Source organism: Eubalaena glacialis, chromosome 3 (assembly GCF_028564815.1).
Source record: "Eubalaena glacialis isolate mEubGla1 chromosome 3, mEubGla1.1.hap2.+ XY, whole genome shotgun sequence".
In the NCBI taxonomy this organism is placed as follows: Eukaryota; Metazoa; Chordata; class Mammalia; order Artiodactyla; family Balaenidae; genus Eubalaena; species Eubalaena glacialis.
Window position 1 is genome coordinate 87,298,741 of NC_083718.1, and position 144,179 is coordinate 87,442,919.

Sequence of the window (144,179 nt, forward strand, 5' to 3'; positions counted from 1 at the left end):
AATGTGTGTAAAATAATTAGCCTGGTGCTTGGCACATAGTAAGTACTCAATAAATGTTGGCTATTAGCATCACCTGGTTTTCCTTTTCTACATGGGGTCTCATCAAATCTGTGAAGAAAGCTAATCATTCTAGCTAACATTTCTCCCTTCTGGGCTAAATATCCTGTTCCTTCAACTATTCCTTATGGCACAGTGTCAATATTTCCTTCATCCTTGTTACTTACCTCCAGAGTCTAATTTGTAAAGTTCCCTTGTCAAGCGTGTGTGGGCCTCACCGGCCTCAGCATAGTCAGAGCTTAGTATATTCACTGCAGCCAAAGATCACTTTAGCTTTGGTGACTAATTTCCACATTTCACTCCACCACGTCAGACTTTTAGGCAATGAAGATGCCTGAGACCACATCTGCATGTAGAGGAAATTTTGTTATTCTGGCACATTTCCCCTTGAAGCTCACCTGGCTGCATCTACACGTGGCTCTTACTGTGTGTGAGTGTGTGGGATGTTGGGTGGGGAGAGCACCTCTGAACCTTGGTCTGATCTGGGGCTTACACTTGCTTTGTGACGGGCGTGACAGTCGGCAACCTGGGTGACAGGCCATGTAAGGAAGCACGTCAGAGGCTGACAGAGAAAAGGGATCTACTCCCCTTCTCTGCCTTGCCCTCAGCCTTTCCTGGCTCCACGGGCCTGGTGGGAGACCCAGAGTCTCCCCTGGGAAAGGGCGAACTGACCCCTCTGGCACAGCCAATAGTTTTCTGGAAGGAAACCAAACCTCAGGGCCAGAGGGCACTTAGAGCAAAGCCGTGTAGGCATTTCAATCCCGCCGCTGTCTCCACTGGCCTCTTGCCCAGAGTCCTTGGTAATATCATATGAGGAAGGAGTCAGGGCTGTGTTATTGTGGGGACATGGTGGCAACTCCAGGGGTGTGGGTATCACGGAGACAGGGCAGGCCCTGAGAACAACACCTCTCAGTTTCAATTCTAACTTCCAGCCTGTAGTGAATGGCTCACTGGGAATATTGACCTCAAGTTCCGTCTTTTAAATAGAAGGCAGAGAAAATCTGTCTGCCTAACTCACTGGTATGCGGGAGAGTCTGTTTTGTCTCTTCCTGGTCACAGAGGACAGCGGCTCCTTTGCAGCCAGGCCTCCCTCCTGCAGAACTGCTGGCTCGGCAGCCCAAACACTGCCACCTGCTCTACACGCGGATCTGTGTGGGGCTAACCTGAGCTTCTCCAGGACACAACAGCTTGATGACAGAAATGGCTGCAGTTGCAGCTCTGTCTGTCTTCTGGGCTGGGATGGCCCCTCACCGCCACCACAAAGCCACACTGTGCTGTATGAGCAAATAGGAAGATGGTTCCTCTCGGCAGCTCCCTGCCTGTTGGACGCCAACGTCATGTGGCACGTGGCTCTAGAGCTGCAGATCCCCGCCCTCCTCCGATTATCGCCCCTTGAGAGCTGCCCCACTAGCTGCAGGCTTGTGAGTCCCAGTGCTAAGCCTCCTGCCAAGCTTTGTCTTTGGCCAAGGGAGTTGAGGAAAGTAGCCTCACACATTTTGTGACATCTGCACTTCTTCAGTCTTCCCACAGCTGCTAGGAATCCCAGACCTTCCTGATGCCCAAGTCTTTGAATCAGGGACTTCACATTTTGTCCTCTGGACTATTTCCAGTCTGATGTAGGGGAAAGGAAAAGATAGTGTTTAGCAAAGGATCCACTGCTGAGGGTAGAATTTCAGCACTCCCATAGCTGGCTGGGGACACAGAGGCTGTACTCCACCTTGAGGCAGATCAGATGGGATCATCCTTAATCTGGCTTGGGCTTTTGAGAAGAAGATGTACTGTCTTCAGTGGATAATGAGTATTGTGTTTTTTTGTTTTTTCTGGCATGTTAGAATTCTAAGCAATGGGGAAAAACAGGGTGCACATGAATTCGTTTGTTCTCCGAACTAGAGTGTCAGGAAGTCCTGGGACCATCCTGAAGGAGGCAATACTTTGAGGCAGGGGTGTCTTTTAAATCATGCCACAGACTTGGGCCCACTAGGCTGTTCCTTGTCTTGATTCTCTCTCACTGGCCTTTCACCCATGGATGGGATGGTCCCCAGTCTCTCTGTGAGGGCTGGAGTCAGGCTGAGGCTGTGGCCTTGAGATCCCTGGCACTTTCCTTGCTGTTTTCCTATCCCTAAGCTTGTCCCTTTGGGGCCCCTGAGAAACTGGCTCTTTCAGACAGGGTCCGAACTTCCCAAGGACCGTTGATCCTCCATTTCTGTGTCTTTCAGAAAGAGGCAAGTAGAGACCCTAATCCATACTCCGAAGTGCCCAAACTTTGGTACATTCCGGAACCCAGGACATGGCCTTTTCTCTCTCTGCACGTCAGTTTTTTTTCCCCCCAGTGGAAAAATACTGTGTATTCTGACCCCTCAGCTGGGAAAAGGAAGAGGGAGGGAATGACTACTAAAGTATCCTTTGCAGCCAGCTTGCAAGTATTAATAAGTCACAGCTCTCCAGGGGTCCTCAGGCCTGCCCTGACCTGCTACCTGGTTGCTGAAAAAAACTAGAAAGTTTAGATCAGCAATCATGTGGGGCCACAATGTGTGAACCAGCTGAGAACCACGGCTTTGCCCTTCCTCCTGCCCATTGCCTCTCACTGCTGTAAAACATTTATCTCAGTTCTGCATCTGGACCCTGGCCTAGTAAATCCCTCCAAAGGTATGCAGACTACACAGACTGCTTCTTCAGGTGTTGGATAAGGCCAGAGTAACATAGGGAGTAAAAGGGGAGATTGTCATAAACATTGACTCAGGTCAGGAACAGAAAACCACTGGAGCTTAAAATGTCAGGCTCTGAGTAAGTTAATGAGCTACTAAAAAGACAAGGATAATCAGATCTGAAGTTGCAGTAAAAATTTGAGCATATCAGGGAATATGTCAAATGTGAAGGGTGGAGGCTAGAATCTTGTACTAAACCAGGCACACTGGTGTAGTAGAAAGGGCATCGGCCTTGGAATTTTTTTTTTTTAATTGAACTACAGTTGATTTACAATATTATATTTGTTTCTGGTATACAACGTAGTGATTCAATATGTTTATAGATTATATGCCATTTAAAGTTATTATGTGGGGCTTCCCTGGTGGCCGAGTGGTTAAGACTCTGCGCTTCCACTACAGGGGGCACCGGTTAGATCCCTGGTCAGGGAACTAAGATCCCACATGCCGCCAAAAGAAAAAAGAAAAAAAGATAAAGTTATTACAAAATAATGGCTATCTTGCCCTGTGCTGTATAATATATTCCTTTTTTTTTTTTTTTTATAAATTTACTTTTATTTATTTTTGGCTGCGTTGGGTCTTCGTTGCCGCGCGCCGGCTTTCTCTAGTTGCGGCGAGTGGGGGCTACTCTTTGTTGTGGTGCGCGGGCTTCTCATTGCAGTGGCTTCTCTTGTTGCGGAGCACGGGCTCTAGGTGCGCGGGCTTCAGTAGTTGTGGTGTGCGGGCTCAGTAGTTGTGGCTTGTGGGCTCTAGAGCATAGGCTCAGTAGTTGTGACGCATGGGCTTAGTTGCTCTGCGGCATGTGGGATCTTCCCGGATCAGGGCTTGAACCCATGTCCCCTGCATTGGCAGGTGGATTCTTAACCACTGAGCCACCAGGGAAGTCCCTGTACAATATATTCTTGTCACTTATTTATTTTATACATAGTAGTTTGTAACTCTTAATCCCATACCCCTATCTTGCCCCTCTCCCCTTTCTTCTCCCCACTAGTAACCACTAATTTGTTCTCTATATCTGTGAGTCTGTTTCTGTTTTGTTATATTAATTTATTTGTTTTATTTTTTAGATTCTGCATATAAGTGATAACATACAGAATTTGTCTTTCTCTGACTTATTTCATGAAGCATAATGCCCTCTAGGTCCATCCACATTGTTGCAAATGTCCGAATTTCATTCTTTTTTATGGCTGAATAATATTCCATTATCTATACTACATCTTCTTTTTTCCTGCATCTGTTGATGGATACTTAGGTTGCTTCCATATCTTGGCTATGTTAATAATGCTGCTATGAACATTGGGGTGCATGTATCCTTCATATTAATGTTTTCATTCTCTTCAAATGTATGCCTAGCAGTGGAATTGCTGTATCATAGGGTAGTTCTATTTTTAATTTTTTGAGGAACCTCCTACTGTTGTCCATAGCGGCTGCACCAATTTACATTCCCACCAACAGTGTAGAGAGTTCCCTTTTCCCCACACCCTCTTCAGCATTTATTATTTGTAGACTTTTTGATGATGGCCATTCTGACCGGTATGAGGTGACACCTTATTGTAGTTTTGATTTGCATTTCTCTAATAATTAGCGATGTTGAGCATCTTTTCATGTGCTTTTTGGCTATCTGTAGGTCTTCTTTGGAGAAATGTCTATTTAAGTCTTCTGCCCATATTTTGATTGGGTTGCTTGTTTTTTTTGATATTGAGCTATATAAGCTGTTTGTATATTTTGGAAATTGAGCCCTTGTCAGTTGCATCATTTGTAAATATTTTCTCCCAGTCTGTAGGTTGTCTGTTCATTTTGTTTATGGTTTCCTTTGCTGTGCAAAAGCTTATAAGTTTGATTAGGTCCCATTTGTTTATTTTTGCTTTTATTTCTTTTGCTTTGGGAGGCTGACCTAAGAATACATTGCTATGATTTATGTCTGAGAATATTTTGCCTATGTTCTCTTCTAGGAATTTTATGATGTCATGTCTTATATTTAAGTCTTTAAGCCATTTTGAGTTTATTTTTGTGTATGGTGTGAGACTGTGTTCTAACTTCATTGAATTGCATGCAGCTGTCCTGCTTTCCCAACACCATTTGCTGAAGAGACTGTCTTTTCTCCACTGTATATTCTTGCCTCCTTTGTTGAAGATTAATTGACCATAGGTGTGTGGGTTATTTCTGGGCTCTCTAGTCTGTTCCATTGATCCATATGTTTGTTTTTGTGTCAATATCATGCTGTTTTGATTACTGTAGCTTTGTAGTATTGTCTAAAGCTGGAGTTTTGAGAGGCAAAGTAACTGCTAAGTGATAGAATCATTTCTGGAAACATGGCAGACTAGATAATCTGAAAACCCTTTCTCTACAAAGTTCGTAGAAGTACTGGGTAAAATATACCAAACTTTTTTTTCAAATAGGTAGTTGAACATGGACAAAAGGAAAGAAATCTCTAAGTTCCAGAAGTGAAGAGAAAGCTGAAAACCAGTAACCAAGCAGTCTGTTGTGCAGGGTCACTTTGGGACAAGAGAAAAGACCTAGAAACTGAGACCCTGCATGGACACCAGACCCTCAGAAGGCTACGCTCTCAGTGAAAGGGTGGGATAAAAAGCAGTCCTGTTGACAAAAGGAGATTCATTTATTCACTCACTCATTCAATTCATTTTTGGAAAGCTTGCTGTAAGCTAGGCTTATATTCCAGGCACTTGGGATACAGTGACAAAACAAGTACAAATCCCTACCCCTGGGGAATTTATATTCTGGTGGGGAAGAGACAGAAAATAATTAATAAACATATTATATAAATATGATAAAAGGAGACATGTTTATGGAAAAAACAGGACAGGGTAAAGCGGATCAGGAATAACAAGGAAACCATCTGTCTTGGCCTGGACTCTGGAGAGAAAAAAGAATCCTCTCTTGCAAATTCCTAACCACAGATCTGCCTTTAGGAGGTGCTAGCGCTGTAACTGACATTAATTATTTTCATGATCTGGAAACACTAAGGCAAGTAACTAACATAAATTGACCCCAGGTTTTTGGTGCCTTTCCTCATCATTCTAGGGGTATGGAGAGGTGCTGCTTGACAAAAACAACAGAAAACCCTCCACCCAAGCTGCCAAGGTTTCCAGAGATAAAGCCCAGACAAACTTGAGCTCACAATAAAAAATATAAAGCTATTAGTGGCAGATTTAAGATCTTAAATCTACCATTAATGGCATCAGCATCTGATGCCGAATCCCATGCTTGTAACTCTTATCTGCATGTCCTCTACGCACACACCAGGGTAGGACTAAACTATACCGTCATGGGCAGGACCCACAGCATTTAGGTTCGCAGAATCTTAGAGTTGGAAGCAGTCCAAGAAATCGCCTACTCCAGTCTCCTAACAATGCAAGACATCTTTCTGTAACATGACAAAGGTCAACATCAGCCTCTGCTTGAGTACCTCTAGGGAAGTAGAGCACATTCCTTCCCTGGATAGTGGGAGGCCTTATTGTAGAGGCAAAACAGTACTACCTAAGGAGACAGACAGGCTCTTTAAGCCTTCTGAGCCAGGAGATCTCAGACAGGATAATTAACCAGATGAATTTAAGCCTTCTTATCTGTAAAATGGGGATATTGTCTCATAAGATCATGCTGAGTGTTAACAGAATAATAGATATAAAGGCTTACCAGACACACAATAGACAATGTTATTTTCCCTTCTGCATTAACCAGATCAGAGCCACTGATCTGGTAAATCTCATTCAGTTCCACATAACAGTGGGAAAGAGTTTTGTCATTAAAAAACAAACAAACAAACAATTGCTCATTTCTATTTAATTTTGAACCAGCACTGTCTCTATATTTCAAGGCCTCTTCTTTTCCCAGTTTGAAGGCTTGTGGTTGTTTATCCCATCTGGACTGGGGTAAAGGGTGAGTCTGAGAAGTCTCTTGGTTGGGGACTGAGTGTAAGCTCCACTGTGAAGGCTGCCTTTTTATTTTTTTGACCCCATGGCATGTGGGATCTTAGTTCCCCGACCAGAGATTGAACCTGTGCCCCCTGCATTGCAAGCGCAGAGTCTTAAACACTGGACCACCAGGGAAGTCCCGCCTTTTCTTTTGATCATCCAACTTTTTTCATTTTAGAAGTTTCAAGAATAAATTCTACTGACTTCGGCTCCTTAATTAAAAAATTAAGGCATTATTTAAATGCAATACAATTCACCCATTTTAGGTGTATAGTTTGGTGAAATTTGGTAATCGTAGACAATTGCATAGGCACCCCACACTCAAGATATAAGACAATTCCCTCACCTTCAAGTTTTCCCTTTAGGCCTTTGATTTTAAAAGGGACATTGACAAGTTGGCTGGGACCCAGGGCAAGAAGTCTTGAAGTCATGACATAGGCAAACCACCTGAAGGAATGAGGGGCATCCATTGCTACCCAGAGAAAAGAAGGCTTATGGGGGATACATCAGCCTTCAAATAGTTGAAGAGCTGCTATGTAGAATAAAGAGTAGGCTTAGTGTAGCTCAGAGGGAGCCATCAGGACTCAGGGACAGAAGTGAGAGATATTTTGATTCAATATAAAAAAGTTTCTAAAAACAATATTATAACAACTATTTACAGATGATGAAGGTGAGACAGAGTTAAAAATGAATTCTTCAGCAGAAACTGACACAGCAGTGTAAAGCAACTATACTCCAAAAAAAAAAAAAAAAAAAGAATTCCTGTAGATCAAACACTTGGGAAGTGATGGAGTCAAAATTTGAACCCAGGTGTTCACATCTTTTTTAAAAATTTATTTATTTATCTATTTATTTATTTTTGGCTGCATTGGGTCTTCGTTGCTGTGTGTGGGCTTTCTCTAGTTGTGGCGAGCGGGGGCTACTCTTCATTGTGGTGCACGGGCTTCTCATTGAGGTGACTTCTCTTGTTGTGGAGCATGGGCTCTAGGTGCGCGGGCTTCAGTAGTTGTGGCATGTGGGCTCAGTAGTTGTGACTTGCGGGCTCTAGAGCGCAGGCTCAGTAGTTGTGGTGCACGGGCTTAGTTGCTCCGTGGCATGTGGGATCTTCCCGGACCAGGGTTCAAACCCGTGTCCCCTGCATTGACAGGCGGATTCTTAACCACTGTGCCACCAGGGAAGTCCCCAGGTGTTCAGATCTTAAATCCAAATTTTTCTCCTTCTACCCTCCACTTTGGAAGATATACAGGAGGCCCAGGGAGTATAGTGTGAAGGTAGAGGTGACCTGGTATGAGTTAGCTGCTCAGATGTTTCTCATTGACCACCATTGACCCCCTGGCTCCGGCCATGCCTTCACCCCAGGGCAGCCAAGACCCAGCAAAGACAAGAGGCCCTTGGAGCATGGGTGGAGGAGGGCAAGGTCACCCTGTCCTCAGCCTGTCGCTCACTTTGCTTCACTGCTTGGAGCAATCTCTTGCCCTGATTTCCAGTGTGGGCTGAGGATCCAGGTCAGTGAGAAGCCCAGCCCTAGGTTTGCCTGTGTGGGTGCTGCTGACAGGGGTCAGCTGCTCGTGGCTGGGACCGAGCACAGCTGCCAGCCCGCTGCCCAGGCTCTGGCCCAGGAGTTGCTGCAAGTGCCTCCACCTGCCCAGCTGGGCTTGCCTGAGAGGTTCTGGGCGTGGACGGGGAAGGCAACTGTTGGAGAATAGAGACAGAGCACCCTCAGGTGAGAGAGAGAGAGAAAGAAAGAGGAGAGAGTGTCTGAGAAGAGGAAGGGAGCTGGGAAATAGGAGCAGGGGCTTTACTGGCTCAACTTCTAGGGAGCGTGCAAGTACGAACTTGCAGGCAGGCAGAGGAGGAGGAAGGATGGGCGCGCGAGGGGCTTTGCTCCATTGACTGGGACTCCTTGGCCTGCTGGCCTCCTGTTGGGTGGGGGTGACACAGGTACTGCTCCCCAGGAAGACCTCAGGGCTCGAGGATGGTCAGGTGATGGTCTTCAGCCCTGCCCTCGCCATGGGGGATGGTGGAGGTTCCTGAGGCTTTGGGTGTTGCTTGGGTGTGACTGAGGCATCTGCCGAGGGGAGAGAGCCGAGGAAGGCCCCTCCTCCCTAGCTGGCCTCCCCCTCTCCCCTCCTTTTCTCCGGGAGGGAGGGAGCGGAGGGCGGGCCAGCAGGGCGCCCGCATCACTAGGCAGGTGGGCCAGAGCGTCGGGTCGGGTTTGCTGAGAGTTTTCCAGGTTTGCCCAGCTCAGGGCCCAGCCAGTTGGCAGGAAGCAGGACAGAGGTCACTTGAACTCAGACCACACGTCCCTGTTAAATACATCAGCTTTTAAATCAACCTTTGTTCAAAGTCCAGCGAGTTCCAAGACTAGAGCTCACCAGCAGAGAGAGAATTCCCTGGTGAACCCAGTGGCTCCTCTTCTTCCAGGACCCAGGTAAGAAATGAGTCGGCTTCCCCGTGACTGAGGGCACTGACCACCTGGGCCCGAACCCCCTTCATTTTCCTTTTCCTTTTCTACACAGTAGCTGGCTGTCCAGGGCAGAAGAGAGGCTGGTGGGGAAGGAGCCAGGTGGTGGTGGGGTTGAGGTGGAGGGATTCTCCACACTCTGAGGTTCTCTCTGCTTGAGACGCCCCGACCCTGGCAGGCTGGGGTCTGCTTCACAAAGGAATTGGTAAACTGATCCTGAGAAAAAGCTTTCCCAGGGTTGCATGGGGGTTTGATGTGCAGCCAAAGGGAGTGAGACAACAGGCTTCACAGGTCGCGCGGAGATTCTGTCTCACAGGACCTTCCCACTGTACAAGGGCTTTGGGTAGTAAAGATTTTCTTCTGGAAGCAGCCCTTAAAGGATACAACCTAACAACTTTCTCACTGGATAATAAAAACATGCGTCTCTCCTCTTTTTTATCACATTATAGCGCTGAGAATTGTGGAGAAACCAGTGGATTTCTAGGCTGGCTGAATTTTAAAACATAGATCCCCAGGATCCCCTTTGGAGTGTCTAGTTCTTTGGGTCTTGTGAGGTCCTGAAAAATCTTTTTTTTTTTTTTTTCCCCAACATCTCCCCCACTCCCTCCCCAGATGATTCTTGTGGGCAGGTAGGTTTGGGAACCACTAGTAGCTTATTTCCTAAGCAGAAGTGGTCAAGGGACTTAAATGTGACTGGCATCTCAGGGCTTCCCAGCTAAGGAGACTCCAGATCTGGGCTGGCTCTACAGGAACACATTCCTCTTTAATTATAGTCCCTGCAATGCTGCACCCACGAGCTCTCAGTCCCCTTTCCAAAAGTCACAGGGGCTCTTTGTCTCAGGCCACGGTTGTCTAGTCACCTGGAATCACATGTTCTTTCCTGCAGCAAATAACTCAGGGACTTTGAGTTTGTGTGTTATGACAAAGTAAATTGTTTTTATCTTTGACTCTTTTGTTTGTTCTTTGTATCATAAACCATGAAGTGGCTAGTAATGATGTCCTATGTTCATATACAACTGGCTAGACAGCCGTTTCTCATCCTGGGGAAAGAACATGGGACTGGAATACAAATAACGGGTTTTGATTCAGTTGTTTGTGACGGGCCATTAGACAAGTCGCTTCACCAACTGGAGCCTCAATTTTATTGTCTATCAAAGACTCTCATCTTTTCCCCAAGGCTGTATTGAAAATAAAATTATAAATATGTGTTCATGCATAACCACAAGTGTGCTTACATTTCTTTTTTTAAAATTTATTTATTTAATTTATTTATTTTTGACAGTGTTGGGTCTTTGTTGCTGTGCGCGGGCTTTCTCTAGTTGCAGCGACTGGGGGCTACTCTTCGTTGCGGTGCGTGGTGGCTTTTGTTGCAGAGCGCGGGCTCTAGGCACGCAGGCTTCAGTAGTTGTGGCACACGGGCTCAGTAGTTGTGGCTCGTGGGCTCTAGAGCGCAGGCTCAGTAGTTGTGGCGCACGGACTTAGTTGCTCCACGGCATGTGGGATCTTCCCGGACCAGGGATCGAACCCGTGTTCCCTGCATTGGCAGGCGGATTCTTAACCACTGCACCATGAGGGAGGCCCCTGTGCTTACATTTCAAATGTGTCTTTCCAAGGGCTCTGTGGAACAGTGGGGCAGCCTTGCCGTCAGCTGGGGGATCTTGTCTTGTAATCTCATCGAGCCTCTATTTACTCATTTATCAATAAAGAGTTGAGACTAGATATCACGAATGTCCTTTTCAGCCCACCAAGTACAATAGATCCTGGAGCTTTGAAGGCTGGCTCCTGCTTGTCATTTGGGTAGGAATTAAAATGTTACCTCCCCAGGAATGGCTTTTAAATTTAGCTTCCTCCCTCCACCTCACCACTGCATCTCATCATTTGTAGCCTTTATCATCAGAAGTCATCTTCTGCACTTTTCGTCACCTTTGGCAGACGTTAAACTTCAAGGGAGCAGGGGTCTTGTCCTTTGTGTTACCTGCTGTAATCCCAGCTCGTAGAACAATACCTGGCGTAGAGTAGATGCTTAGCTATTATGATAAATGGAAGTTAGTGTGGCAGGGACAGAGCTACAGGCATAGAGTCAATATGTTTGGATAAAATGCTCTTATCAAAGACGAGGCTGAAGAACACTGATAGTCTCTCAGGCACCTAAGGTCCCGAGTCTGATCAAGTGGGAGTGGGTGTCTCCGGTCACACCTTGGTTAAATGATTTTCACATTTGTTGCATAGGAGTTTGATGAGAGTAGCAAGGTAGAGCTAGAGGTATTTTCCTCGAGATCTCAGCAACTCCTTTCCTTGGCCCTTCATGATAATCTCTTTGCCTGGTGGGTGTCATGGCTAAATGATTAAAAATCAGAAACCTGAATTCCAGAGCAGATGTATTCTTCCTCTCTTATTTCCTCATTGGTCAAATGGGCATAATAGAACCTAGTTCTTAATGAGGATGAGATTGGAGAAGCTCACAGTGTCTTGTGCACCTTAAGTGCTACTATCCTGATGATCTTCAGACAGCATTATGACGGGCATGACCCCAGGGAAGGAAGGAACCCAGGCAGTGGGAAGGAGTTTTGATAAATATGAAAGAGAGCCCCTCGTCAACTCAATGGCAGCTGTGGTCTGAGATGGCCAAGCCTCACAGGACATAAACACTGAAGCTCCTCTGTAGTCTATAGAACTGAGTCTACAGTGCTTCCCAGTCTAACCTGACCTGCTTCTTACTTTCAACATATGCCTATTCTCTGGGCTTTGGGAACCAGTCACCATCCCTGAACATACCTGTGCTACTCCTTTTGCCTGGGATGCCTTCCTCCTCCAAGTCTAACTACTTGGGTTCCCTAACACAGCCCTCAAGGTTGGGAGGCTGGGGGGAGGAACCCAGACTCACCTGGGTTCGAATCCAGGTTCTGTTTCTTATCCAAATAGCTATGGGAAACCAACTTATATTTTCAGGGACTTTTTTTTCTTGTAAAATGGACCATTAAGATTAAATGAGAACTCATAAAAGGTAACCTAGGCTGGCGCTTGGAGCCTAGCAGGAGCTCAGTAAGTGTGTATAACAATAACAAACATTTTCTTTTCCATATTCCAGCACCCGTGTTTGGTAGTTGTGTCTATAACTTTCTCCCCTTCACTCCGGGCTCTGTGAGGGCAGAATAGTGTCTAATCTGGGTTGAGCCTCGGTAGTAGGTACTCAATGTAAGTTATTGATTATATAAATGGTACTTGAAATTTAGAGGCTGGAGTGATTCCTTCAGACTGTGGTGGTTGGGAAAGGATTTGTATTTATATAACCTAAAATTTGAAATGAGCCTTGAATAGGTCTTGAATTCATTCACTTGGAAAAAATGTGACCTACTATAAATAAGTAATCGGAGGGTTGGGGGGCAGGTATTTCAGGCAGAGCATGTGGTGTGAGCGAAGGGCAGGCTGGGTGTGGGTGACCACACGTGGGCCAGTTTGGTGTCACTGGGGAGCAGAGGGGATGGAGTCGGGCTGGATTATGTTGAGCCTCAAAGCCTGAGAAAGGAGTCTGGACTTCAGGTTGTTAAATGTTGTTTTTAGAGACTAACATGGTGAGAGTAGGATCAGGAAGTTTGTCTTGGGGCAGTGGCTGGGAGAGCCTAGAGGCTGGATACATAGGAAAAGAGCGAGGGTGCAGAAATCCAAGTTCAAAGGGTCTTGTAAAACAAGACGCCAGTTTTGGGAGATACTCTTGTTCCAGCCAACCCTCAGCTATTTTCAGGTACCAGTTCTATCAGCAGCACAAGGATATCCTTTCTCCGAGGGCACCTCTGTTTCCACATGATATCGACTTCATCTCTCTCCCAACTTGCAGAACTCTTAGATAAGCAAGTAGAGTGGGGAAGGTCTTGGACTCCCACCAAGAGTCCTACCATATAGGACAAAGTATCATTCATGATGCGTGGGTAGGGGGAAGCGGCATTTAGTACCAGCAGGCCAAATGAACGTCAAGATAAGCAGATTCCATTCCTTATCATAGATGAGAAATAAGAATTACCCACTGGTCCTATGATCACCCTTCTCCATTGGAACACATTTCATTAATTTCCCACACTTGAAATCTATGGCTACCTAAGACCAAACAGTAACCATCACAGTGGGAAAGTATAATTAGCAAAAACATATTTTGGAGCCCCACTTATTTTTCTATTTTTGATACTAATCATTTAAAATTAACAAACTTGAGTGTTTGAATTTCCACACCTCTTGCTTTAAAAAAAAAAAATTATTTATTTATTTTTTGGCTGCATCGGGTCTTAGTTGCAGCATGTGGGATCTTTCTTTGCAGCGCATGGGCTCTTTGCTTCATTGTGGTACATGCGTGAGCGTCTCTCTAATTGTGGCATGTGGGCTTAGTTGCTTTGTGGCACGTGGGATCTTAGTTCCTGGACCAGGGATCGACCTGGCGTCCCCTGCATTGCAAGATGGATTCTTAACCACTGGACCACCAGGGAAGTCCCCCACACCTCTTGCTTTTCAAAGGAGGAATCCAGGTGGCTTAAATATAATCTGCAGCAAAGATATTGGATCTGCTCTAGGTAAAATATTTTTGAAGAAGGATGAAATTGAATTGCATTTATCTCCTCCTAGCTCAAGACATCTGTCAACACCAGCTGAGATACACTAGGATTTCTTTTATGCTGTTGGAAGAAACAGTGTGTCCCAAGGCTCTGAGGCAGGCTTTGATAGAAGGCAGACATGCCTGGCCCAGGGCTGGAACCCCTTGATCAGGGCTGATGGTTGCAGGGAATTCACCATCTACAGTTGCTGACTTAACATCACCAGTCTCCACCAGTTGTATTTTTCCAACAATAGTCTAGTGATTTCTTTGTCTTACTCATGACATGGATGCATGTAAATGCTGAAGGGGCAGCATTTCTCACAAGGGCACGATGTGCAGACATGCCTGGCCAAACTTCCTCCTTGCTGAAGTTCAAAGTGTTTTATAAACCAGCATGGAGTTTAGTGCAAAGTGAGTCACATTCAAGTTGAATGTTACCCGAGAGTTCCTGCCCTCTCTTCCCCTCATGCCTCAATGAAACAGAAATAATTTACTCTATGGTTACATCCTAGGTTATACAAATATCCTTCCCCAGTTGCAGTAACTAGGATTAAACATTATTCCCCACTGTCTTGCTAAGTTTTCACTCTTTAGTTTTTCATGGCTCAGGTGCTGGTTACGTAAGTGTCTTGTGAGGAGAGGCTATGTTTTCTTTGTGGTCTGATAATGACTGCACCATTGATACCTAACTATTAGATAAGATGGTGGTGGGTCCAGAGTACTCGTGACTAACAGTTGTAGGGTTACTGTATTTATAGAATGATCCACTACATCCTGGATTTTGGGAGACAAAGAAGACTATATTGGGGTATTTTCTTTCCTGACGGTAGTCATTGCACCTGGTTGTCACTGATGACAGTGCCCTTCTGATTTTCCCTCTCTAAGAAGAATGCTGTTTATCCCACATCTTTCTCTAATATTTTGGAAATCCAGTGATGTTGTCTGGTGAGTGAACCTGTTCACTCATCACTCCCTGGTGACCATGATCCACCCATACATCCGTATATCAGGTGATGCTTCCCTCACTCCATCTTCACCCTTTTCTGTTCCTTGGGTCCCTTGGCTGGTGTATCTTGTACTCACATCTATTACAGCTCATCTGCTCCAGGTGTTGGGACTCTCTGGTCAGCTTAGTTCTGTAAAAGCTCCCTGGAATCTTATATCTCCTCGCTATATGGCATTTGGTTCTATTTTTGTAATTCCCTAGCTTTCAGACTTACATGATACTTCTGGGTTTAGGGAAATCTGAGTTTATTATTTGAGCTTGATTTCATGGAGAAAAAAATCTCAGCCCTGACTTTTCAGCAGCTAAAACTAACGTTGCAGAGGTGGTCCAGAGTGAGGAGATAGAGAATCCCTGACCTGACAATCAAGATTCCTGCCCATCCCTAGTCCATCACTCAATCTCTTGACTGCTTCAAAAGGAAAATCAGGAACATTGCTCAAATGTCCTCACAGGAGATGGGATTCCCATTGACTCAGGACTCTCACAAGAGAGCAGGGAAGATGGGGCACCTGGAGTGGGCTTCTCTGCTCCAGATGCTATGCTTAGATTGCTTTACATGATCCATCTTCAGTAGTCTTTGCTGGGTCCATATGCATTTCCTATTTTAGGTGTATTTCTATCTCCAGCTCAGAATTAAGGAAGTCACGCATGTTCTCATAGCTAGCAAGTGGTGACGCCGGAATCCAAAAGTGGGTTTGGCTTTAAAACTCTTCTTCTTTCTAATGTATTTACCCAGACTAGAATGCTGAGGGAAGATGGAAATAAAAATACAAACCCCCTTCACATCAGCTGCATACCTATATGGCCACTTTAGACTTTTTGTTAACTGGAAACTACTCTGTTCTAAACATCGTTTAAGAAGACTTTTCCTGTGTCAACCCCTTAATTTGCAAAACTGCTCCCTCAGCCCCTTCTTCTTCCCTCTCCCCATTCATCCTGCCGAGCCAGTCCCTGGAACACTTCATCTTTCCCAGGGGACACTTGTGGCTTCTCTTCCTTGAAATTCACACTGGCCCCACTGTCTCACATTCTAATGAGTTCTGGGCTACTGTGAACGTAGAAACCCTCACCTCCTAACCTTCTGTTTTCAAACATGTCACGCTCCAACTTGGGGTAAAAGTTACCACTTTCTCCTTCTATTCTTGATATATATTATGGTGAGAAAAAGCCATGAGAAACCATGCTGATTGCTCTGCTATAAATTCGTGAGATCTGTTTATCTCTCTAATGAAGAAATATATTCAGCCTAAGTTGTTTCTTAGACATTTTTATTCAATGTGTTGACTCATTATAGTGAAACAATGCTTCGGCTTTGGATAGCCTTTTTGCCAGGGTTATAACCTGCCCGTCCAGGGATTCAATTCTGTTACTTTATGTGAAGTTTCTTAAAAGTTTGAAATAGCTGCCAGCTTTTAAAAATGGGGACATTTTGCATAAATCTAGACTTCCAGGTTCTCTTGAGAGAACGGAAGATCTGGCACACTGGGCTCTTATTTCCTCATAGCAGCTGTCTTTTGGTGGTAAATACAGCTAATCCACCATCCTCTCCTGGCCACCTTCATGGATTTATCAGTTTGAGCTCAGTGGAGATTTTGGTCCACATTCTTTTTTTTTTTTTTTTTACTTATTTATTTATTTATTTATTTGGCTGTGTTGGGTCTTCGTTTCTGTGCGAGGGCTTTCTCTAGTTGCGGCGAGTGGGGGCCGCTCTTCATCGTGGTACGCGGGCCTCTCACTATCGCGGCCTCTCTTGTTGCGGAGCACAGGCTCCAGACACGCAGGCTCAGTAGTTGTGGCTCACGGGCCCAGTTGCTCCGCGGCATGTGGGATCTTCCCAGACCAGGGCTCGAACCCGTGTCCCCTGCATTGGCAGGCAGATTCTCAACCACTGCGCCACCAGGGAAGCCCCCTGGTCCACATTCTTGAAGTTCCTGATTTGTCTTGGTAAATTGACCTTGTCTTCCTCTTTATCTCATTTTTTCCACTTCTCTCCTGCCTCGGTAGAGGTATTCCATCTCATCAAGGCCAAACCCATTTGCTGTGCTCTCCATATCATCCCTTGATATACAAACATTAAAAATAAAACCAGCCACCAACCTTGCTTTCCCCTTAAGCTGCTATCCCAACTCTCTCATTTATCTGTTTCAAGATGTAACTTTATTCATGGCCTCTGTTATTTACTAGTATTCACTTGCTTCTTAGTCCCTCATCTGTCCTGAACTTGCATTTCCTAAACTTAGTGGCATTTTCTGTTTTCATCTCTTTACCTCTTAGCATCATTTTGCATTGTTAACTGTCCCGTCTTGAAATTCTTCTTTTAGCTTGGACTGTAAAATCTTGGCCTTCTGATCATTCCTTCTCAGCTTCATCTTCTTGTCGCCTAGATGTCGGTATCATGCAAGGCTTTATCCTCGGCTCTCTTCCTTTCATATTCTCACTCCCTTGCGTCACCGAGCACTGCCATGAGGACTCTAGTCCATCATCTCCTGAGCTCCAGGCCCACACTTCTGTCTACCTGCAGGATGTTCTGCCAAGTCCTCTGATGTAAAACCACCTCAAACTGACTTTGCCATCTCATTCCTCATAACTACACCATCTTTTTTTTTTTTAATTTATTTTTTAAAATTTTAAATTTATTTTAATGTTTATTTATTCATTCATTCATTCATTCATTTTGGCTGCACTGGGTCGTTGTTGTGGCATGCGGGATCTTTTAGTTGCAGCATGTGGATTTCTTAGTTGTGGCATGCATGTGAGATCTAGTTCCCTGACCAGGGATCGAACCCAGGCCCCCTGCATTGGGAGCATGGAGTCTTACCCACTGGTCCACCAGGGAAGTCCCAGCACCATCTTTTATCTTTTTATTTTTATTTATTTATTTATTTATGGCTGCGTTGGGTCTTTGTTGTTGCACGCGGGCTTTCTCTAGTTGCGTCGAGCAGGGACTACTCTTCATTGTGGTGCGCGGGCTTCTCATTGCGGTGGCTTCTCTTATTGTGGAGCACGGGCTCTAGGCACACGGCCTTCAGTAGTGTGGCACGTGGGCTCAGCAGTTGTGGCTCGCGGGCTCTAGAGCACAGGCTCAATAGTTGTGGCTCATGGGCTTAGCTGCTTCACGGCATGTGGGATCTTCCCGGACCAGGGATTGAACCCGTTTGCCCTACGTTGGCAGGTGGATTCTTAACCACTGAGCCACCAGGGAAGTCTCCTGCATCATCTTTTAATGGTACAACTTTTATGCCAGTCACCAAGGCATGAACTTGTGGTGTTTTGTTTTTTGGGGTTTTTTTTGACCTCTTCCTTTCTAACACCCAGCCCAAGTGGGCAGCATTACTTGGAAGATGTATTAAGTCTTGAGCTGCTGTAACAGAATACCATATAACAGAATAACAGAAGCCCATGTGGCTTAAACAGAAATTTATTTCTTCACAGTTCTAGAGGCTAGAAGTCCAAGATCAAGGTGCCAGCATTGTTGGTTTCTCCTGAGGCCTCTCTCCTTGGTTTGCAGATGGTGGCCTTCTTACTGTGTCTTCACATGGCCTCTTCTCTGTGTACATGCACTTCTGTGTCTTCTTATAAAGATGCCAGGCCCCACCTTTGTGACCTTATTTAGCCTTAATTATCTCTTTATAAGGCTGTATCTCCAAACAGTCATAAGGCTTCAACATAGGAATTTTGGGAGTGACAAAACTGATTCCATACAGAAGGGGAGTCTAGGAAAGGTATCAAGGGTGGTTAGTAGAAAAAACTGAGCAAGGGTAATAAATCCAGGGAAAGTATACCACTTATGGGGAAACAGACAGAATGAAAAGATGGCCACAGAATTAGGGTATTCTGGCAACTCAGAGCTGAGAGGAGCCAAAGGCACAGCTATGTTCACGTTGAGTGGTGACCTTAGAAGACTGAATTGTGCATGTACCACTCTGTGCAACGAGGCCTCCTGAACCCACAGCAAAACTGTGTGTGAGTGAGGTAAGAAGTAATTAGGGAGAGTAATAGGGACCTCTTGTATTTCCTGGACACTAGCCACGGTCAGTGTCAATAAATATTTTGGACATCTGTGTTGTACCTGTCCTGTCTGAGGCCATCTCTGCATGGAGAAATCTGAGAGGACAGGATTGAAGAGTTAATACCATATGTCACTCAGGCCTCTCTGTAGTTCCTCCACCTCTGTCACCTCCATTCTATTCTCACAGCTACCGGCTGGGGCAGGCCTTCGTTGCATGTGAGGAAGACTATTACAAGAGCCTCTTTCTTGACTTACCTCCAGTACGTCTTTGCTTCAGGCCATCCCTCTTGGAGCCCAACTCTGATCCTGTCATTCCTCTGCTTATAACCTTTGCGTGGTCCCTGACCACCAAACTAAGGCCAGATCCCTTGGGCTGGTATTTGAGGCCTTTACAGTCTAACTTGTCATCCATGACAAAAGGACATCTTGGCTGTCCTCCTGTTGGCTCTTCTTCAGTCACGTTGAGTTTCAGCTCTTCTTTGACTATGCCCAAGAACTTTCCCACTTCCATGCCTGAGGTCCACACTATTCTTTGTGGCTAGAATGTTCTCTTCCTACTTCTGTACCTGTTGAAATCCTACCTATCTGTTGTCAATGTCTAAATCAAATCCTACCTAATTAGTGAAGCTTTCCTTAATTTGTCCCATGTTGTAGGTCTCATGGCATTTATACTCTGCTCATAGTGGTAGCTCTTTTTGTACTAAAACTTTTCCTTCACCCCTATTTAACTATAAAGTCCTTGAGGGTAGAGCTGTTGTTTTACTTTATTCCATCAACCACTTAACAGTGTTTTGCGTATAAGTTTGAGGCAAATATTTGTGGCATGGACAAATGAAATCACATTTGGGGTAATACGTCTTCTTGATGTTCAGTAGAATTTTGAGGGGCCTGTGTGCATGATCCCAAACAAGCTGCACCCACTCCCCTATGCTAATTGGAGAATCTAATTGATTGGCCTCAGACAGGAATGGAGCTTGGGTTTCCACCCATAGCGTGATGGAGGAGGAGAAATGGCCTCAGCTCTTAAGGTGGTTAGGTTTGCTGGCCAGGGGAGGGCCCCCTCAGACTTAATTCCTTGGACAAAGAGCCCATGGGAACTGTTAAAGGTTGTTTTCAGCTACTGGATTCTGTTTCCTGGCTCAGAACTAGAACGTGGGGAGGGAGGCAGGGTCACAGCCTTTAGGTTGCCACACACTTCCATGCTGTTGGCCGGGCAGGACTGTGGGCAGAGCTGGATCCTGAGGGCCTCTCCTAACCAGGCTGCCACCTTGGTTTCTCAAGTTGAGTAAAGGTGAGCTCAAGGTAGCCGTTAATATTTCACCCAACCTTGACATTCTTCTCTGACCCATGAGGGTGTTATCCCAAGACTGAAGGGAGAGAAGGGAAGCTGGGAGAAGCAAAGGGTGGTTTTGAGCGCTAGTTTCTTAAACTCATGGGGATTCTAAAATTGCTTATGTTCAGGTTTCAAGCCTGGACTGAGTCAGTAGATCTGAGGTGGGGTTTAAGCATCTGTTTTTATAAATCTCTGCAGGTGATTCTGTGGGCCAGCTGGGACTGAGATTAAATTTGTAAGGTGACTGTGAGGATTAAATGAGATAATGTAGCATGCCTGACATCTGGTGAGTTTTTAAACGGTAACGTGATTTATTATTACTGGCATCACCTGATGGTCTGTAGATTTACACTGTCAACTAAGTAGATCTGTTCCCTCAGATGAAACCAGCTGCTGACTTTGGGTAGACAGCTCCCAGGGCTGAGGAGATGAATAAATATCCTCTAATTCTTGCTGACTTCGCTTTTCCAGGAGTTGTCTTTTCCTTCCTCAGAAGAATTTGCTCTTCCCTGGCTTGTGTGTTAGCTGATCTATAGCAATTTCAGGATTCTTTTACAAAATAATACCTGGAAGTTTACAGGAGTTAGACAAATAACTCTGCTTCAGAGCAGGAAATAATTCGGAGAACCCTGTGTTCCATTTTGTATCGGGAGATGCTTTGTGTTCTTGTCAGGTTCCCACTGACCTTGACACTCTCAGATATTTCTCAGGAGATCATGGATTTTTGATGAGCTAGGTGGCTTTAAGATCCCTTCACTCCTAGCCCTCCCCTGCACTGGAGGGGTATGGGGGTACTTAAAGGCATTCACGCCCATGGTTTTATTTATGTATGTATGTATGTATGTATGTATGTATGTATGTATGGCTGTGTTGGGTCTTCGTTTCTGTGCGAGGGCTTTCTCTAGTCGCGGCGAGTGGGGGCCACTCTTCATCGCGGTGCGCGGGCCTCTCACTGTGGCGGCCTCTCTTGTTGCGGAGCACAGGCTCCAGACGCGCAGGCTCAGTAAGTGTGGCTCACGGGCCTAGTTGCTCCGCGGCATGTGGGATCTTCCCAGACCAGGGCTCGAACCCGTGTCCCCTGCATTGGCAGGCGGATTCTCAACCACTGCGCCACCACGGAAGCCCGCCCGTGGTTTTTTTTTTAACGGGACCTTTCCACTTACAGCACCTATCGTGGAAGAGGGGACTCTCTGACGTGCCGGGTGACAAGGCAGGCATGCTTCACTACAAGTCCCACTGATGTGGGAATCAACTGAAACGGAGTCTCACTCTTTCTCCAGCTAGCCCTGCTGAGGAAGGTTCTGTAGGTTCCAGCCCCAAACACACAAACTGAGGGGAAAATGAGGCTTCCTCTTAGCCTGGGCCAACTAAGCTGAACCCTTCCGGCTGTTTGAGTCTCACTTTTGTGGCTGTGACCCTCTCAGGAGCAGCTCCTGCCCGGACTCTTGGCTCTGTGCAGCACCGCTGGGGAGGGTGGGTGTAGACTCGGATCGTGTATGGGTCCATGTTGATGGCTGCCTGGAGCCGGGAGACCTTGGCTACCTTGGCCTTGGGAGAGTCCCCTGGGTCCCACCAGCTACTTTTCTCCTGTGGAAAATAGCCCAGTGGCTTCAGTTCTTTCTTCTCTGGTCACATTCACAGGTCCTACCTACCCTCCTCTGTTGTCATTAGCTAGCCTTCCTAACTTCTAAAATGTACCTACTTTTTCTTCTTGACCTTGGATATATTATTACCTTTCCTGGTAGCAATCATCTAATCCTTTTAGAAGAAGGTGGGGTCTAAAGGTATGATTAATAATAAAGTTTGATTAAAAAAATCTCTTTGGCTCTCACCCCTGAGTCTTTCCTGCCCACCAGCACTTTGTTCTCCTTCCCACAGACAAGCAACTTTGTTGCCAAAAATTGATTTTTTCCCCCAGAGCTCAGAAATGGTTCGAGCTTTCTTTCATTTCCAATATTTTATTTTGGCTATTTGAACTGGGGAGTAAGGCTTGCTGAGGGTTTGATGGACTCCAGCCTGAATCAGATGATCGCTGATATGATATTATGGAAATCCATAGACCTTCACTAATTGCATATCTCTCCGCCATAGGGTTCTGATCTCTGGATTCTCAGGAAGCAGAAGATGGGGGTGGGGGCTGAAGAAATAGGAAACAATATCCTTTTTTTTTTTTTAAAAAACTATTACCTTACTTATTTTTAATTTTTAAAAATTGAGGTATATTTGATTTACACTATTATATTAGTTTCAGGTATACAACATAGTGACTCAAGATTTTTTTTTTTTTTTGTGAGGTAGAAAGTTTGCATTTAATAATATTTAACTTTGATGACATGCCTGTAAGATAAGCAGCATTTGAAGGTAGAGACTTACAAACAGGTTTCCCAAAAGTACGACACTTTTTACTCATCCAATTTATAGCAGCCAGTCCCCAAGATGGCTCCCAATAATCCATACCTCCTATATTCATGCCTTTGTGGGTGACTCAAGATTTTTATAGGCCATACTCCATTTAAAGTTATTATAAAATAATGGCTATATTCCCTGTGCTGTACAATATATCCTTGTAGCTTATTTATTTGATACATAGTAGTTTGTACCTCTTAATCCCCTACCCCTATCTTGCCCCTCCCTCCTTCCCTTTTGCCACTGGTAACTACTAGTTTGTTCTCTATATCTGTGAGTCTGTTTTAAACAAACAAACAATTCATTTGTTTGTTTTATTTTTTAGATTCCACATATAAGTGATAATATACAGTATTTGTCTTTCTCTGTCTGACTTATTTCACTAAGCACAGTACCCTCCAAGTCCATCCATGTTGTTGCAAATGGCTAAATTTCATTCTTTTTTATGGCTGAGTAGTGTTCCATTGTGTGTGTGTGTGTGTGTGTGTGTGTGTGTGTGTGTGTGTATCACATCCTCTTTATCCATTCATCTGTTGATGGACACTTGGGTTGCTTCCATATCTTGGCTATTGTAAATAATGCTGCTATGAACATTGGGGTGTGTATCTTTTCAAATTAGTGTTTTCATTTTCTTTGGATATATACCCAGGAGTGGAATTGCTGGATCATATGGTAGTTCTATTTTTAATTTTTTGAGGAACCTCCATACTGTTTTCCATAGTGGCTGCACCCATTTACATTCCCACCAACAAGTGTACGAGGGTTCCCTTTTCTCCACATCCTCATCAACATTTGTTAATTGTGGTCTTTTTGATGATACCCATTCTGACAGGTGTGAGGTGATAGCTCACTGTGGTTTTGATTTGCAAGAAAAGGAGGAAGAAACAGGAAACAGTATCCTTAAATACAGAGATTCTTCCTAGTTAGGCCCTGTGTTCCAGAGTTCCAGGCATCTTTATCATGGAGCAGTGACAGAGTCTTGCTACAGTGACTGATGCCAGCCCTGATTTAGGGGCCAGTGTAAACCAGGCTGTGGACTAGACACACCCAGGACTGGAGCTGGACCAGAGCCCAGCCCTCTTGATTCCTAGCTGAACTGTCTCTCTACAAGATGGCACAGGAAACAAATAGTTTCAGGGCCCTATGTAAGGCCAAGCTTTGGGGGTTTTGATCAGCTTTCTCTATTGGTACAGTTGAAGGTGTTAAATATTTCATCAGTTTGGTGTGGGCAGCAGCATTAATCCTTTAGTGGATGAATTGTGGGAAGAGCAGACAGGGTGGAAGGACGTAATCTGGGCCTGGGGACAGCGGCTGTTTCCCACCCAGAGTGGTAGCATTTCTATCAGTATTTTTATCGGTGTGAACTGGCTCTAATTCTCTGTGCTTCAACCATAGATGTGAAAAGAAACTCTGACCTCGAACACCTGAGGCTTCAAAGACATAAGTGCAGATCTGAGTGATTACTGTCTGGCTGTTTGAAACTTTAAAGAAAGAAAGAAACACACAAACAACTTGAGATTTTGCCCAGAGACAGGGATTTGTGTTTCCTTGTATATCAGACTTTCAGGTCTCTATTGAGATACAGGAAAACTTTGGCTCTTCTCCTCTCCCCAAACACTGGACCGCCCTACGAGCAAGGAGGATTCATCTTCCATCCTTGAGAAAGAGAGTACGATCCTGTGGCTGCCACTGCAGAGTGTGAGATGGCTGAATTGTAGGGGTGGGCACCTTAGAAGCGAGCATTCATACGCCAATCACAAAGAGACTCATCTCCTGATGAAAACATAGCATCTAATGGCCCTTATTTTGAATAATTTTAAGGACATGTTTCGAATTTTGTAGGATTTGGATGAGGTTTCTCTATAATTATTGATACTTCCAAATTTCAGAGGGCTTTTACTTTTTTTCCCTTCAAGGCTTTTCAGGCCTATGAAATTGAGAGCTGATAGGGATCTAGGGGTAAGTTTGGACATAGATGTGGATTCCAGTTGGAAAACGGAATGCTTGCAGGCTGGATGATCAGCAGAAAGAAAAGTCATGGGTCAGAGTCAGAGGGGCCACACACAGGTTCCTGCATGTGAGGAAGCCCCACTCTGGCGCTGCCCTCTTCTCCCCTAACTCCCTACTTTCCCCCTTTCCTCCCAAAGCAGCATCTTCCTGGCGGTTGGTCATGATAAGGCAGAGCTGCAATGCTCTCTCAAGTGTGGACGGTGATTGTGGTGACTGTGGTTTCACTTTTCTCTGCCCTTGATCCTCATTGGGGTGGGCTTAGGCCTCAGGCCCTCATAAGATATCACTTGAAACATTGTCTATTTATTTTTTTATTTAAAAAAATTTTTATTGGAGTATAGTTGATTTGCAACGTTGTGTTAGTTTCGGGTGTACAACAATGTGAATCAGTTTTACATATACATATATCCATTCTTTTTTTTTGATTCTTTTCCCATATAGGCCACTACAGAGTATTGAGTAGAGCTCCCTGTGCTATACAGTAGGTTCTTGTTAGTTATCTATTTTATATAGAGTAGTGTGGAAACATTGTCTATTTATTTCTTGTTTCCTTGGCTTCTTAGTCATTCATGCCCCTGGTGGCTTGGCTGCCAGACTCTGCTGAGAGCAAGTGCAATAGCCAAGGGATCGGGCCATGGGAGGCTTTCTGCCCCATTTGTACTGTATGTTTCTGTGGGCACAGAAGTCAGAGATGGCCATCTCGAATCACCATGGCGTGGCTTCTAGGGAGCCTGGAGCACTTTGTTGTCTCTCCTCAGCCCTCCACCCCCATACCCTGTGCGGTCATCTGCTCCTGTCCCTCCAGGAGAAACGGATGGTTTATTCTGAGTTACTGGAGGGAACTGTGACGAGGGGAACATGAGGGCTTGCCGTGCAGTTTAACCAGCAGAGTCTAGCCTGCTGCTCTCGGGCCTCTGCTCTACACCAGCAGTTCTTGGCCTCTATTCTCAAGTGCTTAAGCCAGGAGGGGTTGGGGACCCCTGGCAGGAATCTTTTTTTTTTTTTTTAATTTTATTGAAGTATAGTTGATTTACAATGTTGTGTTAATTTCTGCTGTACAGCAAAGTGATTCAGTTATACATATTTTTCATATTCTTTTTCATTATGTTTTATCACAGGATATTGAATATAGTTCCCTGTGCCTAGCAGGAATCTGACCCTTAATGACTGGGTGCCAGGGCCCCAAGCTGTTGGTTTTCACACTTTTCCTTTCCTCCTCCTGTGGCCCAGAGCCTTGCTCTTGCAATGGGGTGAAAGGAGGGGCAGGATGGGTGGAAACGAAAGCGCTTCAGGAGGGAGAAATCTGACGTGGCAGCAGGAATCCTCTCTCTGTCGGGCATCCCTACTCTGTTCTGACTAGAACTTCAGCGTCCTAGAAACCACTTTTCTATCTGTTTCCAGTGTACCAGGTCAGCCTTCAGGCCTGGCTTCTCTGATTTTTAATTGTTTGAGGCCTTCCTTATCTTGTCTCACCTCACCACTCCTACTAATTCTTCAGGTCTTGGAAAAGTCATTTCTCCAGGAAGCCATTCTTAATTCTTCCCACCCCATTTCCTACTCCCAAGACACTCTGTTATATTCTCCCTTATCACTCTATTCTTCCCTAGTAGATCATTCATCACATGTTTCTGTAGAAACATGTTCTCCCTGATATGAGAGGTAAAGTATAGGTCTGTCTTGTCCACAGATTTATCTTCAATGCCCAGAACTTGGCAAGCTCTTCAAATATTTAAATGAAAGTGGACTTGGATTTTCTTAAAATTTTTAGGTAATGTATTTGGAACTAATTTCTTTTGGTCAGGGGACAAAGCGGAATTTGGTTTTGGAGCTATTGAAACGGAAGCATCTCTGTCCAGTACCTAGCCGAATACATGGGTCTGAAATTCAAGTGAAAGGTCATCTTTGGGGAGAAATAGATTTGGAAGTCACTAGCAAGTCCTGGAAGGTGGCTTCCTATACCCCGAATGTTGCTACCTGAACAGTCTGGATTTGGTGTGACAGAAGAATAGAGGTAGAGGAGATGGAGGACAGATTTCTCACCCCAGTTAGATTTTCTGTCTTGTGGATTTACCCATTTGTTTTTCATCACAGATATGGCCTCCACCTTCAACCCCCGAGAATGCAAGCTGTCTAAACAGGAAGGGCAAAGCTATGGCTTCTCCCTGCGAATTGAGAAGGACACTGATGGCCACCTGGTCCGGGTGGTTGAGAAGGGTAGCCCAGCAGAGAAGGCAGGTCTCCAGGATGGAGACAGAGTTCTTAGGATTAATGGTGTCTTTGTGGACAAGAAAGAGCATACGCAGGTAAGTGGGACACTTGGGGTTCTTCTGCTTCTAGGATCTCTTCAGCTCCCACATCTCTGCTGATTCTAGTTTTGGGGGTCAGTGGAGCCTTCCTGGCTGCCACTGGCAAGGCGGGACTCCTTTACGGCTATATTCTGCCGGCTAATCAAGTCTTCCATGATTAACCAAGAACTGTAAAAATTGTTCCTAGGTTTGAATAGTGTCAGATCTAATATGCATTGCATATTTGCTACATGAAAGGAACTATACTAGGCAATTTCATATTCATTATTTTGTTAAATCCCCACCACAACTCATGAGGTTCATGTTACTATTTCATAGATGAGGCAGTGGAGGCTCAGTCACCTTAGCTTGCTAATGTGTTCATGTAGTGAACATGGGGGAGGGTCTGACCTTACCCCAATTCTGTCTGCCTCTAAGTGGGTGCTCTTTTCATTGTACTATGCTGTCTCCATAGACCCAGGAGGACCTGTTGTGCTCTAGGGCAGCATTCGTCCCTGGAAAGGACCAGTCCTAGTAAAAGTCCCCTGGGCTAAGGTTGGGCTATACTCTAGATTACAGTAGTGCTAGAGGCCCAGCCTAATCTGTACCTGGATCTCAGGAGGGGCCTGGGCAGAGATGGCTGGAGCACTATCTGCTAACTATTCGGGTGTCAGGGGTCAGCTACTAGAATCTCCAGGGCCAGATAATGAGCCAGATGGTGAGCCCTCCCCCGGCCCCCACCCCAGTGGTTGATAGAGGGTTATTGGTTAAAGTTAATCTTTTTCTTTCTTCCTCCTAGGTTGTGGATCTGGTCAGAAAAAGTGGGAATTCAGTGACTTTACTGGTCCTGGATGGGGATTCTTATGAGAAAGCTATGAAAAAACAGGTAGATTTGAAAGAGTTGGGTCAAAGTCAGGAGTCGAGTTTGAATGATAAGAAGCTGCCCTCTGTGATGAATGGCGGAGCACAGACTTGGATGCAGCCACGGCTCTGCTACCTGGTGAAGGAGGGGAGTAGCTATGGCTTCTCTCTGAAAACTGTCCAAGGTGAGCTTGAGGGGGGGGGCAGGGACAAACAGCTTTCCAGAAGAAAGACACTGTTATCTGTTAATGACTGCTTTGACTAATTTTCAGTTGCTATGGAGATCCAACAGCAGCCTCTCTCTCCCTTTCCCTCCCTGGCCTTTCCCTTGCTTTGCACAGTTGTGCAAAGAGGGATCAGGACATTGGACAGCAGCACTGTGTGGGGGACACTGGACACTCCGGCCCCCCAGTGTTTGTCAGGCTGAGCCTTTGAGGCCAGAGGGTTAGAGGGTTGATGCTTCTTCGTGGGTAAAGACGGAGGGGAGAATGGAGAAAAAGAGGCAAGAGAAGGGAGGTTCTCCATGATAGCCACTCTTGAATTAGAATGACATCTCTTTTCATCTCTCAGAATGCCCAGGTAGTCACTTATTCAAAAAATTCTTGAGTACCTATTTATGTATCAGCCACTGTTACAGTTGCTGAGGACACTGCAAAAATCCCCACCCTCCTGTGGCATTTAAATAGTACCCTAAGCTGTGGCCAAGCTCTGAGGTGCCTTCCTGACCTCTAGCTGAGAGGTACAGTGATTTGAGAAATCCCAACCATCAGAAAGCACTAGAAGTTCTGTTTCTAGAATTTCAGAGCTGCAGGCTGACCCACGCTCAGTTGACCATGGTTTTCTAATGATTCCACTGGGATTGAGGTTGGAACCATAGCGTTGTTAGCCTTTTGGTTCCACCTCTAATGTTGCCCCTTCCCTGTTCTTTCTGGTATTGGAGAGGTACTGATAGTGGGTCATAATTTGGTAAGTGCTAAACAGCAGACCAATAGTAAACATAAAATAGTTTCCAAGGCTTATTTAACCTGTAGCAAGAGAAATAAACTAGCTATAAGAGGTATTTCTCAAGTTTGTCAGTTATTAAAGCACAGTGATGTAGGTGGTCAAGGGAAGCTTGGCATTTCTCAGAGGTTGGTTATCAGTAAAATGGTAAAAAAAAAAAAAAAAAAAGAAAAAGAAAAAGAAATTGTAATTCAGACGCTACTCATTTGGCCTTTGTGTAATGTCCATGGTGAATGGTTTAGGTTAGCTTTATGAAGAAAATTTTTTCTTCATGACAAATACATAACAAGGTAACAGGAGAAATGTTAAGTATTTAAGGAAGCAGAGTTTAAATTACTGTTATTCTTTGCAAATTGTTTATGTAGTCATTATGAAGCTACCCTTTGCCTAGGCTGATATATTAATATCTTGAAAGAATTGACAGCATTTCTTTAAGAAGCACCTAAATCATACCACCTACTAATACACAATGACTGTGTGGATACTTTCCTCTCCTCCTGTGCCTCTGCCCTCTTTAGCCTGCATCAGTGAGATTTATTCACTCCACTGGATGTGGTGGTGGGGATAGCATTAATTAAAGAGGACAGAATGGAGCAGATGCCTTCTAATTCTACAAATGCAAAGAAAGGGAGTATGACACAGTGATGCAGTGTGGGCATGATTTGGTACTTTCTGGTTCAAGAAGCCAGTGCCACCTGAGATTGCTTCTTTGCATTTAGTTGGGCTCAGAAATCCTATTCAAATCAACAAAAACCAACTGAGTAATGGCTCGGTCAAGCTTTGCGCTATGAGCTCTAATTGTCATTCTAGATCAGAAGCCAAAGTCTATTTGAGTTAGCCCTAAAATTCGAAGTTCTAATTTTGTATTATTGGGAGAAAACCCTTTGCTGTTGGACTTTCTGTGTAATGGAGTTGTGACGCTTGTTCACCTGCTACCCTCTTTCAGGTAAAAAGGGAGTGTGCATGACTGATATAAAACCTCAAGGTGTGGCTATGAAAGCAGGAGTCCTGGCTGATGATCTCTTGATAGAAGTGAATGGAGAGAATGTAGAGGATGCCACCCATGAGGAGGTGGTTGAAAAGGTATATCCCAAAGGAGTACTTTTCTTACCGTATCTTTCACTCTGCTCTCATTGGAAGTGACAGGAAGACAGGAATGGTAGCTTATGATGGGAGGACTATAATAATGGGAAGCTAACACTTTGTATTAAGAGCAAACAGACTCACTAGTGGTATAAAGTGTTAATATAGGGTTTTGGAATAAGGCCTTTGCTAGTTTCATGTTGTCTTGAAGAAAAGTGTTCTAAAGAACCATTAACTTTATCTTTTGGATCTTATTTGTAATTGATTGGAATTAATTCCAATTTAGAGGGGGGGTGGAATCCCCCTCTAAATTTATAATAAAATGAATGTTGAGCCAATGTTACTAAAATGTTTTAATACAAGCTGGAAGATAACCAGTGTGGTGATGAATATTGAGCTACACATGGGGAGTATCTGAAGACCTGTTATATCCCAAATCTCATGTCTAGCATGGTTCCATGACACATGGAAAACACTCAGAGGTTTTTTTTTTTATAAATGTATTTATTTATAAATTTAAAAAATAAATTTATTTATTTATTTATTTTTGGCTGCGTTGAGTCTTCGTTGCTGTGCGTGGGCTTTCCCTAGTTGAGGCGACTGGGGGCTACTCTTCGTTGCGGTGTGCGGTGGCTTCTCTTGTTGTGGAGCGTGGGCTCTAGGCACGCAGGCTTCAGTAGTTGTGGCACGCGGGCTCAGTAGTTGTGGCTCGTGGGCTCTAGAGCACAGGCTCAGTAGTTGTGGTGCACGGGCTTAGTTGCTCCACGGCATGTGGGATCTTCCCGGACCAGGGCTCGAACCCGTGTCCCCTGCATTGGCAGGCAGATTCCTAACCACTGCACCACCAGGGAAGTCTGTCAGAAGTTTTCCTTTGGGGTCATATGGAACCTTGAAAATTGACCAACTTTATCTTCTCTTGGTAGAAGGATCTTTCAAAGTAGACCTTTACTTTCTTTTTCAAACTCCTTTCCTAGTCTTCACCTATGTACCTTTCTGGGTACACAGCTTTCACTTGGGTTCAGTTAGCATCTGTGTGGGTGAGGTCATACTTAAGAAGGCGAAAAACAACAACTGTATGAGGGAAGATAGATATATACCAGTGAGGTGGTAGAAAACAGTATTACAGCTTAAACTCAGGCCTCACATCTCGTATTTCCTGTTGAATCTATAGACTGTGTGCCTTGATACAGAAACTTTCCTGTTTCCCAGCATCATTCTTGGAGATTGATGTTGGTCCTCACCTGTGTATGTTGTTGCAGGTGAAGAAGTCCGGAAGCCGCATCATGTTCCTGCTGGTGGACAAGGAAACTGACAAGCACCACAGTGAGCAGAAGATAAAATTCAAGAGAGAAACAGCCAGTTTGAAACTGCTACCCCACCATCCCCGGGTTGTGGAGATGAAGAAAGGAAGCAATGGCTATGGTTTCTATCTGAGGGCAGGCCCAGAACAGAAAGGTAAGGCACTAGAAGAGCAGAAAACCTGGCAGTGTAACCATCCAATTCCTCATCCCAGTCTGACTCCAGAGTTCCATTAGGCCCCCAACCCCCCATCAGATTCATGAAGGAAGTAGTAAGAAACTAGAAAGCATAGCTGGGTCAGTTTAACTCCGTGCATATGGGGGCCTGATGATGGGCATCCCTAGGTTTCCACAGCAGAATTATAAGGCAGAATTTTGGATCTGGACAGTAGTATGCTGGTAAATTGGCTCTCTGGAAAAAAAAAAAAGCCCTAATTTGTAGCATGTGTTGTTTTTTGTGGTGTAAATACTCCCACCGTGTCTGATTTCAAGCCACCAACATGCTGTCACAGAATGCAAAGTTGAGAAGTGTTTTCATGAGCTGGTGTGAGGCAGCTCCAACACACCCCTAGATCTGAGGCAGAGGTGTGGGTTGGGATCTGGGACTTGAAGAGAACCAGGAGTCTTTCTGGTTCCTTGTAATTCAATAAGGAAAGAACTAAGGTCCTCCTACAGAAGCTGAATACATTAAAAAAATGTAGGTTCAGGCCATGCGAACTGTTATTCACCCAGAAGTTGCTATTTTCTTTTCATCATATATTTATATTAATTTATGAAACATTAATTTGGTTCATATAATGTAAAAACATCCTCAGGGCCCTTGAGAATATCAAGTGAATCAGACAAGAATTCTTCAGTAAAGAAGACTCTTGTTTAGTAAAGGAGATAAGACATGTGTGTCCATAACTGAAGGTAGATGGTGAGAAGCACCTTAATACAGGGCAGGTAGAATACTGTGGCAATTCAATGCTGGAGCAAGTTTTTCTCACTAAAAATGTACTGGGAGGCCTCTTAGTAAAGGCAGCACTTGAGCTCAGGCTTCGTAGTACGAATAGAGTTTGGGCAAGTTGATGGAGTGGGGACAGGAAGGCCAGTCCATGAAGACAGGATTGTGTGAATAAAGCAGGAAAACACAGGCACAGTTTTATTGGCATCTAATGTGTAGCACAGAAAACCAAGTTAGAAAGGTTGGTTGGCGAGAAATAATGGACCTTTAGTGCGTGTTGAGGAGTTTGGACTTGTTTCTATAGTCAGTGGGGGGTTAAATGTTTTTTTGAACAGTGTGAGAGAGAAGAAAAATTAAGCCTACAGTGTCTCGGGGGCTTTACACATCTCAATTACTCCTAATAATTCTGCAAGAATTGCTGAAATTGAGGACTTGAAGAAGATAGGATAATTTCTATAAGGCCAAACAGTTAGTTGTGGTACAGCTAGGATCAAATTCATGTCTGTTTAGTTCCAAAGCCCAGGTTCATGCTGTTGCCCTGGGGAGTGACTCGGTCAGACATTGCATCAGGATGAGTCTGGAGGCAGGTCTGCATTGGAGAAGGCGAGCATTAAGACGGGGAGAGCAACTGGTAAGGTGCTGTGGCAGTTTAGGGAGAATTTCAGGTAGAGGATCTAGGGCTCGAGAAGAGGAGATGTATAAAAATATTAAGGTAGCACTGAAGGACTTGGCTGATTAGACATGGGGAGTGGATGCTGAGGAAGAATCAGTTGCTAAGTGTCAGTGCCTGGGGAGATAGTGCTCCCACTAACAGGTGACCAAGATGAGGGAGACGGGCCAAGATGATTTTTGGTTTGGATACATTACATTGGAGGAATCTATGGGATATCCAGTTGGAGATGCCAAGCAGCTAGCTGGAAAAGTGAAACTGGAGCTTGTTAAAACTGAATGAAGGACAAAAAAAAGTGTGAGAGATCTGGAGGCATCTGGTGAAGATAGTTTAAGTCACGAGAATAAGGCTAAAGACACGTCCTTGTGGCGTGCACACACAAATGCGTTCACAACTGAATTTGCCCAACTGCTACTAAAATGCCAGCATGGGTTTCCTAGGGTCTGAATTCTTTGGTTTTGTTCATCATTCTTCCCTTCCCCCTTTTTTCTTTACGGCAACTTCTACATAAGATGTACAGATACAAGTATGCACACTGACTTCCTGGGACCTTGCTGAGCATGCTATTTTGTTAAGATTGAATCCCAAACACTTTTAGTAACAACATTCTTTAAAACCCTTTCATTATTAATGGCTGGGTTTGTTCTTGGAATGAGTTCTGACCAAAGAATGAGGCTGGATAGGATGTGTGTAGACATCCTAGGGTGCCAGTGGGAAGGACAGGAGTTGTACTCAGCATGCCTTTTATATCTATTTTATAAGGGCCTTAGGTTCCAGCAGAAATCCCCCAGTTTGTTTTTTAGTGGTCTTTCTGATAATTTTATTAATTTTTTTTTTGTGGGGGGGGAGTAGGTCAAATCGTTAAGGACATAGATTCTGGAAGTCCAGCAGAGAAGGCTGGCTTGAAGAACGATGACCTGGTGGTTGCTGTCAACGGCGAGTCTGTGGAGTCCCTCGATCATGACAGTGTGGTGGAAATGATTAAAAAGGGTGGAGACCAGACTTCACTGTTGGTGGTAGACAAAGAGACGGAAAACATATATAAACTGGTAAGTAATACAAGGCCACATATTCATGAATTAAGGTTGGGTCCATTCAGTCATGCCCTCAAACTTTGGCTAAGTTACCACTTTGATCTTCATACTGGAAGGGGCATAAAATCATCATCAAGGCTGCATTGAAGCTCAAATTGGTAGAGATAAGAGAATGCCAAGTGATTGGTACATGAGTTTTAAGTCCTTAGATTCAAGATTTTGAAAGAATTTGCAAATATAACTGGAGAATTTCTCTTGGTGACCTGGGAAAAACCTATGAACAATAGCCTGGAAATAAGCAGATGTAGCCCTAACTTTCCCAAATAGGGAATAATTGGATTTTAAACTATAGACCAATACATTCTATCAATCCCGTGTAAAAGCCTAGAAAGGATTATTAAACAGTTTATAAGCCCTTAGCAAGGGACTAGAAACACAGATTCACCAAGACCAGTTGGTGTCAAACTAACCTTATTTCCTCTAATCACAACAGCTATTATCTGCACATTTTAAGGTTTTTATAACACTTTTGTCACAAGAACTGAGGTTCACTCTAGCTTAGCAGACATTTGGGGGCCTCCTAAGGCACCATTTGCCTTGCTGGGTGTTGGTCACAAAAATGAACAAAGATGAACTTGTTCTATGTGATATGCAATAATAGAAGCATCCAAAGGTGTATAAGTGATATAGAGGGAGGAATATTATGAGAGGTGGTGGTAGTACTAGCCCCCTTTTTAGATGAAAAAAATGGAACTTAGAGAGACTAAGTGATGATTGGTGAAAGTCACACAGCTTAGCAGACTGAAGCCGGTGTGTGAATGCAGGTTTTATTATGCCATAATCCCTCCCAGCACAACATTTTGATTAGATATTTCAAGACACTTGTCTTGATGACACTCTGCCCCTATCCAAAAAATGCAATTTAAGGTTACATTAATTGACACTTGGCTTCTGGAGATGGTAGTGTTACTGTACTGAGTTGGTCAGACTATACCTGAAATTACCAGTAAGTAATCTTGGGTAAGTTACCCTCCCTGTGCCTGTTTCTTTCGTTGTAAGATGGGCGTAGCTACAGTGAAGGGTGGCTATGAGTGTTAAATGAGTTAATATTTAGAGCATTCAGAATAATGCCTGGCACATATAAATGTTTGTTAAATCAACATTGTGTCCAGTTCTGAGAACCTCACTTTAAGGCCAGTGTCAAGAAAGGTAACCAGGGCAGAGGTTTCTTAAGACACTACGTGAATATTTCGCTTGAATAAGCATAGACTTTGGGGAAGAAAGAACATCTTCAAGAATTTGAAAGGCTAAATGGTAACTATGTAAGGTGATGGATGTGTTAATTTAACTTGATTGTGGTAATCATTTCACAATGTGTATGTATGTCTAGCAAATCATCATGTGTACACCTTGAATATATACAATTTTATTTGTCAATTATACTTCATTAAAGCTGGGAAAATACATGAAGCAAAAATTGACAAAATTGAAAAGAGAAATAGTTCTACAATAATAGTTGGAGACTTCAATATCCCACTCTCAATACTGGACAGAACAACCAGACAGAAGTCAGGAACTAGAGCACTTGACCAACACAAACCAGTCAGATCTAACAGACGTACACTCTATCCAACAACAGAATACACATTCTTCTCAAGTGCACAAGGGATAGTCTCCAGAATAGACAATATGTTAGGCCACAAATTAAGTCACAATAGCCAAAAGATGTAATCAACCCAAGTGTCCACTGACAGATGAATGGATTTAAAAAATGTTATATATATATCTATATACTATCTATCTATATCTATCTATCATCTATCTATCTATCTATCTATCTATCTATCTATCTATCTATCTATCTATCTATCTATCTAATGAACTTGGAAGGCTTTTACGTGCAGGAAGTAGACTTAGTTTCGAGGTGTTCTATGGGGCACAGCTTGACCAAACAGAGAAGGCAAAGGGAGCTAGCTTTTGGCTTAAGGACAACTGAAGCTGCCAGGAACAAGCTCTGCAGAGCAGGGAGCTCCCAGTTGGTGGAAAAAATCAAGCAGAAGTCAGACGGTCACTGCTATAGCTGTTGTAAAGGAAATTCTGGCATCAAGTCCTTTTCAATGCCTCCTAAACTTATGACAGCATGACTGAACTATAATTTTAATGTTTTGGTTAATATGAGAGAAATTGGACCTAAAAAGATGCTTGTTGCCATCTTCTTCTTCCCTCTTCACTACCCCCTCCACCCCAAAGTAAGTTCCATAGATGGGTAGGTGGGAGGTGGTTGGATCTTTGATATATATCAGTGAATAAAACAAACACCTAAAACAGTTCCTGGCACATACTAGACACCCAAATATTTGAGTGAAGAATGAGTAAAAACTCATAAGTGTTTAATGTTACTGTCCTCTGCCTCAAGATTAGCTGCTACTGTCAGATACAGTTGATTTGCTTGTTTGGGTAGTGACATCAGTGGTATTTTTGCATGTGATGAGTCACTTTGACAATTTTCCACATTCTATTTTATTTTTTAAATTTATTTATCTTTGGCTGCATTGGGTCTTTGTTGCTGTGCACGGGCTTTCTCTAGCTGCGGCGAATGGGGGCTACTCTTCATTGTGGTGCACAGGCTTCTCATTGCGGTGGCTTCTCTTGTTGCAGAGCACAGGCTCTAGGCACACAGGCTTCAGTAGCTGTGGCTTGCAGGCTCTAGAAGGCAGGCTCAGTAGTTGTGGCGCATGGGCTTAGTTGCTCCACGGCATGTGGGAATCTTCCCGGACCAGGGATTGAACCCATGTCCCCTGCATTGGCAGGCGGATTCTTAACCACTGTGCCACCAGGGTAGTCCCAATTTTCCACATTTTTTTTTTTATTATAAATTTATTTACTTATTTTTAGTTTTGGTTGCGTTGGGTCTTTGTTGCTGCACGTGGGCTTTCTCTAGTTGCGGCCAGCAGGGGCTACTCTTTGTTGTGGTGCATGGGCTTCTCATTGCAGTGGCTTCTCTCATTGCAGAGCACGGGCTCTAGGCACGTGGGCTTCAGTAGTCGTGGCACAAGGGCTCAGTAGTTGTGGTGCATGGGCTTAGTTGCTCCGCAGCATGTGGGATCTTCCTGGACCAGAGCTTGAACCCATGTCCCCTGCATTGGCAGGCAGATTCTTAACCACTGTGCCACCAGGGAAGCCCCCAATTTTCCACATTTTAAAGAGAAAGAAATGTGGGAAGATTTGCAAGTATATCATTGAAAGGTCTGAAGTTAGCTGAATTGGGTAACTAGCAGGTTCTGTGCTGGTGCTACTCTTGATAAGAAAGGAAGATGTGGTCTTGGGGTTAGTAAGACAGATGATACCAGGACCCCAAATCCAGTTTTATCCAGGTTGCTGAACAGTATGATTTGGGGCAGAGCACACGTACTCACCTTCAATTGCTTGATTTTCTACTCATTGCCTAACAAATGTCCTGCACGCTTGTGGGCAATAATTTAACTACTGAGCCAAGATCTTACTATACCCAAATACACCCTTTTAATTCTCTCAACTAAAACCCACTCTTCATTCTGTAACACAAACCAGTCATATGTTTCCTGTTCTCTGCCTCTTTTATATTTGAGACCATCACTGCCTTCTTCACATGGATGGTCTGGGAGTTGAGATGGATTAGAAGTATTTAAAGGTAGTGAGGAGTCTGGCTTAACAGAAGTGTCAGCTAATGGTTACAATAATAAATAGTAAAATAAATTGAGTACAGCAGATACAGGACTGGAGGGGGAGTGGGAGAAGCAAGTAGCAAATGATTGGAATTGACTTTTGTTACCATATGTGATCACATGATTGCCAACCTCCTCTACCCCCTCCCCCCAATTAATTACTGCGTGTAATTCAAATAGTGATAAAAATAATGTCTCATGTTTCACTTTCTCTAATGTGTTTAAGGAGCTCTGAAGAGTTCTGAAGACCATCTTATTGAAGGGGAAGGGCCAGGTGAACCTGCTCTGCATGAGGTACTGGGCAAGTCACTCAATGTCTATAATCTCCTAACAGGGAGATTGCCTATGGTTTGTGCAGTGACTCGCTCACTATCATGGAATCAGAATAAACTGGCAGTTCTGTTAGACTTATTTTTGGATCCTTGTACAACATTCTATACTGCTTTTATTTTATATACATTTACATTTGTTTACATGTTTACACTCATTACTCTATAACCAAGCTCAATCTTCCTTTATACCTTTTCTGTTTGGGGTAGTAGAGAAATTTTACAGCCCACAGCCAGATGTATCTGGAAGAGGAGTGGAACATGGAGGATACCTTATAAATTAAACCAGCACATTTAATAAAGTGTAACTTCTCATACTTATAATTAATGGTTTTTTTTTTCCCTTTATTTTCAAAAGGCTGGCTTTTCTCCATTACTCTACTATCAAAATCAAGAACTGCCTAATGGGTCTGTCAAGGAGGCTCCAGTTCCTACTCCTGCTCCTCTGGAGGTCTCAAGCCCAGATACTACCGAGGAAGTAGCAGATCATAAGCCTAAACTCTGCAGGCTGGTCAAAGGTGAAGATGGCTATGGCTTTCACTTAAATGCGATTCAGGGTCAGCCAGGCTCATTCGTCAAAGAGGTATGGTGATCTGGTTCCAGCAGCCCAATGAACAGTCACAATTAGGAGAGTCCCAGTTTCTCCCACTCACTGATGACTCAGTAAAAAGGTTACACTGAAGGCTTACACTGAGGGTCTCACTTGGGTTCAAATAAATGCTGTTATGGTCTTGTGCCCTTTAAGATAGGTACTAGTACATCCTAAGCTCACATCTTTCATTTCTTAAACATCATCTGTTCCACCTAATTTTCTCTATAGATACTTTCAAATCAAATACTGTAAACAGAGTGAGTTGACATGACTGTAGTGACAGTCACTAATGATTCTGGGAGTGATACTTGTTTGCTTCTGTGCATTTGGCATAATGCCCCTACCCTGCAGGGACTGACGACAGTGAGAAGACTATCTCTACAGCTCTCAAGCTGGGAACAAAGAAGGCGGACCTATGAAATCTAATGCCTTCAACCCAGAAGACATATGATATTCAACCACTGTGACACTACTCATTTGAGTATGGAAGTTGTAGCTTTCATAAGCAGAAAAGCAATAGCGCACCATTCTCAACTTCTCTACCTCAAAGAGAAATAATAACATGATTAAGAATAAATTCTCAATGTCCTCATCTCTCCTCTGACGAATAGCTAGTCTAACTTTCTGTTATCTGTGTTTGGAAGTGATAACTCAGAACCTCTGCCCACAGGTACAGAAGGGTGGCCCTGCTGACCTGGCTGGGCTAGAGGATGAGGATGTCATCATTGAAGTGAATGGAGTGAACGTACTGGATGAGCCCTATGAGAAGGTGGTGGACAGAATCCAGAGCAGTGGCAAGAATGTCATACTCTTAGTCTGTGGAAAGAAGGCCTATGATTATTTCCAGGCTAAGAAAATCCTTATCGTTTCCTCCATGGCTAATCCACTGGATGACGCCCCTGATCCCGAAGAAGGAACGCCGGAGGAATCAGAGCAAGACGCGCACACGGCAAAAGAACGAGTGAGTGGTGATACATTTCTTTTAGTGATCTAACTAACCAGAGTCTGGTAAAGTCCTTAATAAGTGCACCATGTGTCTATGTTTACCACAGATTTCCTAAAATACTAGAAAATTACAGTGTAAAGAGAACTAGCAAATTCATTTATTGTGGCAGAGAGGAGATGGTATAAGAACAGCAAACATCTTATTTTTCATAGCATGGAGTTTGATGGTAACTTATCAAAATTATAATGGGAACCACCAGAAGAAACGGAATCAGACTATTTATGTACAAATTCTGGATCTACCATTTATCAGCCTTGGGTAAATGGATTTATTCTCTGTGCCTCAGTTTCCCGACCTATAAAACAGGGATAATTTGTCAGATTGTTATCAGGATTATATTAATTAAGACTGTTAAAGTGCTTTGAGCAGTGTCTGCTTCATAATAAGCATGAAAATGAATGGTGGTGGTTAGTGACAGTATTGTTTTTAAAATAATTGGCAGATATTCAAGTTTTATTACTGGGGAAGAGTAAGCATTATTCCGTATGTATTTGGATTAGATAAATTCCTTGGTAAGTCTCAATTTCTTTTCACAGGTGAACTTGAGGTCCAAAAGTAAACTGACCTAAGTTCATAAAGAAAATGTATGGCAAAGCCAAGACTCTAAGAGTTTTATATTCTTTCTGTTACATTATTTCTATTGATTGGTAATATAAAAAGCAAATACTCATTTTTAATGAATACATGCTGTCATAGTCTGTTTGGGCTGCTAAACAAAATAGCATAGACTGATTGGCTTATAAACAACAAACATTTATTTCTCACTGTTCTCGAGGCTGGGAAGTCCAAGATCACGGCACAGACAGATTCAGTGTCTGGTGAAGGACCTCTTCCAGGTTGCAGACTGCTGACTTCTGGCCGTGCCTTCACATGGAAGAAGGGGCTGCAGAGTTCTGGGAGGCCTCTTTTATAAGGGCACTAATCTCAATCATGAGAGCTCTGCCCTCATGACCTAATCACCTCCCAAAGGCCCTACCTCCTAATAACATCACCCTGGGGAACAGGATTTCAACTTACCCATTTTAGGGAGATACAGACTTGCAGACCATAGCATACACGAGAGCCATTGACCTTGTATTCTAGATGTCTTTAAAAAATTCTGTAATAACTCTATAGGAAGTCATTATAGTACTATGCTAACTTTATAGAAAAGAAATTATATATATATGGACATTAAGAAATGTGTTCGTGTCAAACAGCAAACTGGAAACAAAGCCAAGTATAGAATTCAGGTCACCTGGCTTCTAGTGAGTGACTCTACTCCCTGATTTAAGTCATGCAACTCTAGAATAGATCATCCATCTCCTGATGTTCACACTCTTACCACTTATAGATCCTTTGTTTTCTTTTGCACAGGCCCACAGTACAACCTCTCATTCTTCTTCCAGTTCTGAAGATACAGAGATGTGATGAGAACAAGCAATAGCTTTGGCTGATAGCTGTTTCTGGGTATTTAATAGGAATCCTTTCCTAAGGAATGAGCTACCACCGGTTTACTGTCTCTGTTAGAGAAGAACTCCTCTGGAAACCAGTTTGTCATGTGTGATTGTCTTCTGTTGTCATCTGTTTTAGGGGCGGCTACTGCAGATAGCTTATTTATGGTCAACTTAGGAAAAGTTAAGGCAGGAGCCAGATGCTTTTCATTTGATTTCTTTCAAGCTTCAACTTAACTACATTTCTCTGTATGCTGTTATCTCTTCCGTGGGTTACTAGAGCACCAAAGATGATTCATAAATTTGTATATGTGAGAACTGCTAATTAAAGTATCTGAACAGATAAGCCTATTAAAATTATCCTTTGTAAGAATGTTGTTGTTGCTAAAATAAATGCCATTAAAAATGCCTTTTGAGTATGCTTAAATTTTGCCTGTTAGCTGATGTAACCTTAATAGTGCTTTTGTTTTTGGTAAACTTTTTATGCTTTAACCTTCATGTTGCCTCTAGAAACCCAAAACACAATAAAATTCAGAATAAGATCTTAGTAATAAAAAGAGACTTCCTGGTAATAAAATTCAGGATTTTCTTAAATTGCATATCTGAGTGTTCTACAAATTTTCCAACAGCTTCCTTTTACAGATGAAGAAATTGAGTCGTAGGATAGGAAAGTGACTTATTCCAGTTAACAGTTATTCATTGTTTTACCCCACAGCACGAGGGGCAGATGAAAAGAAAAAATGAGATATCATCACTGTCTTGAATTTAGAGTAATTCACTTTTAAATAATAAGTTGAAAGGAAATCAAGAAAAATGACATACTTTGAAGTCTCTCTTGGTAGACTCTAGTTCAGTTGCATACCATTCCTTCCCCAGGACAGATAACCTCTTGGTTATTTTAAGCGGACAGGGGTTGGGGAGGAAGGGTGGGATGCCAATTCATATTAGATCACACAAGCATAACTTTTTAACCAAGCTATCCTTGATAAAATGATGCTAAGTCCAAAGTGTTAACAATCTCTGATTTTAATGATAGTCAATCTCAAGGGAACGTCATAACCTTCTCCATGTGATCCTTGACTTGAACAGAATCTCGTGTTTGGCCCAGCTACCTTAGATCTCGCTTAGCCCAGAATTCCAGTGTATTTTCTCCCCTTAGTTTCTTGGCTCTGTCCAGTCCCACCACCCAGCATACTGCACCAGCCTCAAACCCAAACAGGGTGCTCTTGCCTGAGTACTAGCTTGAGTTACTTCTCTCTCTCATTTCTGTGATCATGAGTAGCTGATGCTACTCATGATCACAGTATCATCTGAGGAGGAAGGTGTGAGCTGGAGGTAGAATATGCTACCACAGCATTTTGTTTGTTTAAAAAATGTTAGGCCCCGGTCCCCTCCATTTTTCCCCTCTTATATCCAAATTCTGACACCACTGGCCTGTAGCAGTCTGTAATAGGCATGAGTTCAAGGTGCCATATGCTTCTCTGGTGCCTGTTTGTGGGCCAAATAGAGGAAGAGTATGCTGGAGAGAGCACTGACCAGGAAGATGACATCAAACCAACGGTGATAGAAGTTGAACTGTAGCTCTCCAAGGACTTCGGTGACTATGGTGCGGTACTCCAGAGGCATGCTCATTCGGATCAGCAGCACAGAGGAGACGAAGTACATGCCCTGTAAGTCAGATTAATCCAGAAGTCCCTTTGAATGTAGTGACAGACAAGTCCCAGGACATTGTTAAAATATTTAAAAGTATAGAACACATTTCTGGCATTTTACAGCTGTACACATAAAGCTAGTTCCTTAAACTTACCATTATCTGCGCTAATAGCAGGACAATGACATTGGAGGACTTACTGCTGGATATGGCATAAAAGAACTGTCAAGAAAGGGAGGAGAGATGAATTTATACAGTACTGCTAGATTCCTGTGTCAAAAACATTAAGTAGTACAGTTAACATTTAATTAAAAATGTCTCTTCCATGCCACAATCCTGTATAGAACTATTCATATGATTAAGGCTATAAATAAGATACTTAAATAGACTGCCCCAAAAGGATCCAGTTATACTTTTCCCATATGGGTAAGTTGGTGGTTTTAGGTATTATAACATGAAAGGATTCCACCTTACCAGAAACTATGTGATACATATGATTTTTTAAAAATTAATTTATTTTATTTTTTTATTTTTGGCTGCATTGGGTCTTTGTTGCTGCGTCCAGGCTTTCTCTAGTTGCGGCAGGCGGGGGCTACTCTTCGTTGCGGTGCGCGGGCTTCTCATTGCGGTGGCTTCTCTTGTTGCGGAGCACCGGCTCTAGGCACGCAGGCTTCAGTAGTGGTGGCACGTGGGCTCAGTAGTTGTGGCTCACGGGCTCTAGAGCACAGGCTCAGTAGTTGTGGCGCACGGGCTTAGTTGCTCCGTGGCATGTGGGATCTTCCCGGACCAGGGCTCAAACCCGTGTCCCCTGCATTGGCAGGCGGAGTCTCAACCACTGTGCCACCAGGGAAGCCCGATACATATGATTTTAACATCATTATAAATCATTAAAACCAATTACTCCAGGCCACTCCAAGCCCTTGAAATTGTTACTAGGCTCCTGAGCTCTTCCTAAAATTGTGCTAGATGCTTGGTGATCCCTTCTCCCCTCCCAACCTCTTCTCTCCTTTCATTCAAACAATTCTTGGATTTTGAAATCCCTACCTCTTCTACCAGAGAGGATTTACCTTCCAGCTCCATGAAGCCTTCCTATGTTGATCAGAAAATAGCTGAACATTCTGCTTCTCCTACTTCCATATCCTCCTTACAGCAACTCTCACAGTTATTCTTCTAACCTCAAATACTATCTCATTTATTCATTCCAAATACCTGCTCAGTACCTACCATGTGCCACGTTCTGTTCTAGATGCTGGTGACATATCAGTGAATGAAACAGACTGTGATCTCATTCTATGACCTTTGGTAACTAACTGTACTTATCTGATTGGTGTACGATGTAAATACATCATCATCAACTTATGTGTTAGTTTAACTTTTTCTTTTATTCTGTTGTATGTCTTTTAAATATTTGCGACTGTTGTTTAAGATCTCAGAAGGCAGAAATGTTAATTAGGTAAAATCATCTCACAGTGCCACATGTAATTAAATTAGTACTTTTAAACTCTGTGATACTACCTACCTTGGTAAGAGTGATCAGCAGTCCTCTGATAGACGTGACAATGATTATTCCAACCAGAATGAAGGAAATGTGTTGGGACCAGAACTTCACCTGTCAGCACGATAGGAAGGAAAAATATTGGTTAAATTTCTGTTCAGAGAGATGGGAAAGCTAAGAAGAAGCATTCTTATCACTTATGTAGCTGTGAGAGGGAACTTCATTAGCAAGTAAGTGGCAGCGAAAACATGTACAGGAAGACTGCAGTGGATGCCTTAACTAGCAGACTTAAAACTTAAGGACAGAAGAAAGCAAGTGCAATGAAGTGATGAAAATAACTCTAATAACCAGAAGAAACACAAAGCTAATAACACAGCTTCAAGGGAAAAGCATGAATTAAAAGGAAACTAAATAGCAGCCTGATAATTTTTAATATCTGTGAATGACAGTTCTCTGATCACCCAAAAGTATAGGAAACTTTTCTTCTTATAATAAAAGAATATGTAGACATTCTCAGCTATAGTCTAGGAAATAGCTGACCTTCATCTGAATCACATGATGATACCTTTTTCTCCTCTTGGATTGCTTCAGAGTGAGAGGCAGCTGTGATACCCTGTGCTTGATTCAGGGCTGAAAAGCATCTGAGGGGGAGCTGCATTGCTAACATCTAGGAGATGTTATTCAGAATTATGAAACGTGGAGTACGTATATAGATGAGTTATAGATGGAATACATATACATACACAGCAGCTAGCCTCAAAGCACTGATAAGGGCATTTCTAAAAACTCACCCCAGTAAAAAAATTTAAAAGAGGAAAACATATGTGAAAAAAGAGCGAAGCATACTTTACCGTATAATTTATACACTACTTGAAGGAAAGATACCATGCTTCTTCACATGAAAAAGGATACACTATTGATCTATCATCAAAAAAATGTGTGCTTTAAAAAAAAAAAAAAAAAAAGTGTGCTTTGAGCTGTTTCTCAAGGACTGGAGCTCAATTTGCTCTGGTGCATTTTCATTTTATCCAGCTACCAGGGGCATGTCCAGCTGAGACGGCTGGCTGGGGGTAGCATGCAGTCTGTGGCCAGGATCGTAGCACAGCTAAATGGCACTCATAGGGACTGAGAACATGACATTGGTCTTATTATCAAAGTGCTAATCAGCTAGAATTATTGGCTATATATATACCTGGAAAATATACTATTCTACAAATAAAGACATTAAACTTAAATTGGGACAAGAGTGTGTTTAGTAACAGTGGTATTATAAAACACGTAGAAAGATGATTAAAAAAACCTTTGTGCACAGGTGACAGTTTACATTTTTAGCTCAAAACCCACATGAATTAATTGATAGATAATTTTTAATAGCAGAAATCATTTCAGTTCTAACACGAAAACACTAATTAGTATTTAATTTTCTACCAGAGGAATCAAAGGTGAGTTATATTTGAAGATGTCATCAAGTATCACAGAGAGAAGTATTTGAATATTTGTTACGGAGAAGGTGGTGAGTGGTAGCTGCTACAGAGAAGAAGAGGAGGAACTACAGAAATAATCACTATCCATGACAATAATAATTTCCAGTCGTTACTTATGGATTTATGCCCTTTACGAATTTGCCATATGAATATGCCAAAATATAGAGAGTGAGAAGAATGAAAGCAGAAGCAAGTACCTAGAATAAGGAGTTAGAATCTAAAGAATTGTAATTTAGAGCCGATAAAATAGAAAGAAACATACAAACAAGGATTTTGATATAACTCTTACATCAAACTGGATCCCCAGATAATTCACAGTGATCTCAATGCCTCTTGTGACTGGATCAGTTTTCCCAACTCGGTCAAAAACGATATTAATGGTTGCCTGCAGAGACACAGACCTTTACATTAGAGTATCTCAATAATCACCATTTAAAAAAATGATTCAAAATAATGAATTAATCACCAAATGTACCTTACAGGTGGATATTCCTAAAAATGCAATTCTACTCTCAATCTAAATCATGTATAAGAAATCTATTTTGGCTATTCACACATAGGCAAACAAAAGTCCCTATCTACACTATCTTTCTTTTCTGTAGAGTATAAAGGGGAATAAGGCTATGACATATACAACTTAATTTAATAGGATCCAGAAAGGAAACATTTTGGTAGACGAACTCAGGGTAAGAGAATCAAGGAATTCCAGGGTCATTCCCTGTGGTTATTTTCTGACAGCTCTAATAGTAATCACTAAAACAACAAAAAGAGAGTTGTAGCTGACAAGCCAACAAAGAAGATCAAATGGAATTACGAAAAATACCCAATTAATCCAAAAGAAGGAAGAAAAAAAGGAAAAAGGGGAAAAAAGAACACATGAGATGAATAAAAACATACAGCAACATGGTTGTTTTAAACTCAACCATATCAATAATCACATTAAATATAAATGGTCTAAACCAGGGGTTGGCAGACTCTGCCACTGTCATATAACTGTAGCTACAGACAATATGTAGATAAATGGGCTTGGCTGTGTTCCAATAAAACTTTTAAAATAAAAGCAGGTGGTGGCTGGATTTGGCCTGTGGGCTACAGATGGCCGACTCCTGGTCCAAATATGACAATTAAATGGCAGAGACCATCAGATTAGATAAAAAAGCAAGTTGCGGGGCTTCCCTGGTGGTGCAGTGGTTAAGAATCCCCCTGCCAATGCAGGAGACACGGGTTCGAGCCCTGGTCCGGGAAGATCCCACATGCCATGGAGCAACTAAGCCCATGTGCCACAACTACTGAAGCCTGCGCTCTAGAGCCCATGAGCCACAACTACTGAGCCCGTGTGCCACAACTACTGAAGCCCACGTGCCTAGAGCCCGTGCTCTGCAACAAGAGAAGCCACCGCAATGAGAAGCCTGCACACTGCAACGAAGAGTAGCCCCTGGTTGCTGCAACTAGAGAAAGCCCACGTGCAGCAACGGAGACCCAACACAGCCAAAAATAAATAAATAAATAAATAATAAATAAATTAAAAAAAAGCAAGTTGCTTACAAGAAACCCACTTTATTTTTATTTTTATTTTTTTTTCAATATATCCAGGTTTTGATTTCTTTTTTTTTTTCACACACACACACTGTATTTTATTTTTACAAGAGATAAATAGACTGACACCAAGCATTGTAAATGGATGACCACAACAAAAGCAACAATGATTGCAATTACCAAACACGAAACACACTCATGCTATGTCATAATATTGACATTCAGTCCAGTAATCCTCCACTGTAACAGCTCCTTTACTTTGCAGTGAAAATTGATTTGTATATTCTTTGCCTCTGAGTCCTTGAAGAAACCCACTTTAAATATAAAGATACAAATAGGTTAAAAGTAAAAGTATGGAAAAAGATATATTATGTTAACGCTAATCAAAAGAAAGCTGGAATGTCTATATTAATATCAGACAAAGTAGATTTCATAGTAAAAAATAAAGGGTCATTTCATAAGAATAAAAGAATCATTTCAACAAGGGGCACATAATGACCCTACATGACATACATGAAGCAAAAAAATGATAGAATTTAAAAAAAGGCAAATCCACAACAATAGGGGGAAATTTCAACACCCCTCTCTCAGTAATTAAGTAGTCAGAAAATCAGTAAGAGTACAGAAAACTTTAACAATACTATCAACCAACTTGACCTAATTGACACTTGCAAGCCATTCCACTCAACAGGAGTAGAATACACATTCTATTCAAGTGTACATAGAACATCAACCATGGTTAACCATATTCTGGGTCAGAAAACAAGTCTCAATAAATTTAAAAAGATTCAAAGTATATTCGCGGATCACATGAAATTAAATTAGAAAGCAATTACAGAAAGATATTCAGATGATCCCCAAATATTTTATGACATACTTCTAACCCACAAGTCAAAGAAGAAATCAAAAAGGAAATCAGAAAGTATTTTGAACTGAATGAAAATAAAAATAAACATATCAAAAAAGTTGCATTTTGTGAGATGCAACTAAAATAGTGCTTAGCAAGAAATTTATAGCATTAAGACACCTATATTAAAAAAAAGGTTTCAAACCAATGATCTTAGCTTCCACTTTAAGAAATTAGAAAAAGAAGACCCCCAAAAAGCAGAAGAGAAATAATAGTGGAAACCAGAAAAACAACAGAGAAAAATCAATTAACCCAGATGCTGGTTCTTTGGAAAGTTCAATAAGATTGATAAACTTCTATCAAGACTGATCAGAAAAAAAGAGAAAAGACACACATTATCAATATCAAGAATTAGAGAGATATCAATTCACATCCACTAAAATTATTATAATTAAAAAAGATAGATAATAAGTGTTGGAGAGGATGTGGAGAAATTGCAACCATCACACATTGCTGGCAGGAATGTAAATTGGTACAGATGCTTTGGAAAACAGCCTGGTAGTTTGGCAGTTTATTAGAAGGTTAAACATATAGTTAGCATATAACCCAGCAATTCTACCCCTACAGGTATATACCTAAGAGAAATGAAACAACTGTCCACATAGAAACTTATACATGAATGCTCACAATAGCATTATTTACAGTGGCCAAAAAGTGGAAACAACTCAAATGTCCATCAACTGATGAGTGGATAATTTAAATTAATGTGGTATATCCATATAACGAAATATTACTCAGTCATAAAAAGGAATGAAGTAGTGATAGAGGCTACAACATAGGTGAACATTGAAAACATTATGTGAAGAAGCCAATCACAAAAGACCACATCGTATGATTCCATTTACATGAAATGTCCAGAATAGGGAAATTTATAGAGACAGAAAGTATCAATAGATTAGTGGCTGCCTGCGGCTGGGGGAGAAATAGGGAATGACTGCTAGTGAGTATGGGATTTCTTTTTGGGGTGATAAAAATTGATTGTGTTGATGGTTACACACTTTGTGAATATTACAAACCACTGAATTGTACACTAAATGGGTGAATTGTATTGCATGTGAATTATATCTCAATAAAGCTGTTACATAAAAAGAGAATGAGAGGTGACATCATTACAGATTTTATAAATATTAAAAGGATAATAAGAGAATATTATGAACAATCTTATGCCAATAAATTTGACAACTTCAATAAAAATGGATAAATTCTTTGTAAGACACAAGTACAAAAGTTCACTGAAGAAGAAACAGATAACCCTGAATAAACTTTATAAATATTAAAGAAATTATATTTGTAGCTAAAAAATCTCTCTGCAAAGAAAACTCCAGGTCTAGATGGCTGATGAAATCCACCAAACATTTAAGAAAGAAATAATAACAATTCCACGCAAACTCTTCTGCTAATTAGAAGAGAAAGAAATACTTCTCAACTTATTCTCTAAGGTTAGACACCTAAACCAAAGACATTAACAAGAAAACTACATTCTGGTATTCCTCAGAAACATAGATGCAAAAATTCTTAACAAAATTTTAATAAATTAAATCTAACAAAATATAAAAAGGATAATACATCATGGTCAAGTAAAGTTTACTGCAGGAATGCAAGGTCAGTTTAATATTCAAAAATTAATGTAATTCACTATCTTAGCAGACTAAAAAAGAAAAACCATATGATCATCTCAATAGATGCAGAAAAGCATCTGATAAAATCAAACATGCTTTCATGATTAAAAACACTCAAGAAACTATGAATAAAAGAAAATTCCTCAGCCTGATAAAGGGCACCTAGGAAAAACCGACAGCTAACATCATACTTAATGGTGTAAGACTGGATGCTTTCCCCCTAAGATCAGGAACAAGATCAGGATGACTGCTCTATTTAACTCTGTAACTGGAGGCATTGGTCAGTGCAGTAAGGCTGGGGGAGGAGGAGAAGAAGAAAGGTAGGATGGAATTGTTTATGTAGAAAAATCCTATGAAATTTATAAAAATCTTCTAGAAATAATAAGGGAGTTTAGCAAGGTTGCAGAATATAAGATCAATATACAAGAATCAATTGTATATCTATATACTAGTAACACTTGGAAATTAAAATTATAAAAACATTTTCATTTATAATAGCATCAAAAAATTAAATACTTAAGAGATAAATCTGATGAAAGTTTTGTACACTAAAAACTATAAAACACTGTTGAGAGAAACTAAAGAAGATCTAAATAAATGAAGAATTGTACCATGCTCATGAATTGGAAAACTCATTGATCAAGACAGTGTGGTATGGGCAGAAGTAAATATATAAGATACATATAAATCTCAATAGAAAAAAAGAGAGTACAGAAACAGACCCACACGCATATGGTCAATTAGTTTTTGACAAAATTGCAAAATCACCTCAATGGAGAAAGGATACTCTTTTCAACAAATGGTGCTAGAAAAATTGGCTATCTATATGAAAAAAATGAACTTGGATTCATACTCCAATATCATATTAGAAAATTAACTCAAGATGGATCATAGACCTAAATGTAAAACCTAAAACTATAAAATTTCTAGAAGAAAACATAAGAAAAAAATCTTTGTGAAAAATCTTTAGACAAAGATTTCTTAGATACAACACTAAAAGCATAATCCATAGTAGGAAAAAAAAAGATAAATTGGACTTCATCAAAATGAAGAATTTCTGGTTTTTGAAAGATACTGCTAAGAGAATGAAAAGCCAAGCCACTCACTGGGAGAAAATATCTGAAAATCACATATTTGATAAAAGGCTTCCAGACTATATTGAAAAACTCTCAAACCCAATAAAAAGAAAACAACCTAATTAAAAAATTGGCAAAAAATTTGAATAGATACATTGCCAGAGAGGATATACAGGTGGCAAAAAGGCACATAAAAAGTTGTTCAACATCATTAGACATTAGGAAAATGCAAATTAAAATGATTCAATACCACCCTCATACCTATTAAAACATCTAAGATTAAAAAGACTGACTACACAATGTTGGTGAGGATGTGGAATAACTGAAACTCTCAAACACTGCAGGTGGGAATATAAAATGGTGCAACCTCTTTGGAAAAGTTTGGCTGTTTCTTCAAAAGTCAAACATACATCTGCCATATGATCCAGCCATTCTACACTTAAATGCTTTCTCCCAAGAGAAAAGAGAGCGTATGTCCAAATACAGACTTGTACACAAATGTTCACAGCAGCTTTATTGTAATATCCCCAAATTGAAAACAAACAAATATCAATCAGCAGGTGAACAGATAAACAAATTGTGGCACATCCATACAATGGAACACCACTCAGCAATAAAAAGGAAGAGAGAGGCATTACAAAGGGGCCTGAGGAAACTTTTGGAAGTGATGGATGGATATGTTCTCTATCTTGATTGTGGTGATGACTGTTGCACAGGTATATATATATATATATATATATATATATCAAAACTTACCAAATTGTATACTTTAAATATGTACAGTTTGTTGAATGTCAATTACATCTCAATAAAGCTGTTAAAAATGTTATGCTCTCCTAAAGGCTGCATCTCAGAAAAAGCCTTTAGTATCTTAGTTAACTGAATACACTATCTTCATTTATCCTCTCCCACTGAATGAATCAAGATTTAAAAACATCATCTGAATGGGTATTAACATCAATTTATTATAACATTAGATCTGTTAAATCCAGAATCCTCCATTCATCTACACTGATCAAAATTAACTAACAAGCTGACAAAGCTCCTCTTTGTGCAAGCACAGCCCCAGTGGGAAAGTCACCAAACTAGAACGTCAAATCAGCCTTTTCTATAATCACACTGAAATCCATTAATACCTGCAGATGAGTCACAAGTAAAGACAAATAATGCAGTACATAAAATGCACATAAAGAATAGAGCGTTAAGGGAGAGCCACAAAAGAATAAAAGCTGTAAGCACAGAAGATGAATTTATCTGTAGAAATATGTTTTAGAATTTACTTTTTGGGTTATATACAGACTATTAAAAAGGACAGGTGGTTTCTATTCTGAGCTGAAGGTAGGAATTGCGTTATATACAGTCACGTACTCATGCGTAATATGGAAAGCAGGGTGTAAAATAAGAAACTTCAATATTCACTCTTCATATATTTCATAATCTAAGAACTTATTCATGATTTCTGACAGAAGAAAAATGCAACCTCCCTCTTCTAGGTGACCCAAAAAGGAGAGGGTGAAAAAATGAGGCTCAGAGATGTGAAAGATCACATTTTCTATTGACTCAACTGGATTTGGAATTTAGTTCAATGCCTCAACCGAACCCAATTTTCTCTCTCTGCCATTACCAGGGAAAATCACCTAAATCCTGACAATTAAAAATAATATACTTACCATGAAAATTTTCCAAACACAGTAAATAGAGAAAAAGTAACCCAGAAAATTAAAATATTTCCCCTTGAAAGTTTTGGAGTATTCTATTCTCTCCTGAGGGAAAACAAACACAAAACATGGTTAGTCTCAGCAAAATTACATTTATATTCCACAAAATTCCTGCCTCTATGAATCACTGTTCAGGCTAAGAATTAAAACCACACATGATAATAATAATAATATTAAAATAACAGTAATAGTAGTAGTGGGAAAAATTTATTGAATGATTACTTTAAGCCAGAAATTAGGATAAACACCTTCCATGCATTATCTACTTTAATCTTCATAACAACTTTTATGAGATTTGTTCTCTTTAATTTTACAGATGAGAAAACAGAGGCTTAGAGAGGCTAAATAACTTGCTTAAGGTTGCAGAGCTAGTGAGTAAGGGAAGTTAGGCTCAGGTCTATCTGTCTTCAAAGCCTATGTTTACCTCTATCCTACATGGCTATTTCTGTGAAGTAATCCTCAAAAAGGATTAAAATAGTTTGAACAACCTTAACTAATAGATTTTGCATATTTAAATTACATTGCATTTTAGGTGTACAAAGGAAAGTTACTTCTTGTAGTTAGGTCCCTTCTTGATCCGGATCCTTTAAAATAGGGCTAGACCACGGCAGATTGGTGTCTTACTTCTCTTACACTATTACTAACTTGCAAGAGAATAGAAAACAGAGGAGCTACCACAGGAGTTACCCTCTTGATCCTGGATCATCAGTAGGAAGTGGTGTGTGCCACCTTCCTAGATGATTAAAAGTCTCTTCTGACTATCCCACGAATTTCTATTTTTGAGAGCGTTCCATTAAGGGTTTTGCTACTGGTAGGAGCAATGTCACAAAGACTGCAGCCATCAGTGCTTCATGGCTGATATTGAAGCTATGAGGTGCCTCTTACATGGCTTGGCCATAGAGGATGCTAAAAAGCTATTCAGTCTTGTTCTCTCTTCAATCATATTAGTAAAAACCACACTTCAGTTTCCTTGCTCTGTACCTTGGTAGCATATAGATCAGCCGTTTCCAGAAAAAGCTGCCTGCTTAGTTCTTCCAAAGCATCCACTTCCTGTTGAATAAGAGTAAGATCTGGCACAAAATGGGCATCAAGGTTTAAATCACATAGAAGTTTCAAGGAATAGCAATGAAGGAAGCATATGCTTTTGGTTTCTTCTACAGTGGGTCCTAGGAACTGCCCATATTTTCAATTTCCTGCTTATAGCCAGCAGTACTACTTTAGAACAATTTTTCCAACCTCAGACACAGGTGTATAAAAGCTTTTCCATCAAGAGCATCCCCACCAACCACCTACCACTCAGTTTCTCACTAGCTCAAGTGGCTCAGAGAGATGGTTCTGTTTATCTTTGCTTTATCTAGTTAGATTAAGTCAAATGTAATCTTTGGAATCTCAAAAGGTTACATAGTAAGAAAAACACCTATAATATAGCAAAGTTTTCTCCTGAAATATCTGAATAAATACAATGTTAGGGAAGGGAACTAATGTTTACTGAGTTCTGATACAGGCTGGGATTTATAGACATTACCTTCTTTAGTTCTTTACAGATATTATCTTCTATTATTTACAACAATCCCATGAGATAGGTGTTATTATCCATTTTGCAGATAAGGAAAGTAAAGCTCAGAGAGTCAAATAACTTGCTCAAAGTCACACAGCTAATAGGCATGGAAGCAAGGTCAGATCTGCCTTACTCCAAGGCCTGCTCTTTCCATTACGCTATGCCACTTTCGAAGAACTCAGTGAGGTCGTGTGATTATCCTCTCCATTTAGGAAAGGACTCCGAGATCTTAAATAATCCCGATACTTTTTTGACTTGACTTAGTGTTGCTAAGATAGCTTAAACCTAAACTTTGGTCTTTATGAATTTTTAAGTAATAAAAACAGTAAAGACAGCGCCTTCTAAAACAGAAGCATTGGCTTTAATCCAAATCCTCCCTCCTCTCTGTGAGTTTTCCACTATTACCCAAATCAGCAAATGCCCTTCAGCTCCTTCCTCAGTAGTGGCTGCTGTTGGCATGGTCCAGGCCACTGAATAACGCGGTTTAATGAGTTACACGTTTGGCTCTTCCATGATTAGGCAGTAAGCGCCTTGAGGAGAGAGGCTATCCTCTGCTCATCATTTTACCCCTTAGCACTCTGTCTGGAAATAGGAGACGAGAAATGAATTTAAAGTCATCTTTTTTTCTCTCTCCTGTGGTCATCCTACTTTTTTTTTTTTTTTTTCTAATTCTTACCTGCATTTCACACCAGAAAGATATATCATAATTTATAGCAAGAATAGGTTACATTCTTTTCCTCCATTTGAAGCACAGGGGAATTTGTTCTTCCTCAGGCCAGAGAATGAAGCAGGAATATGCTATTTCACCTCTAGTCCCCCACCACAAATTCCAGCTTAATAACCTGGTAGCCACAAAGAGATTTGGTTACTCAATTTGGGAATCAGTTCAACACTGCAACCAGCTGGGCCAAGACAAGTCCATTATCCCAATCTCCTTGATTCTTTAAACCAAAAAGTCACTGGAGATACAGAGCTGCTTAAAATTTGTTTGTTTCTAAAACTGATTGCTTTAGAAATGGGCCCTTACAATCCCATATACAAACCATCCATTTGCGGGAGCCATTGTTTTGTGGTGGTTTTTCAGAGGTGGGAAATACAATAGTGTAGTGGAAAGAACTGAGGAGACCACATTTCTGGTCTTATCTTTGCCACTGTGTGACTTAACTTCTCTGGGTCTATTTTCTCATCTGTAAAATGGAAAGACTGACATGTTAGGACCCCTTCAGTTCAAAGACAATGGTTTTATTATTTTATGATCTTCTATGGCTGTTGGAAAGATGACTGTACACATTGTATTTCCTAAGCCCAGCCCTGGCCAGCTGAACTCTGATGCAGTCAGGTATCTTAGAAGAGAATATCCCCATACTATTTTTTCTTCTGCCCTTGGTCCAGAGTTGAGAAAAAGAATCAAGCAGAGGGATAAAGGATACTTTCACTTCCTGGGGCTGAAGTGGTAACACTCTTTATCATTCCCCAGAATCCTGATGGTTTGTTATGCACCTCCCCCTTCTGGAACATAGTCCTCCGTGTCACTGCCATCCTGAAATAAAATATAAAACCTCAGCAAGGAAGCATGGACCCTCGTAGTCCATTCTCATCCGCTTTCCAGTCTCATCACTGCTCCTTTCATTTGCTGAGCTGTTCAGGGAAGGATTCGAATTCTGGAGTCCCACTTTCCCACAGCTTACAATTGAGGGAAAAGCATACACTCCAGAAGGAATGTGAAATAGGTGAAGGAGCACAGAATTGGAGTAGGCAATAAATTTGAGGACTGGCTCTACCACTTGGAAACTGTGAGACCTTAGAGTTTTCATCTCCTCATCTCTGGATGATTGTGAAGATCAATGAAATAATATATTTAATTATTACCATTATCATTTAAAAACAAAATAAAACAATAGCTAACATGCCTAGCTAAAGGATCAGGTACAGGGTAGGAACTCAATAAATGTTTTTTTCTTTCCTTTTTAAAAGCAGACAAAAGAAAAACAAACAAACAAACAAAAACCCCAGAAAATCACATAAACCTGGCCTCTTCTAAAACACTATTCTCCCTTTAATGACAGTCTCCCCCTACTACCGAATATATCAATGGAAAACTTGTCCTTCCTCTTGTCCTGTCAGTCTGTGGAAGGACCTACCGCCTCAGTGGTGGCTGCTGGCATGTTCCAGCCCACCATATAGAATAGGGTCCTTGTGAGGAAAAATAGATCATCTGTGCATAAATGGCTACTTGAAGAGTACAATAGGCCAAGGCCTACAGGCTTAAAATAAACCAGAATGAGTCTAATAAAAAGAGTTGTAGAACTAAAGAAAAATTTAACTCAAGGTTAACCTCAAAAGGATGACAAGAGATAGAAATGGTAAGGATAAAGAAGCAGCATTGGTATTCATAGTTAGGACCAATACAAACGGAACCAATGGTACCAAATACCAAATGGTATTTTTGTGGGCTAAATTCTTTAAGCCCTTGGCTAAAATGGTATTAACAATAAAGAATATTAAGTGTGTTAGCCAAAATGACTTAACTGTTTCCTCCTTAAAATGACCTTTACCGGGATACTGAGTAAATGGAATATAGCTCCCAAGTTGTATTAGCTCCTTCTGCCTTTTCCTTTAATTACACATGTTCACTGTAACTCAGCATTATTGGAAGATGTAGAACAACCAAGAAGAGGCTCAGACCTAGGGAGATTTTGACTTGGCAAGACTCATAAGTCTTAGTTTTTCCTATTTTCATAGTTGGGAAAGCTGGAGCAAAAGGGAAGAGGTTCTATCCCACTCATTTACATCAACATACCATACTGGATTAAAGGAAGGCAGGGGGGATAGGGCGCACAGAAGCACATTTCTGTTGTCCTTAGTTTCAATGTCTATAATACAATAAACATAATGACTGGCTGTGGAGTGGAACCTCTTGAACATGTAAAGATGACAGACACTGCATTGTGGTCCCACAACAGGCAAAGAGGTAATCACTAGAAGAAGTATGTACTTGGTGGTAGTTTGCACATAAAGAAGCTGAAAAATGTCTACTATGGTTTAAATACGCCATCCTACAGTTTTCTGGTATCCATCTCTTCTGGTTGGAAGTCAGCAATTACTTTTTTAATTAAACATTTTCTTTTGAGATAACTGTAAATCCACATGGGGTTATAAAAAAAATACAGAGATACCAGGTACCCTTTCCCCACCTTTCCCCAATGGAAATCTTGTCGGTACAATATCACAACCAGGATACTGACACTTATAGAGTCAAAATACAGAACATCTCCATTACTACAAGGATCCCTCATGTTGCCCTTGTATAGCCCACTTCCCTCCTCCCACCCCCAGCCCTTCTTTAACCCCTGGCAACCACGAGTCTGTTTCCACTTCCATTTTGTCATTTAAAAAATGTTATATAAATAGAATCATACAGTATGTACCCTTTGTGGATTGGCTTTTTTACTCAGCATAATTTTGTGGAGATTCATCCAGGTTGTTGCATCTATCAGTAGTTCATAACTTCTTATTACTCAGCAGTATTCTGTGGTATGGATAAACCACACTTTAACCATTTATCCATTAAAGGATATCTGGATTATATCCATTTTTGGCTACTATGAATAAAACTGCTCTAAACATTAAGGCACAAATTTTTGTGTGAAGATAAGTCTTCATTCCTCTGGAAAAAGTGCCCAGGAATGCAATTGCTATGCTGTGTAATAGCTGCATGTTTAGTTTTTTTAAGAAACTGCTAAACTGTGTTCCAGAGTTACTATACTATTCCACATTCTAACCAGCAATGTATGAGTGATCCAGTTTCTCTGCATCCTTACTAGCATTTGTTGTTGTCACTAATTTTTATTTTAGTCATTCTAATAGGTATATAGTAATACCTCATAGTTTTAATTGCATTTCTCTAATGGCTAATGATGTTAAAAACCTTTTCATGTGCTTAATTGCCATTTATACAACGTGTACAGTGAATGTCTGTGCAGGTCTTTTGCCCAACTTCTAACTGGACTGTTTGATTTTTTTTTTTTTCTCTAAGTTCTGAAAGTTAGTTCTTTCTCAGATATGTGGTTTGCAAATACTTTCTCCCAGTCTGTAATTTCTCTTTTCATCCTCTTAGCAGGGTCTTTCACAGAGTGAAATTTTTTCATTTTGATGAAGTCCAATTTATCAATTTTTCCTTTTATGAATTGTGCTTTTGGTGTCAAGTCTAAGAACTCTTGTGTAGCCCTAGATCTCAAATATTTCTCCTATTTTTCTACCAAGTTTTATAGTTTTACATTTTGAATTAATTTTTGTATAAGGTGTGAGACTTAGATTGAGATTCATTTAAAAAAAATCTATGGATGTCCAATTGTTCAAGCACCATTTGTTGAAAAGGCTATCTTTCCTTCACTGAATTGATTTTGCAAATTTGTAAAAAATTAGTTGGGCATTTTTCTGTTGGTCTGAGTCCTCTATTCTGCTCCATTGGTCTATGTGTCTATACCTCTGCCAATATAATCCTTGATTATAGCTGTATAATAAGTTTTGAAATCAGATAGACTGATACTGTTCATTTTACTTTTTCAAAATTGTTTTAGCTATTTTGAAAAAGTGTCTAGTACTTTTGTGTCTCCATATAAACTTTAGAATAATTCTGTGTGTATCTACAAAAAATCTTGCTGGGATTTTGAAATGACTTACATTAAACGTGTACATCAATGTGGGGAGAATTAACATCTTTACTATGTTGAGTCTTCCAATCTATTAAACATGGTATATTTCTCTATTTAGACCTTTGATTTCTTTCATCAGCACTTCATAGTTTTCAGCATATAAGTCCTGTACTTGTTGTGTTAGATTTATACCTAAGTATTTCATTTTTTTTGAGTGACTGTAATTTGTACTGTATTTTTAATTTCTAGTAATATAAAAATACAATTAATTTTTGTATGTTTACTTTGTATCCTGCAACCTTGTTCAGCAACCATTACTTTTTTTGTTGTTCCCCTATATTTATCGTTTTTCTCTTGATGCTTTCAAAATTTTTTCTTTATCTTTGTCTTTTAGCAATTTGACTATATGAACCTAGGTGTAGTTTTGTGGTTCCCCTACTTAAGCCTCTTAGATCTGTAAATTAATGTTTTCCACCAAATTTGGAAGGCTTTTGGCCATTATTTTTTCAAGTACTTTTTTGGCCCCTTTCTCCTTCTTCTAGGACTCCAACTACAAGTATTTAGACTGCTTGATAGTGCTTCATCCTGAGATTTTGTTCATTTTTCTTCCATCTTTTATTTCTGTATTCTTCAGACTGAATAATTTCTATTGATCTGCCTTCAAGTTCACTGATTCTTTCTTCTGCCATCTCAACTCTGCTAAGCCTACATAGTAAAATTTTCATTTCAGTTACTGTACTTTTCAGGTTTGAATTTTCTTTTGTTTCTTTTTTAAAATATAGTTTGTATTTCTCTTTTGAGACTCCTTTTCTGTTCACTAATTAATATTATGCTTCCTTCATTTCTTTGAATGTATTTATAATAGCTGCTTTCAAGTCTGTTTGCTAAATCTGTTATCTGGGCCCCCCTGGAGTTAAGTGTCTATTAGTTGCTTTTTATCTTGAATATGGTTTGCACAGTTCTGTTTCTTTGTATGTCTAGTAAGTTCTGATTGAAAACTTGACATTGTAGGTATTATGTTTTAGTGGCTTTGGAATCTGTTTTATTTTTCTGAGGACTGCTTTTTTTGTTCTAGTAAGCAGTTAATTTACCTGGACTCGAAATGTGAAACTGTCATACTTACTGTGTGCGGTAACTAACGTTTCTACTCAGTTTTTCAACTCTTAGAGGCTCTTTCTTTACCCCGACTCTCTGGTGGTTTCCTCTGAGCCTGAGCAGGTTAGTGGTCAACAAAGAATTTGGGCAGATTTTATAATCAGATTTTAGGCCTTGCTTACCCTCTCTGTGATCCCTTTGTTTCTAGGGATCCCTCCTAAATTTCTAATGCTTTTCCAGTCTTGAGTTCTACCTTCTGACACCTCAAGCCAGTAAGAATTTCACTTTCTGTCATCCAAGTTATGTGTCTAACTTACATACAGTTCAGACAATGCACTCAGTCAAAGACAAAACAAACTTGTAAATCTCATTAAGAGGCAATGCTGTCTTTCAAGGGTAGACCCCTTTCTAGTTTCTGCCTACTTCTCTGGTATTTCCTCTACACATGCATAGCTTAGTGATGAGGCAGGGATTTGGGCAGAGTTTATATGTAGATTGTAGATCTCAGTCCTTCTGCATCTCTCTTGCTTCCAAAATTTTCCCTTTAAATTTTCCAGTTACTCTGCTGATTTGAACTCTATCAATCTGTATACTTGAGTGGGCAGTGGTTGAAGAGCACCCGGAGGCAAGAAAACCACAAACGTCCAGTTACCTGACACTCTTTTCAAATTTCTACCTGTCTCTGCTCATTTTCCATTGCCTTTGAATATTTGTTTTTAACAATTTTTCCTGTTTCTAATCCAAGGGTAGAGATAAGGTTTTTCCTCATAGTAATAGCTTGCATTAACTTTTACATACTCTACGTACTCTAGGTTTTTTGTTTTTGTATGTCATAAGCTGTGCGAAAAAGTATAAATTCAGAATTTGTGGGTTGAAAGGGATACTAGAGACCCTTTAGTTAACCCCACCATTTTACAAATGAGAAAACTGAGACAGTTTAGTATTTGCTCAAGATGACTTAACAAGTTTCTTGTAAAGTGATTGCCTAGTTCAAGTTCTTTTCCTTATACCATGGTGTGTAGTTGCATAACTGTATTTTCTATCTTCTACAAAACTACAATTTCAAAACTAATATTGTTTGTGAAAAGACACTATACTTCAGTTATATCATAGATCTCCAAAACAAAAGCTTTAAAATCTAAGTCAACAGAAAAATAAAACAAAATAACAGGTCACTTAATTCTCTCAAACTGAAAAAAGCTGAAAGGCTTTGATCACTAACTCAGCATATTCCTACTATCTGAAGGTTTCTGATGAATATTTTCCAAATACTATAAACCTTATCCTCTATTCAGTGTTCCAAGTGAGAAGATAGTATGCCTCTTTCCTGCCCCCATTTTCAACCATTAACTTTTCTGGACATAACATGCTATTTTTCGTGTATGTCATCTCACTAGGGCCCTCTGCTGTTAAATTGAAAGATGGTTTTCTGGTCACTACTCTTCTGCAACTATGAGTGTTTCTGAAAACATTTTTTCAATATTTTGGTAAATAGCAAGGACATTGTATGAACCTCAAAGGTTGCAGTGTTGTCATGTTAGCTGTCTATCTGCCCTGTTAGCTCCACTGGGTAAAGAACTGTGATAATTAGGTTAAGTTGGGAGGCTGATTCTTCTGAGAGCCACTCAAATTAGTAAGACCTACTGCAGGACCACAAACCATCCCAGATCCTGACTTAACAAGGTCTATAGGGGTACATGTATAGATCAGAGCCAATTCCTCAGCATGACTAGTGATAAAATGGCTTAAAAGTGCACATCCACAATGACATGGGTCATGACTTTATATTCATCTCTCTATATGAATAAAATAAATATAGTACAAGGGAGAATGATCATGGGAATCAAAATAGTATGTTCCTATACAAGTATCTTTTAATATTGAACAATGTTGCTCTTGTTGTTATATTCTAAAAATCTACATTCATATTCATTCATGTAAAATAAACTGTAGAGCATGAATGTGAACAAAACATATATAAGTAAACAAATGTATACACATGTGTATCTACTTTCACTACCTTAGTAAAGATGTATACAAATGGAGATAAATAATTAGTTGGTGAATCTGGACCTCTTTATCATTCTAATGTCTATTGTTCTCTCTTATATTAAGTCTTCTTTGACTTGATTATGTATCCTACTACAGTAAAGTGTTGAAAGAAGAAACATGAAATGGAAAAACACTCATGCAATTTAAAACTTCTGTGACATCATTTTTATATGAGTACTAATAACTCTAATAAAAACAGTAGACCAATAAGCTTCATGAAGGTAGGAACTGATTACCTTGTTCATCATTCTATCTCTATGTAGTATTCAGCATTTAGTACAGTGCCTAGCATAAAGTAGGCTTTCTATATAATTATTAAGTCAATGACTATATGAATGAATAAATAAAGGCAAAGTATTAAAACCAAATGATTGTCCTGCCGAGATTATTAATAAGTCAGATAGTTTTCCTTGGCTATGTATAGTTCACTGTTCTAAGAACTCTACATGTTAGTCAACTCATTATTATTATTTCCATTTTACAGATAAGGAAACCAAGACATAAAGAAATAAAGCAACTAGCTCAAAGTCACACTGTGAGTTGTAGGCCAAAGATTCAGATTCATATAGTCTGAATCTAGAGCCTATGCTTTTACCCACTGTGATACAGATTTCTAGAAATGCCACCTCGAAAACATACATTTTAAAAGTACTTTTTAAATAGTAAAAACAACAACAATAGCTGGAAGACTTGAAGGATTTTTTTAAGTAGTTGGAGAAAGGGAAGTTGAAATAAGGCATGAAAAAGTTTGTAAAAATGCAGCACAATAGACTTTTAAAACATCCAGTGTAGAATACCCTCAAATATAAAAGTTATTCTAAAATTTATCTCAAGAGAATTTATCTAAAGTTAGGAACTAAGGTTGAATTTGAAAATTTTCTTTCACATAAGATTAGACACTAAGTCTTTGATGGTTCCCTAACTTAAAAATGAAATGAGATGAAATTCCCTGTTACCACCAATTCATGTCAAATTTCCTTGTTGAGAAATTCTAACAGCATTAATGTGCTGATATCTTACCTTTTCTTTTTGCTTATGATCATATCCATGGTTTGGAGTAGTCGCCGTTCCAGGGCTACAATATCTGTGTCAGTCACATTCCTATAATAAGCACAAGCTGTTAGCAAAGTTTTGGGTTCCATCCCTGGGCATAATACAAGGCAGCTTGAGAAACACACAAACCTCAATTGTTACCCTATAATTCAAGGAACTGTATTTTTTCTGAGGAATATTAAAATAACTATAATAAGCAAAAATGCTTTTGTTGTCATTTTTTAATAGCTAATTCTTCTGACGCCTCAGGGAAGTGGAAGGTAACTAGCTCTCTTATAGACTTGCTTAACTTTGATCCAGTGACATTTAGGATATACGTGTATGCACAGTTTTAACTTGGCATTGTCATCTACTGTTCTACTTCTGGGAGGAACTGATTTGCTGAAGTTGAGACTAGTTCACATGGCTGTCCACTAAAAATGTGTCTTTAAAAAGTGGGGGTGAAAAGGGGGTGGAGAAGGTCAGATTGAAATTGCCATTTTAAAAATAAATAAATGCAGGACAAATAACAAGGGCAAGCAATGTAAGTGATAAGACTTATTTGAAAGATTCCTAGGTCAATGCCCATAAGGACAGAGAGGAATAAAAAGGCAGTGTCATAGATCTAATGTTTAAGTATTAATGATGGTGGCATGATGTGACATACGTATTCAATAAGTAATGGGAAAAAAGGAAAGAGACAAAACTCTTGTTACCTGAGGAAGTAGGACAGGTAAGTGTATGGGCAGTTGACAGCACCAAATCCAGAAAGAAGAGCCATGAGAGTCACCCCAATCACACCTACCCGGCTGATGAGTTGTTCTATGGACAAGATCCCTAAAAATATCAAAGCACATCAATGCCAGGTGACACAGGCAAAACGGTTTTCATCTGCACAGCAAAAGGGGACATCACTGAAAACAGCAACCATTACGTTTAGCTAACTTACATAAGCTAAATTTTACTTATTAATATATAGATTTTTCTCTAATAAATATGTCTATTGATTTTCTTCTTATCCCAAATGCTTCCAGAGTCATCTCTATTCTTGGGTAACGGTAATAGTAAAATAATAACAACAATTATAAATAACACTTATTGTCTATTTATTCAAGATAGTGTGAACTCTAACAAAGTAAGGTAGTACTTTTAGTAAAAGGTTTGGCAAAAAAATTAGGAAAGCAAATCTGCTGGAAAAGTATAAAGAGCAGATACCACTTCTTACTATAGTTAATTTCAATCTATACATTTTCCCCTAATGTCATAAGCTCTTTACCTACCTTTGTCTTATTCATTTTTGCCATCAATACGTACATAATGCATCTAATAAATGGGCTGAACTTATAGAATGAGTAATTCAAATGTAAGTATGTGAGTTTTAGATACTCAGTTGTATTCTAATTATCAATAGTTTCCTATTATTTGAGAAGGCTGAAAATCAACTTGGTAGTTAAAATAAATGCTATTGTTGATGTATTGGGGATATATGAGAGAAAGCAATGCTAAGAATAACTCAGGAAGTTTGGTATCACAGGAAAAAACTAGTTTAAATTTGTTTTCACTTCTTATTTCTAGGATAGAATCACTTCAGCCAACCACTCCTAAGGCCTAATGCCAGAGCTGCCGTTCAGGAATTCTACTAGCTTTGAAGCTGAACTTCCAATATTTGAGTCCTCTTGTGCCTGTATTTCCACTACACCATTTTAGAGGTCATTATGACTGCTGGTCTCTAGTCTTTTGCCTCCTCCGACCTTCCATTTCCTTCTTTGCTGAGCTTGGACTCCAAGCTTGTTTGCTTTAACTTCTCTCTCCAGGACTTTCAGTCCTCTACTCTCCTCCTGAAGCACTGATCCTGCAAACTCCCAACTCTGGATCAGTCTAACACTCTGCCTTCCCTGTGCCCATGACTGAGCTGCCCCAAACTGCTAGAATGCATACTGATATTGATGCCATTACAGGTGTATGGTCTCCAGTCTTAACAGAAATCACACACTACTAAGGAATCCTTTTCTCGCCCTTGGTAAGCCATTTCTCCCCCTACCCCTCAGCAGATACTCTTTAACTCATTTTTCCAATCTGTTCTTTTTAGCTAATGTGCTTATTATATAAGAAAGAAGTTATTAGACATAAACTACCTTCATTCTACTATAAATATTTACATCTGTAATCATCCTTCCAACTTGCCCCCCTCAGAACAAGATGGTGTCCGACGCTAAGACTTCTCTACCAGCGCTTTTGATCAAATTCCCCTTCCACCTCCTCCAAAATCTTGTTCCATTTCCTGTCCTCTATCTCTCGTATCTTCAATCTTTCCTCCTTTGCTGGTTCTTTCCTTTCAGTTTCAAGTCTCTTTCCTAAGAAAAAGTCTGTCCTTGGCCTTGAGTTTACATCTAGTTACCAATCCTCTCTATCTACCCCTTAATAGCCAAGCTTCTTTCACCTCCATTTATTCTTCAATTGCCTGCAATTCAGCTTTTAACCCATTCTTCTACACCCAATGAAAGTACTTTCATTAATAATTGTAATGGCAATAGAATAGGTAACACTCACCAAGCACCTGTTATATAACAGGTACTGTTTGAAGTATTCTACTTACAATTAATTTAATCCTCATAACAACCCTATGAGGTGGATATTATTGAATATCACATTTTACAGATGAGGAAATGGAGGCACAGAGAGGTCAAGTAACTTAGTCAAGGCCACACAGCTAACAAGGGGCAGAGTCAGGATTCAAACCCAAACAGTCTAGCTCTAGAGCTTGGACTCTTAGCCATTATTATAATATGGTCACGAATTTTCTTCTGGTTGCAAAATTCAACAACATTTTCCAATCCTTGTTTTATTTAATCATTTATGACATTGAATCATTCCTATTTAAAATTATTTTCCTTTCTTGGCTTTCATACCACAATTTCCCTTGGTTTTCCCATTTCCTTCTCTACTTGCTATTTCTTGGTCTTTTTTTTTGCTCTGCATGGGCCAGAATTCCTTCTTTCATTTCTGTCTATACATTTTCCTTGGGTGATTTTGCCTGTTTCCCCAGTTTCACTTAATGGCATTTAGCTGATGTCTAACTTTTCAGATTCCTGAAATTATCTCCAAGAGGACAGATAAAGCCACACCTTTTTCCTAAGTTCCTGACTCGTGTATCCAATTACCTACTGAATATCACTTAGATGCACACAGGCAACTCAAATTCAGCATATCCCAAACTAAAATTATCTTCCTTCTTCTGTATTACTTATCTCAGCAAATGACATCATCAACTATCTAGTCACCCAAATAAAAAATCTATACCACTAGTCTCCATTCTGTCTCTTACTCACTCTTGAATACACCAGTCTTTTTTACCTCAGGGCTTTACATGATGTTTCCTGTGCCTTCCTGCTGGGTCTACCTTTGATCTTGTCCTTTAAATCTCAGCTTGAATACCACCTCCTCAGAAAGGTTGACGCTAAGGACTTGCATTAAATTTGATATCCTTATCTGCATTATTCTCTATCATAGCAACCTGTTTGCTCCGTGATGACAATAATCACAATTGGCAACTATGTGTTTATATATTTACCAATTTACTGTTTAGTCCCTCCTTCTAGACTGTAAGTTTCATGAGGGCAGAAACCAAGTTTATTTTGTTCATGGTTGTATCTCTATCACTTAATATAAACTAGGTGCTCAATAAATATTTGCAGAATGTTAAATGAATGAATAAATCCTCATCCAAATTCTGTTGATGCTACTTTCCACATATCTCTTGAATTTGCATCCTCTTTACAGGAAGGAATCATGTCTTATTGATCTTTGCTTTTCTTACTGCCTGGCACATGGAAGGTGTTCAACAAATGTTTGTTGACTGTGGGTACATTATTATCACCCAGTAACATAAAAAAAATCCAAGGGATTAATACAGGTTGTTATATATAAAAAACTGAAAAAAAAGTCCCCTCTCCTTTTATTCTCTTAATAAAGGTGATGTCCCTTTATTAAGTATCTTTTTCTGGTTTAAAGTACCTTTAGATACTACCTACTTAATCTCAGCATTTCTATGAAGTAAAGGTTAATCATTATAATTCTTGTTTTCCAGCTCATTAATGGAAAGTCAGATGGATAAGTGACTTGCAGAAGACCATCTCACTGTTGCTATTTACTCACAGAGATTCCTTCTAGCTTCATATGATTTCTTATTCTCTCTTACTCTTTCCCACTAGGGAATGTCTTCCAGCCTTCCTAGGTTCAGGCACTGCACAAGGAATACTTTCACAGACACTTTTTCATATAGGTAAGGATTGGGTCTTATAGTTTTTTTGTGGTCTCCATAGCAACAAACCATATTGGTTGTTGGGAGAGTCCTGGGAAAGCTCTAAAAAGGCACCTGGCTGCTTCTCAGCTACTGCCTAAACTTTTCTTCCTACTTATTTCTCTTACTGGGTCAAATTAATTAGATGCTTGAACATTCAGAAATAAAACCAAAATGCTTATTTACCAGAGCACAAAAGAAAGACTAATACTGAAACTATCTTCTTAGCTCTTCTTCTCAGTGTATTCTTCAGGACATTCCCACAGAATTTAAAAAAGGGATGGAGGAAGGTACAATAGATGTGATGGTCTTCATCTCCCCTGGGGCATGGTCTGGCTGCACTGGTCACGTGAGCCAACTGCTCACAAGAAGAAAACTGGAAAAAGGTGTCAGAGTCACATCTTTGGACTGCATGTGAGCTTGCGCTATCGTTGTAAACAGCCCTGGGGTCCTTTTACAACTACTGTTCCTCATTTCTAGTATCACAAACAAATCTGTCTCTCTGCGGGTTTATTTGAAATAGTTTAAGAGTTATATTATCAGGGCCTCTCTACCCCAAATCTTTCCATACAATGACATGGGCATGCTGACCATATTAGCAAATCCTAAATTCCTACCCAGAGTGTTACATTCTTGAGCTCATCTACCACCTTGGAGAACCGAAAATATTTTTTTCATTCACTAATTCAATAAATATGTATTAAACACTTATTATGTGCTAGGTTCCATGCTAAGCACTAAGGATACAAAGATAAATAAGATGTAGTTTCTGACCTCAGGGAGCTCACAGGTTAATGAGGAAGTTGGAAACAAGTAATCATAAGTTTTAAAGGTGATATAAGTACACTGAGGCAGGAGCAATTAACATCTCCTAATGATGGCCAGGAAAGTCTTCTTAGAGGAACTGACAAGAGTTGAATACTGAAAGAATAAATAGGTATTTTCCAGGTAGACAAGAGGTGAAGCATTGTCCAGGCTGATAGAACAGCTCTAGAAACTTCAAGTAATTTGGTAGGACTGGAGGACAGATAGAGAAAGAGAGCAGTCGTCAGGACTTGGAAAGTCTTGTATGACAAGATAAGAGTTTGAATGTTTTTGGTATGCTGGTGCTTCTTAACTTTTGGGGACTTATTTAATGTTATGTGAAATTTCAAAATAGCTATTTTTGTTTTTAAAATATACAGTTATTTATGATGTTGCACATGCTTTTAAAAACTGCACATTTCCTCTGACACTCCTGCAGGAGAGTCTTATAAACTCTCTCCCCCAAATCCCTGCTCTAGGCAATGAGTAGACACGGAAGGATGCATGGGAGGTAGGTACGGCAGATTCAAGACACTGGTTCATTAAACATTCATTCCAATGCCTTTCTAGCATGTCTTCTTGTACTATTAGAATCTGGAAAGCCAAAAGCTCTTTCCCAGATTTCCTTGAAGCTAAGGTTCTGAATGTTACCTAGGTTGCATCATATTCACTTGCCCATGTAAGACCACAAATACAGACGTGAATAATGTGGGAGTGGTGACAACACTTGGGAGCTGGAGCAGCTGAAGCAGTTTCTAATGTCTGGTCCCTGATCATATGTCCTGAGTGGCAGGTGACAACTTTCATGGTTTTTAACTCCCTAGTACACTGTAATAAATCACTTTCTGCTTTAAACTAATTAGAGTAGAATCTGTTTTCTGCTATAAGAACCTTGATAGATACAGCAGGATAGTAAAATGAAAAGATGTGTATTTTTTTTAAAAAAAGCTCCAGTATATGAAAGGTCCAGTATATTTATTACAGGTAGGCTCTAATCTATTTTTTTTAAATCTTTATAGGAAATTTAATTGTTTTTTTTGTTTTGTTTTGTTTTTTGTTTTATTTTTTTTGGCTGTGTTGGGTCTTCGTTGCTGCGCGCGGGCTTTCTCTAGTTGTGGTGAGCGGGGGCTACTCTTCATTGCGGTGCGCGGGCTTCTCATTGCGGTGGCTTCTCTTGCTGTGGAGCACGGGCTCTAGGCATGGGGGCTACGTAGTTGCAGCTCGCGGGCTCTAGAGCACAGGCTCAGTAGTTGTGGCCCATGGGCTTAGTTGCTCCGCAGCATGTGGGATCTTCCCAGACCAGAGATCGAACCTGTGTCCCCTGCATTGGCAGGAGGATTCTTAACCACTGCGTCACCAGGGAAGTCCTATTTTATATAAATTTTTTGGAGTAGTATTTATTTCTGGAGTAGTTCTAGAAGAACTTGTTAGGTGAGGGATTTTTGTTCATTGTTTTTAGCACAGAAATTAGGGCTATGTCCATGACCTGTTCTTGTATGTAAGATGAACTTTTTTGTGTGAGGAGAGACACTCACTCCTAAAAAGCTTTTCATCTACTAATTGTGTTTTATGTCATTGCTCTTTGCCAAAATACATACATTCCCTAAACACGATCTTTATTATCACTTAAGCAGGGGCCATTTCTTCTGGGTCACAGACCCCTTTGGGAATCTCGTAAAAGCTTATGGATCCCTCACTTCCAAATACACATACAAATACATTCCCATAATTCTACATAAAATATAAGGAAGTTAAAGTTAAGGATACCTTTCTCTACCCATTACTCCCTTAAAGTTCATTCACTAACCTAAAGTCAAAACTCCTGCTCTAAAATGATAGAAATCTGTTCCCAAACCAGCATTTGATACCTCCTAGGACGAAAGAAAAATTTAGTTCAAAACCAGACGTTTTTTAGAGAAATAACTTGCTATGTTTCCCATGGTCAATTGTTTTAAAAACTTGATTTTTTTCAATTTAGAAAATTATAAACAACACTTTCCCTCTCCCCACCACATATACACTCACCATGTTTTGGGCTGAGAATGGGAAATGGATCTCCTAGTTTCCAGAAGAAATACATAAAGGTCAACCATAAGAGGCAGGAAAAAAGCAGTCGCTGTTTATGCACTAAGAAAGAGGAGACAAGGTGAAATAGATATATGTTGAAGAGCTTTCTCTACATAAGTTTATGGGATCATGCTAATTAATATTTGGCTGGCTTGCTCACTTGGCAAATGAATGATGGAACAATATAAGTTTTAGAAATTGTTTTCTAAACCTCTTACCATCATAAGAGAAATTTGGCTGAAATTAAGATGTGGGTTGAGTTAGGGGAGACTTCTTTTTTTTTTAAGAATGCAAGAAGTCTTGGGTTTCCCTGGTGGCGCAGTGGTTAAGAATCTGCCTGCCAATACAGGAGACATGGGCTCGAGCCCTGGTCCAGAAAGATCCCACATGCTGCGAAGCAACTAAGCCTGTGCACCACAACTACTGAGCCTGTGCTCTAGAGCCCGTGAGCCACAACTACTGAGCCCTTGTGCCACAACTACTGAGGCCCGCGCGCCCTAGAGTCCGTGCTCTGTAACAAGAGAAGCCACCGCAATGAGAAGGCCCTGCACTGCAACAAAGAGTAGCCCTCTCTCCCCGCAACTAGAGAAAGCCTGCGTGCAGCAATGGAGACCCAATGCAGCCAAAAATAAATAAATAAATAAAATTTTAAAAAAGAATGCAAGAAGTCTTTTAAAATGACAGTTAAAGGGGGGAAAAATGTCATTTTCTGATAAAGTACTAATAACAATTCCCAGTACAAGTCAGAAAGTACAAATAGTACCCTGCATTGGAAAAATGAAAGGAAAGATATTATAGTAGAAACAAATAAAGCTGTGGCAGGACAAATAACTTAATCATTCATTCAGTATTTATTTTGTACCAATCTTTTAAAGATGCTGTGTATGAGATGCCCTCAAACAACAGTAGCTACTGAAAGTAATATAGAAATGAAGCTCTCTACAGCCTCAATCCCTAAGAATACTCATCTTATGTGCTGACACGAGGGTAAAATACTCACATAGTCGGATGTTGCTCACAATAAAATAGCCAATGTAAAAAGGCACCATGAAAACCAGGATCAACAGAATTACACACAGGTTCATTTTCCAGTGAAAATAACGGGAGCTGAAACAAATGTCAAAGAATATCACTAGGAGGGGAAGAGGGCAGCTACTTTCACTCTCTTTAGTCTTCCAAAGGATCTCTTGCTCTCTGAACTCAATACTGAATATATCCTATCTAATTAGTCAACTAGGTTGTTACTATCTGCTCATTTATAGAGATTAAAAAATACAAAGTTCTGAAAGGTATATATGGCCATCTTAACCTCCTAAGAATTTTACTTATTAAATTGAGAATGTTAATGTTCTAGTTATATTCATAGACAATGTATAATAACATTTATCAATATATATTATTGGTAGAATGACTTGTTTCACTTACCACTGGGAGTCCTATTTCAATATGAGTTAAAAGAAAATAAATGTTAATAATAATATGTGTTATAAAGACACATAAATACTTCTTCTGTACCCTCAGTATAAACATCTGATTTGCATGACCACTTTTACTACTGCTTATAAAATATATTTTACTTATTGATTAAAATATTTTTAGGGCTTTTTCTTTTTATAACAATTTATTGAGACATAATTCACATGTTTAAATTGTACAATATAATGGTTTTTAGTATATTCACATCATTGTGCAACCATCACTACAATCAATTTTAGAACATTTTTCTCACTCCATGATGAAACCCAGTACCCATTAGCAATCACTCCCCTTTCCTTTCAACCTCCCCAGCCCTAGGAAACCACCAATATACTCTCTGTCTCTATGGACTTGCATATTCTGGACATTTCATGTACACGGAATCATGTAATATGTGATCTTTTGTGACTGACTTCTTTAACTTAGCATAATGTTTTCAAGGTTCAACAATGTGTAGCATCTATCGATACTTCCTTTTTATGGCTGAATAATATTCATACCATCGTATGAATATACCACATTTTGTTTATCCATTCATTAGTTGGTGCACATTTGGGTTGTTCTACTTTTTAGCTATTATAAATAGCAATGCTATAAATATTCATATAGAAGTTTTTTGTGTAGACATGTTTTAATTTCTCTTTAGGTATCTACCAGGAAGTGGAATTGTTGGGTCATATAATAACTCTATATTTAATTTTTTGAAGATTGCCATTATTTTGCAAAGTGGCTGTATCATTTACCTTTTACCCATAGCAAATGAGGGTTCCAATTTCTCCATAGCCTCCTCAACACTTGTTATTGTCTTTTTGATTATAGCCATCCTAGTGGGTGTCAAGTGGTATCACATTGTGGTTTTGATTTGCATTTCCCTGATGGCTAAAGATGTTGAGCATCTTTTCATGTGCTTATTGTCCATTTGCATATCTTATTTGGAGAAATGCCTTTTCAGATCCTTTGTCCATTTTTTAATTGTGATATTTGTCTTTCTGTTATTGAGTTGTAAGAGTTCTTTATATATTCTAGATAGAAGTCCCATAGCAGATTCATGATTTACAAAAATTTTCTCCAATTTGTGGGATATCTGTTCCCTTTCTCGATGGTGTCAAGTTTATTGATTTTAAACTTACTTCAAACTAGGCCTTGTTTCAAAAAAGGTTAAGTGGTTTATGAGTACATATAAAATACAGGATGATGAAATAAACTATAAGGAAATAAGAAAGGAAGGAAAAACAGTGGCAAAATATAGGTAGAATATCAGGCCAGGCCTGATGGTTACTATGAAAATGCTCACCATAAAGTTCTAGAAACTTGCTACAGGTGGGTCATAAATTTAGCTTTACGTTTTCTAATAGTCAATGTAAAATAGAAAAATTGATCAGTTAGATAAATCATAGTGTATGTAAGAAAAACAAATTATATAAAGTAAGCATAATTATTACTGATTTATTATTACTGAATTATTACCACAATCATATTGAAACTTCTCCAAAGATTTCATAAAGAAGAAAATATGAGGGCAATTAACAATGTTCTTCACAACATCCTTTCAAGAGAAACACTGATGAGTTTCAGAGGGCTATTTCTTACTGCTTACTCCTTAGTGTAGATGGCAGGAAGCATAAAACAAAGAGCTATTCAGTAAAGGCTACCCTGCAGAGAGCCAATACCATTTGGTTTAGATAAACTGACAGCTTTTGCTTATCTGGATTACCCACTTTTGAGCATCTAGAGAAACAAACAATATGCACATCCTCCGGGCAATCATACTTAGTATTTCAGCTAAGTTTCTGAAAGATACTGGGAGGCAGTGGGTTTGAAATGACAAGTGTAATCCATATTGCCAATTAAAAGCAAACCATATATTTTAACTGTCATTTGAGCTGAGGGTAAAGTGACTTTCTCTTGAGAAAATTAAGGATACCAACAAGATTACATATTTGAATAGGAGGCTATACCACTTCTGTATAGAGAGGAGCCAAAAGAATACTCTCGGTCAGGTCCAAGATTTTCCTTTGAAAAGTATTCTGAATAGTCAGTGCACAGGTAATAATATATGATCACGGTCCATAATTCTGTTACATAGTAGGACCAAATGTTAATATGATAAAATAGGTATAACTGAAGACATGCCTCAGCCTACCCAATCCCCCAAAAAGCACCTAAAGAAGAACCAGATTTTAGCAATGCTACTTCCATACTCTTTAAGATAAGCTATTTGAGGAATATAAATCCAAGTAACTGAGTGAGGTGTCTTACTATATGGGATTGTTAATTATAAATGAGTCAAAAGTTGGGGGACATCAGCTACCAAAAACAATAATTTTGGTTTTAGACTATTTGAGTCATAGTCCTTTCTACACTACTTAGATCACTACTTATGGCCAGCTAGGCACCTGTTTTTATAAATGAAGTTTTACTGGAACACAGTCACACCCATTTGATTACATATTGCCTATGGCTGCTTTGGCTCTACAACAGCAGAGCTGAGTAGTTGCAATAGAAATGGTGTGGCCCACAAAGCCTAAAATATTTACTATCTGGCTCTTTACAGGAAAGGTTGCTGACCTCTGCTTAGATATCAGTAAAACTTCCAGGTTGTGATAATAAATTTTTTTTTCTAGTTTTATTGAGAAATAACTGACATAGACCACTGTATAAGCTTAAGGTGTCTAGAATGATGGTTTGACTTACATATGCTGTGAAATGATTACAAAAGGTTTAGTTAACATCATTCTCTCATATAGATACAAAAAAAAAATCTCCTTGTGATGAGAACTCTTAGGATTTACTCTCTTAAATTTCCTATATATTACACAGCAGTGTTCTAGAACTTATTTATAACTGGAAATTTGTACCTTTTGACCACCTTCCTCCAATTCCCCCTCCTCAAACCCCCCACCTCTCGCAACTACCAATCTGATCTCTTTTTCTATGAGTTTGATGTTCTTATTTTTGTTTTTAGGTTCCACATATAAGTGACATCATACAGTATTTGTCTTTCTCTGTCTGACTTATTTCACTTAGCATAATGCCTTCAAGGTCCATCCATGTTGTCACAAATGGTAGGATTTCTTCATTTTTTATGATTGAATAATATTCCATTGTATATACATTCCACACTTTATCCATTCATCCTTTGATGGACACTTAGGGTGTTTCCATATCTTGGCTATTGTAAATAATGTTGCTATGAACATGGGGTTTAGATACTCTTTCGAGTCAGTGTTTTCATTTCTTTTGGATATATTTCCAGAAGTGGAATTGCTGGATCATATGGTAGTTCTATTTTCAATTTTTTGAGGAGCCTCCACACTGTTTTCCATGGCGGCTATATCAATTTACAATCCCAGCAGCAGTGCACAAGGGTTCCCTTTTCTCCACATCCACACCACTATTTGTTATCTTTTGTCTTTTTTAAAAAAATTTTTTGGAAAATTTATTTATTTATTTATTTTGGCTGTGTTGGGTCTTTGCTGCTGCGCGTGGGCTTTCTCTAGTTGCGGTGAGAGGGGGCTACTCTTCATTGCAGTGCGTGGGCTTCTCATTGCAGTGGCTTCTCTTGTTGCGGAGCATGGGCCCTAGGCACACAGGCTTTAATAGTCGTGGCATGCAGGCTCAGTAGTTGTGGCTCACAGGCTCTAGAGTGCAGGCTCAGTAGTTGTGGCGCACTGGCTTAGTTGCTCCATGGCATGTGGGATCTTCCCGGACCAGGGCTCGAACCTGTGTCCCCTGCCTTGGCAGGCGGATTCTTAACCACTGTGCCACCAGGGAAGCCCTCTTTTGTCTTTTTGATGTAGCCACTCTAACAGATCTGAGGTGTGGTTTTACTGTTTTCATTGTGGTTTTAATTTGCATCTCCCTAATGACTGGTAATGTTGAGCATTTTTTCATGTACCTGTTGGCCTGTAAATCTTCTTTGGAAAAATGTCTATTCAGGTCCTTTGCCCATTTTTAAATTGGATTATTTGGTTTTTTTGCTATTGAGTTATATGAGTCCTTTATATGCTTTGGATATTAACCCCATATCAGACACATGGTCTGCAAATGTTTTTTCCCATTCCAAAGGTTGTCTTTTCACCTTGTTGATGGTTCCTTTTGCTGTGCAGAAGCTTTTTAGTTTGATATAGTCCCACCTGTTTGTTTTTGATGTTGTTTGTGCTTTAGGTGTGATTTCCAAAATAATCGTTACCAAGACCCATGTCAAGGAGTTTTTTTACTATATTTTCTTCTAGGAGTTCCATGGTTTCAGGTCTTACATTTAAGTCTTTAATCCATTTCGAGTTAATTTTTGTGAGTAATGTAAGATAGGGGTCAAGTTTCATTCTATTACATGTGAATATCAAATTTTCCCACCATCATTTATTGAAGAGACTATTTTTTCTCCATTGAATATTCCTGCCTCCCTTGTCAAATAGTTGACTGTATATGCTTTGGTTTATTTCTGGGCTCTTAAATAAAATTTAGTAACTAGCATGTCTTGACGGTCATAGGATCTGTATCTAGCTCATCCAAGAAAGGTTTGGATTATTAAAGAACAAGTTTAAAAGCAGCCGAGTCAGAACATATTCCTGTTTTCCCATATGACAAGTTCTTAATTTATCTATCAAGAGACCATAATTATCAACTCTGATTCTCAAAAAAGGAATTTGAGAATATAATCTCTCTGTAAGTCTCAAGTATCTGAGGTCTATAATGAGTTATACAGCTTAGCTCAGCATTGATTCCTGACTACAGAGCCAATGCCACTTTATTCTTAAAAGACTTTTCCATGTAGTGATAAAAAAGTACAAGACTCTATACAGAATAGCTGACATTCTCTACACACAAACATTGGCCCCCAAAAAACTCAAGCTTGCAGTTTAACAAGCAAGAAATATTTTGGATAGACTGTTCAATAAACTAAACAGGTCTGTTATTTGGAGAAGGACAGGAGTTGTTTTTAAAAAATGCTTTAAAGAACACTCTAAGTTCAATCAGACTTGAACATGCCTATGAAATCAACAAAATTAACTCAATTAGTAAGAACTGGAGTTCAGTCTTCATAGAAGCCCTTAACTAGCTCTGAGAAATTCCGATCTTTTCAGATAGAGATTTTTCAATCAGCAGGACAACGTGAAGGGCTCTTACTGGGATTCAATCAGAGAGCAGCCTGAGAAAAATAAAACTTCTCAGAATGAAGCCTGGGACCTAGGCTCTCACAGTCTCAGTCTCAATTAGTACTTCAGAACTAATGCTCAGACTTGTTTTCCTGCTATTTCATAATCTTTGTCAAGCCAGTTACTAGGTGCCAGGGACCTGTATTTGCTATGATTATTACAGTTACTGAGACTAAACTAACCACGTGGTGGATTTTTTCAGATATGGGATCCCAGTAAATCTTCCACCATAAAGAAAGTAACATAGGTCTCTTTAAGAGGAGAGCTAATTAGTACTCTTACTCACCTGCTATTCAATACTCCTAAGATTTCAAAGATGATGAGCTCAAACATGGTGCAAGAAAATGCAAAAGTCACAGAGAAGATCACCTGTACCACATACTGACGCACCTGTTAAAAGTCAAATAGAGACTAAAATTCATTTCCTTGTGTGAAATATTGAGTTGATAACCTTCTCGTTACAAGTCAGAAAACTTATATTAAGGAAATTCTCAAGTTATTAGAAACAGGACCATGACAGTAACTTGTCTGGAGCTAAAGAAATAGATGAACGTAGGTAGTACTTCTAATTCATGGGTCACTATTATCATCTTCCTCCTGTAGATGAAAAATTTAAAGCACAAGAAGATGAAGTGACAGGGTCAGAAGTAGCATTTAGAATTCCTGATGCACACTGACAAAAAAAATGACAGATTTATATATACAGGTTAGTGCTAAAAGGGTTTCTTCAACATTCTGCAGACCTTGGACCAGTTTTAGAACCTCCCCTAGGAGGCCTTAAAGTATTGAGCAGAACAGAATCTCTGGAATTCTGGGCTCTTTCAGACAACAACTCAAACTCCCTGGGGAAGTTTAATGGAGAACATACTAGAAATGACCCCAGATAGTCCATAACCATTGAGCTTATTACTAAATGAGAAAGATTAATTAGGAAATGTCCCGTGTAGGCTGTTGTCTTTCTGAATTCAAGGCTTAAGATACGAATCGAACCAGCCTTAGAATTTGGTATTAACTTAGGATGTAAGATTGGTAATTAACACTGAAGGCCAGATACCAAATGAATGAGCACATTTATGAGACATTATAAGTTAAATTCTCTCCCAAAGAATAACTATCTGCTATTGGTATATATACTGATATGACTAAGGCATGATATTTCTTGATCCTGGCTTCTGGGCTATACACGACTTGCCTAAAAAAAAAAAAAAATCAACTAAGCTTAATTATATTCTCCAATTTAAGAATTATATAGTGGCAAAAACTTCCCATCTTGGGAGTGAACATGATTTTTCTTTTTTTTTTTTTGACCATCACAGGTCATGGAAGTTCAAGCATAACTCATTTTGTTTTTAATTGAAGTATAGCTGACTTACAATGTTTCAGGTGTACAGCTGATTCAGATACATATATATATATATATATATATATATATATATATATATGTTTTCAGATTCCTTTCCATTACAGGTTATTACAAGATACTGACTATAGTTCCCTGTGCTCTACAGTAGGTCCTTGTTGTTTGTCTACTTTATATATAGTAGTGTGTATATCTGTTAAAACCAAACTCCCAGCTTACCCCCCCAAACCCCCCACTTTCCCCTTTGGTAACCGTGAGTTTGTTTTCTACGTCTGTGAGTCTACTTCTGTTTTGTAAATAAGTTCACTTGTATCATTTTCTTTAGATTTCACATATAAGTGATATCATATGCTATTTGTCTTTCTCGAACATGATTTTTCTTTAATGGAGGTATTTTTCTTGTCTCATTTAAAACAATCTAAATTCATATAATATTAGCATAATCAAAATGATCTCTTCTCACCTCGTAGTCCTTAAACAGTTGTCGCATGAAAAAAAGCCACCCAAATCCAAAGAAAAGTATCTGGAGGAGAAAGAAGATAGAAGGTCAATATACATAATCTTTTGAGAAATGCCTTCTACAGACTATTTTACGATAAAAGGTCGCCTAACTAAATAGCTTATTTCAGAGATTAAAGACGACATCCACCCATATAAGATCTACTTATTAACGTCCTCAACACTGGGACTAGATGTTGAAATGCTCTTCAATTTTTGATATTATCGCTGTTTAAGTTAGACAAAAAATTAAAGTATATATTTTTCCTGTAATCTTATGATAATCATTTTATGAGCCAGAGAAATTAGCAAATAAAAAAGGAGTCACTGAAACTTGCTTCTTACAGATGATTCCTGCTTGCAAGTATTTAGAAAAACAAAACAAAACAACTTCAAGGAAAAGGAGTTTTTTTTTAAGATTTTTTTAAAAAAGGAAAGTAGTAGAAAGAGTGATATTTTCTATATGTTTTCCTTCATGGACCTTTCTCAGATTCTCCACCATCTTGCCTAATCCACTAAAGTGGTTTCCATCTCAGTATAAAGCCAAAAGATTGCAGGAACTCTGTCAGTTTTGGTTCAAGCTGGCATCAGAGACAGTAGCCACATGACAGCTCTGTTCAGCGTTCTAAAGCTCATTTGTTTTCCACTGGCAAATAGAACTTTCTCTACATACACACACTCTGACACAACTCCTCTTTTCTTCTTATATTGGCTAGGAACTTTATCGAAGAATAACATTCTTTTTTTTTTTTAAATTATAGTTGCTTTACAATGGTGTGTTAGTTTCTGGTGTACAGCAAAATGGTTCAGTTATACATATATATACATATTCTTTTTCATATTCTTTTCCATTATGGCTTATTACAGAATATTGAATATGGTTCCCTGTGCTATCCAGTAGGACCTTGTTTACTTTATATATATATAATAGTTTGTATCTGTTAATCCCAAACTCCTAATTTATCCCTCCCCCACCCCTTTTCCCCTTTGGTCACCATAACTTTGTTTTCTATGTCTGTGAGTCTGTTTCTGTTTCATAAAAAAGTTAATTTACGTCATATTTTAGATTCCACATATAAGTGATATCATATGGTATTTGTCTTTCTCTTTCTGACTTACTTCACTTAGTATGATAATCTCTAGGCCCATCCACTTTGCTGCAAATGGCATTATTTCAGAAAACAAATTCTTGTATGCCTTCCCACTGACTTTAGGAGCAAGTGTGAACTTCTGAGCATGGTTTAGCAGACTCCCCCTCCTCTTGTTGTGTCCCTCCTACCCACCAAATTCATATTTTCAGCCACATGGAACTGCTTTTGCTTCTTTAGATACAACATTCTTTCATACCAAGACCTTGGCAGATGTTATCCTCTGACGGGAACTTCTCTCCAGTCCCCTCCCTACTTATCCTACAGATCGTAACAATTATTACTACCTCTTGAAGGCCTTCTCTGGCCTCCCAAATACAGGTAACTTGCTCTTTTTATATAATCCTATTCTACCCTGTATTTCCCTTACCAAAGCACTCACCACACAGTTTTTTAATGTCTAATTTAAATACACGCTTTTTAAAAAGGCATTAGACTGTAAGTTCTGTGAGGATAAGGATCATGATTGTCTTGTTAATCTTTGTATCTTCAGCACCCAGCACAATGCCTGGCACACAGCAGGCTCTCCATAAATGTTTGCTGAATGGATAAATGGTCCACAGTGAAAGATGTTTTGTTCTTCAGGAACATTCAACCTCAATTTTTTGGTAATAACTTCTATGTGCTGTGCTAGGTGCTGGGGACAAAAAGATGAGTAAGATAGTTACTACCCTTAAGGAGGTAGAGTATAGTGGCAAAGACACTAAATAATTATAATGTGAGACATGCACATGATATTGTAAAAGAATATGAAAGAGGGAGACTAAACCAATCTGGCAGGGGGTTAGGACAGATTTTTCTGGAGACGATAATATCTTAGATGAAGGAGGTTTTAATTTAGGGTTAAAACCTGATATCATGTGCAAATTTGGGGGCTGTATGCATTTCTCTAGAGAGAGGTTCCAAGGTATTCACCACACACTCAAAGGTTTCCACCATCCCTAAAATATTAAACAAACAAACAAACACTCTTAAAAGATGAAAAAGAATTAGGCAGGTAAAAGACAGGTAGTGGAGGTAGAAGGACAGGGCTTTCTTTTCAGACAGCAAAGGGCATGAGTAAAGGCACAAAGGTAAGAAATATCAGGTTGGCCCAAAAGTTCCTTCGAGTTTTTCCATAAGATGTTATAAGATGTCACGGAAAGACCCGAACGAACTTTTGGGCCAACCCGATAGTATGGTATATATTGGTAACTACACACGGTTTGGTGCTGCTGGAAGATAAAATTCAAAGAAAGAAGTGGTTAAAAATAAAGCTAAGACAGGAGGAACAGAGGACTAATGACTGAAAGCCCTGGAGGCCACTGTAAAGAGCTTGGATCATAGTCTGTAGGTGATGAGGAATTATTTAAGTACAGAAAAGACATGGCTGGGTTTATTTTGTATAGAGCACTATGGTAGCTATTTGAGGGAAACAACACTGTAGAGAAAGAAACATGATAGGAGGTTGTTGCAGCAGTCCCGATGAGAGATGATAAAGGCCTGAATTAAGACATCGGTGGTCAGAGAGGAGGCAACAGAACTGAGTACTTAGAAGGTAAAATCAGCAGGGAGGAATCAAGGATGACTAGTTTGGGATACAGGATGAAGAGTGAGGCCACCCACTTTATATAAAGACTACTGCAAGAAAACAAAGGTTTGGGAATGGGGGTGGGAGATAGGATGATGATGGATTCACTTTTAGATGTGCTAAGTGCTTGAGGGCAATCCAAATTGACATAAAAGACAGATTAGGAAGGTAGGGCTGAGATGCACCTAAGAGCTGAAACCACCAAAGAATATGAGATCACCCAGGAACAGTACGTAGAGTGAAGAAGGCAATATGCCAAGAAGAAAACAGTAGAGGGAAGGAATGGGAAGAAGAGACCAGGAAGGAGACAGAGAAGGAATGGTCAGAGAAATAATAGGCACCAGGACACTGTGGTATCCTGAAACCAAGGGAATAGAGTTTAAAGGAGTGTTAAATGAAGCAGAGACGGGCAATAGAACCAGGACTGAAAAATGCTCAAAGGATTTGGTAACTTGGAGGTCAACGCTGACCTTCGGGAAAACAGTTTGAGTAGTGAGGTGGAGGCAGCAACCAGACTCTAGTGGGCTGGGGATGCCCGGAGGCGGGGGGGTGGGGGGGGCAGCGGCTGGTAAGGCAGTTGAGACAATAAGCACAAATCACCCAAGGGACAGCCAAGAATGAGACAGAGAGAAAACACTGGAGAGCAGCCTAAAGAAGAATGTGGGGTAAAGAGAAAAATTTACAGGCCAAGGGGAAGAAAGCAGTAAAGAGATAAACAAATATGAGAAGGAACTGACAGAACACTGTAGGTGAGTTGATGATGCTATTAATTTATTATTATTAGCAACAGCTACCTTTTACTGACCATGTGGTATATTCCAGGAACTCTAAGTGCTTAGCCTTGCAATCTCATTAATCATGAAAACCAGATAAGGTAGGTTTGATTGTCTTCATTACAGAGAAGGCTGAGGCTTAACAGAAGTTAACCAATTTATAGTAAGTTTCAGAATCAGGATTCAAGCTGAAGTCTGGGTGGCTGACCCCAAAGCTTGTGCTTTTAACCACTTCCCAATAAGCTGCTCCATGATCAAAGGCATGGGTGGAAAACATCGCCTTAAACAGGAGTAAGGGGCACCTTATTTTCTCACATGGGAGGAAAGGAATTGGGAATGGTTGTGGATATAAATAACTGCTTAGATTAAGATGTAGGAAATAGAAGAAGCTCATACCTCTTGGCCTCAGTTTTGTTGATAAAGTAGGAGGCAAGGTGATCTGCTAAGAGTAGGAGAGGCGAAAATGGAAAAGAGAGCTTTGAAAAGAGGGATAAAGACTCAGAGAAATTGTGAGGGGAAGGGAACAAGCAGCTGATTAAAGTCAAGAAAAAAAATGATTCAGTGAGCTAAGGGTGTCCATAAACTTATGGCATTGGCAATCTGCACAGTTGTATGATTTTCTACAGAAGCCTTTAGGCCCCTGAGTTAGTAGTAGACAAACTATAGCAGTGATCTGAATGTGGACTTTTATATGTAGGTAAAGAAACAAGAGGGTATGAGAAAGTAGCTTGGATCCATGAATCCAGACCGAGTAGAAAAGGAAGAGGGTGAATAGATTAGGAGAAAATACCCCTAGACTACCTGAGAGATCCTTTGGCTATTATAAATCATTACCAGTGGAGACATTTAAATTTATAGTCTAGAGGCCATATTTAAATGACTTCTGAAGTCATGACTGCAGGTGGAGAAGTTAGAAATTTAGGGAGTAGTGTATATGGTGGAGATGGATGAAAAAAGAATAAAATATTTCACTAAGAGCACTCTGAAATGGGATTTAGACAAGGAAAAGAAAACAAGTGAAATTGATAAGTCTATATGAGGGGGTGGGAAATGGAAGAAAAAGAGAAAAAGATACATACCTTTATATTTCATTGTGGGCTCCTTTCACATTGAAGAAAAGCTTAGGAAGAGTTTTACACAACTAATATGAAAAAAAATACCAGGAGAATTCAAGAAGTCCAAGATTAATATGAATTCTGGCAAGATTACAGAGGATCTAAAAAGCATGCAAAAGGGAAAAGCGATTTCGAACATTTTTGCAAATAAAATAGAAAGTGCACAGCTCTTATTCAAAAAGAATATTTTTGAAATTGTGCAGAGTCTTGACCTTGGGACTTAAGAGTGTACTTTGGAACTGACAAGTCTTATGACTGTAGAGAAGGCTGAAAACAGAGGTTAGATAACAGTTGCTTTTACAAAAAATAACTCCTACATTGAAAATTAGCTACAGATTTGAAAAAAATAGATGGCCATTGGCAGGACAGTTATTAAAGAACTGACAAGAAAAGATCCCTTTCTTGGATCATTTATTTACACTTTTATTTATTTAACAAATATTTATTAGTGTCTAATATGTGCCAGGTCCTAGGGGTAGAATGGCAAACCAGAGAGCATGGACACTGCCTTAAGGAGTTTATAATCTATGGAGGAGATGGACAAGTAATTATGAAACAATGTGATAGTGGTGTTATAAGTGAAGTGGGCAAAGGGTACTAGGAAAACATGTAAAGGGACGTCTAGTCCAGTCTGGAAGAGGTTTTTTGGATATCCATGTTGAGATCTGAAGGCTGAATAGGAGTTAGCCAGGAGAAAGAAGTGGAGGGATATGGGGAAAAGGTCCAGAAAGAGAACAGACTGGTGGAAACCTGGAGGCATGGTAGTAGCATGGCCAGGTTAAGGAACGAAAAGAAGTTTAGTAAGGCTAGTGTGTTATAAATTGAAGTGAGAAATGGTGAGGGCCAAGGCTGAAGTGAAGAGGTAAGAGCTGGGTCTCATCATAAGAGACCCCATAAGCCACATTAAGGATGTGAACTTTATCCTGTGACAATCTCTACATCAGGATGTTGCCTGAGGCAGACCAGCTTCAATATGTGACCTCTGATTTCAGATTTCGTTTCAAATAAATCTTTCAGTTCATAGAAAACAGGAAAAATGAGGGGAAGGTGCTTCTAAGGTAATCACAGCTCTCCAGAAAGGTGCTTTTTATTAAATATTTACTAGGACAACTATGTCCCAGAAACTGATCTAGATGCTGGGGAATACAGCAGAAACAAGACAGAGAGTATCCTGGACCTCATGGAGTTTACATCTAACAAACACAAACAAACAAGTGATAGATATGAAGAAGGAACTAAAACTGGGACATGAGACAGAAGGTGGCTGGAATGGAGGCTACCTTGACTGGGGGTAGGGCATCAGGTAAAGCCTCCCCGAAGTGACATTTTTACTGATACCTAAATGATGATGAAGTAGCCACATAAATATATGGACAGAGAACAATTCCACGCAAAGGATTCTTCGGGTCTTAGTTCCTCACTTGTAAAGAGCAGGTTTGAGAATTAAATTTAATATTGCATGTGAATGCGTGTGTGAAAGTTAAAGTATTATATGGCATACAAGATCAGAAAGCCACTTTCTTGGTTCAACTTGTCAATCAATTATATCCACGTTAAAAATGGTTATAACCATCTTAGTGGTTATAATGTAACGCCAATTTCCTCATGACATTCTTATTTTTATCCTGAGTGAAAAAAATGCTACTTAAATATTGTCATTTTTCTTGAGTTGGTACTAGGGCTAAAAATAACCCGGAGTTGTCATAAAGGGCAACAGGAAGCCTTGGAAAAGTTAGAAAAGCAAGAGAATTACATGTCCAGATTTTTGTACATTGATGCATTTGAATATTATGCAGCCAATAAAAACTATAGTTATGAAAACTTATAAAGAATGGTAGTTTTAAAAACAAAGAATTTATCATATCAGGATGTTCCTTGTTTCATGCTCTCTAAAATGTTTTAATAAAAGGTTTTCAAGAAACAAGGACAATGCTCCACTCCGAAGACAGAAGGATTAGGATAAAGCAATACAAAAACAGAAAAAAAAAAAAAAACCCCTAAGATTTAGTTTACTTTAAACCCCCAGAAGGAACTGTTTCTGTCATGTGCCACTTGAAAAAAAAGAACAATTAAGAAAGAATACTTTAAATTACTGGAAAAATGGGGGGGGGTGGTGGAGGGAAGATCAGTAATTAGGTAGTCTGAGCTTCTACAAATTTTAACAGTTGGCCAACAAATATTTATTGAGTGCTCGCACTTGGAGGGAGGATAGAGCTATGAAGAATTTACCTCAAAAAATAAATTCATAAACAAATACATAAATGATATCAGTGCTATGATAAATGCTGTGAAGAAAATAAAACAGAGTAACTCAACGAACTGACATGGTAAAAGCAAAAGGCTCACTAGACGAAGCTTCTATAGAGCAGGGACAAGTCAGTGTCTTATTTTAGGTTTGTATCCTCAGAACTTTATATAATGCTCGATAAAAGTTTGCTGACTGTACGAATGAATGAAGGTGGCCAATCGGGAAGGAAAGAGGGTTAGAAAAAGATCCGAAAGCGTGGGCAGCAAATAGAGGATGAAGGATGGAGGTGTTACTGTACAAACGAAACCTGATACTTATTAGATCTCTGAAGTGACGGCGGCAAATTTCTCCGCATCCTGATTCAGGATTTGACAGCTAAACCAGCAAAGCCCTCACGTGTCCCCAGGAGCCAGCAGGGATTGGCGAGTCGCGCCCTCCGCGCCCGGAACCACACTCTTTCCTAATCCATGAATCAGCGGCGCAGTCCAGAGCTTCGGGGGCACTTTGGGGTCAGTTCCCTTCTCATGGCACCCGCTCTGAGCGCTAAGGCCACCTGACCGCTCCCAAAAGTGGACGGAAAACCTGGGGGGTGGGGTGGGGTGAGGAGGAATGGAAGCTGGGCGGGGGGCGCGGACCGCCGCAGGACGCCTCCTGACAGCTAGGCGGCAGGGAACCGGACGCAGCAAATCCCACACCCTCCCCGAGCTCTGGGCACGGGTGAGGCGGGTACTGGCCGCGGGCGAGAAGACCGAGACCCCGGGCCAGCCCGCATCGCTGAGGCCCGGAGCAGAGGACTCGGGAAAGGGAGGCTGAGGCGTCCTGGGGCGGAACGCCGTGGCTCACCTGGGAGGTAATCATGATGCTGGAGTCGATCAGGAAACTCATGGCGAAGTATAAGGAGGGTTCGTGCCTCCACTTCCCACTCCCCGAGGCCACAGCACGCTCTGACCACGGGGCCCCTCACACTGGCAGCCGTCGCCCGCGGGCCACTGCCAGAACCTCTGCTCGCCAGCCCGACGCCATCAAGCTGCGCCCCAGCCAGCCAATCAGCAGCTACGTCCAGCGTTTCCCGCCTCGGGCTAGGAGTGGGCGGGTGCTGAGGAGCTGAGGGCCAGGGGCGGGGCTTAATTAGAGGTGGCCTGGCTAAAAGGGGCGGGATACAACAATGTGGTCTGAAAATTCAAAAGCACATGTATTGCAAGGTAGCATTTCCATTTCTGAGGCTAAAGGAGGTGGGGCCTGAGCTAACATTTTAAGTGGTAATTTTATTTTATAATGGTCATAGCTAATAAGATGAAGTTAATAATAATGATGATTATTATATTGAGTTAGACCATTAAAAAAAAATGAGTTAGACCGTAAATCAGGCATTGTGTTCTAGATGTTACAACTTATTCTTGGCTCCACAAACAACTGCATAAAGAGGGAAGAGTGGAAAGGCAGGTTTTAGCAAATATAGCTAACCCAGTAAATTTCTGATGTGATAACAACAATAAAAGCACACCATCTTTAACAAGGGAGTGATCCATCTCATTGTACTTGATGCCCATCAGACCACACCTGGAGTATTGCATTCTTTTACCACGCTTTTAAGAGGCAAGTAGATGTATTGGAGAATGCTCAGAGGTGAGTCACCGGGTGAGGACAGATGAAAGGAATCGAAGAAAGAAGACTCAGGAACATTGACAGCTGTCTTCATTTGAAAGAATGGATAGACTTGATGTGGCCCCAAGAGATATTTGTAGGACAAAGGACTGGAAGTTAAATGAAGATAGATTTAATTCAAAACAAGGAATAATTCTTTAAGAGTCTGAAGATGAGTTATTTTAGGAAATAATCTCCCCCCACCCCCTCAACCCATGTTGGAATTGCTCACATGTAGACTGAATCACTACTTCATCCATTCAATACTCATTGCGTGAAGGCTTAATGCACTGCTGTAGGGCTTATCCTTTCCCACCAGGACTCTACCTATTCCTTGTAGTCCCTGTAGTCTTGTCCTGAAGCCGGCTCCAGCTGAGGGCAATCACCCAGTGTGGGATTCAAGGCTGCAGTCAATACTGGAAGCACAGCCTTGAGTGGAACTGCATCTTCGACCAGAGTGCTTAGATTACTACAATCTGAGTAACTGAGACTCAGATTTATTACACACAAGGGAATGTGTCTTTCTTTCCTAGACTTGAACTCTACTCATACTAAGCAGCACAAACTACCTATCAGATGTCCAATCCCCAATCCCGAAGGCCAGGGAGCAGTGGAGGCAGCCCTACTAAGGGAGAGTCTTTTTTTTTTTTTTTTTTTTAATTTTTAGTTTTTCTTTACTTAGAACAACATTAAATAGCAAATAAGAAACATGATGAGTTCAGATAGAGAAAGAAGAAGAAAGGAAAAAGCTTTTTTTTTTAAAACATCTTTATTGAAGTATAATTGCTTTACAATGGTGTGTTAGCTTCTGCTTTATAACAAAGTGAATCAGTTATACATATACATATGTTCCCATATCTCTTCCCTCTTGCATCTCCCTCCCTCCCACCCTCCCTATCCCACCCCTCTAGGTGGTCACAAAGCACCGAGCTGATCTCCCTGTGCTATGTGGCTGCTTCCCACTAGCTATCTATTTTACATTTGGTAGTGTATATATGTCCATGACACTCTCTCACCCTGTCACATCTCACCCCTCCCCCTCCCCATATCCTCAAGTCCATTCTCTAGTAGGTCTGTGTCTTTATTCCCGTCTTGCCACTAGGTTCTTCATGACCTTTTTTTTTTTTTTTTTCCCTTAGATTCCATATATATGTGTTAGCATACTGTATTTGTTTTTCTCTTTCTGACTTACTTCACTCTGTATGACAGACTCTAACTCCATCCACCTCATTACAAACACCTCCATTTCATTTCTTTTTATGGCTGAGTAATATTCCATTGTATATATGTGCCACATCTTCTTTATCCATTCATCCGATGATGGACACCTAGGTTGCTTCCATGTCCTGGCTATTGTAAACAGAGCTGCAATGAATATTTTGGTACATGACTCTTTCTGAATTATGGTTTTCTCAGGGTATATGCCCAGTAGTGGGATTGCTGGGTCGTATGGTAGTTCTATTTGTAGTTTTTTAAGGAACCTCCATACTGTTCTCCATAGTGGCTGTATCAATTTACATTCCCACCAACAGTCTAAGGGAGAGTCTTAAACCAGAGAACTTTGTGTCCCTGGCTACATCTATCAGGGAACCAGTAGCATCTGTGTAGGCATATGATGAGTTAGACTGTCATCTATCAAGACTGTGTGATAGTGCAGAATGCTGGGTTAGCCTATCAAGGCAAACAGTTTACCTTGGTGGCTTACTGGAGTGCATGGTGGGGATCAGGGTCTCAATGAATCTGGCAGCAGAAAAAGGTATGCAATCTCATTGGCCCCAGGGCTGTGTAAAACTTTGAAAGACACCATTCAGGATTCTCCCTATTGTTAACAACTGTGTCCAGGTCAAGGACAGGCATGGGTGACCCAAAGAACCACTGCCCCCTGCTTTTGATGGAATGTCTCCAGAAAACCTTCACACTAGATTAACGTCCAATTGACTGTCCTTTCAAAGCAGGTCTCTTTCCTGGTGGTGGTGGACTCCGTCACCAAGATGGCTTGTCCTCTTTCCCTTACCTCAGTACTGTTCTCCCAATTCACTCTAGCTGCGGCAGTCCTGTTCAACAGTGAGATCTGCTTCTTCCTCCATGGACTGTCAAGCCACCTGGGCTCTAACTGAGCCCCCTGTTTGTATCCATTTTCCAAAGATGCTTTCCAAAATAGTTCATGTTCATAGTTGCTGGCCATTGTTTACCATTCATCTGGAGATTGACAGCCAGACAGCCACATAAATCTACTCTTAAAGAGTCTGCTGACAACATGACCAATCTGTGTCCCTTGGACCAGTGTTTGTTCACATCAATTTTTTGCACTCTTTTTCATAGCAGCTACAGCACCTATCTTCTCACACCGTCCAGCACCATCCACATCCTGACAGCTAACTATATTCCCCTCTTCCTCCAAATTCATACAAAAGACTGAGCCCAGGAGCTGACACGAACACTAGGTCCTTGGGAAACATCCTAACACCTATTCTCCTGCCCATGCCAGTGGCTGGATAACTTCTGTTAGGAATTTTCTTTTTAAACTTTTTGTTGTGATATAGTAGTAGATTCACATGCAGTTGTACGTTTAGGATCTTTTGAGATATATGACATCACCAATTCCATGGCCTCCTACTCCAGTTGTCTCCCTCCATGTATAGCCATCCTACCATGTAGCTTTCCTTGCTATGTCAGGTTCACTGAGACCTTGAACCCCACTCTATACCCCAGTAATCCACCAAGGTAGGCTGGCCAGGAAACCCCAAATATTCAGAGAGGAGGCACTTCCTTCCCAGTGGTCCCATGGACAGCATCTACTTGGTAACTAAAAAGTGTATAGGTGCAGTTTTCTCAAAGTGTGGTGCTGTAACTGCTTGGGAAGCTTGTTTAAAATGTAGATTCATAGGCCCTAAGGTAGACCTGTGGACTCAGGATTTCTGAGGGTGGCTCCCAGGAATCTGCATTTTTAACAGCTTCCATACACACTGACAGAACTGGAGGACTGGTTGTGAGACTCTGCTTCCCACCTCAAAGCCCTTCTAGAATGGGGAAAGGTCAGCTCTGATTTGCCTGGAGAAAAGGGACCAAGGGCCAGAGTGTTTTTTTGTGTGTTTTTTTTTAATTGATTTATTTTATTTTTGGCTGTGTTGGGTCTTCGTTGCTGCACGCGGGCTTTCTCTAGTTGCGATGAGCGGGGGCTACTCTTCGTTGCGGTGCGCGGGCTTCTCATTGCGGTGGATTCTCTTGTTGTGGAGCACGGACTCTAGGCACGCGGACTTTAGTAGTTGTGGCTCACGGGCTCAGTAGTTGTGGTTCGCGGACTCTAGAGCGCAGGCTCAGTAGCTGTGGCACACGGGCTTAGTTGCTCCGCGGCATGTGGGATCTTCCCGGACCAGGGCTTGAACCCGTGTCCCCTGCATTGGCAGATGGATTCTTAACCACTGTGCCACCAGGGAAGCCCCTACTCATTATTATTATAATGAATATACATTCACAGTTTTCCTTCATTATTACTCTGTTTAAACGTGTATTTAAAATTTCTGGTTGCCAATTATTCCTGTTGTACTGAAAAGACTGATGATTGTATATCTGCCAAATTTGGAAAGACTCAGAGGCATTATTTAAAATATATAACATTAACTCTTTCACCATTTATTAAAGCTAATTTGGGGATTCCTTATTAATATAATTATAATGCAGAGTTAATTTGATCCATGTAATTTGTGAATAAAAGGGAAGAATATATAGAGAGGAAATTTAAAATTGAATATATAAATTGGAATTCACGAAATAAAGGTAAAAGATGTGCATGCTCTTCCCATAAGAACTGTTGTGAACTTCTCCACACTTAAATTTGGGTTTCCTGTCCTCTGGGCCTGCGCAGAGCAGAAAGCTTTCCTTATCTCCCCACCACTTCCTGCTCCAGGACTAACTTCTTCTCTGGATGACAGCAAGAACATTCCCTCATTTTAGAGAAGCCCCCGCCTTTCTCACTGGATTGTGATTTACCATCAGGACTTTGGAAAGACAAGTACCAAGGAGCTCAGTCCCGGCATATTTCCAAAGTCTGAGATATTCAGTCTTATTCTTGGTTACTCTGTTATATGCCCACACTTATGCAGGTATACTTTTTCATTTTTCCCACAATGGATACAATGAGCATGATATATTGTTATATACTTTTTCCACTTAGAAATAAATCATGAACATATTTTCTCCTGCCAAAGATTTTACATTTTTCATTGATTCAATAACATTCCAATCATCTGATTATGCCATGATTTATTTAACCAGTATACTTTTTTTTGTTTTTGTTTTTGTTTTTGTTTGTTTTCTGTAATAAAATAATAATGTGGTGAAGAATTTGGCCCACAAGAAACACTTACCCAAGCCCTCAAGTTTCCCTGGGCAGTCACCATGTCTGTGACTCAGCAGATCTGGGGCCACACACATTAGCTCCTCCAAGGTTGGCTCCTGTGACAGCCTGAGGTGGGCCTGCAAACTTCTGAAGATTAGTAGGTGGCTAATGACTAGTAAGATGTCAGGCTTCCCTCCAAGCAAGTGTTTCCTGGAAAAATCTCAGAGGTTTACCTTGAACCCTTATTTGGAGGGGACGGGAGGGGAAACATTGCAGCACTTTATTTTCATCTGACCACTCTCTTCAAAGAATGCCCTTGCAATTAAACCTTATCATTCTCTTAAATAATCTGGAGCAGATGGTGGATTAAGGGTTGCAAGACCATTTGGGGGGCCACTTTTTTTTTTTTAATAGCAGTTCTGGATTGTTTTTGCTTTGTTTCACTCTTCAGAATGTATAGGCACTGAGCATTCATCGTCCTTGGTTTTGCAGCCTTGGCTGAAACTCTAAGACATAGGAAATATTCCATTTAACATTCTATTACATATCCACTAAGTCAGACTTGTAAATTATATTCAGGTCCTCTATATTTTTGTGTTCTATTTATTTGTCAAGAACTGAAGGAGGCATGTTAAAGTCTCTAACTACTACTATTTTTCTGTCTATATCTCCTTGTATTTCTGAGGGCTTTGTATAGATGCCATATTTTACAGTGCAAAATGATCCATACTATGTCTTTGTTCCATGTTATATTTTATATCAATACAAATAAATATTTGGTTTGGTTTAATGATTCTGCCTTCTTGTTTTGTGTGTCTGTTGTTAATTTTTCTTTTTTTCTGTACTCTCTTTTTTTCTGTATGGACTATGTGTTCCTTAATTTTTTCCCCTGGTACTTTGGAAGGCATACATTTTGTTTTAAAATAACACACACAACCCTATATTTTTCTAACTGCTAAAATAGAGAATAAAACAATATCTTTGTAAGTAAAAAATATCAGGGCACTCTACTTCCTCATATTTCTCCTTCTCCCTTACCCCTTCCACCTCACACAGTTCCCAAGTTTATGTTGGTATAACCTGGGATTTTAAGCCTTACTTTAAAAAAATTACTATGTGTTAAGAATTATTTATGACATTTGTATTCTGTTTTGTAACTATTCTTACTACAGTTACATTTAATTCATTTTATGTTTAATGTCTTCAGTATTCATCACCAGCCTCTTTCATACTTGGCCTTCTTAAATTCTTTTTAAAAATTCTTTCTCTTTTGGCTTGAGTGAATCATGAGATAAATTTTTCCTTAAAGAAGGGTTTGCAGGAATTTTGAGTTTTGGCATAATTGAGAATGCCTTTCAATTGCCTTTACTCATGAATGCCATTTGGCTTGTTGTGGGGTTCCTGGCTTAAACTTTTCATCCTCAATATTTTACAGATGTTCTTTTCTGAAATTCAATATGTTATGGAGAAGAATGAAGCCAGCCTGATATTTTCTTCCTTTGTAGCTAACTTAATAAATATCCTGTTAATCAAAGTTGGCTCCGGAGGGACTAACTCCACACTGGGAGGGATGAGATGGCTACAATTGAGAGCCAAGGGCTTTGCTTTCTTGTCCTCACCCTAGCTCCTCTTTTCCTTTAGAGCTATCACTAATCCCCATGGCCAACAGTGGTCTCTGAGAGAGAGGGGAGATTTCTCCTTCTTATCCCTCTAGACCAAGTGCACAAACCCTTCTCTCAAATCTCTGTATCCCAGTTGAGTCTAAGGTGTATCATTTAATAATAACACTATACTAAATGACAGTAATTAGTCACATAGATATAATATTTATGATCATGATAATAGCTAATACTTGCCAAGTGCTTACTATGAGCCAGGTAATGTTCTCTGATCTTGACAAGTACTAAATCACTAACTCCCTAATTTAGTCCCTGACTTGCTTCTATATGGCACATGCCATTGTTCCTTTATCTGTTGGAAGCATATTGAGCACATTGGAACTCTTTGGATTCCAGGCTTAAGAGAATGAGGGTCAGGCAGAGAAAGGAATTCCCTCTTCTTCCTATTTAAGGCTCACCTTCCAAGTCCTCTTTTCTCAACCAAGATCTTTCCCTTTCCAGGATTATACATTGAAATATATATTTTCTTCACAGGAAGCCTCAGCTCCTATTGACAGGGTGTGATCCTAGTCTATGTTCACAACTGGGCAAGAATGTGAAAACTTAACTGTTCATTAGCAGTACACAAACCACAGCAGGAGTTGTTTCTTATATTTCTAAAATTGTAGAATTATCTCTTTATACTTGCAAATCACAATTTATCTAGTTTTTTTTTCTGGGTACATGGTGAATTCCTTCCAATTTGTGGTTTCAGGTCTTTTATCAGCTCAAGGAAGTTTCCTCCCATTATGTCGCTGATGATTGTGGTTCTCTTGTCCTGACTCTCCTTCAGGAGAAACAATACCTGTGTATTGGATTTCTATTGCCTTCTCTCCGTATCGTTTATCTCCTCTCCGATAACTTTCATCTCTTTGTTCTTCCCCTTGGCATTATGGGAGAATTTCTGATGTTGACACTTTACAAAACTGATTTGGCTTTATGTGCTGTTAATTCTGCTCTTTATTCTTCTTAAATTCTGCCATGACTTTGTTTGCTAACTCTGCCAGCTCCTTTTCCAATTCAGTTTGTTATCTTATTATCTTGTGTTTCATCTCTTGTTTTATACAGCCCAGGTATTCTTTACAACTTTTTGAGAGCATAAAATAGATTTCAAGATTATTTTTGTTTTCTTAAGTAAATATCTTTTGAAATTATTCTATTCTTTTACTTTTGGTGACCGCTGTTTTCTTCTCATGTCTCCTATACCTTTCATAGATTCTAGGCTGTTAGCTGTCTCTTTGTTGTTGTTTTCCTTGTCTGTTGCTCATCTGTAAAGAGGAGAGTCTCATCTGTCCCGGTCTATGTATAAGACCTAACTAGACACAGTAATTAGGTCAACAGGATTTTTTACAAGTCAAGAAGGGTCTTTGACTACTGGATAAGTATATAAAAAATATTTAAAGGGAGGACAAATAGTCTGTAATTCATGAAAGATAGAGTTGTCCTGGAAATTATTGCTTCAGTCTGATACAATCATGAAAAAAAAAAATTGGAGAAAGTTGAGGTTCTGGTCTGAGAGACATTAGAGATGTCCCTATTTGTTGTAATGTCATAAGAATGTCCCTTGTCATAATGTCTGCCTTAAAGATGTAATTGGGGTTTTTGTTGTTGTTGTTGTTACATTGTATTCTGCTGGTTTAGCTCACTTGTGTTTATTTGATCTCATCCATTTTCTGTTGGTTTTATTAGCCTAACTCAATTCCGGAGGTGCCTTGTTCTTTGTTCCATCTACAGATCTAGCCAGTGTGGAGATGACAACTGTAGCAAATGAGAAAGATAGAAAAATGCATTTGGAAAACTTAGATGAATTAGAAAAGCTGAACAGTTTTCAGGAAAGCTGAATGTTAGAGAAGAACAGAAGCTGGAGGGGGAAAAAAAAGAACTCAAAACTCTGTCCTGGCCAAAAACATTATCCTTGGCTGAGAGCTTCCCTGATGGTGGCAATTGTACTGTGGTCTGGGATTTGCATTATAGTTATCATTTATGATTCCAATCCTGCCTACTTCCAAGAAGCATTTGGAGAAGATTATAATACATATCATATGTACAAGGAAATCATTAAAACAGAGAAAAAGGAGCCAAAATTGGCATCTTTATCTCAAATCTTGCTCCTCTCTAGTTTATTCTCTGTACAGTAATTGGAGCAGTCTGAGGGAAAGTGACTAATAAAATGCAGTGAAACTGATGGTATGTGACTTCCAAGCTTAGGTCATAAAAGACATTGAAGCATTTGCCTTGATCTCCTGATTCAGTTGCTCTGGGGGAAACCAGACACCAGGTCATGAGGACACTCAAGCAGACCCATGGAGAGGCCCAAATAGAGAGATACCAACTTGCCAGCACCAACCTTCTGGTCAAGTAACCACGTGAGTGTGTGGATCCTACCACCCCAGTCAAGTCTCGGACGACCGCAGGCCCTGTCAAAATCTGACTGCAACCTCATGAGAGACCCCAAGCTGCTCCAGAATTCCTGACCCTCAGAAACTACGAGAGATAATACATGCTTATTGTTGTTTCAAGCCATTAAGTTTTGATATGTTTGTGATATGTTACCAAGCAATAGATAACTAATACACAAATCATCACAGGCGACATTTTTACTAAATATTTGCATGGTATAGCCTGAGGCTCTATCCTTGTAACCTTTGATTTTCATTTCTTCACCACTCACTGTTCAACTGTTAAGCCAAAGCCACATAGTTTAGGTTTTTGTTATAGCCACACCTAACCTCAGTTTCTGTAAACAGATGAGATAATGCTAGATCCTGTAACAGATAAATCTTGAGAGCTCAGAAGATTAATACAATAAAAGTTTATTTTTTGTTTCATGTAAAGTCCGGAAGTCCAATTAGTGGGAATTGGTAGGGGTGTCGTTGGCGGGCGGTGGGGGTGGGGGTGGTGGTGGTCCTCTAGTCTACAGTCATTCAAAGGCTCTGACTGCCATCGTCAACGTATGGCTTCCAAGGCTGCTCTGGGAGATGACATCCAGCAACTCATGTGAAAATTTCCCTGCCTTCCTTTATTTATGATAAAGCAAGCCTGCCCGCCTTCAGCCTGGAACTCTTGGGACCTTCACAGAACCTCTTCCTCAGATATATTGCTATGTAGTGTCAGCCTGCTCTGGTGCTGGGGAGTGCTTAGCCAATTATCTCCTTCCTGCCCTGGGAGATGTCTAAGTAGTGTTCATTCATTCACCAAACATTGCTATGTTCTAGGCACTGTGCTAAGTACCGAATATTCAGAGATATATAGTATGAAATCTCTTTTGATAAGTGCTATGATAGAAGTGTACACAAATACTGAGAGATCACAAAGGAGGGAGCAACTCACTTTGTATAGGGAAGTTTGTGAAATTTCATAAAGAAGACAACTGAGCTGAATCTTGAAGGATGAGAAAGAGCTGATTAAAGAAAAAAGGCAGGACAGGGCAGAGTCCTGAAATACCATGGAATTTCTTCATCACTAAGTGCCAGGCTTGTCCATATTTGGGGACCAGCCAATGTTTTTGTAAGGCTGGGACACATGCATATGTGGATGAATGTGGGAGACGAGGCTAGAAAGGTGGTGTACCTACCAGTCAGAGGCTTATAATTAATAGAGACAATTTTGGCAACATTAAATTGAAAAAAAAAAAAAAAAAAAGGAACTCTGGGCTGGCTTAGCGAACTGAAGGAAGGAAGGCCAATGAACCATGATCTGAAAAAAGAGGAACTAAGCATCTCCCAGAAATCTAGGTAAGCAGGAACTAATTGTGAGTCTCTTTAAGGGCTTCTGTCAAGATAAATGAATCTCAACCAAGTTTCGGTCCCTCGGTTACTCCACTCAAGATTCACATTCCAGGGAGTGAGTGTATGGTTGGCCCATTTGAGTTAAAAACAAAAAACAAAAAACAAAAACAAACAACAAGACCTGACTCTTGACCAGGGGAAGTCAGGGTAAACATTACTAAGAGTCCCACCAAGACTATATCCAACTGAGGAAGAGTATTTCCCAATAGAAGACGTTATTATAGAAGAAGGGAGAATAGATTCTGGGCAAGTAAAAATAGACATCCTCTCTAGATGGGTTACAATCAGTTATAAAGGCTTTGTAAGTCATGTTAAGGAATTTAGAATTTGGGGGTAAGCAATTGAGTCACTGAAGGATTTTAAGCAGAGAAGTGACATGATAAATCTCAGGCAGAATCTTTTGGCTAATTTTATTTTATCTATTTTTATCTGTAATGAATAACTTTAACTCTTTCTACAGTTCTCAGTGACATGGAAGAGAACAAATCCTATTATTTTGTCTCTTCCCAAAGCACCAAAGAAGTATACTTCGATTTTTCCTGAGATTTGTGTAGAGAAAGAGAGGGGACAAACTGACCAAACCTCAACTGATAAGGAGAGTTTCATGTTCTTTCTAAATCAGATTCTCCTCCATTCCACCCAGCTGTGTGCTGGAGCTGGCTTGTACTGGCTCATAAGAGCCATTTGCTAAATTTCTTGGAACTTTGTGAGGCAGTTTTAAGTGTACAGTCATTATTAACAATTAAACTACATAAACTTAAAAATGAAACAAAGGTAATGCACAGAGCTCAATCACTTCTTAATTATTTTACTATTATCTACGCTTTTGAGGTTATTTATATCTATTTTATGGTGGAAATATTTATAATTTTGTGCTACTGTACATCTCTTCTCATTTCTGTGTCTAGTGACATTATGTTGGTGGGTTGAAATTGGTGATGGTGGGAGAATTTATAGCAAGGAAATTGGCAAACACTACAAACCAGGGCCTCTTTACCCTGGAAAGATCTGGTTGTTACACGTTTACCAGCTTAACACTGCCCCCCACCCCGGTCCCCCAGTGCTCTTGTCCCTCAACCCCTTAATTTCAAAGGAAGAACACCAGAAACTACTCTTCACAGGGTAGCATGGCTGACAGGTCAAAAGAAAAAACAAAGATGGTGAAAAGTCAAGTTAGTTTTATTGTTTTGTAACAGTCTAACATGTAACTATTAGCTCTGACATAAAGATGTGGAAGGTTGGAGAATTCAGGACACGATCCCAATAATGCTTTTGCCAGAGATTTTCCCCAAGAAGTTTGTTGTGAACATATTTCTTAGCTGAGTCTTTACTAATCCTGTTTCATAGATGGAAATTTTGCAGAAAAAGGCAGTGACGCCATCTACTTTTCCCTCCAGGAGACTTTATGAATTCTTCCATAATATACTTTGTCTGCCCGGGAGAACTTCCAGAATGCGTGGGACTGGAGGCTACAGTATATCCCACTGCTACCTCGTTGGCTGCTGTGGAGTACCGCTCTCTCCTGGCTTTGAGAGCAGCAATGTCTAGGGCAGTGGAGATGACTTGTCTTTCATAAAAATCTTTCCTCTTATTTAACTGCTGAACCTAGAATTTTATTTCCTTTTTCTCCTTCCTCCCCCAATTACATATTTAGTTGTAATATGATAATTACAAGAAGGAAAACTCTCCGTGCCTATTTCACTATCACTTCTAGGTACACACCTACTTTGCTTTACAGATTGTATTTATGTTTAAGAGTAGTTTCCATCCAACCAGGCAAACGTTTTTCATCTACACTTTGCTACCTTGGGTTGTGTGATCATTTGCGCACAATATGCGTAGAGGGGTAACTCAGGGTCAGAGGTAGGAGAGAGGAGGAGGTGGGGGGGGATGGGAGGTGATGTGTGGGTGGTATGCTCATTCTTAGCTGGGCACGCCCCAGTGACCCTCCTCAGGAACTCAGGAAGAGCAGCTGTTTACACCCGTCTCGCCCCAGGCCTTCCCCATGGCTTGGACTAAAGAGCTGCTGTATGTAGCCCTTTCAGCCTCCATGAACTCCCTTCTGCCCTGAATCAGAGACTGTCTCAGGGGCCGGTGCATCTCTATACGCGAGCCCTAGTAAGCTGAGTCCCTGAAGCACCACTTTCAGCAATGAATTTCTTGCATGATTAAAGATGTTCTTTTTTTGCACTATAATTCTCAGGAATTTAAAACGACAGAAGAATTGACCTCCCCCACCACTCCCATTTTCTTCCTTCACTTTACTCACTGGCTCACTTTTAATCATTCTCTTAGTTAACAATCTGTGCAGTTTATGAAAGTGGTGGCTGTTATCGCTTCAGTATACATTTTACAAAAAGGACTTACAACAGATTTGGATAACACCTACTTCCCTTTCCTTTTATTTCCAAATGAATGAGTAAAAAAAAAATCACTTATTTCTTCTAGCATGCTCCTAGTGTTTCTTGCATATCAATTCACTTGATCTATCTTGTGGAGGAGGGGCAGAACTTATTACCCACAATTAACCTAAGGAAAATTGTCATATCGAGCAGGTAAATGACATCTTGGGGTTCCCAGAGTCAGAGAGGTGCAGCCCACACTTCTGATTTGAACGTCAGTGTTCTTTGTGGGAAAATCTGATCCCCAGGTTGCACTGATCTTCAGGAGTATTTGTCCAATTCTGTGTTGCATGCTTCCTCTGGGTGCCAAGTAACAAAGTCATGATGAAAAGCAGATAGGCCTTTCTATGATGTCCCAAATATGAGGCCTAGGGATTACAGAGCCAAGCTTGAAACTTTCTAACTGAACTTGAGTAACTCTATCCCTCCTGGTCATAGATCTCCCCTGATGGAGGTGTTATAACTGCTATTAGGCAATTAGCCCTTTTATTCTAGAGAGAGCTGTGCTTTTGATGCCATACTGTCCAGTGCTTTTTTTTTAATTGGTAGATCCACATACTGTAAAGGTTTAATCTAACAGGGGAAGGACCAGGATTAGGATTTAAAGCTTGGCCTTCATGGAGCCCAGGGGCGATTATCATCTTGAGTCAGTCATAATTATTTGCCTCAGAAGAGATACTGAGGGATCCAGCTGTACAGGGTAAGGTCCTCCACAGACACACCACTCCTGTGAATGGAACCTGGCAGCAGTTGTGTGGCAGCTTAAGGTGAGGCATGAAGCGACATCTTCCATGGGTAGAAAGTAATTGCCCATCTGTCCCCAGCCATTTTTCAAGGTCAAATACGTTTCTACCAAACATATGGTGTCAAGATTCTGTTTTGAGCCTTCTCTGAGAAAACGGATCTCCTGAGTGTCTATTCCACGTTGAAAAACTCTCACCAGATAACTGCAAGGCAGGTTGGGAGAGTCAGATAGAAGCTACCCACCTGCCCTTCTTCCCAGTCTCCCTGCTGCTGGAGGAATCTCTCAGACACCACTCAACAGGCTCTAGACTTGGCAGCTAACTTACTAATCCTTCTGATACCCCTGGAGGTACGTTGGTGGTAAATGCCATCTCTAGTTTATAGACAGAAAACTGAAGTACAGAGAGGTTAAGAGATGACAATAACACAGCTACCAAATGGCAGAAATAGAAAAAAAAATTCCTGGTCCCTTGATGCCTGTGTCTGTTTCTTCCAAAATAAGCTTCCTCGTTTGTTGGGAAGACTGAGAGGGAAAATGGCAACTTCCCCTCTGGTGGGGTAGGTACAGACACTGAAGCAGGATGCTGCTTCCTTCAAGGAAATACACTCACACACTTAGGCTCCAGCAAGACAAGGAGACAAGTAGCCCTCACCTACACCTCTACAGCTGGTTCCAAACAGCACCAGCAGTTTTCACTTGGAACAAGATGCAGTTTTTTTCTTTTCTCTTTTGAATTAAGTCGTAGTTGATATAGACACTTTATTCTGGTAATGATCAAGCTATTTTCAGGCTCTGAGTTTATGTCTTCTTAAAATGGGTCTTCAGGAGCAAAACTGTAGGAGCAATAGTGCCGCCATTAGGGAGAGTGCAATGATGTCTGGTTCTCAGGCCTGGGATTTTGTTACTTCTGTCATCATGCTGAAGAAAGTCTGTCTGGAATAGTGTTGATTGCAAGGGGAAGGAAGATTCAAGTAGTAGCCAGAAAGTCACCTGTCTACAAGACAAATATACTTCTTCTATTCAACTGTCCATTGCCTGATACATTCCTTCACTGAAAGTTTGTCACTTTGGATTAACCTAGGTAAAATACATTTTAGGCTTTCTCTTTTAAAATGTAAATTTTCCCTGGATTAATTCCAAAAAGAAAAAAAAATCATACCTTAGAATGAATTTAATTTCTAGACCATTTTGCTTTAGAATGGAGCACCAAGGAATGGGAATACTGTCACAGGGGAGGAATAGTTTTGGAGGAGGCTTTGCTCTAGAAAAGCATATCTAGAATGAATATCTTAAAAGGAAGGTGGTAAACAGAGGGCAGCACAAGGGATTTGCATTCTTTGGGATGGTGCTGGTTGGGAGGAAGATAGGATGAAGGCAGTTTTTTCTGGGTACCCTGGTGGTCTCCCGTCCATAGCCCAATTGTGGTTTCTCTCCCTCCTATCTTAGCCTTGGCACTGCAGCCCATGAAGCATAGCTTTGTTTTAGATGGACCAGCTAGGGTACCAATTTCTCCCTCTGCTCTGGGAACTGATTGGCTCTAGGTAAAATTGCTCCCTGTGTGAAATATGTACTTATACCTGAGGATTTTCCCTGACTGGACTCTATGTTTGAAGAGAGTTGGTTGTGGGGATAAAGGGTAGGAGACCTTCAAGATCCCTGTTGTTCCCTTGTTAAGCCTTTATGTCCCTTCCGGGGATGAAGTCTGGCCTGGGGCTAGACTTTGAGACCCTGGCTGTTTGTGTTCCCAGTTTGGAAGAGGCTCTCTAGTGCCACTCTGATGGTCCTTTTTGTACATGTATTTTGTCTGAGCAAGGCCTGAGGGTTGATCTCCTCAAGACAGGCCAGTAGGCAGGTATCGTCTGGCTCAGAGCTGGGCTTACTCCCAGCCCCTGATGAAAGGAGGTGTAGATTTCAGGCTGAGCACTGATGTTGGAAGAGGACAGGAAAGAAAAGGACCTCCTTTGCTTCAGGGAAGAAAACTGTGACCAGGGTTCAAAGCCTTTTCAGTTCTGGGAGAGGCTATGGGGTTTGTTCTCCTTTTCTGAGATCGCCCAGTACAGAATTCCCACCAATACAAGGGATGTAATTACATCAGAACCCAGGCGCTACAGTGACCCACAAGAAAGGCCAGTGAGAACTCTGGACATCTCCTAGACTGATGATTTAAACCAAACACTCCAAAATGGTGAAATGAGGTTTGGAAGCCACAGGAACAAGTTGAGACCCTGAATAATATGACCAATTCCATAGGAAAGCTGGCCTCATGAGTATAAGCTGAACTTGCAAATTGGTGCCCCACAGGTTAAATTTGGCTTGCACACATTTTCTTTGGCCCACATGGCATATTTAAAATTTAGCTGGCAACATTAAAAATGTGGGAAACTTCACTTAAACGTTTGGATTTCTGGCTTCTCTTGAAAAATCAGATGGCCAGGTAACACCGGCTGGTAATCGCTGCCTGGAAATGAGCAGCAGTTGCCCTCTGCTTTCCAAATTTCACAGCCCTAGCTCTCCCATGGCATTAGAACAGGCGCACTTCACCAATTTCAACCACCGGCCTGCGTCCTGTAGGCGTTTAAGTTTGGGATCCCTGATATATGTCACATGGTGTCTGCTAGGGAAGTGCTGGGGTGATAAAGTTCAGCGGAGTTTGTGAGCTTGAGACAAGACTGGTGAAAAGCTATGAGACAATCACAATTCTGATTGGAAGGATTTCTATGGGGACATGGGGATGAAAGCAGAATTCCCTGTGGCGTAGCGGGGCAGGGCAGTCATGAGATTGGGAACTTTGACGGGACAATGGGTTTATCTGGATAGCCTTTATATACGGGAAAGGCAGTTTCCTAGTTGTCTGGCATGCACGGTTCTACCGCAGTGCCTGTCCAACCAGGATGGGTGTGAGGGGAGGGACAGAAGACTCAAAGCATGTTGGCAACTTTAGGTTTCATCTTGCCACATGTTAGCTCGGGTGTTTTCTTTTCTTTCTTCCTTTGGCGCTGCTTCATACCGTTAGATCGTCTGACCTGGCCCGGCTGCTGGCTTTGCTCAGCCGGCTCAGGGGTCTGGGGTCATCCCCGGGCAGCTCCGGACACAGTGAAGGCGCCTTCTCAGGCGGCAGCCCCTGCTGTGATACCTTCTCAGGCGTCAGCTCTTCTTTCTCAACCTCCTTCCCCACTTCGGGGGTCTCCATTTTCTCCCCCTCCAGCACGGCCAGGGTCTCCTGGCCTTCCGTGCTCACTCTCTCTGCCTCCTGCCTCTTCTCTCCCGCCTCCGCAGTCTGCCCCTCCTCCTCCCCCTCCTGGGCTCCCACCTGAGCGTAGGAAGGCAGTGTCTCTTGGTAGGCCCTGGACAAGTCCCCTAGGGGCCCGGTGCCCATCTTCTCCTCGAACTGACTGAAAGGCTTGGCAGAAAGTGGGCTGGCCTCCACCATCCCAACCTCAGTAAAAGGGAAATAATGGGACACGATTTTCTCTTCTTCGAGGAGCTGGTAGCCCTTGGCCTTCTGGATGGAGGAGACAGCAATGGAGTGGAGGGACTTCTCAGGAATCTCCCCCAGCGGCTGCTCCACTGGCTTCTTGAAGGCAGATCGGATTTTCTTCAGGGCCAGGTAACTCACCTCCAGAATATTGAGGAAGAGGGACACAGAGGCCATGGACAGCATGAACAGGATGAAGATGGTTTTCTCGGTGGGCCGTGACACGAAGCAGTCCACCACGTTGGGGCAGGGCCACCGGCTGCAGCGATAGAGAGGCAGGATCCGGAAACCGTACAGGAAGTAGTGGCCCACGATGAAGCCCACTTCAAAGAGGGTCTTGAAGATGATGTGGCAGACGTAGGTCCTCAGCACGGTCCCCTCCAGCCGGAACTTCTTGGTGCCTTTGCTGCTGCCGCTGCCCTTCTTGATGCTGCCCTGGTCCGCTGGGAGGGGCGCCCTCTCGCCGCCGCCGTTGCCAGGCGACTGCTGGCCCAGCTCCTCGGCCGCGCGCTCCTTGCGCTTCTCCTCCATGCGGATGTGGTGCACCGCGTGCCCCACGTACACCAGCGACGGCGTGGAGACGAAGATGATCTGCAGGACCCAGAGGCGGATGTGGGAGATGGGGAAGGCCTCGTCGTAGCAGACATTCTCGCAGCCTGGCTGCTGGGTGTTGCACACGAAATCGGACTGCTCATCCCCCCACACGAGCTCCGCGGCCGTGCCAAGGATGAGGATCCGGAAGATGAAAAGCACCGTGAGCCACACGCGGCCGATGACCGTGGAGTGCTCATTCACCTCCTCCAGGATGTTCCCCAGGAAACTCCAGTCGCCCATGTCTCACCCACCTGGAGGAAGGAGAAGGCAAAGCTGAGCCGCTACAATGCAATCTCGAATCAGCCTCTCTTTGCAAACTCTCAGGGTACCTCTCCTTCCTGAGTGACTGGCACGGTCAGCGCGTAAACAGCATGTACTGAGTGCTTCCTCTGTGCAGACTAGTATTAGGGAACGAAAGAAGCATAAAAGAATCTGCTTCCACTGGTTTCCTCATCTGTAAAATGGGTTCACTTCACAAGCTGCCTGAAAGGATAAATGAGGCAGTATCTGCATAAGCCTTGAACTCCACCCCAAAATAAGGATTCATTGTTGATCATAAATAGAAACCCATGGTTACATGGATTTAAATCAGAACCGCAAGCTGAATTGAGGTTCATGAGGCATAATGCTGAAGAAATATTCTAATCCATTTGTGTCTGGGCTCCCAACAAAATTTTGCTATGTATGAAATTGCCCGTAGTCACCTTACTTTTGACTGTGTTAGGGTATATAATGATTGTATGTTGGAAGTGGAAGGAAACATTTTTTTGAATATCTACTTTATAACAGACCTTTGACGTTACATTTTTTCATTCAGTTTGATCCTGCTAGACCGTAATCTTCATGAGGGTATGGACCACACCTGTTTTATTTACTGCTATATACTCAATGCCTGTCACAGAGCCCAGCACATAATGAGAGCTTGATAAGTGTTTAACTAATTTGATTCCACCACATGAGAAAACTGAGGCTCAGAGAGGTTAAATAATTTTTCTAAGATCAGATAGCTAAATAGTAGTGGTTCTGTCTGTCTGATCCCAAAGGCTGGGTTCTTTCTGTTGCCCCATTGAGATACATTGCCTGTGGTTGTAGCTATACAATTTTGTGACTCCTGTACTCTTTTTTTTTTTTTAAAGGACAACGTATTAGTTTTTTTCTGCTATGGTAAGATTACCATAAACCTAGTGGCTTAAAACAATACAAAATGATTTTCTTACAGTTCTGTGGGTTATGTGAGCAACATGTACCTTACTGAGCTAAAATCAAGGTCTCAACAGGACCGTGTTCCTTGTTGGGGGCTCCAGAGGAGATTCAGTTTCTTTGCCTTTTCAGCTTCTCGTGGCTGCTCACGTTCCTTGGCTTGTGGCCCTCTTTCTCCATCATCAAAGTCAGCAATGTTGCAACTCTCACACCTTTCTTTCTTTGTGACTCCTGTACTCTTAATTTACATTTTCTCTTCTCTAAGTTGAAATCTGGAAACCTTTCTTAATAGCTTTACAAATTGAGAGCAGTGTATATATATTATTATTACTCTTTTAAACCCAAAGAATGGGAAGAGTGCTTTGGGAAGAAATCATGTTACAGGGTGAGGAAAGTCCACTAAGACAGTTTTAGTGTCCCACAGAATGAAAAGGGTTTAGGGTCTATAACTGTGGCTATTTTCATAGAGCTAAAATTTGGTCTGTAGGAAAAAAAAATACCATTAAACATGCTAGTATATAATGCCCCTAGCAACAGCAATGACTAATGAACATGGGATTGAACTGACAGGGGTAATGTGTGCAAACTGGGTCATTTGTCCAGTGCAAACCTGTGGGGCAAGCTGGTAATCTCCGAAAGACTCTGATCAAAACCTCCACCTCAGCTGATGTTCCCCATGTTGAACTTCTCTAGCACTGTGACGTTTACTCATCACTGCCCTCAGACCAGGGCATGAGCCCATGCTAGAGATGCTGGTCCAGGCTTCTCCAGCTGTGCCCCACCTTATAGGATCAGAAGTCCATGGGGCCAGAGGAATACACCCACCACATTTAATGACAGGGATATTTGCTAAACACTGGAATGAGTGATGAAAAGTGGTATGTTAAATTAGGTGGGATTTTCATCTTTAGGAGAGGATAAGCTTCCTTCCAACCTGTGCTTTGGAGCCTGGCCAGACAGAACTTGGTGGCAGATACTGATTGCAGGTGTGAACAATGCCCAAGCTATGCTCTCAGCTGTTTCTTGGTGAAGAGCAGAGAGTGTTGATCCTCTTGGACCAGAAACTTCTAGTTAGGCAAGGCATCCTACAGCAGTTTCTCTCCTCCTGGAAAGGTGAGAGCAGCTGTGGCATCCCCAGTCATGACTCTGACATTGGGGAGAGTTCCATTTAGGAATGGGGAATTGAGAGTGGGAGAGGGTCCTCTACTCAAAAGCAGACGTTCAGAGTCCCAGTCACATATATGTAGTTATACTTCTACCTTTAACACTCCTCAAACTGCAGCTAAATCTAGTATTTGTCCTATTAAAGAGTGGCAGCCATTCCCATTGCCTTCTGGAAAAAGGTGGAAAACACCACAATCAGGTAAACAGCCCAAGCATAAATCCTATTGGTGGGAGAACCAGGAAAATCCAAGGTTTTTTTAACCAAAAAGTTCAATCTAAAATTCATGTCAAAACAGTAATTTGTGTAATTTACTCCTATGAGATCAAGTCTGGCTTTAACGAACTCTAAATCTAGTGGTGTTGATGCCTTATCCGCATTGATATATCAACTCAGTTTACAATCTTACTTGTACCATATTAGTCCCTTTCGGATTTTGTGTGTATTTCACTCATATACCCACATGAATGTGTGTGGCGAGTACAAGCTCTCAGGACTGTATGTCTACCAGTCTTGTTTCCCCTTTTTAGGATCAAAAGCTCTTGGAGGACAGGGACCATTTTGTCTTTATCCTCCGTGAACCATCATGACACAGAACAAAGACCTTACAGACTGGGAGCTCCATAGATACCAGTGGATAGGACTAATGGTAATCATTTGAAACCTGAAATTCTCAATCCCTGAGTGCATGTAATACCAGTATTATGTACAGCCTAGGGAACTCCAGTCCTCTTTGCTGCGGCTAGCAGTGGGAGACTGACAACTTGCAAAGAAATGGTAAATTTCAAAAAAGAATAATAAATTGATCCAAAAGTAGCTATTTTGAGGTATTGTTTTGTACAAAGTTAAAGCTATAAACTGGAAGGCCAATAATTCTTGACACATGAGTGTCATGACACATGGTCATGACACATGAAGACCCTCCTGACCACCCCATTCATAATTTCCAAACTAAAGCCAGACAGAGCTGTGTCCTTCCATACCCACCCTGCAATGCTAGGATTGTTTGAGTGGTTTTCTTTCTTTCTTTTTTTTTAATGTCTAGTTACAAAATTTCTTATAATATAATGGAAGGAGAGAAACTATAACTTAGGACAAAATCTTTCCAATTTCATGCTATTGAAACAGGCCAACTATGGCGTTAAGGAGAAAAGCTTTAGAGGTGCTAAGGAAAAGTGCCTTGGCTTCTCCACTTCTAAAAATGAAAATTATAATTAAAGGAAGTCAGATCAGAGTAAATCTGGCCAAACTGTTCCACTAGAGCAGGGCATAAATCTAAACCAAAGGATTTCTCTTCATCAAAGAGGCAATTCTCTGTTTTATTTTCTTGTGAAAATCTATTACAGGTGGAAAATAAGCTGCCAGAGTTCAAACCTCCACCCCCAGGGTATCCACCAGAACACCCCACTAGAGGATTACAGTTTTAAGTAATGATTGAAATAACACCTTATGTTTGGGTAGCCCTTATCTATTTATAAATGATACATTTTAGCAAATCTTGTTTCAGTCCTCATAACAACCTGTGAACTATGCCAGTGGCCCTCAGACTTGGATTTCAGAGACTAGTACAATAACAACAACAAAATAGGGTAACCAACATAGGGCTACTGACTCCTTATTTTGCCAAACAAGGACCTAAAACTTATTTAATTGCTAACTATGACTGCAGTCTATTTTCACCATCATTTCATAAAAGGGGAATTTTAATACCATAAACCTAGGCAGGACATAATTTCAGAATAAAAGACAGGCCTTTAAATCAAACACATTTAACTTGGTGAAAAATTTACTACATTGTTTACTATGTTATTGTCACATTTTTGTCACAGGCTGCTGACAAATTCATCTCGGACCAGAACTGACAGGTCTACAGATGGATGTTTGAGAACCAGGGAACTAGGCGTTATCAGCCCCCGTTACCAGAATGGGAGACGGAGTGGGAGGTTAACTAAGTCTCCTAAGAGGGGAGGTCAGCCAGTCAGGGCAGAGCCGGGATGTGAGCCCTGGTCTTCAGCTTCAAGCCCAGGGTAATTTCCAGGATAGCATTGCCTTCTCCTGACTTTTAAGAGGCGGAACAACACATACACATTCGTGTTAACAAGTTCCATAAAAAGGATTAGAGGCCGCTTACCACTCTGGTGGGTAAGGGACTGTAAATGCGCCTCCGTGTTTCTAGAGCAGCCCCTTTAACCTCCAGCTCTTGTAGGGACCACGGAACCTGCTCCCAGGAAGAGTTTAATGGTCCTTAGCAAACCCATCCCTGTGTTCTAGTAAATGCTCCAACATCAAGAATGCTGAGCATGAAGCCTCTCCTACACCCACAGCACTCAACAATGATTACTATTACTCCTATTGCAGAGTTTAGGTGAAAAATTACAGAAATCTTTCATAAACCTCAAATACTTGGTTTAGGTCCCTCAGGATAACTGGGGGCATGTTAATTCATTCTGAAAAATGAAAGGCCTTAAAAAGCTAAGTTGTAGTTAGAATTTGGACATCTCTGCCACCACCCCACCCTTGTGCCCCCAAGTCCTACATTTCTTTCCCTTCCAAACCTCTGCCAACTCTTAGGGCAATTCCAAGAAGGTTTTTGGAATTGGACTCTAAGTCCAGACATCCCAGTCCAAGACCAAACTTTAGTGGCAACCTTTTTCCTTGTGGAGAATTCCAGATATAGCCCTTAGATTAGGCTGGGAAAGGAGGGGGGCGTGGGAAGCCTGCAAACTAATATCACCCATGGAAAACTTGCCAATAGGAGTAGGGTCCCCCGGAGAAATATGTACTCTCTTCTTCTCTTGGCGCTCAGCAGTAAAATGGCGAGCTTGGCCTCGAAATTTCCTTTGGTGCCTAAAAGCCCACCTCCCACTTCTCTACCCCGCCCCTACTGTGCTGCACGACTGAGCAGATATGACTGGATTGGCCCTGATGGGTAGGTTTTACTGTCCAGCAATATTTTAAGCTCCCAGCCAGACAGCTTTTATGAAGGGAGGGATGTTGGAAAACAATAGGAGAGAGAGAATGGGAGAGTTGCGTTGGGCACTGATGGGAGGAGGGGTGGGGAAAAGCTGATGTGGGAAAGCTTAGCTGGGGCTTCTGCAGTCTCCAAAAGTTTCTTTTAGCAGCAGACTGGCCTTCTACAACAGGAAATCTTTGGCTTCTCTCCAGAGGGCATGAGCCCTGGGGATGGTTTCCTAGCGCCTTTTTATCAGCTTAGAGAATCTTAGGGATGTAGGGACAGTCAGAGGTCACCGAGTCAGACTGGGCCAAAGTCACCCCAGCAAGAGGTCAGCTGGTCCCTTTAAAGGATGATATTTCATCTTCCATTGGTGGTTTGTTCTTGTGTCTCATAACTTTCAGCAGGGCAGTCTCCCTCTTTGAAAAGGAGTCTTAATACTCCAAAGAATTCTGGCACCATTTGTCAAGGCAATGACATTTCCCACTTTGTTTCACCCATAATTACAAATATTTTGAGAAGCTGAAGAATCAAGGGGATTATGCAACGTCAGTGACAGTTTTAGACTTTAGTGCCTCCATCTGTGAAATGGGGGTATGATGATTTTGCTTACCAAGAGGCTCTTGGATGAAACACCGGTATGGCTTAATGAGGAATGATGCTTGGGAAGCTAGTGTGGAGGGCATGAATGCATGTTCTCTGCCTCTCTGAGCCTGCTCCCTTTCCACTGTCTGGGACTGTCTATTGCGCTGGTATAGAAAATGGTTGTTTTGACCACATTTTCCAAAACAAAAATTGGGGCATTTTATTCTACAAGCTTACTTGTGGAAACAATGGAGCAAAAATGGTTGACACTGGGATTGTTTTAGGAAATCTGCAACGTATGATACTAAATTGAAGGCAACTTTGAGAATAAGCCAGGGGAAAAGGGTGCTTGCTTCAGCCACACCTCTTATTTCCTGTCCTTTCTGGTGTCGTGGGCATATTGCATTTTGACGGGGGCAGTTTGAAGGAGGATGGTACCAATGTTGTGTGTCTTAACTTCCATTTTTATTAAAACATTCATTAGCCCACAGCCTTATTTACTTTAGAATTCTGATTTCTTTCCAACTTCTAGGTTTGAGGGCCTGCACTGATTGAGACAATGCCTTCTAGGGAATCCCTCAGTTAAAAACAGACGGTCAGGCTTCCCTGGTGGCGCAGTGGTTGAGAATCTGCCTGCCAATGCAGGGTACACGGGTTCGAGCCCTGGTCTGGGAAGATCCCACATGCCGCGGAGCGACTAGGCCCGTGAGCCACAATTGCTGAGCCTGCGCATCAGGAGCCTGTGCTCCGCAGCAAGAGAGGCCGCGATAGTGAGAGGCCCGCGCACCGCGATGAAGAGTGGCCCCCACTTGCCGCAACTAGAGAAAGCCCTCGCACAGAAACGAAGACCCAAGACAGCCATAAATAAATAAATAAATAAATAATTAAAAAAAAAAACCAACAAAAAACAGACGGTCTGAAGAACCTAGTGGCAAGATGGGAATAAAGACACAGACCTACTAGAGAATGGACTTGAGGATATGGGGAGGGGGAGGGGTGAGATGTGACAGGGTGAGAGAGTGTCATGGACATATATACACTACCAAATGTGAAATAGATAGCTAGTGGGAAGCAGCCGCATAGCACAGGGAGATCAGCTCGGTGCTTTGTGACCACCTAGAGGGGTGGGATAGGGAGGGTGGGAGGGAGGGAGATGCAAGAGGGACGAGATATGGGAACATATGTATATGTATAACTGATTCACTTTGTTATGGAGCAGAAGCTGACACACCATTGTAAAGCAATTATACTTCAATAAAGATGTTTAAAAAAAAAAAAAAAAAAAAAAAAAAAAAACAGACGGTCAAGATTGTTCCCAATATCAATAAGGCAAGAAGTCAGAGATGAGAGGGAAAGAAACCCAATCATTCTTTCTTTTGAGAACATTCATTAAATATTGATTCCTGAAGCTTGTGCTTTCCCTGAGACATTCCACAACCTTCCAAATGAACTTTATTCATCCGGGGCATCCCAGACCAATTTGGCTACTGTGGTGGGGTGGCTCCATCTCCTGACATCTTTGTGTGAGAGATGATAGTAGAGCATGTACTTGCATCTGGAAAAACAGGGAACGTCCTCATGGCTCTGAACCAATTAGTTTCTCAGGTTTGGATGAATCCAGCTTTCTAATTGAGCACTTCCTTTGCTTTTTTATTCTGTTGACACTGAAGACATTCTACTAATAGTGCCCAATTGATTGAATTATTTTTGTTGTCAGCTGCAAAGTCGTTGGAAATGTAAACACTTAATTCCACACCTCTTGAGGAATGTTTTGAAAGAGATGGGGAGAGAGACTCATCTTAGCTGTTGCTGAGAAGTGGGTTGTCTATTCCTACCAGGAATCAGAGAGTCAGCTTCTCAGGTCTGTCAGTGGGATGTCTTCTCATGATGGCCCTATTATTTTATTGGATGTAAATAAATCGTTAAAACATGAGACATAACCACATTCAAATGCAAATTCTAATTTTATATTCGGTAATTACTTAGACTAGATTATTAACATTTTGGATAATATAATGGTGGCATTCTTTTACCAGGGGGCATTTTGGAAATAGCGAAGCAGTTACGTGTTTGCAAAGATTATGGGATTTGTAGTCACGAGACCCGACTCTGGGTGTGGCTCTTTTGCTTCCTATTTGTGGGCAATTTGCTCAGCTTCTCTGAGTCTCAGTTTTCTCATCTGTGCAATAGAGATGCTAATAACTGCCTTTCTGTTTTGTAAAAAGGACTTTTTATGATGATGGTGGCTACCAACATAACCCACGCGATGCTGTGAATCCTTGTTCACTTGTTGGTTATGTTTGCTGTGATCTCATCTTGCTCTGAGTACAGCTGTGTCCTGCACCCCAGGGTCATGGGTTGGTCTGTTTCTAAGTGAACCTTGACCACAGGGAGTGTCAGAACTGGGAAAGACCGGAAGAGATCACTGGCTCCAACCCCTTCATTTTACAGATGAGGAAAACCAGACTCAGGGTGGAAATGACGCTCTGATGTTGTGGTATGTCTCCGAGGCCCCAGGCACTTTCCATGGCTCCGGTGCCTCCATGTCGGGGGCGTAGACTTATATAAGCAGCAGGGTTCTTTAGGGAGAACCAGGTGAGCCCTGGCACGAGTAGAAGGGCAGGCAGATACATGGGGCCTGAGGGGACTGTCCTCAGTCAATCCCAGTGGCTGGAATTAGGGGACTCAGAATTTCTCTCTTCTAGCTGCTGAGGTGTGGAAGGGGAATGGGGTTCTGAAAAACCCAGGACCAGGGGCTGTGGGTGAATCGGGTCCCTTCCCTGAGTGTCTCAGGCCTGGCTCTGACTTAGTGGGCAATGTTCGGAGATTCACTCAACAAGTATTTGTTAAGCTCCCACCTTTCGAGGTGTTTGGGACACATCGGTGAATAAAACAAAGATCCCTGCCACAGCAGATCTTATATTTTATGGGGGAGGCAGATAATATTCATTAAATACAATAACTCAGTGAATCATATAGTAGGTGAGAAGGTGTTAAGTGCTACCAAATATGAAAAAATATGACAGGATGTGTGGGGGGATTGGGAGAGCCAGTGGAGGGGAGGTGGTGCTGACGCAGACCTCGCTGAGAAGGTAAGGTTTGAGCAGATGTTGAAGAAGGTGAGGGACGGAGGCATGAGGGTGTTTGGGGAAGGCTCTCAGCAGCAGCAACAGGCCCGAGGGGCTGAAACAGAGTGGGCGAGGACAGAAATGCTTGGGAAATGTAACTTTTGTCTCTTGTTTGTCCATGTATGGTTTGTTCACCCACATGTCTTTAAGACTCCAGCACCACCGAGAAACGAGATGCCACCCAGCGTCCAATGTGCAACTTTGCCCTTCCTTTCCACTACATACTTTAAAAACATTTTTTTTAATTTCAATTTTTTTTTAATTGACGTATAGCTGGTTTACAATGTTGTGTTAGTTTCAGGTGTACAGCAAAGTGATTCAGTTATACATACATATATATATATTTTTTTTCAGATTCTTTCCCCTTATAGGTTTTTTTTTCTCTTTTTAAAAAAATTTTATTTTATATTGGAGTATAGTTGATTTACAATGTTGTGTTAGTTTCAGGTGTACAGCAAAGTGATTCAGTTATACATACATATATATATATCTATTTTTTTTTCAGATTCTTTTCCCTTATAGGTTTTTTTTCCTCTTTTTAAAAAATTTTATTTTATATTGGAGTATAGTTGATTTACAATGTTGTGTTAGTTTCAGGTGTACAGCAAAGTGATTCAGTTATACATATACATATAACCACTACACCCTTTTTGCTCAGCTGTCACGGTACCTGGCACTGTGGTGGGAACACAAAGATGGATAAGGCACGGGCCCTGACAGGATGCCTACCACACATATGTCTGCTCAAGGAGAGGGGGACCGTGGGGATCTGGTCTCCCAGCCCCCAAACCCCAGATCTGGCCTTAGGGTGAGGCCTCCCTCTTGTAGGAAACTGAACAGCAATGCTGTGATGCCAGGCTTTGGAATGAGACCGTCTCAGCGTCGCCACTAGCCCGCTGCCTGATCTTGTGTCAGTGACTTTCCATGTCTCCGCCTCAGTTTTTTCTTGTGAGAAATGGGAACCAGTGTCCACCGCAAAGAGTTGTAGTGATTAAATAAAGCAACGCGTGTAAAACTGAGTTCAGTACTTGGCATTTGGGAAGCACTTGATAAATAGTAACTGCCATTCCCACTATTAGGAAGAAGGTTCGGATCAAGGGTTCCTTGCTTCACCAGCACAGGGATCGATACTTTCTTTTTCTTGTTTGCGCCACCTGGGAAGGTGAGCCATGGCCCTCTCTGTCCATCCTCCCTGGCCAGCTTGGTTGTGAGACAGATTCTTCTCCATCACAGCCATTTGGCCGAGGTTCAAGGGCTCCCGTGCCCTGAGGGGCAAGGGGTGGGGTGGAGGGCGGATCGTGGGGCACTTTCACTGGGGAGAGGATTTCCCGCACAGACGAGTTGTCAGGACAAGGCCGGGCTCTCTATTGAATGGAGCAGCTCATGCATGAGAGCAGATTGTGCCAGTTCTATAGAGCACGACCCCTCGGCCCAGGCTTCTCCTGCTAACAAAGTTATCTTTCTCAATCTGATTAGGCAGAAGGGGGACACACTTCCCGTCCTTGTGCTGAGCACACGGAACAGGCAGGACCCAGGCCAGGGCTGGGACTGGCTCTGGCTCTCAGCATGCCCCCTCGACTCCTCCCCTCTCCCTGCTCAAAGTCTTGGGTTCTCCTGAGCCGCCCCATCACCTTGGCGAGAGGAGCACAGGCCGCAGAAGGTGGCCATCGGCTGGCTAGGGGCGAGACAAGGGAGTGTCCTGGCATTCTAGGTGCCTGTGGAAGGATGCAGAGATAGCATCCAAAAAGAGGGGTAGGGGAAGAGGCTGCTGCAGCCTAAAATTCACTGGGGCGGGAGCAGTTACTGATGCTCCAGGTCAGTGGGTTCTCCAAACCAGCAGCATCAGTATCGCCTGGGCACTTGTTAGGAAAGCAAACTCTCAAGCCCTACCCTGGACCTACTGAATCAGAAACTCTGGGGTTGGAGACCAACAAACTGTTTTAACAAGTCCCGCAGGTGATTCCGATACTGCTCGAGGTAGCCCCAGCTACTAGAATCGATCATCCTGGCCCTGGTGCCCAGAACTTTTGTGTGAAAAAGCCCTCTCCCACACCCACCGCAGCTCCTGACATGCTGCCGCCAAGACAAGGCCCTAGAAATATTTCTTTGGGTCTATCCAGAAAGTAGACAACTCTTGTTGAGTTCCCTGCTGTCTCTCAGCTGCCCTGTTAGCCCATCCGACATCTGTAATATCATAAATCAGAAGGGGAGAAAAAAAAGGTTGTACTTTTATCTCCATTTTATCAAGCTCCAGTGAGGCTAAGTAATTTGCTCACGGTCACAGAAAGAAAGGGGCAGGGTCAGGACTGGAATCAGATCTGCTTGACTCCAAAGCCTGTGTTTGCTCTGGCTGCTCATCTTGTCTCCTTTAATTAGGAGATTCAATTCTACAGCGCTGACCCTTCAGAGCATTTGGGATCTCCGGTCTTTGTGCTAACCAGTTAACATCTGGATATTTAAAAATGTCTTTTTGTTTGTTTGTTCTGAGAAACCAGCATAATTGCAAATATTTTCTAAATAGATGAATTCACTAGGCACATATCCATATTAAAAAAAATTACAAATGTATGGCATGTGTACTTGCACATCAGAAAAAAAAAAAAATCAAACAATATAGGAGCCTATAGGATAAAAAGTAAAGATCTCTTTTTACCCCCTTCTTCCTATCCCAAGATCACTGTAACCATGCTTAACAGTTTGGTGTGTGTTCTTCCAGACCCTTTTTGCTTTTTTCACTTGATATATCTTGATATCTTTGAAGTACACATAGAGATCAAAGGCATCCTTTTAATGTCTGCAAGAGTATTCCATAATAAGGACATCCTATAAATTTGTTCAGTCTGTTCTCTATTGAAGGACATTTAGGTTGCTTCTTTTTTTTTTTTGGCTATTACAAATTAAAAAAATAAACATCCATATGTACATATTTTTGAGCACGTGTAGGAATATTTTTGAAGGATGTCTTCCTAGAGGTAGCATTGATTGTTCAAAAGATAGGTAAAATTGAAAAGTTGGTGGGTACTCCCAATTACTCTCAATACAGACTGCACCAGACTATGCTCTCAATATAGCTTGTGATAGGGCACTTCATGATATATTCTTACCATCACTCGCTATTGTCTATCTTTACATTTATTTGGCAATCGGTTGGGCAGAAAATATTTTTTATTTTAATTTGCATTTTTCTGATTAGTGGACAGATGGAGTGACTCATTACATGTTTACTAGCCATTTGCATTTCTTTTCCTCTGAATTGCCTACTCATATCCTTTGTCCATTTTTGATGGGTTATTTGCCTTTTCCCTGTTGATTCATAAGTTCTTTTTATAGACTATGGTTATTATTTCTCTGTCATGTATGTTGTAACATTTTTTCAAACTATCCCTTGTAACTTCGTTTTTAGTGTGTTTTGCTATAACAGAGGATTTATATTTTTATCTAATCAAATCTGTCATGAAAAAATTTATGGTTTCCTGACTTTGTGCCTGGCTTGGAAAGGCCTCTACATGTCATTCAAATTCAGGAAACCAGTTAGAAAAAAAATCTGCCAGAGTAGATTCTGTTTCAGTTCAGCATTTAAGCCCATATCCTTGAAAAAACTGAATTGTCAGAGCAATGTGAGTACTGATGATTCTCCTCCTAGTTTTTAGCCTCTTTTTTTTTTTTTCTCCTGGCCTTTTTTTTTTTTATAATAAAGGATTATACAATTTGTATTCATCAGCTTGGTGTAATTGGCCACAGATTTCATCATCATCCCCATTTTCAGGGGCCTGTTCTGATCTGCAAATCAGCAAACCAAACCTGGGAATCATCTGTGTCCTTTTGCTTCCTGTAGGTGTTTTTGTTTTGCCTCTTTATGATTCTGGATGCCTGATTTTTACTTATATTCAGATATCATGTGTGGGTGGAGAAAGAGCAAGAGTGTTATTATTTTCTGTTTTACAGGCATATTTTCTTTTTTTTAATTTAATTTTATTTTTATATTTTTATTTTTGGCTGTGTTGGGTCTTTGTTTCTGTGCGAGGGCTTTTCTCTAGTTGCGGCAAGTGGGGCCCACTCTTCATTGCGGTGCGCAGGCCTCTCACTATCGCGGCCTCTCTTGTTGCGGAGCACAGGCTCCAGACGCGCAGGCTCAGTAGTTGTGGCTCAGGGGCCCAGTTGTTCCGCGGCATGTGGGATCTTCCCAGACCAGGGCTCGAACCTGTGTCCCCTGCATTGGCAGGCAGATTCTCAACCACTGCGCCACCAGGGAAGCCCGACAGGCATATTTTCTACTCTTTTATGAGGAGGAACTTTTCTCTTTTTCTTTTTCCCTTTGCCCTTTTTTTTCTTTTTGGTGGCAAGTAAAATAGCTATAGTCTGGGCCAGTTACCCCGAATTCCTAAAATGCCTGACTCCTACCACTTGATTTCTTTTTTGACTTAAGTGAGGAGTTTGTATCTGACCGGATTCATCAGGAAGAATATGGTTCTGGCAGCAGAAAAACTTCATTGTCTAGGGCTTAGTCTAGTTGCTCTCTCAATCACTAAGGACTTCAGTTTCTCCGTCTTTGGAGTAGGGATAATGCCAATCTCATGTAAATCATCTAACATGGCTCCTAGTCCTAAGAAGACTCAAAACAAGTGTTATTTCCCATCAAGCCCTCAGTTTCCTGACCTGTAACATGGATGAACATTGAGACATACCTTGCTGAGTTGTTTTGAGTGTTAAACAGGAGAATAGAGAATTTAACAAATAAATGTGACACAAAGGTTCTTCCGAAGCAATCTTGGTTCCTTTTAGAGTCATGCTGCACTTGTACCACTAGATGGCGTCATCAACACGGCCAGCTTGCTAAGATGGTTCTGCCTGAAGTCCGAGCGAAAGGGGATCCCTACTTCATTTTCTTCCCTCTGAATGTAATAAGTGTGGCAACAATTATCACGGTTTAGCTTTCATTTTTTATAAATAAATGATGTAAATCATTTATTACTGTCAGAGCTTTTCTTAGGCAATAGACGTGTCCTGAGGAATGGTTGGAAGTGGGACCCAGGAGCCAGAGAGGTCTTTCTGAAACACAAACTTAACCTGCCTATACTAAAAACCCTTCTGTAGCTTGCTATCACACACAGAGGTATTGTTCAACATTTTTACTTCAAATTAAACCTTACTCTGGAAATGAGTATGTAAAATAAGTCACTCAGGTGGAGGGAGACGGGCCCCAGGTCCTGCCTCTCAGGAGCTCCAGGAAACGAGGCTCAAGAGCCACTGCAGGATGAAGCTTGTGCCTTTTAACAAGGCGTATAGGGCCCTCTGCCGTGTGGAGCCTGCCTATTACTCCAGCCCATCTCTTGCCACTCATAGCTTTGCACTTGACCCTCAGCATCCATGATCTACTGAGTTCCCTGTACATGTCACCTGATTTTTGCCTCCATTCCTTTGCCCACGCAGTCCCCTCTACTTCAACCTCCTTTCCCCAACTGACTCATCTGTTAAGGCTCAGTTTGGGCTTTACCTTCTCCAGGAATTCTCCTCTGACCTTGTCTAGTTTGTTTTTCAATAGTTCATTTATGTTTCTGTCTCCCCCACTAGTCTATGAGGTTTCCGAGTGCAGGAGATGTGTCTTCCTTGTGTCTATTGTAGGGAGGCAGGGCAAATGAAAGAACTCAATTTGTTTTCGGTAAACAAATAAATGAATGAGTGTTAAGTAGAAGGAGAGCAGTTCAGGTGGATGAGATGGCAGGAGATGAAGACGCAGAAGTGGGAAAGGGAAAGGGTGCTTCAGGGAGTGGATGGCTTGAATCTGGGAGTAAGGGGAGCACTTCCCAGGCTCCAGGCTGAGCCTCCCACGGGAGATCAGGGTGAGCTCTCTCCTCTCAAAGCCCCAGTGGTAGCCCTCATGAGGAGTCACCGGGGGTGGGGGATTGTAACTCCTTCAGCCATATGGCAGCTGTAAGAGAAGCTGCAGCAGTGGCCTCTTCTAAGAATCATCTTCAGGAGCCTCGGATTGAGGGTCTAGAGCCATACAGGTTGTACCTAAAGGCAAAGACCCTGCCAGGGATGACCCCTTCCAGAATTCTCTTTTCCCTTCCTCTTCTGTGATAGAAAGATACCTGAGAATGTCCTCTGAGGGTACCTAAGAAGGATAGGAAAAAGTCCCTCTGGGTTAGTGAAGGTGACCTTTCTGTGATGGGCTGATATAGGCGAAGCAGCCAGTATAGTTCTGGGGGAAAATCCTGCAGGGAAAAAGGGGCAGAGAAGCAGGCAGGTGATTCTGGTTCCTTGTGGTTTCAGGTATGGGCATCAGTCCTGAGCTAGTGCTGTGTGTGGGACCCAAAAGAGCTGACCACAAAGCTGTCACCCTTTGGTCTCTAGCCTTATAGGGCATGAAGCTTTCAAAACACTGGGAGATTTGCTTTCCCCCTAAAAACAGCAATGGAATTGCCGTACTCCCTTGGTTCCAGGTCGGCCTTTTGAGGTGTTATGTCGCCTTCCCGTTGCCTCGTCCTGAGCCTTTCCCATGAGGACGGCACCACAGTGTCCTGTCGTCTGGCCCCTGAACATGCAGTCTTTACTTGCTCACGCCTGTGAGGTTAGAAAGCCCTGCAAAAGCTTAGTTTGAAGGTCTCTGGCCAATTCGTACCCTACCCCACCCTCCAAGGTAACGTTGGGAAAGAGGCTGCCCATTTCCTGAAAACTGGCTACCTCAGGGCTCTGTACTTCCTCAGATACTGTGGCTTCTGAGGGATTTCCCTCAACTTTTGCGCTTCTGACATGACTCGCCAGGGCCAGTCTCCCAGGTACCCGGCCCTTTTTCTCTAGGCTGTCCACCAAAATAGGTCAGAGCCAGGTTATACTCTCACAGGCATGAAGGGACTCTGGACACATAACAGGGAGGGTGTGGGATCCCCAGAGGAGGGACCTCTAACCCCCCTGGCATTCCTACAGGCAGAGGGCTTCAGATGTGCCCCTGGGACCCACTGAGGCATGTTAGTTGCTCCCCCAAACTGTGTAGGGGGACATCCTGGTAACAAGCCCTGTTTTACCTTATGTGTGAGAGCTGGCAAAGGATAGAGAAGAGTGTTGAGAAAGCAGAGATGGAATTCTAAATCCTCCCAAAGGAGGAATTCCACTGGTGGGTAAGTGCAGCTCATGGCCGGCTTTGCTCACATAACCCAGGGCTCCAGGGAGGCAAATGCCTTCCTCTCTCAATTTCAAACAAGAACCCCACTGAAGGGCAGAGGGGGCTCTTGGCCTGAAACTGGGAGGGAAACCACTTGGAATTTATTTTTTGTTGAATTTTTTCTTCATTTTCCTTCTGAGAGGGTCCCCAGGCGTCCAAACAATGCCTCTGCAGGCAGCCTGGCACGGCTGTCATAAAATGCAACTGAAATCCGTATCTATGGAAACAGGCTGGCTCCTTTTGCCTCTCTCACTCCCCACTTCTGCGTTGGCCAGGATGGCTCTAGACTCCAGGCCCTGCGCTCTGATGTAAGGGCTGCTCCAGCCATGCCCTGACCATCCTCTGGGGTCCACCCACCTCTTGCCTTCTCCTATCAGATACAGACGAGGTGCTGGGAGGAGGGTGACCTCAGTGTGGCGGCAAAGCCTCAGACGGTCCCAGAGAGACAGTGCAGAAGGAAGAGTGCTTGTGTGCCGGGATTCCAGGGAAGGCAAGCAGGGCAGCTCAGTGGGGACAGAGCAGACCTGGGTACCCAGAGCTCGATGCTCCTACCCTGGCTTCTGAGCTCCAGGCCCAGGCATTTACCCAGTCAACAAAATGTATTCCCTGCCTCCTTCCACTCACCCCAGGCTTGGCTAGGATTCTCTGGGCCTTTCTTTCCTTTGCCTAAAAAGGTAATTCATTATTCCTTAGGGGTCATATGTGATGGTGTTTGGTTTGAGAGGTTTATTTATTTATTTGGATTTGAGACAAATGAAAAGCAGTCTGCTTCAACTTGGCCGAATGGACTGAAATGGAAACAAAGACAGCAGAACTCTCTTTTCCTCCCCAGTCCTGATCTGCTGACTTACTAACCCACAAGTTTTCTTGCAGAGGCAACGTACCTAAGAATATGATACAAATGAATTTATTTACAAAACAGAAATAGATTCACAGACATAGAAAACAAACTTATGGTTACCAAAGGGGAAACAGGGGGTGGGGGGGGAGATAAATTAGGAGTTTGGGATTAAAATATACACAGTGCTATATATAAAATAGATAACCAACAAGGGCCTACTGTATAACAAAGGGAACTGTATTCAATATCTTGTAACAATCTATAATGGAAGAGAATGTAAAAAAAGAATACATATATTTATATATGTATAATTGAATCACTTTGCTGTACATCCGAAACTAACACAACAGTGTAAATCAACTATATTTTAATAAAAATTTTTAAAAAGCCAGACACTTCAGAGAGTTCTAGTTTGTCTGTGCGGGAAATTGGCTGGGAGGCGAGGGGGGGGCAGGGTGATGATATTTGGAGACCTCGTCATTCAGGCAAAACATGTCATTTAACAGTCAGAGGTTCTAAGCAAATTATTTCCATTCCATCTGCGTGCCTCTGCCTGGGGAAGTCCAGGAAAGCTTCTAGAACACCACAGGGATTGGCCTTGTGTCACTAGGGGGCGATGCTGTCTCTCTTTTGCTCCAGGCACAGTTTTTAGGACAACTTCAGTCAGTGGGCCAAGAGAGAAGCCAATTCCAGGTCTGTGAGGGAGTTGAGTGAGCCTTATTTATCACACCAGAATAGATGGGCATGGTCTCAGTGGGACAGGCTGAGATGATAAGAAATGCAAAGGGGCAAGACCTGGGCCTTATTTGGGGTACTGTGTATTGTGTGACCACATTTCCTGGGCTAGTCTTCTGGTGCCCTCCCTGGTGGAGCTGGATGCCCCAGAGGATATCCTCCACCTACCCCCTGCCTTCTTTTTCTTCCTACTCACTAGCCCCTTTCATCACTGAAATATTCATCCTGTCTCCCACAGTCCCCCAAACCCCAAACCACCAAACCTCAGAGTTTCTCTGCTACATCTCCCTTCCCTCTCCCAGACTTGCCCCTGTTTCCTCTGGTCCTGCACAATTCTGCTATATCCCTGATTATACCACGGGCAATATTCGATCATAAAAAGGCAAAAGTAGATTGTATAGAGTGTTGGTTCATGTGATGGCAAAACAAAGGATAAACTGGAGCAGATGGCAGACCCCGATCTCGGAGATTAGAGACACAGGAGACAGAAACATTCTGGGGCCATTCTGGTTAGAGTAACGGAGGGTCCATTCTAAGAGTCAAGGCTGAGATGGTGTGAATTTAACTCATCCGCCTGAACGCTACAGGAAGCCTCTGTTGCTGGGGGCAGGGTTGGTGGATCTGCTGGGGCCGTGGAAGGTGGTCGGAGGGGGCTTTCTCTGCTGTGAGCTACCTACCATTAGCCTTGCCCTCCAAAAGCCTGGTGGCTGATCACAAGCGATAGCCTGCATCAACAGAGACTCCAGGCGCCTACTTGGGAGTTCATTCTCCCCTTGGCCTGTCTGCACACCCCTTAGAGTGGAGACTCCAGAGGAATTTCTCTCCTCACCAGATCCAGCAAGCACATTTGCACCACCTTCTGCAGGATGAGGGGGTCTTGCATGGAAGACCCCGTAGTTAGAGTTCATCATTGGCTTTCTCAACATGGTCTAGTATTTTCTTTGTTCTCAGATGCTAAAATCAGGCAGCCTGGCTCTGAGCCTCCCACTCACTAGCTATGCGATATTTGGCAGATTAACTCTTTGAAGTCTCAGTTTTATCATCTGTAGATGGGGATGCTTATTATGGGGATTTAATGAGATAATCTCTGTAAAGTACTTGGCCCGATGGCTGGCACATAAATGGTCATTATCATTATCTGGAAATGCAGTGGAGTGTGGTGGCTAAGCCAGCTGGCTCAAATCTGGACTCTACCACTTACTAGCTGTGTGATATCAAGCAAACCATTTAATCTCTCTGTGCCTCAGTTTCCTGATATATAAAATGCAGTTTAATAATAGCACCTATGTCATAGAGTACTTGTTAGGATTGAAGAGCTAATGCATGTAAAGCACTGAAAACAGTTCCTGGCACATAGTAAGTACCCAAAGGAGGCTAGCCCTCATTGCCTGTGGAGCTGTGGGTTAGATTATCCAAAAGCGATCTGCATTTGGCTCTGGAATGCTATGATGTGTGTTTTAGGAGAATTATTTCAACTTACTTTGCACTAAGATGACTCTGTGCTTGTTGCTTATACAACTAGTTAAATGGTGGGGCCGGGGACTCAGTACACAGTTGAGGGAAGCTTGTTAGAGATACAAGATGTGACACAGAGAGTTCAGAAAACAGATCATTTTGAGGTGCTTGCATGGCACCTTTTCACCAGTGGTCCTGGATAGTTTATGTTTTACTATATATCAATGTGGAGAGACAGATTTTATTGTCATACCAGTTTTGCAGGTGGACATATAGGTGAAAGAGACAGATTATGTGCCCTGCCCCAAACTTGCAAAGGCAGGATCTGTACTCCACCCACACACCAATTGCATTTAAAAATAAAAATTAATCAAAGCAGCTTTTGGCATTGCCTGACAGGACAGGCCATCTACAGTGTGTATGACATGTCATTCAGCCCTGTTGGCAGCCTCAGGCACAGCTGCAGTGCATCTGGGGTAACGCCAGGAATGAAGCAAGTCTCAGGGCTTCTATCACACATCCCTGATTATTTATTTATTTTCAGAGTCTCCAATAAGAAAATGTTAAGAAAAAAAGAAAAAGAAAAAAAAAGAAAGAAAGAAAGAAAACCTATGGGTAGGAATCAGGAAAGCCCAATCTCGAGCAATCTAAAAATTTCTTAAAATTAAAAAAAAAAATGTAATGAATTTTAAGATGCTTTCTAGGTCCTGGACCACTTTGATAAGACAATCTCTAAATTATATTTTATCTTCTAGGAGGAAGATATTGAAGAATAGAAAGATCAGAATGGGGGCGATGTGCCATCAATCGTTCTAAAAAAGTGAGCAAAATTAATCTGGAGAAACAACCTATTAGAGTTGACAACTGTTTAAGTAAAACTGATGAAATGGAATTGGGAAGAAAATACTCTGCTCACTTTTTAAATGAGATGATGATTCATTAGCAGAGGGAGTTAAGGGGGTCTATAGTCCTTTCTGATGATCTGTGGAGCAGTAGCCTGGATTATCCAAAAAGATACTTACTTTTGGCTCTGGGAAATGTCATGACATTTGTTTTGGCAGTAGATTAATTTTCCAACTAAACTTGTTAGCTTGATTAAAAATATTTTATTAAAGATTGATGGGCATATGGGTGTTGTAACTTCTTTTTATTCAACAAATATTTATTGAGTACCCACTTTGTGCCAGGCACTGGGTTAGGAGCTGGAAATACAATGTTACACTAGTTAGACATGGTCCCTGTCCTCCTAGAGATAGACATGGACCAAATAATATGTGTAAGTAATGGGTTAATTAATATTTTCTCAATGAAGAAGACATAGGGAGAGTTAAACATACATACAGTGAAGAACTGGCCTTCCCAGAAGGTTAGAAGTATGAAAGCCCGTTGAAAACTGTGAAGTGCTAACTGAAAGATAGGGCAATCCCCTGAGACTCATGGTTAGTCTCTGAATGGACACAAGGTTGCTCCTGCTTAAAGTCTGGGCCACTGTTTCTGCTGGAACTTTCTCTCTTGAAGGAGGCCAACTTCCTTCTCCAAACTCTACATGGTGAATGTGAAAGGCCCCAGGGTTGGGTGGGATTAGGTTAAGAAATTGTTCTGTCCATTACTGGAGCAGAGAGATCGGTTCAGCTGTATGAATTCATCACCCAGCTTGGTTGGAAATCTGACACACAAGAAGAAAGCACAACAAATTCTCGATCAAAATTATAAGTCAGAAGGTCTGTTACTGTCCATCACTCATGCTATCAGGGACTGACACAATGTAGTTCTCATTCACCAATAATATCCTAAGAGTTAGACATAGGTGGATGTGAATGTCAATGTTATTATGAGAATGAAAACAGTACACGCCTAAAATTGAAGAGTCTTTTTTTCTAATAGTTAGCACTTAGTAAATATACATTATATGGCTTGCACCTTTACATTTATCATTTCGTTTAATCATGTAAGCCCTATAAAGTAGCTTTTTTATTCCCATTGTACAGATGGGGGAATGGAGGTTAAATACATTGATTCACTTGTCCAAGGTCACAGTGCTAAGAAGTGACAGAATCAGGATTTATACTCAAGTCCCCCTGAACTTTAAAGGCTGTGTTTTTTCCATCACATGGTACTTGTCCTTTGGAGAATGTAGAGATAGAGATAACAGCTGGAGTTCAAGACCCTGGTAACATTATTTGCTTTCCCTTGATAAAGAGACAAGCAGGGGAGGGGAGGAAAGAGTCTACAACTGAGCTTTAAACTGAGGATTAGTGGAAGCAGATCCTACATCATTTTAAGTTCAGCATGTTTTATTGGGTGGGCCCTGGAATGAAAGGCTAGGAAATAAGATGTCTGCTCTGAGATGGGGGTGGAAGATCCTGTACTCTCACATGCCCATTAAAGCGAGAGATAAAATATAATCAGTCAGGAGAGGGCTTGGATAAAAGAAACCGAGACACATAACTGGCAAATATAAAAGAGCATAAAAGGGACCAAGACGCAGAGGATCACAGAAAAAAGGGACACATAGCTCATCGCCAAGCTGGAGTTATTTCTGTTTAGAGAGACACCAAAGTCCTCCCCTTCCCCTTGTCCCTTAGTCTTGGGAATGTGAAACTCCGGGGGTCATTCATGCCAACTCCATCTCCTTTATGGCTCCTTGTATAATTAGATCCAACCTTTTAAGGAAGAGGGCCCTGGCAGATATGTCTCATGGTTTATACATAACCCAGTACCTTTCATGCTTCCTGCTGTAAATTTTTGCTTATAAATTGCATTTTTGAAACCCTATTGTAGCCATTCCTGGGGGTGGCGAATTCCTTTGCAAACAGAGCAGTCGGCTGTTATTTGGCTGACTGCTATAGTAGATTGGAAGAAGAGGCTGTAGAAGAACTGTGCAGGGAGAGCAAAGTAAGAACCTTGAGAAGATTAGTGTCCGGGGATTTTTGGTCTCCAATCTTCCTTCATTTTGTTCTGTCTGTAAGAAATCAACCTTGTGGGACTTCCCTGGTGGTGCAGTGGTTAAGAATCTGCCTGCCAATGCAGGGGACACGGGTTCGAGCCCTGGTCCAGGAAGATCCCATATGCCGCAGAGCAACTAAGCCTGTGTGCCACAACTACTGAGTCTGCATGCCACAAATACTGAAGCCCACGCGCCTAGAGCCCGTGCTCTGCAACAAGGGAAGCCACTGCAGTGAGAAACCCACGCACCGCAACGAAGAGTAGCCCCTGCTCGCTCCAACTAGAGAAAGCCTGCGCGCAGCAACGAAGACCCAACACAGCCTAAATAAATAAATAAATAAATTTACAAAAAAAAAAAAAAAAAAGAAATTGACCTTGGACTGCCTTCTCCTCTGAGTCCTCTCCATGTGCCTTATAAAATGTTAAACTTCCGGCCGTATGATTTTGCCTGTTGCCATTTCTTCTATTCTTAGAAATGAAAAAGCTTTTGCCCCAAAGGGATCTTTTTTCTCCCTCATGTTAGTTTTATGTTTAATAATTTTTATAACCTCTTTAAACTGGCCTTTTTTCCACTAGCATAGTCAAATACAGTTCGTGATTATACCTGCTTAGGAGTTAATTAGCTTAGCTTAAGAATGGACTTAATGTGGCTCTAACGTTAACTTAAGAACCACTGAAATAATAACCATAATAATGATAACACTGAATATAGTCAATGAAAGAAAATTGTACTGCAATAGGGGATAGTGGCTGATTCATTTGTAGTATTTGTTTCAACACACTTAGCTGTTGGTCTGACAAAGATCTAAAACCCATCATTCTTGACAATCTGTTCAAAGTCTGAAAGTGTTTACAATGAAGATGATCACCCTTGTCTCTTGAAAAACTTGAAAAAAGAAAAACAGTTAGTTATCCCCTTATTTTGTTGGGATAATCCCATCCTAGCCATACCTCTATTATGGAGTTTATTAAATTGCATTATAATTATTGGTTAACTTAGCTAGCACCTCCAATAAAATGCAAATTCCTTGAGGGCATATTAATTAAAATTCATGTCAGTAAAATTTCACTGATCCTTAAATAGTGTCCAAAAATTCCTTGAGGGCATATTAATTAAAATTCATATCGATAAAATTTCACTGATCCTTTAAGTAGTGTCCAAAAATTCACTAACAAAAAAATGAGGGGTCAAATTAATTAGGTTAATGAAATAATTGGGGCTAGCCAGTGCAGTCAGCCAGCAGGGAGTTCCCATCCAAATTTATCACCACCTGGTTGAGTTTTGGCAACTCCTGGTGGCAGTTATCTTTTCTAGCTTAAATATTGATGGGGATGCTTCCAGGTCCTATTGTTGAAATTTCTAGGGCAAGAGCAATAATTCTAGCAATCTCCTGGTTAGTAGTGCCCATTTCTTGGCCCAATTCAAGTAGATACATCCAGAAGATACTGTGGATGCTGGAATTCATTCTCTACTTCTCTGCTTCCAAAGGCAAATTTATCTATTATTTCCCCAATTTTTCCCCATCCTGCCTTCACTTTCATTCCACATTCCTTCTCTTTTCCCCAAATTAAAAACAAAAAAAATTAGACTATTATATTTGAGAATGGGCACTGGATGGAGGAAAGGAGCCAACGTTCAATTGTCTTAATTCTAGTTCATTGTCACTGCAGGAACTTTACTGTACTAGGTGCTCAAAAATTGTCAAGCAAATGAATAAATATAGTTTGTCTCACTTAACATCGCCAAGCACTAACTTGAACTTCTTTGAAACTTAGACAAAAAAAGGTATAAATAACCAATAGAAGAAATCAACGTTTGGCCCCATTAAATCTTGGGTATCTAGAATACAGATTAGCCAATAAGGTACAATGGCATACTAGCAAGTCTAGATTTAAAAACCTGAAAGAGCTACGTTGCATATACACCAGATTAGCCTAAATTCTATAGTCAAAACTGTGCCTAATTCTAGCCTAAAGGGAGGCTTGCATTTGGGTGGAGCTGAAGGTGGCTGTGGTTGTGACTCTGGATTGGATAATTGGTGCCGAAATAGAGCAAAGTGTACTAAAGCTTCCAACATGGTTGATGGCAGGAGCAGAAAATAAATGGCAAAGAAAGAGAAAGTAGACCTTTAATTTTTGAATATATATTATTAGACCCTGGGACCACAGCATTCATCAAATTACGTTGGCAAAGACTGTACAACCATTTGTACATAGCGTGTTGGAAAAAGCATGTTCCGATGTATTGGAACAGTGTCATCATAACAGATCAACAAATCCTGGCCAAAGGTGAACTAATTTAACAAACGATGATGAGACTTAGTATTAATGGTTAGCAGGTAAATTGTCCGTGGTATAAGAAGAAAAGCAAGAACAACTGTGATGGCTGAGACATGTGGAAGTGTTTCCAATTATCACCTGGGTGACTATGGTGGTTTTGGCTCCACTAGGTAAGCAGCTTTGGGAACTGGGGTTTCTTTACATGATACTATCAATTTATACAATATTCCTTTAGAATTATCCACATATTTATCACTTCTGTTGCCTCTTTTCCTTTTTGCATCTCCAATCTACCATCTGGGATAATTTTATTTCTCCCTAAAATACTAACTTTAGTTTTTCTCTCAGTGCTAGCCTACTTTTGATGAATTCTCTGTTTTTGTTTGAAATGGAAGAATTTAAAATTCATTTATGGTGATGGATTTTTTTTTTTGATGGGTTATAGAATTCTACACTAGCAGTTATTTTCCTTCAGCACCTTAAATATGTCATTGCCTTCTGGTTTCTATAGTTTCTGGTGGGAAGTCATCTGTCAGTCTTATTTTGCCTCTTTGTAGGTAATGTGATTCCAACTCCCCCTTCCCTTGTCCCCTGTCACAGATTCCTTTAGTTTTTTCTTGGTCTCTGTTTTCAGCGGTTTTGCTATAATGTGCCTAGTTGTGGGTTTTTGTTTTTTCTTGGTTTCATTTTGTTTTTGTATTTATGTTGCTTGGATTCTCAATATGGGGCTTGATGCCTTTAATGAGTTTTGGAAAATTCTCAGCTATTATCTCTTCGAATATTGCTTCTTCCCCATTCACTCTCTCCCTTCCTTAAGGACTTAAATATTGTGTCCATTGGACCTTGCACCATGTCCATATGTCTCATGCTCTTTCTTGTATTTCTCTCTCTCTCTCTTTCTGTGTGTGTCCGGAAATTTTCTATTGATTTTTTTCTAGTCTGTGAATCTACTTTTCAGCTGTGTCTAATGTGCTGTCAAATCTGTCCATTGAATTCTTTTTTTTTTTTTTAGAATGTTTCAGATGGTTAATATTTTATTATTTATTTATTTATTTATTTTTATATTTATTTTTGGCTGTGTTGGGTCTTCGTTTCTGTGTGAGGGCTTTCTTCTAGTTGCAGCAAGCAGGGGCCACTCTTCATCGCGGTGCGTGGGCCTCTCACTATCGCGGCCTCTCTTGTTGAGGAGCACAGGCTCCAGACGCGCAGGCTCAGTAGTAGTGGCTCACAGGCCTAGCCGCTCCGTGGCATGTGGGATCCTCCCAGACCAGAGCTCGAACCCGTGTCCCCTGCATTAGCAGGCAGATTCTCAACCACTGCGCCACCAGGGAAGCCCCCCATTGAATTCTTAATTTAAGTTATTGTATTTCTTTCAGTTTTAGAATTTCCATTTGATTCTTTTTCTTTTTAACTTTTATCTATTTATTTTTTAAATCAGTCATCAATTTTATACACATCACTTTATACATGTCAATCCCAATCGCCCAATTCAGCACACCACCTCCCCACCCCACGGCAGTTTTCCCCCCTTGGTGTCCACACGTTTGTTCTCTACATCTGTGTCTTAACTTCTGCCCTGCAACCCGGTTCATCTGTACCATTTTTCTAGGTTCCACATACATGCATTAATATATGATATTTGTTTTTCTCTTTCTGACTTACTTCACTCTGTATGACAGTCTCTAGATCCATCCACGTCTCAACAAATGACTCAATTTCGTTCCTTTTTATGGCTGAGTAATATTCCATTGTATATATGTACCACTACTTCTTTATCCATTCGTCTGTTGATGGGCATTTAGGTTGCTTCCATGACCTGGCTATTGTAAATAGTGCTGCAATGAACATTCGGGTGCATGTGTCTTTTTGAATTACGGTTTTCTCTGGGTATATGCCCAGTAGTGGGATTGCTGGGTCATATGGTAATTCTATTTTTAGTTTTTTAAGGAACCTCCATATTGTTCTCCATAGTGGCTGTATCAATTTACATTCCCATCAACAGTGCAAGAGGGTTCCCTTTTCTCCACACCCTCTCCAGCATTTGTTGTTTGTAGATTTTCTGATGATGCCCATTCTAACTGGTGTGAGGTGATACCTCATTGTAGTTTTGATTTGCATTTCTCTAATAATTAGTGATGTTGAGCATCTTTTCATGTGCTTCATGGCAGTCTGTATGTCTTCTTTGGAGAAATGTCTATTTAGGTCTTCTGCCCATTTTTGGATTGGGGTGTTTGTTTCTTTAATATTGAGCTGAATGAGCTGTTTATATATTTTGGAGATTAATCCTTTGTCTGTTGACTCGTTTGCAAATATTTTCTCCCATTCTGAGGGTTGTCTTTTCGTCTTGTTTATGGTTTCCTTTGCTGTGCAAAAGCTTTGAAGTTTCATTAGGTCCCATTTGTTTATTTTTGTTTTTATTTCCATTACTCTAGGAGGTGGATCAAAAAAGATCTTGCTGTGATTTATGTCAAAGAGTGTTCTTCCTATGTTTTCCTCTAAGAGTTTTATAGTGTCCAGTCTTACATTTAGGTCTCTAATTCATTTTGAGTTTATTTTTGTGTATGGTGTTAGGGAGTATTCTAATTTCATTCTTTTACAGGTAGCTGTCCAGTTTTCCCAGCACCACTTATTGAAGAGACTGTCTTTTCTCCATTGTATATCTTTGCCTCCTTTGTCATAGATTAGTTGACCATAGGTGCGTGGGTTTATCTCTGGGCTTTCTATCTTGTTCCATTGATCTATGTTTCTGTTTTTGTGCCAGTACCATATTGTCTTGATTACTGTAGCTTTGTAGTATAGTCTGAAGTCAGGGAGTCTGATTCCTCCAGCTCCGTTTTTTTCCCTCAAGACTGCTTTGGCTATTCGGGGTCTTTTGTGTCTCCATACAAATTTTAAGATGATTTGTTCTAGTTCCGTAAAAAATGCCATTGGTAATTTGATAGGGATTGCATTGAATTTGTATATTGCTTTGGGTAGTAGAGTCATTTTCACAATGTTGATTCTTCCAATCCAAGAACATGGTATATCTCTCCATCTGTTGGTATCATCTTTAATTTCTTTCATCAGTGTCTTATAGTTTTCTGCATACAGGTCTTTTGTCTCCCTAGGTAGGTTTATTCCTAGGTATTTTATTCTTTTTGTTGCAATGGTAGATGGGAGTGTTTCCTTAATTTCTCTTTCAGATTTTTCATCATTAGTGTATAGGAATGCAAGAGATTTCTGTGCATTAATTTTGTATCCTGCAACTTTACCAAGTTCATTGATTAGCTCTAGCAGTTTTCTGGTGGCAGTTTTAGGATTCTCTATGTATAGTATCATGTCATCTGCAAACAGTGACAGTTTTACTTCTTCTTTTCCAATTTGTATTCCTTTTATTTCTTTTTCTTCTCTGATTGCCGTGGCTAGGACTTCCAGAACTATGTTGAATAATAGTGGTGAGAGTGGACATCCTTGTCTCGTTCCTGATCTTGGAGGAAATGCTTTCAGTTTTTCACCGTTGAGAATGATGTTTGCTGTGGGTTTGTCATATATGGCCTTTATTATGTTGAGGTAGGTTCCCTCTATGCCTACTTTCTGGAGAGTTTTTATCATAAATAGGTGTTGAATTTTGTCAAAAGCTTTTTCTGCATCTATTGAGATGATCATATGGTTTTTATTCTTCAATTTGTTAATATGGTGTATCACATTGATTGATTTGCGTATATTGAAGACTCCTTGCATCCCTGGGATAAATCCCACTTGATCATGGTGTATGATCCTTTTAATGTGTTGTTAGATTCTGTTTGCTAGTGTTTTGTTGAGGATTTTTGCATCTATATTCATCAGTGATATTGGTCTGTAATTTTCTTTTTTTGTAGTGTCTTTGTCTGGTTTTGGTATCCGGGTGATGGTAGCCTCATAGAATGAGTTTGGGAGTGTTCCTTCCTCTGCAATTTTTTGGAAGAGTTTGAGAAGGATAGATGTTAACCCTTCTCTAAATGTTTGATAGAATTCACCTGTGAAGCCATCTGGTCCTGGACTTTTGTTTGTTGGAAGATTTTTAATCACAGTTTCAATTTCATTACTTGTGATTGGTCTGTTCATATTTTCTATTTCTTCCTGGTTCAGTCTTGGAAGGTTATACTTTTCTAAGAATTTGTCCATTTCTTCCAGGTTGTCCATTTTATTGGCATAGAGTTGCTTGTAGTAGTCTCTTAGGATGCTTTGTATTTCTGCAGTGTCCATTGTAACTTCTCCTTTTTCATTGCCGATTTTATTGATTTGAGTCCTCTCCCTCCTTTTCTTGATGAGTCTGGCTAATGGCTTATCAATTTTGTTTATCTTCTCAAAGAACCATCTTTTAGTTTTATTGATCTTTGCTATTGTTTTCTTTGTTTCTATTTCATTTATTTCCGCTCTGATCTTTATGATTTCTTTCCTTCTGCTAACTTTGGGTTTTGTTTGTTCTTCTTTCTCTAGTTGCTTTAGGTGTAACGTTAGATTGTTTACTTGAGATTTTTCTTGTTTCTTTAGGTAGGCTTGTATAGCTATAAACTTCCCTCTTAGAACTGCTTTTGCTGCATCCCATAAGTTTTGGGTCATCGTGTTTTCATTGTCATTTGTCTCTAGGTATTTTTTGATTTCCTCTTTGATTTCTTCAGTGATCTCTTGGTTATTTAGTAACGTATTGTTTAGTCTCCATGTGTTTGTGTTTTTTACGTTTTTTTCCCTGTAATTCATTTCTAATCTCATAGCGTTGTCGTCAGAAAAGATGCTTGATATGATTTCAATTTTCTTAAATTTACTGAGGCTTGATTTGTGACCCAAGATGTGATCTATCCTGGAGAATGTTCCGTGTGCACTTGAGAAGAACGTGTAATCTGCTGTTTTTGGATGGAATGTCCTATAAATATCAATTAAATCTATCTGGTCTATTGTGTCATTTAAAGCTTCTGTTTCCTTATTTATTTTCATTTTGGATGATCTGTCCTTTGGTGTAAGTGAGGTGTTAAAGTCCCCCACTATTACTGTGTTACTGTCAATTTCCTCTTTTATAGCTGTTACCAGTTGCCTTATGTATTGAGCTGTTCCTATGTTGGGTGCATATATATTTATAATTGTTATATCTTCTTGGATTGATCCCTTGATCATTATGTAGTGTCCTTCCTTGTCTCTTGTAACATTCTTTATTTTAAAGTCTATTTTATCTGATATGAGTATAGTTACTCCAGCTTTCTTTTGATTTCCATTTGCGTGGAATATCTTTTTCCATCCCCTCACTTTCAGTCTGTATGTGTCCCTAGGTCTAAAGTGGGTCTCTTGTAGACAGCATATATATGGGTCTTGTTTTTGTATCCATTCAGCAAGCCTGTGTCTTTTGGTTGGAGCATTTAATCCATTCACGTTTAAGGTAATTATCAATATGTATGTTCCTATGACCATTTTCTTAATTGTTTTGGGTTTGTTTTTGTTGGTCCTTTTCTTCTCTTGTGTTTCCCACTTAGAGAAGTTCCTTTAGCATTTGTTTTAGAGCTGGTTTGGTGGTGCTGAATTCTCTTAGCTTTTGCTTGTCTGCAAAGCTTTTGATTTCTCCATCGAATCTGAATGAGATCCTTGCCGGGTAGAGTAATCTTGGTTGTAGGTTCTTCCCTTTCATCACTTTAAGTACATCATGCCACTCCCTTCTGGCTTGTAGAGTTTCTGCTGAGAAATCAGCTGTTAACCTTATAGGAGTTCCCTTGTATGTTATTTGTCGTTTTTCCCTTGCTGCTTTCAATAATTTTTCTTTGTCTTTAATTTTTGCCACTTTGATTACTATGTGTCTCGGCGTGTTTCTCCTTGGGTTTATCCTGTATGGGACTCTCTGCGCTTCCTGGACTTGGGTGGCTATTTCCTTTCCCATGTTAGGGAAGTTTTTGACTATAATCTCTTCAAATATTTTCTCTGGTCCTTTCTCTCTCTCTTCTCCTTCTGGAACCCCTATAATGTGAATGTTGTTGGGTTTAATGTTGTCCCAGAGGTCTCTTAGGCTGTCTTCATTTCTTTTCATTCTTTTTTCTTTAGTCTGTTCCGCAGCAGTGAATTCCACCATTCTGTCTTCCAGGTCACTTATCCATTCTTCTGCCTCAGTTATTCTGCTATTGATTCCTTCTAGTGTAGTTTTCATTTCAGTTATTGTATTGGTCATCTCTGTTTGTTTGTTCTTTAATTCTTCTAGGTCTTTGTTAATCATTTCTTGCATCTTCTCAATCTTTGCCTCCATTCTTATTCCGAGGTCCTGGATCATCTATACTATCATTATTCTGAATTCTTTTTCTGGAAGGTTGCCTATCTCCACTTCATTTAGTTATTTTTCTGGGGTTTTTTCTTGTTCCTTCATCTGGTATATAGCCCTCTGCCTTTTCATCTTGTCTATCTTTCTGTAACTGTGGTTTTTGGTCCACAGGCTGCAGGATTGTAGTTTTTCTTGCTTCTTCCGTCTGCCCTCTGGTGGTTGAGGCTATCTAAGAGGCTTGATGGGAGGCTCTGGTGGTGGGTAGAGCTGACTGTTGCTGTGGTGGTCAGAGCTCCGTAAAACTTTAATCCACTTGACTGTTGCTGGGTGGGGCTGGGTTCCCTCCCTGTTGGTTGTTTTGCCTGAGGCAACCCAACACTGGAGCCTACCTGGGTTCTTTGGTGGGGTTAATGGCAGACTCTGGGAGGGCTCACGCCAAGGAGCACTTCCCAGAACCTCCGCTGCCAGTGTCCTTGTCCCCACGGTGAAACAGAGCCACCCACCGCCTCTGCAGGAGACCCCCAATGCCAGCAGATAGGTCTGGTTCAGTCTCCCCCAGGGTCACTGCTCCTTCCCCTGGGTCCCGATGCACACACTACTTTGTGTGTGCCCTCCAAGAGTGGGGTCTCTGTTTCCCCCAGTCCTGTCGAAGTCCTGCAATCAATTCCCACTAGGCTTCAAAGTCTGATTCTCTAGGAATTCCTCCTCCCGTTGCCTGACCCCCAGGTTGGGAAGCCTGACGTGGGGCTCAGAACCTTCACCCCAGTGGGTGGACTTCTGTGGTATAAGTGTTCGCCAGTCTGTGAGTCACCCACCCAGCAGTTATGGGATTTGATTTTACTCTGATTGCGCCCCTCCTACCGTCTCACTGTGGCTTCTCCTCTGTCCTTGGATGTGGGGTATCCTCCTTGGTGAAGTCCAGTGTCTTCCTGTCGATGATTGTCCAGCAGCCAGTTGTGATTCTGGTGCTCTCGCAAGAGGGAGTGAGAGCACATCCTTCTACTCAGCTATCTTGGTTAATCTCCATTATCTTTGTCTCCTTTTCTCTGAAATCAGACGTAATGATTCCTTCCTTATAAACCTATTTATTTCGTGAAAGTCAGCAAAACAGATCCACCCCAGGCCTCCCTCACTGGAGCTCAGGCAAAGGTGTAGAAAGTACGGTTCCTGAGGACAGGCATCTTAGCTACATTAAAGCAAGGCTGAATGAGCTGAGTCATACACGCTCAGTTCCTTCTTTCAAACTCACCAGTCCCATTTGATTCTTTTAAAAATAGATTCCAGTTCTCTGGAGAAACTTTTCTGTCTTATCTATTTTTTGAATATATTATTCATAGTTATTTTAATTTGATAATGTCAAGATCTGAATCTCTCATGGGTCTGGGTCTGGATCTCTCATGGGTCTCTCATTTTCTGGGTTTTTTCCCTCTTGTTTTTCACACATTTGGTATTGTCTTGTGATGCACCCGTACCTTTTGTTTAAATGCTAGGCATTGTGTATAAAATTGGGATAATTTGAGGCTCTTACTGACATTATTTTACTTCAGAGAATATATACATTTGCTTCTAGCCAAAGTCTAGAGGGAAATTATCCCAATCCAATTGATGATTGAGTTCATTGAGAATTGAGATTTATCCTTTTTGAGATTTATCATTTTTTGTCTATTTCTAGTTCACATTGACTCCTAAAATGTAGCCTTTCAGAGGTCCTAAGTGAAAGCCTAGGGTGTTATCCTAGCTTCTCCTCCTTGGTGGACTCTGACCCCAGTTTTTGTTTCCCCAATGTGTAAGGCTGCCAGTGGCTCTGCTCAGTCTCCCAGCCCCACAGACAGCACTTTAGAATCAACACAAGTGTGTCTAGGAGAAGGGTGAAGCTGAACGTTGTACTCATCTCTCCCTTGTCAAATTCTTTGTCCTCAAGTGTTTGATGCCTTGGTAGATCTCTGAACCTTCAAATTGATGTTTTTCTTTCAAATATTTTATCCAGATTTTCTAGCTGGAAGGAGAATTGATCTGTACAGGTTCCAGTCACAGCTGGAAATCTCAATTATGTCAATTTCAAGTATGAATTTTCCAGATACCTCTGATGTGGTCAGTCTGTATTGAGCTCAGCAGTAAACCTGGCTTATAATGCTCATATTGCATTAAGAATAAACAACAACAACCCAACAACAATAACAACTTACTTTAGGTTAGGTGCCCACGGTAGCATGAGGATGGTTTTTCATGATCCAGTAATCAGTATGGCCCCCCATCCCTGGTCCAAGGTAATACTGTAAGGAAAGAGAAATCCACCCCCCTTTCTGTACCTTCTTCTCAGAAAATCTATAATCTCTCCATCAGGATAGAATCCCTGCTTGATTTATCCTTGCCACCACAGCACTTATAGTATCTTGCACAAGGCTTGTGTACGTGTTCGATGACTTGCCCCTCCATTACTTTCTTTTACACAGTAGCTTGAGCAAGATCTCATTATCCAGTGTAACAATAGCAGTCTTGCGGTTTGCAGACTTGTATTCTTGCCACTGTGTGACACAGGGAAAATAATTTCCTCTCTCTGGGACCCAGTTTCCTTATCCACAAAATGAGAGGTTTGGACTAGATGCTTTTAAAGAGTTCTTACAGCTTAAATTGTAAATATTTATAAATATAACCATCCTAGCCATATTTCAATCTTTAAAATAATTTTAATAAATGAATTTCTAAGTGACAGGATATGTGCGGGATGATTTTGAAGTAAGAATTCCTTCCCCTAGGAAGTTGTTCCCATCATCATTACCTCTACTACTTCTACCTGGAAGGAAGAACACTTACTGGGAGCTTGCTGTGTGTCAGACACTGTGCTAGTGATTCTCAGCCTTCATTCTCCACTAGAAACTACTGTGGAAATTTATACACTGTCCAGACCGCATCCCCAGAGACTTTTTTAAATGACCTAGGTGGGGCCAGGGATTAGTACTTTTTGAAAGGTTCCACATTCTAATTCTAATGTATAATCAGGATTTAGAACCACTGTGCTTGGCACAATGATGCTTACTGCATCCTTACAACAACCAGATGAGGTAAGTGTTACCAACTCTATCTTATAAGTAAGGAAACTGAGCTCCATTAAAGAAAAGAGTCTGGCTCATGGCTACACAGACAGTAAGTCTGATCTTTTGATTGCAAGTCCAGAGCACTTTCCTCACTCAGCAAACACTGATCGAATATTTTGCAAGTTCAAGATGCTAAATTAGGTACTTGGAGGGATGCAAAGATGACAGGGATATGGTCTCTGCTCTCCAGGTGAAAGAACCCTGGGCCAAATGCCTATTAGTTAATTAGGTGTTTTTATACACATTGTCTCTTTTAATTCTAAGAATTATTCTCTAATGGGGAATATCATCAACTCGAATTTAATACGAGGAAGAGGAAAGTCCGAGAAATTCAACAGTTCAGTAACTTGCCTAACTCCAAATAGAAGTAATAAGTGATAGAGCCTGGATTTGAATCCAGATCTATCTGTCTCCAAAAGCTGCTTCACCAGGACTTGTACTTTAGTAAAATAGGTGGGAAACATACATATATTATGAACTGGCATACACTTAAGTGTAATAACAGAGCACAACCTGGGTTAGGGAAGGCTTCTTGAGGGATGTAGCAGTGCTTTGGTATCTGACTTCTGAGGGATTTCCACCTCTGCCTTCTCCTGTAGAATGTAACTACCAGGATATTTTGAAGAGTATGATAAATGTAATCATGTCAATGGCTTCCTATAGAATTGGTAAGAAGGACAACCCTTTAATATCCAATTAGCAAGTGGAAAAACATCTTCTCCAGCAAAACACAGGGTGATCCTGGCATCAGAAATCAAGTCAGTATCACCCTGGTCAGGGGATTAATCTATACTGCCTCATAACCCTGGAAGGAGGCTGGACCCAGCCTGAATGAAGACTTTAATTGGCAGTAGTACCCATCTCCTCATCCGGAGCACTGCAGCTCAGTCATTTGAGACATGTTGCTTGGCCCTGAAGGCTCAGGGTCCTGCTATTCTCTTCTCTAACCTGGTAGTTAGGACCCTCCATGTTCTGGGCCAAGATGTGTCTTCACTGAGTGAGAGAGCATGCCACGGATGTCTCCTGGCCAGCAGAACCTAGAGAATTACAAACCCAGTCACTACATATACTTTGCTTATGATCATACTATAGTACAGTGGTTAAGAGAAGAGGCCTTAGAAACAGATCTGGGCTTGAATCCTGATCTTGCTGCTTACTAGCAAATTACATTTACTCTCTGGGCTTCAGTTTTCTCATTTTAAAGTGTTAATAACAATACATAGCTGTAAGGTTTTTGAAAGGAATGAATAATATAATGTACTTAAGATACCTAGGCTGGTATATACATAGCACATAGTAGATATTCAGTAAATATCAATGATAATAAAGTATACTTTTCTAAGTTTGGCTTTTGGTTCTGGGAAATCATTTCATCATGCTCAGTTTCCATTTTGAAAAGAGGGAGAAAGAGATCTGTCCATCTCGTAAACCTAGCTTGATTGAGATAATTGGTTTACAAGAATAGAGAAGATTTCAAGTGACTATATAGTTCATTCCTCTGTCTACAAGCATTGCCTGATTACATTTTAAAATGTCCCAGATAGATGAGAATCTATCCTACTTTAAAAGATTTACAGGAAAGGGATACAAATTACAAAACTGCTGTGTTGAACAACTAAGCAAACCCTTTCTTAGAGCTAATCTAAATCCTTAGTGCTAAAGCCTAGATTTATTTCTTCTCATCACTTTGCTAGATGAGTAAATTCCAGACAGAAGCCATGTCTATTTTGCTCACTATGTTATTCCTAGCACTTAGCACATAATAAGAATTTGGTATTTGTTAAATAAATGAATGGATGAAAAAGAACCCCAAAATTCTGAAATTGAATTATAGAATACTAGAGTTTGATGAAAACATAGATGTTGACTAGCCCATCCCCAGGCCAAAGACAGAGCCATCTTCTCCAGATTCTTGGTAAGGACTCTTACTGCTCGTATTTCGATACTTCAGTGACGGTTAACTCACTTCTTTGAGATAACCTATTCATTATTAAACAACTCTGATTATTAAAATTTTACTTAGGTAGAGCTAAAAAATTGATTTAATTATTGTTAGGTATCTGTGCATTTTCTCTTCATGAGTCCTTCCTGATTTCTTATCTTTCAGTATAATAATATTTTAACCTTTTCTTGTGGCTTTTTTTTTTTTCCTGCCTCCTTGTTCTGGGTATCTAATCCCAATACTCTCCAAGGTCTTCAATGCCTTCTTAGCTGGGAAGCTGGGAAATAGGCTAAAGTAAAATAAGAAATGTTTCCAGAGATTTAATCTACAATCTGAACATGCTGGTCCAATTTCAGTGTCCATCAATTCAATTCCTGTTCAGGAAATTACATCCAACTGATGAAAATCCAAAATAAATAGAAAATCTTAAAGCAGCCAGATGCAGGGAGTGGACAAATTAGATATAGGAGAACAAAGAAAAAATTAGAGTTGACTTCTCATAAGAAACAATGGAGGCTAGAAGAAAATGGAATGACATATGTAATAGGTGGGGAAAAAAAACCCTGTCAACCAGAATTCAACATTCTGTGGTAATATCCCTAAAATCTGAGGTGGAATAAAGCATTTTTAGATAAATAAAAGCTGAGAGAATTTGTTGCCAGCAGACCTATATTACCAGAAATGCTGAAGGATACTTATTAGGCTAAAGGAAAATGATACCAGATGAAGATTCAGATCTACAGGAATGAATGAGGAACATAAATATGTAGGTAAATGTAGGATACTATCTTATTTTTTTCTCTTAATTTCTTTAAGAAAAAAGTGACCACTTAAGACAAAATGAAAAAATATATTGTGGGGTATATAATACAAGTAGAAGTATAGTATATGACAATAATAGCACAGAGAATGAGGGAGCGAATGGAAACAGAATGTTGTAAGATTCTTACATTTCATGTGGAATAGTACAATATTAATTCTAAGTAGACTATGATAAGTTAAGGGCACTTATGGTTATATCTAGCACAACTACTAAGAGGAAAAAAACCCCAAAGAGATAAAGCTTAAAAGCCAATAGATGAAATAAATTAGAATACCAAAAATGTTCAATTAATCAAAAAAACTAAAAGGCTGGGAAGGAGAAATAGAGAGGGAAAAAATCCAGATGGGACAAATAGAAAAGAAATAGCAAGTGGTAGACATAAACCCAATGATCTTGATAATTACATTAAATGAATATGGACTAAATACTTTATTTAAAAGATAGATATTTTTCAGATGAGAAAAAACCCCAAGGCTCAATTATATATATCTAGAGGAGACATAGTTTAAATACAAAGAACACACATATAGATTCACAGTCAAAGGATGGAAAAAAAGATATACAATTAAACAGTAGTATAAGCAACTTGATGTGGTTATATTAATATCAGTAGACTTAAGTCAAGGAGTATTTCCAGAGATTAAGAAGGATGTTTCACAAATGACGAAAGGGTCAATTCATCAGGAAAACATAGCAATCCTAAATATAAATGCATCTAATAACAGAAGCAAAACAGGGCAGAACTAAAAGGACAAAGGGACAAATATCCAATTATAGTGGGAGATTTTAATAATATTCTCTAAGTAATTTATAGAACAAGTAAATAAAAAAATCAATAAGGATAAAAAGCTTAGAACAACACAATCAACAGCTTGACTTAACTGACATTTATAGAACACTCCACCCTATTACAGCAGAATAAACATTCTTTTCAAGAGCCCAAGGAACATTGACCAAGTTGGACCATAAGGTAAGCCATAAAATAACTCTCAGTACTTTGAAAAGATTACTATCTTACAGAATATATTCTCTGACTATAATAAAATTAAATTAGAAATCAATAACAAAAAAGTAACAAGAAAAATTCTCAAATATTTGAAAATTAAACAACACATTTATAAATAATCTCTGTCTCAAAGAAGAAATCACAGGAGATACTGGAAAATAGTTTTCACTGAACAAAACAAAATGTTGGCATATATCTAAAGAAATGTTTGAAGAGAAAATAAAAGCTTTAAATACTTTTTTTTATAGAAAAGAAGAAATGTTTAAAATCAATGACCTACATTTCCACCTTAAGAAGCTAGAAAAAGAAGAACAAATTAAACACAAAGAAAATAGAAGGCAGGAAATAATAAAGAGCTAAAGTCAATCAAATAGAAAAAAAAAGGCAAATAATGGAGAAAGTAATAAAGCTAAAAGTTGGTTCTTTGATAAGATTAATAAAATTCACAAACCCCTAATAAGGCTGATCAATGAAGAAAACTCCAAAATTAGGAAAGAAAGAAAGAACATAATTACATATGCTACAGATATTAAAAGGACAATAAGAAAAATTTTATAAATAATTTATGCCAATAAATATGACAATTTAGATTAAAATAGATAAAGTCATTGAAAAAAAACAACAAATGGACTCAGGAAAAACAAAAAAATTGGAAAAAAAAGAAAAAAGTTCTAATTATAAGCCTTTTCATGAAGAAAACGGCACGTCCTTATGGTTTTATGGTGAATTTTATCAATCGTCTAAGCAGGAAAAATACTATTCCTACATAAACTCTTTCTGAAAACAGAGGAGGAGAGAACACTTCCCAAATGATTTTATGAAGTCGGCATTTCACTGATTCCAAAATGAGAAGAAAAGACTTCACAAGACAGGAAAACTGAAGACTGTTATCTTTCAAGAACATAGATTTAAAAAAAAATCCTCAACAAAGTACTGGCATACTAAATCCAACAATGTATGAAAGGATAATTAAAAAAATTTTTTTAAGGATAATTTATTAAGACCAAGTGGAGTTTATCACCAAAAATACAAGGATAGTTTAATGTTTGAAAATCAATCAGTATAATTCACCACATTTAGAGAAGTGATATGATCAACTCAATAAATACAGAAAAAAATTGGAAAAAATCCAACACTCATTCACGATTAAAATGCTCACCAGAGAAGGAACAGAACCTCTTTAACCTGATAATAGGCATCAATGAAAAATTCTACAGCTAACATCACATTTAATAGTAAAATATCGAATGCTTTTCTCCTCAGATCAGAAAAATGCTGCCTCTACTTCTACTCACTATTATATTGAAGGCCCTAGGCAGTACAATATGGCAAGCAAAAGAAATAAAAAGCATATGGTTTGAAAAAGAAGAAAAAAAACTATCTTTATTCTCCAATGGCATTATTGTTGTGTATTCTAAGGAATCTAAAAAAAACCCCAAAACCACAAAACCCTACTGGAACTAATAAGTGCACTTAGAAAGTCATAGAATACAAAGTCAATATGAAAAGATCCGTTATGTGTGTATATACTAGCAGCAAAATATTGGACAATAAAATTTTAAAATATTGTTACAATAGTGTCAAAAACATCAGATACTTAGGAATAAATTTAATAAAAGTGCAAAATATCTACCCTGAGAAGTACAAAACATCACTGAAAGAAATTAAAGAAGACCTAAACAAATAGAGAATTATATCATGTCCATTGACTGGAAGAATCAGTATTGCTAAGGTGCCCATTCTCTGCAAATTAATCTATAGATTTAATATAATCCTAATCCAAATTCTAGTGGGTTTTAAAAAAAAGTAAATTGACATGTTGATTCTAAAATTTATGTAAAAATCCAAAAGACTTGAATAGTCAAGATAATATGAAAAAAAACCACCCAAATTTGGGGAGTTCCCATTATCTGATTAAATAAATATTTTAAAACTATAATATTTAACACGGTGTGGCACTGATATAAACATAGAAAAATAGATTAATGAAAGAGAATATAGAGTCCAGAAAGAGACCCATACATATATGGTCAATAGATTTTTGACAAATTATCAAGTCAATTCAATAGAGGAAAGGAAAACTTTGGGACTTCCCTGGTGGTGCAGTGGTTAAGAATCCACCTGCCAATGCAGGGGACACGGGTTTGAGCCCTGGTCCAGGAAGATCCCATATGCCGCGGAACAACTAAGCCCATGTGCCACAACTACTGAACCTGCGCTCTAGAGCCCGTGAGCCACAACTACTGAAGCCCGAGTGCCACAACTACTGAAGCCCATGTGCCTAGAGCCCACGCTCCCAACAAGAGAAGCCACGACAATGAGAAGCCCACACACTGCAATGAAGAGTAGCCCCCACTCGCCGCAACTAGAGAAAGCCCACACGCAGCAACGAAGACCCAACGCAGCCATAAATAAATAAATAAATAAAAAGGAAAATCTTTTCCCAGATGGTGCTGGAAAAGCTGGGTAAATGTATGAAAAAAAGAGAACATTTACTCTTCCCTCATATTACATGCAAAATTAATCTGAGATGGATCATAGACCTAAACATAAAAGTTAAAACCATAAAAATCCCAGAAGAAAACATGGGAGAATATTTTTGTGACCTTGGAGTGGAAAATATTTCTTAGAGAGGTCACAAAAAGTGCTAACCAAATAGAAACAAAATGTTGATAAATCATATTTATCAAAATTCAAAACTTCTCAGGAGGATTAACCAAGATGGCGGAGTAGAAGGATGTGCTCTCACTCCCTCTTGCGAGAGCACCAGAATCACAACTGGCTGCTGGACAATCATCGACAGGAAGACACTGGACTTCACCAAGGAG

The 144,179-nt window shown here is 40.7% G+C and overlaps 3 protein-coding genes across 5 annotated transcripts; 1 reads left to right on the top strand and 2 right to left on the bottom strand.

Annotated features, from left to right (window-relative positions):
* The first annotated feature begins 8,863 nt into the window (after positions 1-8,863).
* On the top strand, positions 8,864-41,152 carry PDZK1 (PDZ domain containing 1). 2 transcript variants are annotated; one of them, XM_061183591.1, is made up of 9 exons: positions 8,864-9,122; positions 26,593-26,804; positions 27,586-27,832; positions 29,596-29,732; positions 30,992-31,187; positions 33,499-33,695; positions 38,072-38,296; positions 38,976-39,266; positions 40,668-41,152. In XM_061183591.1, the coding sequence occupies exons 2-9, from the start codon at positions 26,595-26,597 to the stop codon at positions 40,719-40,721; spliced, it is 1,557 nt and encodes a 518-aa protein (XP_061039574.1). In that variant the 5' UTR covers positions 8,864-9,122; positions 26,593-26,594; the 3' UTR covers positions 40,722-41,152. The 2 variants fall into 2 exon arrangements, with proteins under 2 accessions (XP_061039574.1, XP_061039576.1); XM_061183593.1 differs by lacking the exon at positions 8,864-9,122 and adding an exon at positions 26,245-26,269.
* A 597-nt stretch (positions 41,153-41,749) lies between these two features.
* Positions 41,750-86,153, bottom strand: GPR89A (G protein-coupled receptor 89A). Of its 2 annotated transcripts, XM_061186076.1 has the most exons (14): positions 85,984-86,153; positions 78,252-78,311; positions 76,715-76,818; positions 70,794-70,900; positions 69,752-69,853; positions 63,339-63,459; positions 62,611-62,691; positions 55,219-55,328; positions 53,212-53,300; positions 52,183-52,275; positions 45,664-45,759; positions 43,915-44,004; positions 42,552-42,617; positions 41,750-42,412 (listed from the first exon to the last, which is right to left on the bottom strand). In XM_061186076.1, exons 1-14 carry the CDS (start codon positions 86,023-86,025, stop codon positions 42,206-42,208), a joined length of 1,368 nt encoding a protein of 455 aa, XP_061042059.1. In that variant the 5' UTR covers positions 86,026-86,153; the 3' UTR covers positions 41,750-42,205. The 2 variants fall into 2 exon arrangements, with proteins under 2 accessions (XP_061042059.1, XP_061042060.1); XM_061186077.1 differs by lacking the exon at positions 69,752-69,853.
* A 16,564-nt stretch (positions 86,154-102,717) lies between these two features.
* On the bottom strand, positions 102,718-104,025 carry GJA8 (gap junction protein alpha 8). Its single transcript, XM_061186079.1, has one exon. The coding sequence runs from the start codon at positions 104,023-104,025 to the stop codon at positions 102,718-102,720; it is 1,308 nt and encodes a 435-aa protein (XP_061042062.1).
* Between the last annotated feature and the right edge of the window lie 40,154 nt (positions 104,026-144,179).

Coding starts and splice junctions, on each gene's coding strand:
- PDZK1 (XM_061183591.1), top strand. CDS start 26,595: ATGGCCTCCACCTTCAACCCCCGAGAATGCAAGCTGTCTAAACAGGAA. Junction 33,696..38,071: donor CGGAAAACATATATAAACTG/GTAAGTAATACA, acceptor TATTTTCAAAAG/GCTGGCTTTTCTCCATTACT. Junction 38,297..38,975: donor CAGGCTCATTCGTCAAAGAG/GTATGGTGATCT, acceptor CTCTGCCCACAG/GTACAGAAGGGTGGCCCTGC.
- GPR89A (XM_061186076.1), bottom strand. CDS start 86,025: ATGAGTTTCCTGATCGACTCCAGCATCATGATTACCTCCCAG. Junction 63,460..69,751: donor CATTCTCAGCCCAAAACATG/GTGAGTGTATAT, acceptor TGATATTTTTAG/GGATCTTGTCCATAGAACAA. Junction 42,618..43,914: donor TGCTGATCACTCTTACCAAG/GTAGGTAGTATC, acceptor CTTTCTTGACAG/TTCTTTTATGCCATATCCAG.
- GJA8 (XM_061186079.1), bottom strand. CDS start 104,025: ATGGGCGACTGGAGTTTCCTGGGGAACATCCTGGAGGAGGTGAATGAG.